Source organism: Pleurodeles waltl, chromosome 7 (genome assembly GCF_031143425.1).
Source record: "Pleurodeles waltl isolate 20211129_DDA chromosome 7, aPleWal1.hap1.20221129, whole genome shotgun sequence".
NCBI lineage: Eukaryota > Metazoa > Chordata > Amphibia > Caudata > Salamandridae > Pleurodeles > Pleurodeles waltl.
Window position 1 is genome coordinate 223,083,093 of NC_090446.1, and position 144,179 is coordinate 223,227,271.

The 144,179-nt window shown below is 44.0% G+C and overlaps 1 long non-coding RNA gene across 1 annotated transcript; it reads left to right on the forward strand.

Moving 5' to 3' along the window:
• The first annotated feature begins 6,672 nt into the window (after positions 1-6,672).
• On the forward strand, positions 6,673-67,381 carry LOC138247238 (uncharacterized). The gene is made up of 5 exons (XR_011194379.1): positions 6,673-7,216; positions 31,903-31,985; positions 32,152-32,196; positions 42,347-42,571; positions 66,411-67,381. It is a non-coding gene; the product is annotated as an uncharacterized lncRNA (long non-coding RNA).
• The last annotated feature ends 76,798 nt before the right edge of the window (positions 67,382-144,179 follow it).

The window sequence follows — 144,179 nt, forward strand, 5'->3', positions numbered from 1 at the left end:
AATACTCTGATGAAGGAACCGCCTATGCAACTTGATAAACTATCTCTCCAACAAGAACATTAACCATTAAAGTTAACTTAGCAGAACCTGCAAAATACAAATAGATCTGTGAAGCAGGTAGTGAGCAGGAACTGAGTCCCTACTAAGCCATTTTTTCTGTCCTCCAAGTCATCCAGCATAATAATCCCAGAACGGCAAAAAATAGAACAAACAGGTGTGAAAGGTTTGATGAAGGCAGTAGCATGCTGAATGTTCGGGTGGGACGAGGGATGGTGGGAACATTTTAAGGAATCACAGGGTAGACAGGTGTTACTAGGTTCAGAATGTAAACATGCAAGTCCATTACCACTGATGTCCTGGGACTTTACCAGACAATTTAGCCCAGAACTGAGCACCTTTGATATAGTGTAGGCTAGAAACCCAGAACACAATTAGACAAATATCAGTCAACCAATTGTTGTCTGCCCATTCACGTTTTTACATAAAAAGTATACTTTACTTACAGCATGCAATGTAATATGATACTGAAACATCAGACTGCAACAATATGGTACATTTTCATTAATACAATCAATACAATAACCTTTCGAGGAGGGAAGCAGCTGGTACTGACGTAGCTTGTTCCTATTGGTAAAATATTGTGTAGCCACAATCAATTTAAATTGGCCTCTTTGGAAAAAGAGTGGGAAATGCACATATAACACCTCTATAGGTTCCCCATTTACCTCTCCCAAATGCTTGTGGCTAGGGAGAGAGTGAACTGTCCAAAGTTAAAGTGTTATTGGCAATGTCTCACCCTTGGACAGTACCTTTTGTATTTTTAGTCCTCTGCTGATAGGGTCTGCGAGCACCCCCTGGGGCAGGGACTATGACATTCCTGGTAGTGTGGGTCATCCTATAACGTTGAGTGGAGAGGACACAGCTGGGACTTTCTCCCTGAGCTGCCCCTGCTGCAATGTTGTCTGACCTCTACGTATGGTGTGCATGTGTGCACCTCTGAGTTCTGGGAAAGAGGAGGCAGTGCTCCACTTGCTCTGATATGATCAGGTGGATCTTCACAAGGGGATCTTCCACGGCCCAACCACAAACACACCACTCAAACAAAGCGAAGAACCCACCATGGCTTGCAGAGATAATCAAAGATAAAATCAAAGAAACCACCTATTGCTGTGAGCAATCTGGTTCTAATGATAAACTTACCAAGGAGCTTTGACTTATTTTGCTACAAATCCAGTGTATGCGGTGGCATATTTTAAAGTGCTAAGCCGTTACAGGCGTTTCTCTTTCTGGACACGTCAAATCGGCACCAGGGCCTCAAGGTCTTACTACATGGCCCGGCAGTCCACATGCATTCCTAGATTGCAGAAGATACCCGAGTTCTCCTTGACTCAGCCAGATTTGACAGAAGATGTTGTGGGGCTGAGTCCATGACATCATGCTAGTCTTTTGCAGGGCCCTTTCTCCTATCTGAGGACTTTGTTCAAAGGGAAAACAATGTCATATTTTGAGACAATACCAGAATATGTTACCATCTAGAGGTGCAAGTAGTGGCCTTAGGGCAAACAGTCATGGGCACTTTCTCATCTGTGGAATCAGCTCTTCACAGTACTTCTTTTCTAGGAAGCCACTCCTTCATGCCAGGGGATCTCCAGTACACTGCCTCAGCAGTATGCCAGTTCCTTCCCTAGAGGCTGCCACAGGACAACTCCGCTCCTTGCAGATTACAGACCTTTCAGGTTGCTGGTCCCACCCTGGCAAGGGGGAGTTGTCAGTCAATGACTCCCCTCTCTGGGGCACAGAAAAGCTTCTTGGGCACCACTGCTGTTGTACCCCAAATTTTGGTAGATGAGAAATCGTGGCAAAATGACTGGGGGTATCAGCCCCATGCTTCTACTCAGTTGACAGACAAAGATAGCATATTCTATGGATACCGCTCTGTGACTGGTTTCAGAAAGAGCATGACTTCTAGGTATTCTTTGCAGAGTGGTAAACCCACAGACTTTGTCCTCTAGTGTCAGCAGGAGAGTGGGGTGAAGTTGGGAGCTAATTGACAGAGAGGCAAAACAGAGGGCCACATGACAGAGAGGCATCCATGCTTAGTTTCCTCTTAAATTGTTGGGGGTATCCTTTCTGAAAAATAATGGAGCAGGAAAGAGGCAAATATTTCCCTATACTACAAAGGCACTCATTGCCTTCTACACTCCCCTACCTACAACCTTTCCTCTACAGAGGACCTCAGAAATACTTTGGAGGAGCCCTGCTATTTACATTGCATTCTGGCACGGCCTATCTGGCCTCATTCTGGATAGCTTTCATGAGCAGGGAATCAAAATGTTTTGTTTCTATTTGCAGTTTTATATAACTCAAAGTCAACTTGAATGTACTGAAGCGCTTTACATGAGCACCAGTTACGTTACCAGCGGTGGCTCCTTTGCTATGGCATCAACCCACCCACCCCCGCCAGCATTAACAGCTGCAAATCCTTTAACAACAAAAGGATAATCAACTAGGTTTCTTATCCTTTTGTTGTTAAAGGGGTGGGACACTGGGGATGACAAGTACTGAGTGGAGTGCACTGTACAAGGAGATCAAGAGTATCAGGAGAATCGGGAGCAGGGCTGGGGAATCAGCAATAGGTTTACAAGGAAGGATCAAGTGTGGGGGCGGGTAAATGGGGAGTAGAACCAGACAGATCAGGAGCAGGTCCAGAAGGACCAGGAACAGGACAGAGACCTGAACAATAAGAAAGCCCACAATGACCAAAACTGAGAAGGTTAGAAGGACCAGGACAAAGAAAATTGGAAACCAAGGGCCTGAATGATCAAGACACGCGAAGCAGGAGCGCCTGAAGTGCAAACAAATTTTCATCTCTAGGAGTAGTAGGACCATGACAAGGGGGACGAGGACAAGGAGGAGTATCAAAAGGAATGAGGTCCAAGAGGCAGACCAGGATGATGATGAGGACGTCAAAGGAGGGAGGAGGAAGAGGAGAAGGACACAGAAGTAAATATGATTCTCAGTGACATGTATAAGTATATACCGTTAGTTACTGTGGCACTATGGTGCCTCCTCTTACACTGAACAGTTCTCAAGTTTACTATTCATCACCCATTGTCTTGCTTCTGGCTCTTTGGCCACAATAACACAACTTTTTACTACATTAGTTTGCTTTGTAGCACAATCAATAGTATTTTGCAAGGGTTCAAATGGATTAGTTACTAATTGTGAAAACAGGAAGCCTTGCTTCCTCACTCTACCAAATTGTCTAATCCAGGCAAACCATTTATCACCCTTTCCCTCAGTTCCTCTTGTGCTCAACAAATTGAAGAGCTTAGAAACAAGGCATTCCCGGTAATAAGCACCATAAATATATGGCCATGTATAACAGACCTTTTTTAACATGGAACAAATGTCAGAACAAGTTTCTAAACTATTGCCCTAGTTCGAACACTCAAATTGGTTTACATGATTTGCCCCATTTCCAAAGAGACTGGCCCTTGGCAGTACAAACCCAGTGGGATACACGCCTAATCATTTGTAAAGCTATGTCAAACGTGGTCTGCTATTTTTAGTTTGAATCTATTTAGCTAATATATTAAAATATAAGGCCAAGAAAAGTGTAGCACCTTGGCGCATTTAGGCCCGTATTTATACTTTTTTTGCACCGCATTTGCGTCGTTTTTTGATGCAAAAACGGCGCAAACTTGCAAAATACCATTGTATTTTGTAGGTTTGCGCCGTTTTGAGTCAAAAAGCGGCGCAAATGCGGCGCTAAAAAAAGTATAAATACGGGCATTAAGGTCTGTGGGACACACCCTTGGCCATCCTGTATAATAACTTCTTTGACGTGAGATGGCTCAGAGATATTTTTCCAATGTTCTTTTTAGACAATAAAGACCTAAAGACGGTCTCTATAGCTGTCAATTTCTTGTTCACATAAACTATTAATTTTCTACTAAATTGAGGCTCAATTTCAAGCACGTTCATGGGATGTGTCTGAATAAGAGTTTTATCCCATCCCACTACTTTTCTGTTTAGCAGAAAAAGGAAAATATCCTACAAATGACATTTATGCCTTGTGGAGTGTTGCACATTGATTTTAAAGTTGCTACTGTGTGCTTACTGTTTTGGTTAAGTACGCGCTGCTGTGATCATATATTTATTCATCTATAGTGGGTTCTGTAGAGTCCAACATGGTGACCTAAGGCCACTTTTGTAATGTAAAGTGCAAGGGATTTTTGAGTAAAGATCCATAACTTCCCATTTACATGGTTTTGCGGTTTATTTTCATGGTTTGATCATGATATATGTTATAATGTTATGTTCTTGCTTTGCGCATTGTTTTTTCCTGAAATCTCTCCTCGGAGATTCTGGGGGTTATTCTAACTTTGGAGGAGTGTTAATCCGTCCCAAAAGTGACGGTAAAGTGACGGATATACCACCAGCCGTATTACGAGTTCCATAGGATATAATGGACTCGTAATACGGCTGGTGGTAAATCCGTCACTTTTCCGTCACTTTTGGGACGGATTAACACCTCCTCCAAAGTTAGAATAACCCCCTCTGTGTTTTAATGGTGAGCTTTCTTTTTGCTGGCAGTTACCTGCTGACTAGCCAAGGGAGCACCACGCATGAGAATATGTGATAGTCAATAAAGATATTCTGTCCATATGGAATAGTATGACGCATCACTTCAATATACTTTATACTTGGGCTTCACAGACCACCTATTACCTGTTGAGACCACTGTGTTTGGCCTTACTCAGTGCCCCATTAACTGTGGATACAGGCTGTTGCCTTTGGTAATGCTTTAGGATCAGGCCCAATGCCCACAGAGGCAACAGGGAATGGCCCTTGGGCATACCATGCACTTGTAACATGACACCCCTGAGCCTGCAGTGCTGCTGTTCCTAATGCCTGCTATATAGCACATGGCCTTCCGTCTGCTTGAAATAAACAATTGGGAAGCCAAGAGTGTATGCATGGCTGATGCTACATGAAGGCAAGGTTAAGCAAACACCAGCAGGGCTCAAGGAAGGATAGTTTTAGGTAGTCCCTAAAACTATGTACTAAGGTTCTATTGTCAATGGAGGGAAGTAGGAAAAATTCCATTTGCTTAGGGTGCCGAAAATCCTTGCATATGCCCTGGATGGAAGCAGACTGCGGCCCATATTTACACTTTATTTTCGCCACATTTGCGTCTTTTTTTTACGCAAAAGCCGCGCAATCTGACAAAATATAATTGTATTTTGTAAGTTTGCGCCAGTTTTGTGTCAAAAAATGATGCAAATGCGGCTCAAAAAAAGTATAAATATGGGCCTTTATTTTACTGAAATGTTGCAATATTTGCTCCAGTTTTAACACATCAATCTAAAAAATATTGCTGTGCATTATGGCCAGCAGAGCACCTACCCTGGCTTTTTGTATTCCATTGGCATAGTTTCATCATTTGTGAGATACAGATGTTGGCGAATATTGCCAAATCTGCTTCCAAAAATGTTCAGATGATACAAGCTCATTGATGTCGGCAGCCCTGTCGTTGTAGAGACATGCATCCAATATGATTAGAAAAAGTCGACAAGCATTGGACTAAGACTGTTTCTCTGGAGCATATAAGCTCTCCATCACCTTAATTGATAAATTATGCAAATTACTTTTTTTTCCTGAGATTCAGACCTGTTATAGAGGTATCATTGGTGAAACTTGTGCAGTGACACTGGAGCCCAGGTGTGAGCGTGCTCAACTTTATTTAAGGCTTTTACATTCCAAAGTAGACTTCGAATTCTGTGTCAATGATTATGACATATTTGTACTTCCTGACTCCTTAAACATCTTTGGGTCGGGAGCCCCACAGCAGAAGGTCGAAAACACTGGAAAGTCTATATTTTGTGCGCCATTTTTGAAGCACTGTTTGCCATAGAATCCTGGATACTAAGGGGAATTGAGGGTTATAGTATGCGATCCGAGGCCTGGCTGTGTCTGATCTCCGAGTCTCAAATAAAAGGACAAGTCCTATTTGAGCCAGCTACTGCCATCTCTCCCCCTCCAATAGGTGATTTAGTGAAAGAAAAAAACGCAAGTAACTCTCTCCAATAAATGAGAGATACTGTAACACACAAGGACGTAGCTTGGTCAGTAAAATTGGGAAAGTGTGAGCTTCAGATTATCCAACAATCATAATGCTAATATATATACTTTTTTAATAACCAAAATTCTCTCTAAACAGAGAGAGGCAGAGTGTGTGTGCGTATTTGTCACTGGGTGTAAAAATCCCTAGCGAAATACGACAGACACTTCATTATACCTGAATGAAAGCTCCTGCGCCCAAGTATTTATCTCAAAATACATTTATTACGGGGGTGTAACACCTCAAACACCCCCTTCTTCCCCCTTCCCCACAACCGGTCCCCACGAAGCTTTCCCTGGTAACACATAACGAGCACCAATTAAGTGCGAGATAAGCATTTTTCTCCTTACAAAAACATGCCGTTTTAATTAAATGCAGAACCAGGAATGAGTAAATACATCAAGTAGACATGATGGGTGACTGATGGACTCAGTTTCTGCTTTGATTCTTAGGCCTCATGTATGAGTATCCGATCCATTTCTTATATATGTTGTGATTCCAGATACTAAATATTTTGCAGTCATGAGTGCTGCTGACATTAGGGCCGTCCTCTACACCCAAAGAAAACCATATGCCTTGAGTGACGTCATCACGCACACTTCGCCAGCTGTCCAACGTTGTCCTCTCAGCACGGCGCAGGGAGCACATGTGAGAGCCCACTCGCTACTTGAGGGGTTGGAGGGAACATATGGCAATTAGCGGGAGCAGTCGTCAAACCCTCTCTGCTCAGCCTCTCTGTAGGAAGTACAAAGTCTCATCTCGGGCTCATGGAAACAATTAGGGGGAACAAGCAATCGTGGAAAAGGAAACTTTAAAAAACAAGAGCTTTGGCAAATGACCTAGTAAAGGCGCGCCCTCCTGCCACGGCGGTCAGCTCTTCTGGGGTTCACATGGATAATCGAAGCTGCCTCCTTCTCCGATAATGACTTCCCTTTGCAATTTCCTGGAGGAAGTTGTCGGAATGATCCAGCAGTGATAAAGTGGGCGGCAGCTGTGCTTCGTATTCCGGCGGAGGCATCATGACGGGGTAACGGCGGAGGGGGGCGGAAAAGCACGAGACCGGTCCGAAATTGGAATGAGGTCCTGCAAGTACGTCTTGTAAACCAGGCGCTATTTTTAGGTTTTTGTGTAGGAAATTTCACCACTGCTAGCATGCCATGGAAGAACGAATCCTTGCAACATTGTGACTTACTTTATCATCAGTACTAATTTACGCAGGACTGTTTTGCGCCCTCTGTTAACTCTTTATTAGAAGTGACGTTACAACTGCCAGTACTGATTTGTCTTGGCATATTCTATGAACCCAAAATGACCATCTTCAGCTTTTAATGTTCTTCGTTTGTAAAGATTCACAGTTTGTAACACAGTACCTTATTTCTTTATTTGAATGCTGAAGTGTGACAGTTTATATTTTAAAAGGAAAAAACCCTAAACGTCAGAGTTCGAAATGCAACTTTTTTTATGGTTGTTCGTGATAATTAAAATACTTCAGTACAAATAATTGCTATTTGGCGAACACGTGACTATTTTTTTTCGAAATTAAACATAAAAAAGTCTTAGTGTGGAAAATAGAGTTTCTCCTAAAAAATGATGAAGTGCTCAGAAATGCTGGCACATATGGTCTGCTCTTAAATCAGTGAAAAACAACGCAAACATCAACTTTATAGATTAAAAATATCTCATAACCAGCCAGGGATGTTTAAATCACACACCCCATGTCCTTTTCTCAGAAATTGTGCAGGAAAAATGCACAACGCAGCAATTTCACTAATTATCTGGCAGAGCGCTTGAATGTATTTAGACAGAATTTCAAAAGGTTAGGTTCCTGCAGAGAAAAACAAAGTTCTGAATGCCACGTGAAAAGTATCCAATATTACTCTTATGCTAAGTACTGCCGGTTTTATTTCGGAAAAATTGATTCAGAAGACTTTCAACTGCATGCGTTATTCTTTATTGCAAACATGTACTGCGTTTAGGAAGCGTGTAGAGTTCCTGTAGGACACACTCGGGTGGCACACACAACCCATATCAAACATTCGTGGCCAACAGTATTCACCACCAATGAACCTGCCTCACATAAGCAGGCATCAAGGCGCGCGCGCACACAGACGCACGAGCACCCTCTCTCTCTCTCTCTCTCTCTCAATCTGTGTTTGTGTCTCAATATGGAAGATGCCAAAGCTATTGGCAGAGGCCCGAACTAAATCTTTAAGCACCAAAAGCAAGCACACACAGCCCAATGAATAAGAGATTGGCACTTAACTATGGGTATGACCAGAACACAGTACTTGCAGTGCCTCAAATGGGCTCCTACTGTCAATTTGAGAGGGAGAGTACCTGCACTTACCAGAAGAGGTGCAATATTTTCAGCAGGTAGGGCTTTAGGGTAGTGCGAATGCTACGGCTACACTGAGTCTGACCTGGGGAGGGAGCACTGACCTCTGGGGGAGAGGGTGTGGAACTGTGTTTAACACTAATTTAGGATTTAAAAGCACCTGCAGCAGAGTTTCTTATACTTAGGCAGCAATAAAAATGTCAAGATAACTCTTGGGATTAATGTTCTTGCTAGAGGGAGATACTGGAGTTTTGTCAAGTGGCGGTTTTGATTGGCCATAAAGTAGCACAAAGGGTTAATAAGCCAGCAGCAAAGAACAGCTCTTTGTTTTATGTGGATAGCTGAGTGAATTAGTAAAGCCAGCCTTTACCAGCACCTTAAAACAAAAACAATGTTTGTGAGAGAGGGGCTATGTAGAGATGAGGGGCACCTATGCCAGGTGGTAGTGAGGGAATCCGAGGAGGAGGTCATAGGGGCAGGGGGCACGAAAAAGATTGTCATACCAGGCACCACCAGAGCTAAAGCTGCCCTGAATTTCAGTTTGAGACACCTCTCAGAAGTAAACAGTTACTCTCGTATTGAGTAACTACACTTCTATTTTTCCACTTCAGGCACTGAATACTTTGCCTACATCATCACAATCTGAATCAGACTGGTCACCAACCCTACCCACATCCCAGGACACACACTCAACCCACATCTTTAAGTCCAGCAACAGAGTCAATTACAACCATGCCATGCGGCTCATCTGGACCAATCACTACCAGTGACCACTTCACTATCACACTACAGTATCCACTTCACCATCAAAGGATCTACCAACGCTGGGAACATGCCCCCCAACTCCACGCATAGCTGCTGGAAAAAAGGTTTCAGAAAATCAGTAGAACAAAACCCGACAGAACAAAAGAACTGCTGACCCATCTTCCTTCCCCCCATTTCAGCGAAAGTTGTTGAGAAGACAATCAATCAGCAACTCGCTGAACACCTTGAACACAAGAACCTCCTGGACCCTTCTCAATCCGGATTACAGGCCTATCACAGCACCAAGACAGCCCAGAATACAGCCTCTGATGACCTCAGGGCGTCTTAGAACATGGTCAACTCGGCAGCCCTCATCCTCGTGGACCTATCAGCCACTTTCAACACCATCTCCAATCACATATTGATCAACAGAATCCATCACTTCGGAATCCAGGGGGATGCGCTTAAATGGGTCACCTTATACCTCATCTTAAGAACCCAGAGATCCTGTCTCCCATTGTTCACCTCAGCACCCAAGAAGTTCATCTTCGGCACCCCCCAAGGATCATCCTTCAGTCCCACCCTCTTCAACGGGTACATGACCCCCCTGGCCAACACTGTCAGATCGCACATACTTAACATCCATTTCCATACTGACGATGCCTAACTAATCCTTTCACTGTCAGAAGACCCCTCTGCCACCTTGGTCAAATTCCACAGATGTATGATGAACACCACCAACTGGATGAAGGACAACTACCTCAAACTGAACACATACAAGCGAGAAGTCCTCATCTTTGGGAATAGTACCCCGCCATGGAATAACGCATGGTGTCCTGCGGAACTTAGCCAACTCCCCCACCCCCTGACAGACCACACACAACACCTCATCAATATCTTGGACAGCAAGCTATCCATGAAGAAACAGGTCAACACTGTCTCATCCATCTGTGTCCACACTCTACCCATGCTCAGCAAGATATTCAAATGGCTCCCAGTCAACTCCATAAGGACTTCCACGCAGCCCCTCATCACCAGCAGGCTGGACTACGGGAACACACTTTACATAGAAACAACTGCATGCCTGCTGAAGAGACTACAGACAATACAAAACTCAGCAGCAAGACTCATCCTCTACCTCCCCAGATGGACCCACATCACACCCCACCTTAAGAAGATACACTGGTTCCCCATCCAGAAGAGATGCCAGTTCAAGATGTTGACCCACACATACAAAGCCCGGCACAAGGAAGGGCCAACTTAAAACAAAATAAATGCCTGACCTTCCACCAGCCAAATGGACACACAAGATCCACTACCCTCTTCCTTGCAGACGCCCCCATGGATCCATCGAGCCAACAGCAGAGGATGCTCCTTCTCACACCTGGCGGCCAAAGTCTAGAACTACTTTCCCCTGCACCGAAGGACAGACTCAACACTCCAGCAATTCAGGACAGAACTCAAGACCTGGCTGTCCGAATGAACAGATCTCCTTGCAGCAGCTAGCAACCCCAGCACCTTGAGACTCTCACGGGTGATTTGCTGCGCCTTACAAATGATTGATTGATTAAATGATTGAGACTTCTATTTACAATGGTAACCCTAGAACTTTGTGGAAAGACACTGGACTGCCCAAACCTCTATGATACATACAAATGGCAGGATGTGCAATGATCAAATAGGTTGTTAAGTGTTAGGAACACATCCAAATTTAATAAAAGTGAATGTTAAGGAGTTTTAACGAAGGGAAAAATAATTTTCCTTTTGAAAATATTAAAAACGCTACTGTACAATTCCATATGATTTACTACGCAGAATTTTCCAGCTGATTAAAATAATGCATGTGTAAAATATGTACATTTTGGTATGCCTGGTAATCTAAAATTGTTCAGAGTTTCCAGGTTAGTCTATGTGATGTTCTGGGAATCATTTGTTAGTCAACTCCAAATGTAGGAGTAACCATGCTGGAGTTTATTTCTTACTTTTCATTTCTAACTTTGTGAATTAGGCCTGTAATTAAACCTTAGCCTTTGCTGTTACTATTAGACTAGGGGCCCTCACACCATCTTTAGAAGCACTGAATATATCAGACCACTTCCTGCTCGTAGGCAGGCCTGTGGCAAGTCACACACTGAGCAATAGAGATCCGTGCCAGTGACCACATGCTTCACTAACAGCACACACCTTGTAGATAACATCAAGGTGGTAGAAACGTGCACTCCCTGATTATTGATGAAGGCTGATTTTGTGGGGAAGAGGGGTTCTTCCACTAGGAAGTGCATGCAGACACTGAACCATCCATGGGCAAACGGGTTTAACCCGACCTCCTTCCAAAGATAAATAGGCCACTGTTGTACCTATATACATATAATGGGGCACATACTTTACTTAGGTCGGATGTTTTCACTAAGATCAAATCTGGTAGGGCCCAGCGGCAATGCAACTGAAATAGTGATGACTATGGTAGGTACTAGTTGGTAATATGCTAGTGACAGGGGTGGGGGGATTAACTGTAATTTGTGGATCAGATAAAGAGGTAGGTCGAGATAGCTAGAGTTACAATAATCCAGTTGTAACAACACAAATGCATTAAAAATCTGTACAGTATGGGGAAACGAAAAGCGATGGAGAGCATGCTTCAACAAATGTAGTTGGAAAAAGCAGTCCTTGACAAACGCTGTATTCTGATCCGTCAAGGCCTAAGATGAATCTATTTTTATGTCCAAGGTTTTTATGAACAGCATTTGAATAGGCTTAGGGCCAATGATGTAGGCCCGAAAGGGAGCTATCGAAAATATGATAGTCAAAGGGCCGAGAATTTCAGTCTGGTTTCCACTGAGTTTAGATGTTTGAGACTCATCCAGTACTCGTCCCTTAAAAGACTCTCAAATAAATGATCAGCATGTGGCGTGTTCCCCTTGTGATTCCGACAATAATACGGGCATCATCACCATATAGAAAGAGTCTGAACGTAATACACAAAATTAGATGTGTAACAACAAAATCATATTTATATTAAACAATATTGGCGTCAATATGGATCCTTTCAGAACTCAACAAGAACATGATCTGACAAATGAAAAAAAGAGTGGAAAGGATATTTGAAAAGATGTGCCCGACAAAAAAATGAAGAATCATGAAAAAGCTTTGTGTTTTACCCCATGTCAGAATGTCTGTTCCACAGAACTTGTTGGCTCACAGTGCCAAAAGCACAGAGAAGTCTAATAAAATCAGGACAACTGAAATATTGCAGTGTGCACATCAATGCAAGTTGCCCACAGGTCAGTACTATGGCCAGGGCAGAAGCCGATCTGAGCAGGGTGGAGAATCTGATTGGATTCTTCAGACGTAGCCAACTGGTGAAAAACAACTTTCTCTAATTATTTGGCCTGGTATGGCAACTGTACACTAGGGCAATAATTGACCAAATTGTGGGGATCAAGCATAAACTTCTTTATTAGAAGTGTAACGCATGCCAATCTCAAAAGCAATAATATCAATTATAACTGGCAGAAGGCAGGGGTATTTGTGGAAGTGTCAACCTGCCTTTAAAATACCAGTGTGCTTGGAAATAAGCATGAAAAATCGATTGTATTTTAAATAAATCATGTTTTCATGCACACAGGGGGGTGCATTTCGTTCCTGCCGCATCTGCAGGGGCTGATGGGAGAAGGGGGAAGATAGGTCTGAGTTGGCTAAACTACTGTCCATCCCCAGACTGCCCTGTAAATACGTTAGAGGTAAGTTCAAAGTTCTAGGGGTTACCCACTGTAGAAAAGATATAGCCCCATGAAAGGTACCATTGCTTTTCTGGGAAGGTAGAAAAGTACATCGCTTAAAAGAGGCACAGATGCCAGTCTTCGAACTTTAAGTCCCGCAACTGGGCTTTGCATTTTACGGATGAAAATCCCAAACCCAGGACACACCTTCAGCCTGGTTCACAAAGGTAACTCACACGTTTGAGTAATTTACACTTTTGAGTAAGCAAAAAAAATAAAAGTAAGTATTGCACCACACAAGTTCAGCCATTGGTACTGCTACGCCATCCCTCAGAGAATAATGGAGGCAGGGATTTAAAATAGAGCCTCCAAGGAATCAATGCTAAATGAAATGACATTTTTTTTAAATAGCTAAAAACATAAATACATATATTCAATGTTAAAATAATAAATATAATCAGTACATATTTGTTATTTATCCTAATATATTTAATTACCCTATTTTGAATTTAAAATATATGTAACAATATATTTTTATTGCAATATAATTAATTATAACTTTAATTAAATCTGTACATCACTTTTCATACATATTAATGCATAATAAGAATATTTGCGCTATCTTCGGCTGCAGCGGCAGGAGCAGGAGCCAAGCCCCCTCGCCGATTGGTGCAATTGAAAGGGGCGGGAAGCGGGCCATTTAAAAAACAAATGCACGCCCGCTACCGCGGGACGCGCCCGGGCGAAGCCCGGGCCAAGGACGGGCCCGACCTGAGCCCGTCAGCGACCGGAGGAGGCCGGGCCGGGCCATATCCCTTTATTTTTCTCTTTTTGTGCCCAGGACTGCCATTGCTGGCCGACAGTAGCAGGGTCCGAGGAGCTCACAGTCTTATCCCTGGTGAGGGGTTTCTAGTAGAATAACAGTGGGTGGGGCCAGTAGGCCAATTGCACTATCAACCAAGTGTTTAAGCAAGGTGCCCGGAAACAAGAGGGAAAGATGGGCAGACGGAAAGGTGGGGGAGCTGAAGAAAAGTATGGGTCTAACAAAACCCTAGATGGTTTTTTACAAAAGTCCGTCGGGGCACTTGAAAAAGAGATGGAGCTGGTACAGCACCGCTTAGCTGTCCCCTCTTCTTCAGCCTATAGTCCAGCCCATGTTGGCCATGACTCACAGCCAACTCACAGCCAACAGACTTGCAGCCTGTGTCGACCATCCCTCCCACCACACCCTCTAGTAACCCCCAGGAGTACCAGGCCGAAACTTTGAACAAACCTAATGCCCTCACTGTACCAACCCCGCTGATTCGGAGCCCTTCCAAAGGAGGATCCCCAACTACTGCAGATCCCAATTTTAAAGGAAAAAGGAAACGAAGGGAGCCCGTTATCAAAAATAAACGAACCAGGATTTTGAGCCCCCCCAACCCGGGCCAGTCTTCTAATAACGACGCAACTCTAACCTCCTTAGAAAATGCCAACGGACGACAGGCAATCGATCATACAAGGGATCTTATAAGAGAAGAGCTTACCAAGCTGCTCCTCCCCATAGCAGCCCGTCTCCAAATGATTGAAGATAAACTGGAAGGTCTCATCAAGATCCAGCTGCCAGTACCTCTTCCAACCGCAGAAATCCAATCTTACCCTCACCATTCCCATCTTAACCATATCCATGCTAATGGCAGCAGATCTCCTGCTCAAATGGGCAAGAGTCTTCTCCTTCCCAAAAACCAAGAAGGGAACATACCCGTTAGAGCAGTTAACAACCCAAAGAACAAGCCCGCTAAGGTTCCAGCCCTCCTCTCAGATGGAATTGCTCTCTCTAACAACACAGCAACTAATGTCGGTGCAGCCAATTCAAATTATGACTATTCTCCAAGAGGCCCCCTCAAGAGGGCCCAGATCAATGGCAGGACTGGATTGAGTGCGCTGCATCTTCCACCGGAGTCATGCCCATATGTCCTTATCATGACCAATGTCCCCGAACTTAAAACGAAAACCCCGGAATCTTTTACTGAACTAAAAAATAAGGTCATACATTGGTTACATGCAATCAATCAATCAATCACTGTATTTGTAAAGCGCGCTACATACCCGCAAGGGTCTCAAGGCGCTGGGGATGGGGGGTGCTACTGGTCGAGGAGCCAGGTCTTGAGGAGTCTTCTGAAGGCCAGCAGGTCCTGGGTCTGTCGTAGGATGGTGGGGAGAGTGTTCCAGGTCTTGGCGGCGAGGTAGGAGAAGGATCTGCCGCCGCCGGTGGTTTTTCGAATGCGGGGGACTGTGGCGAGGGCGAGGTTGGCTGAGCGGAGGCTTTGGGGGGGGGTGTGGAAGCTGAGTCGGTTGTTGAGGTAGGTGGGTCCGGTGTTGTGCAGTGCTTTGTGTGCGTGGATCAGGAGCTTGAAGGTGATCCTTTTGTTGATGGGGAGCCAGTGCAGGCCTCTCAGGTGGAGTGTGATGTGGCTGCGGCGGGGGACATCGAGGATGAGTCGGGCCGAGGCGTTCTGGATGCGTTGGAGTCGTCTCAGGAGCTTGTTTGTAGTTCCTGAGTAGAGGGCGTTCCCGTAGTCGAGTCTGTTGGTGATGAGGGCCTGGGTAACATTTTTTCTCGTGTCAAGGGGGATCCATTTGAAGATCCTGCGGAGCATACGGAGGGTGTTGAAGCAGGACGCACAGACGGCATTGACTTGCCTGGTCATGGAGAGAGTGGAGTCGAGGATGACCCCCAGGTTGCGTGCGTGGTCCGTGGGTTCCGGGGCTGTGCCTAGTGACGTGGGCCACCAAGAGTCGTCCCAGGCTGATGGGGTGGGTCCGAGAATGAGGACCTCCGTCTTGTCTGAGTTCAGCTTCAGTCTGCTGTCCTTCATCTAGTCGGCTATGGCCTTCATTCCTCGGTGGAGGTTAGCTTTGGCGGTGTCAGGATCTTCGGTGAGGGATATGATCAGCTGGGTGTCGTCGGCATAGGAGATGATGTTGAGGTTGTGTTGTCGTGCGACGTGGGCGAGGGGGGCCATGTAGATATTGAACAGTGTCGGGCTGAGGGAGGATCCCTGTGGGACGCCGCAGATGATCTCAGTGGTCTTGGAACGGAAGGGTGGGAGGCGGACGCTCTGGGTTCTGCCGGAGAGGAAGGATGTGGTCCAGGCCAGGGCCTTCTCTTGGATACCGGCGTCATGGAGGCGTGCTGATAGGGTGCGGTGGCAGACCGTGTCAAATGCTGCTGATAGGTCCAGGAGGATGAGGGCAGCTGTTTCTCCTTTGTCCATCAGGGTCCGGATGTCGTCAGTGGCGGCGATGAGGGCGGTCTCGGTGCTGTGGTTACTGCGAAAACCAGATTGGGACGGGTCCAGGATGTTGTTGACTTCGAGGTAGCGGGTCAGCTGTTTGTTGACAATCTTCTCGGTCACTTTTGCCGGGAAAGGGAGCAGGGAGATGGGACGGAAGTTCTTGAGGTCCTTGGGGTCTGCCTTGGGCTTCTTCAGAAGGGCGTTGATCTCGGCGTGCTTCCAGCTTTCTGGGAAGTTTGCTGTCTCGAAGGAACAGTTGATTGTTTTCCGGAGGTGGGGCGCGATGGCTGCGCTGGCTTTGTTGAAGACGTGGTGAGGGCAGGGGTCCGATGGGGATCTTGAGTGGATGGAGTTCATGGTTTTGATGGTGTCTTCATTGCTGACGCTGGACCAGACTGTCAGGCGACTGGTGCGAGTGGTAGTCGCAGGGGTGGTGGACTCGGTGGTGGGTGAGGGGGGGTCGGGGTTGAAGCTGTCGTGGATGTCGGTGATCTTGCGGTGGAAGAAAGTGGCCAGGGAGTCGCACAGGTCTTGAGATGGCGGGATGTCGTTGGTGATGGAGCTGGGGTTGGAGAGTTCTTTCACAATGCTGAAGAGCTCTTTGGTGTTGTGTGCGTTGTTGTCTAGGCGGTCCTTGAAGGCGGTCTTCTTGGCGGTCCTGATGAGTTGGTGATGTCTGCGAGTGGCACTCTTGAGGGCTGTGTGGTTGTCTGGTGTTCGGTCGTGGAGCCATTTCTTCTCCAGCTTCCGACAGGTGTGCTTGGAGATACGGAGGTCCTCGGTGAACCAGGCGGCTTTCTTGTTGGTGTGGTTGGTTGTAAAGGTCTTGAGAGGGGCGAGGGTGTTGGCGCAGTCGTTGATCCACTGTGTGAGGTTGGTCGCGGCAGTGTCTGGGTCGGTGGGGTCGGTGGGTGGTCTCAGGGCGAGGGCGGTAGTCAGTTGGTCCCTGGTGACCTTGCCCCAGCAGCGGCGTGGTAGCTGTTGGGTGCGGTGGTGTGTGGTGGGTTTTCTGAAGGTGAAGTGGACGCATCTGTGGTCGGTCCAGTGTGGTTCGGTGGTGTGGTTGAAGGAGACGTGGGGGCTTGCGGAGAAGATGGGGTCAAGCGTGTGTCCAGCGGCGTGAGTGGGTGTCGTTACTAGCTGTTTGAGTCCGAGGTTGGCGAGGTTGTCGATCAGGGCGGTGGAGTTGGCGTCGTTGTTGTTCTCGAGGTGGAAGTTCAGGTCCCCGAGGAGGATGTAGTCCATGGAAGCGAGGGCGTGGGTGCTGATGAGGTCAGCGATGGTGTCACTGAACTGTGGGCGGGGTCCGGGAGGTCTGTAGATGAGAGTTCCTCTGAGGGTGGTGTTGGGGTCGGTGTGGATCTGGAAGTGCATGTGCTCGGCAGTGGTGAGGGTGTCATCGGTGTTCATTGAGATTTTGATGGAGTCTTTGTGGATGATGGCGATTCCTCCTCCCACTCCGTTGGTGCGGTCTCTGCGGGAGATCTTGTAGCCTGTGGTATGGCTATGGCAATGTCTGGTGCTGAGGTGGCGTTCAGCCAGGTCTCCGTCAGGAAGGCAACGTCAGGGGCAGTGGAGTCTAGGAGGTCCCAAAGTTCGATGGCGTGCTTGCGAGCGGAGCGGGTGTTGAGGAGGATGCAGCGGAGGTGGTTGGGTTCTCTGGCTGGTGGTGTGGAGGGTTGGATGCTGGTGAGTCTGCAGTTCCGGCAGGTGAAAGGCCCCTGGGTGCGTTTCGGGGTGGCCCGGTAGCAGGGGTGGTCTCGTCTGGTGTTGAGTGCATGGAGGGTGCTTGCGTCGTAGTGCAGTCTGGCGTTGCGGGGGGTGCGGGTTCTGGTGCTGGGTGCGGTCCAGGCGCGGACGGGCGCCAGCGGCGCTCCCGCTTTGCGGCCTCCATATGAGGTCAGAGGGAGGGAGGAGCAGCTGGGAGGTGGGAGCGGGGCGGCCAATGGGAGTGAAGGGGGAGAGGCAGCAGGGACTCAGCAGCAAGGGAAAAACCCGGGGAAAAACCCAGGGGAAAACCCGGGGAAAAAACGGCGGGAAAAGAGGGCGGGAGAGGGACAACAGAGCACAGGGGTACAGAAAGCAAAACACAGGGGCACAGAATGGAAAAAACAAGTGGCCCAGAAGCACAAGCTCAGGGGAATAGAAAAAAGGGAGCGAGTAGTCAGGCGGCAAAAGTGGCACCGGAGGTTCAACCCACAGGGGGCTGCGTGGCAGATGGGGGGAGCGACCTGCCTGGTGACAGGGTCAAAGGTCGCTGCAAATGCGGGGTTTGCATTTTCTATGATACCCTCGATATAAATGGTGAGAAGGGTGGGGTGGGTGGGCTCATTTGAAAAGACTGGTACAGGGGATTGCCTTTGTATCAATTTCAACTCACCTGATCTTGTTCAGTTGCTCTTTTCAAATGCTAATAGACCTTATCCTTTAGCAGGGGAAGTTTCTCTGTGTAGACTACAAGTGTTTTATCCTCCATCTCCGAAATTTGCGAATAGCAAGCCGCCATTGGTGCACAGAGTCTCCCCTGTCATCCAGTCACAGTCTAACCCCGAACTAGGCCCTAGATGCTCCTCGGCCTCTCTCTCTGAGATAGATTGGCTAAGTGACTGAGTGGACATGAGTAGCTATGAAACTGAGCACAGCGTTTACCCTGGCCCTAGTGGTTTCACTCCTTCCACACCATTGACCTCGATAGATCCTGGTAATCTGGGAATTTCCAAGAGTATTATATGCCCAGCCAATGAGGAGGGGGATTCACCCACCATAAGTGCTCCCTGCAAGTCTGGGCCCGCCCCCGGTGCCAATTTACCAGATATGAATATGACTGGTGTAGTACTCAGTGGGGCGATCAAATCACAGGGTAGGAAAGAAAAGGGTCACTGTATGCTTGTGGGAAACAGTAAGGCTACTGGCTGCATCTCCTCTTTCAGGGAGCAATCCCCGAGAGAAGTCGGGTATGCTAAAACAAATGTTCTTGACACGGTTCTTAGCTGGAATATAGCTGTGCTGGAGAGTAAATTGCAAAGTCCTGGATGGGACCAATTTATTGACGAACACCAGATTTGTCTATTCCAAGAAACATGGGCACTGGGACCCAAACACAGAGTAGGCTTCAAAAGCTATTGGGTTGCAGCACGTAACACGTCCTCTGGGAGATCATCGGGAGGGCTACTAATATGGCTAAGCAGTTCTCTTAGGTGCAAGGTTGAAGTCATAGATATGGGCTGCCCTGATTTACAGGCCTTACTAGTATCGATTCTTGAGGAGAGATCTTTAATAATAATTAATATCTATAATAGGAGTGTGGCAGTCACTACAACTCTGACGCCCTGTCCTTATTGGATATCTTTTTTCATAACAATATCTCATCTCATTTCATCCTGATTGCAGGAGACCTTAATGTTACATTTGAGCCCAATTCTCTGGTCCAAGAGCTATCCAAATAAGAGGATGCCTATTGGGGTATCCCTCAGTAAGCCTCAAACAAAAGACCGAGATTGAATAAAACAGCGCGCCTAGTGGCTGATATTACATTAACACACGGTCTCCGAGCTTGCAATAGTCGCTCCCGTTCAGACGCTAACCTGCACTGCACCTTTAGGCGTGGAGTGCACAGGAGCCAGATTAATTATATACTACTTGACATTCGACTGTGGGGCCACATGTTTGACATGAGGGTACAAGAGCACGATGAGAGTGACCACGACCCGTTGATATTATCGACCAGAGGCCTCTTCCCTTCGCTTGAAGCACCTCATTCTAAGGCATATGCACAACAATAACAGACGCAATGTAAAATGGGAGTCTGTTATTACATCCCCTGAACACCTTATATTAATATACAACTTATTAGCTGATCAAATGGAATGTATGCTTCTACACAATGAAGATGGTGATGGTGAAGGGCTTCTAGCAGCCCACACTGAACTGTTTAACTCTTTAAAGTATCTCTTTAAAGTATCTCTTTACAAAAGAGATTATTAGTAAACCCAAGAAAAAGTGCTGTGCAGGGAAGCACAGTATAACCTATTGAGATCAATAAAAGAAGGCCACGCAGAGCTCATAAGAAAAGCAAGGAAGGATTATAAGCAGGAATGCTCTAAGGCGCGTAGAAGCTGGGAAGAGGCCAGATCGGCAGCTATCTTGGAGACTGCTAAATCAAATGATACTTCCAGGTTCTGGAAACTGATAGCAGATGACAGTAGAGATCTTGCTTCTTTACCTGGCACATCAATTCTCTCTGCAGTATGGGCTGAGCATTTTGGTCAATTATACGAAGGACCATCTGAAGTATCTTTTAGGACCCCGACGATCCCATAATCCATGGGGCCACCCCGATTAAATTTACTTTAGCCGAAACAAGAGCTGCAATGATTCATTGATTTGGGGAAAGGCCCCTGGCCCTGATAAGATCCCGGGCGATCTATATAAAACAAGACCTGATATATGGGCACCTTATCTTAACCTAATCTGCAATGCAGTTGCAGCAGGAGCTCCTTCCCCATCTTCCTAAAAAGGGGCCGAGATAGTTCCCATCTTCAAAAAAGGTAGTCTCAATAATCCTGCCAATTATCGACCGATATGTCTACTTGATAACTCCCAAAAAATCGATGCAAAGCAACTTTTGTTCCATCTTGATGAATGGATTTCGGAGTCTGAAGCCATATCTGATTTACAAGCGGGTTTAGACCCGCAGTTAGCACCATAGACCAAGCCCTGAGATTCCTGGCAATCAAATGGAAGAATGTGGACCTGTGGGGGGGAAATCTGTATGTGGTCTTCATTGACCTTAGAGCTGCATTCGACTTGATCCCCAGGAATATGCAATGGTTAACACTTTCCATTATGGGGGTCCCATCCGGCCTCTTGAAACTCATTACCCAACTGCATGATAACACCTATGCACAAATCAGATGCGGCAACGAGGGTGAACTGACAGACCCTGTAGCTATCAAAAGAGGATTCAGACAGGGTTGTGTCCTGGCCCCCACTCTTTTTTTGCTTTACATAAACAACTGTATTCACTATTTAGAGAATTGTATAAACGACTTGCCCAAACTGGCTGGAAGGAAAATCCTGTGTCTACTATATGCGGACGACACAATCTTGCTAGCTAAATCACCAATGGGAATTCAAAATCTGGTCAACCAATTTTGTGTCTTTTGCAGAGACTATGGGCTGGATGTCAACGTCAAGAAAACAAAACTTATGATATACAGCACCTCAAGGAAACAATCTCGTGCAAGAATAGTAATGAATTCAATTCCGTTGGAAAAAGTGGAAGAGTTTGATTACCTAGGTATCAGGCTAACGAACACAGGTAACTGGGAGGCAGCTATTGATAAAGGGGCACTCATTATAAGCCAAAGAGGTGGGGCTCTAGTACCTAGGTATAGAAAGGCACCGAGTCCCCCCTGAATACAATCGCGGAGATTTACAATGTCCAAATCCGTGCGGGGGCCCTGTACGGAGTTGAAATTTGGGGTTCACGCAGAAAATGGGACATTCTACAAACTAAAGAAAACCATTTCCTCAGACAGGTTTCCAGGTTAGGGAAGGGCACACCAATGACCCCTCTCAGGCTCGACCTAGGATTAAATAGTATTAAAACCACAGCGGGTCTGAGACCACTCTCTTACTGGATCTGTCTATGGAAAACTGACAAACTTGAACCATTCAGGGTGGCGATAAGAGAACTTATAGCATCTCCCCAGGGATTGAAAAAATCCTTTTGCTGAAGGAGATAAAATCGGCCTGGGACAAATTAGGATTTCCCCACTATTGGAAACACCCTGAACTGATCCCTACTAATGCAAGGCAACTTGTCAAAAGGAGATATTGGGAGAAAACCAATGAAGATTTTTTGCATCGCAACAGGGCGGGCAGGCTAACAATAGAATTCCTCCAGCTCAAACACGAACCCCGGCCCGAGAACTTCATGGATCTCCCTATGCCTGCATATGCTTGTGCCTTCTCCAGCTAAGATATGGCACCTTGCCTATTAACAGCTACACGGCTCATTGGCCATCAAGCAACTCTTTGACTGACAGATGTATACTTTGCCTCCATTGTAAGGAAACAATTGAGCACATGTTGTTTTTCTGCCCCCTATACAAGAGCCCTAGAGGGAGGTGGATCATTCCTCTCTGCAAAAACTTATTACTGCAGGACCGAGCAAACGCCATCAGAATATGCAAATATGATACATCTATACTGGTAGTTAGCTCAGTCTAAATATCTATCCGAAGCCTGGTCTATCAGTCGTAGTTATATCTCAGCCATGGGTCCTCGAGTCGGCTAGGCACTTCTCTTGTTTACAGAAGGAGGTTTTAATAAGATATATTTGTTCCTGCTTTTTAACTTTTAGATGTGTTATGTAGTCTGATATTGATGTGAATTTTATTTAACTCTCATGTGGTCTCTTTAGGAACCTTTTTAGGAGCTCGCGGTCTCTTATATGAGAAGCTGAGACCCTATAAGTTTATAGAGATGAATTTCTAGCCTAATTGCTACGACACTTTATAAAACATTTTAGATATGACAAGAAATTCATTAGCTGATAAACCGGCCATGATATTGAGTACAGTTCCATGTAAGGCACTAACTGTATATATCTGCATGATGGACAAAAGTCTTTTATCCAAGTTTTTTATTATATTGTACGACTCTTTTTGTATTTTAAGTATGATCAAAGCCTTAGTTCTAAGGAACGCACTATCGATATTTATCTGATTGCCGGCTACTGGGTTTTATTAGTACTATGTATGATTGTTATTATGAATTTTAACGGCTCAAATTTTATTATGTAAGATTGACGTTTTGAATTTTAATGGTCCAAACTTTCAGACTGAATGAATATAAATAAAATAAAGAATTCTTTAGGAGGGAATTTATTTTTTAATTTAAACTTCAAAAAAATAACTTTCACTCAATTTAATATGTTTGTATTAAATAAATAACAACAGTTAAAAAATAGGTTAATAATGCTTTAGCATTTTCTTTAATTTTGTTGTATATTTAAAATAAATATATAAATGAATTTACATTAAGTTTAATATACAGATATTTTTAATATTTATTTTCGAGTTTAATAAACTACTTTTATTTTTCACTGGCCAGTCCCTGTGCCCAAACCTTGCTGCTCGTGGATGAAGGCCATACTTAGTGAGTTGATGGATACCCATTGGGAATAGGCATAGGGCCAGGCCTGAGGACAGACCTTGTGGTCAACCCCAGAAATGTGGTACCAGCACCAGATAGCATGGCACCCAGCTTGACACCCAGTAGGGTACCCCCACAACGCAGTACCAAAATAAAACAGATGAGAAGGGCCTGACATTAGATCATAACCTGTGGACAATTGCCATTGTCCAAGCCATAGATCGTGCACAGTGGGGACAGGGTCCCTGAAGTTGGTTGGGCCAAGCCAAACAAACACTGTGCTTGAGTGAAGGCCATGTGCAGCAGGTGGATTGGGTGTATGACCTTGCCAGGCCATTCAGCCAAGTCCTCTGTCCACTGCCGATCTCTATACACATTTGGGAGTTGGACACCCACTGGGTGTTGGCCATATGGTCAATTTTTAATATGCTCAAAAACGTCAGAAATTCACTGAAGAAATCAAAGGGTAAAGTGACATTATAGTGAGGTATTCTAGAGTGATCTTAGTTTATATTAACAAAGTCTCATAAAATCACCGCTTAAAAACAAATATTAAAGTGATGTTACATTTAGGTGTTGAATTAAGTTACAAACTTATTGTTAAAAACAAAAAACTCCATAAACTCTTACATTCTTTTAAAAACTAAGCTTGCTAATAAAGAGCCTTTAGTCATATACAGCAAAGAAGAACATTGTGTATATGTGTTTGTACATAGAATGGGGTGCAATAGGTAGTTCATGCTAAACAAGGCATAGGCTAAGTGCACCTGATGTGGGTTGCGAAGCATGGTTCAAAGTAGGCTGAGGCTTAAAAGCAAAGTCTGTTTAAAAAATCTGTGAAAAGAGCCAAAGTTTTTGTTAACAATAAATTATTCACCAGTGGATGTCTGGGCAAATGGCCATGTTAAAAAGTTGTAATTCAGTCCATGGACAAACTCTATGAAAAAATGGCATTCATAAGATGTGAAGGTTTGTTTCCAGAACTTCGCTATTTTTTATATATATCCTTTTATTTTGCCTATTCATAACATGCCCATCTAACATTCCCAAATATTTACAATATATTTTAAATCCTTTACAAATGTTCCTCAATGAAAGTAATACATATTACTTGAGAATCTGTATAACAAAAAAAATTACAATAAATATTTGTATACAAAAAGTGTTTTTTTGCCACAGATTGCAATGATTAATTACACCAGTGGTTCTTAACCTTTTCACTTTTGTCGATCCCTGCTTAATTATTACTGGAACCCAGGATCACTCTGAATCATTAAGGGAATCAGAGGACCCCCAAAATGAGTCATTTCTGAAAGCCACGGGCCCAGGCCTAAGCATTTTTGATGATTTGAACCACAATATATACACACAAAATACAGAAGCAAGCATTTATCAAATAAACATACAATTTATTAACTATTTATTTAATTAACAAACAAATATAAAAAGGCAAAATTTCAATTTTAAAAGGAGGTTGGAGCTTTTCTAAATTGACTTGAGGCCACTCATCATCCATACTATATTCTCTTTGATGCACTTGCACTGCTCTCAAGAAAAAAACTGAGGATACTAGCTTAATCTTTAGCTTTCAGTTTCAAATTGCTTCACATTTACAGAATGTTATAAAATTTTCAATTGTAGATTTTGTTTCTTTATTTATAAATACTTTGCTCATCTGTTAATGTTATTTCATTGTCTAATCAGTCACTGACCTACCGGACTTTGCGGACCTCCAGGGGACTGTGGACCACAAGTTATGAACCACTGATCTAAGATATTTCTGGAAATCAATGTTATTGTAAAAATGATTTTGAAGGGCAAATTTTGCAAAATAGATTTTACAAAAAGATTTCACATGCTACCTTTCCCACAATGCAAATAGTTGGACAGGACTCCCTTCCCAGGATTTCAGAGGGAACAAATCTCCCCAAAATGTGTTGGCGGGCAGGGGAAAGGCATTAACCCTGGGGAAATATATTATCCCTGTTGAGAAATAAAATAAAATAAAACATATTGGTGCCTTTGCACATTTGGCTGCTTTTTCCACTGGGCACAATTGTGCACTGCATGTAATTCAATACAGGGGGACTATGCAGGCTTCAAAAAAACTCAAACGAGTAGTGGAGCCTGGCCAATACAGCATGATGTAGGCATGCCTGTGGATCACTCCCAGTTCATGCAATGAGCTTGCAGGAAATAACCCACTCTCCTGGTACAAAACGTGGGAACATTGGTTGGGAGGATCCCCTGAGACCTTGGGTAACCATCTGTACATCGCTGCAATGAGAGAAATATAGCAAGCCCACTGACTGTATTAGTGGAGGAAGAGGAAATGGGAGGCAGCCATCTTTGCCTCACCTGTACTAGTGGAAGGAGTGGAAATGTGAGGCAGCCAGCTTTGCCTCACCTGTAGAACCGTAAGGCCTAGTTATCCATATTTCTGCATGAAAGGCATGCCTCAACAACTCACTGGATCATGCGAGGAGAGACAGTGGTAGGACATGCATCAGCATGACCTCATCCTCGGAGAAAGTATAAATGAGCTGTTCCACTGGCAGTAATTACAAAACCTGTGGCTAAGAAGTGAAACATGCGATTGCGGTGAGGCGGTGGGGTGGCCCCCATTAAAATTACTAATGCTACCTCTGGACCCTAACCTAAGCACTACCTTCTGCTCCCATAAGCAGAGATAAATCACTAGTAACTATTTTTGTGGATGAGCATCTATGTCTAGACACATTACTGGGCTCCAGCCAAGAATACAACCCTGATTCAGTGGCAGTCCTAGTACATAGTACTTTAATGGCCCAGATGCTAGGAAAAATATGTGAGTGCATACCCTGACCGCTTCAAGGAACAAATTTCTTGCTCCGGCTATAACACGTTTAAGCCTACATGCCCACATGCCTCATGAAGGAAAGCTCCTCCCAAAGAAAGGTATCGCTAGGGGAGACCCTGAACACTAGACGTCAGACAATTGAAGTGAGGATCATCAGTCGATTGCCACAGGGAGTCCATACACTTTCATCTGATTGTAATCATTGGTGTGTAGAGCCTGGCATGGATTGTTCGCTGTGGCGACCAGAATGCTAGGCCACAGTATTGCAGACTTGGAGAGATACCTCATGAAACATACAGAGTTCCTGAAAGCACAATGTGACCTAAGATCAGGCTGGTCTCCTCACCAACAGACTACAGACTACTCATCACCCTTCCAACAAACCTAGCCTCTAGCAGCATCCACAATGGCTGTCTCCAAAGGAGAGGGCTAACAGACCCTAACAAAGCAAGATTGCTTGGCACACATGCATGTCCAGCAGGCCATAACTTTCAAATAAAAGCTCCATACACTGAAAAATGGAAAAAGTAGCAATAGCTGATATTAATAAAGAAATGAGCATGCTTGAGAAAATAATCATTAGAAACAAGGGTGACATTTCTCAAATGTGGAATGAAATGGAGAAAGCCACCACCATGATCAGGTCGAGGGCAGAGAAAGTGGAGGACTTGAGAAAGAAACGCAAGGACATTGAAGACTGGTCCTGCTGGGGCATCATCAGGTTTGGCAATGTGAGAGAGAACACTGAAGGTTCTTGCATAGTTACATTTTTTGATTCTTCATTCACCCACATATTTGGAGAAGCTGCCCCATCAGCAATACCAATTGTAGGGACAAGGAAAATGGGCCCTCTAATTGTGCCATTCTGGGTGGGCCTTCTGGGTGTGCCCTCTCAAAGAGGAAACGAGACTGAGGTCAAGTGATATGATAGTGAAATTAGGGTCCTTTGAAACCTAGTACAGGATCTTGAGAGTGGCCAAACGCAAAAAGTAAATCAAATGGAATGATTGCAAGGTGCAACTATTTCAAGATTTGCCCTAGATGACTGTCATACTGAAGAACAATGATGGAGGTGGCACTGGAACTGAGGAACAAACAAATATGCTACAGATAGGCCTAACCTTTCACACTGGTGTGCACCCTAAAGGGTAAATCATGTTCATTCATAATGGTGGAAGAAGAACAATGCATGCAGGGATTAGCTGAAAAGAGAGAAGCCCCTGAGAGATCCAGAGGTAAGTCGGAGCATTTGAACAGAGGAGAGATACAGCAAAATAAATCAGGACAATCAAGGAGAGGCGGAAAGGGAGGGAATCTTGCTGGGGAAGTTCCATGAAAAACATTTTAAAGTAGCAGTTAGACCTGTCACGCATGGTTTCCCCTGTCCTTCTGCTTCTGACCTCTTGTTTTTGATCCCGTGCTAAATTTAGTTCTTCTTGGTTTTAAGACTCTGGCCACTTTACCACTGCTGACCAGTGCTAAAGTGCAACTGCTCTCTGTCTAAATTGTATTGGTGATTGGTTTATCCATAATTGACATATCTGATTTACTAATAAGTCCCTAGTATGGTGCACCAGATGTGCCCAGGGCCTGTAAATCAAATGCTACTAGTGTACCTGCAGCACTGATTGTGCTACCCAATTGAGTAACCCGGCAAACTTGTCTCAGGCCTGCCATTTCACTGCCTGTGTGTGTATATTTAAACTTGTATGTCGACTTGGCAGGTGAACCCACTTTCCAGACCCAAACCTTCAATTTTTTTTACGTGTAAGTTACCCCTAAGCTAGGCCCAAGGCAGCCCCATGGGCAGGGTGCAGTGTATTTAAAAGGTAGGACATGTACTTGTTTGTTTTTCATGTTGTGATAGTGAAATACGGATACATTTGGTTTTTACTATTGCAAGTCCTATCTCTTACATAGGCTAATGTGGAGATTGCCTTGAAATATGTTTTAAGTGTAATTTCCCATTTGGAGCAGACAGAGATGTGGAGTTTCTGGTCTCTGAACTCACAATTTAGAAATACATATTTTCGTGAAGTTGGTTTTTGAGTTGTAAGTTTGACAGTGCCACTTTTAGAAAGTGGGCATTTTCCTGCTTAAACAATCTGTGCCTCTGCCTGTCTGCTGGATATATGTCTGGGTCAGGATGACAGTTGGGCTGTTTGGCTTTCACTCTAGACAGTCACAGTAAGGGAGCTGAGGTGTGCCCTACCTACCATGATGGCCCATCACCAGGCTAATGGGTATTTGTGAGCTAGAGTGGGAGGAGCTGACACATGTCTGTCCTCACACAAAGCAGTCTCCATCCTTCTGGCATGTGTCTGGGGGCAGGGCAGGGAAAGGCAGGGTCTTGCGCACTACAATGATTTCTTTTTGATGTTTGCCTACTTCAAAGACAGAAATAAGTATAAGTACTGGACCTTCGACATCCCATAGTTAAAACACTTCTGGACTGAGGACATTCTGCCAGGAAGAAGAGATGGATGCTGTAGGAGTGACTGCCACTCTGCTCATTGCTTTGTTGTGCTGGCCACTGCTTGCTGCTTCTGTACTGGGAGTTGAAGGATTGGACTTTTTTATTTCTACATCATGCTTTGCAAGGTTCTCCAAGGGCTTGAACTGAGACTGCCTCCTATTAAGAAGGCTCAGGGATGTCAAAGTGCTAGTGCCTGAGCTTTTCTGCTGAAAGTCCTGACTTGCCAAGTGGTGCCAACTCCATGCCCTGGGCCCTTGAAAGTGTAATCTGGTGACCTGAAGGAGAAAATCTACGCACCAATGTGCCACAGCTGAGAAATCAATGCAGCTCCTGTCTCACGGCTGGAGAATCAACACTGCACTAGTCTCGCGGCTGCAAAATCGATGCAGCACCTGTTTCACCGTGGCTCCATCAACACAGCGCATCTAACATTTCCATGCATCATCCTTGGGTGTCAATTTTTCATCGACTCTGTACCACAGTAACAAACTATGTTGCGTGTCCAGAAATCAATGCACTGCCTTTCCTGTCAGAAAAGAATTGATGCATCACCTCTCCTGCCAGTAAGGAACCGATGCATCACCTTTCCTGTGAGAAAAGCATCAATGCATCACCTCCCCTGCTCAGTAAGGAACCAAGGTATCTCTGCCTTTTCAGCACCTCACCTCCCCTGTGGCCCGCACCGTCTTTGTTTCTCAAGCATCCCTGGTACTTTGTGCTAAAAAGATAGAATCATTGATTCCTATGGATTAAGACTCATTTAAACTTTTTAAAAGTGATATCTTTACTTAGGAATGTTGGATTTTTGTCGATTTAGTCTTGTTTTACTTAGATAAATATTGGCAATGGCAATTTTTCTAAACTGGTGTGGAGTACTTTTATTGTGTTTTCAGTGTTACTATGTATGTGTACAAATACTTTACACATTGCCTCTGTGATAAGCCTGACTACTCATGCCAAGCTTCCCAGGGGGTGAGCAAGGGTCATCTTAGCTGTGTGGCTCCCTTATGCTGATTAGAGTGAGCATCCCTTCTTGGACAGGGTGCAAACCGCTGTCAACTAGAGACACCATTTCTAATAGTAGCTGAACCTGGGGAGGCACTGCCAAGTAGGAATAGGTCGGGTGATGTTAGCACGTCTGACCTTAATAAGTAAACGTGCAAGGGGACGCAAATAGGTTGATAAAGCTTTTGACTCACAATTAAGATGTTCCCACCATAATTCTAGTATATGCAGGTCAATAATCAATAACCAATACACACTATTAACAATCAACAATAATCAATAACAGTAATATTCAATAGAGTCAGTAATTGTCATGCACCATGACCTTTCAGTCATGAATAACCACACCTCTTAGAAAATGTTAGAATATTTATTTCCCTATATTAACAATGCTAAGGTCATAAAGATTAATCTCAAAATCAAATCAAACACATACAGAAACAATACCCGCTGTCCAAAGCGGCAGAAGAAACGCAATCTAAACAAAGTTTGAACTACGACACACTCTAAGGTTATGGTGCAAATTAATAACAAGGTCAACTGAGTCAATATGATCACATACATTTATGTTCAGCAGAGAAATTCATCAAGCATTATTCCCTATTAGCAGAATTTCATTAGTGAGAATCCTAAACTAACATCAGATTAGCATCAGCATGTTGGGCTTCATGCAAAACAATTTAGTAACATGTATTTGGAGAAACATCTACCTATGGCCCTATCAAAACAGTGCGGTTGGTACCTTTAAAGAAAAAGCAAATATGCAGAACAGACACATAGCTACGAGTTATACCTCTCCTCAATTGGATCAGCAACACAAGATAGTCTTCGTCATCAGGACATCAGTCAATCAGTCAATCAGCAAGGCATCGGAATTCAGCATCAAAGTTCAGAAAACGCAAAGTCTTTAACCCGTTGCCCACCATAGACGTAATGGTTACGTCTGTGGCTACACCTCTCAGGCACCACGGACGTAACCATTACGTCAAGGTATCAGCCCTCGGGGAAATCGCTAGCGCTCCCCCCGAGGGCCGCCCCCCACCCCTCCTGGTCAGGGTTGGAAGGGGAATCGCTTCCCCTTTCAACCCCAACCCCCTCATGACATCGCGTGCTGACATCATCAGAGGGTGCAAGACGTGCTGAAAGCCATTTGCTCCAGCACGTCTACGGAGGAACAGGTAAGTTTTTCCTCCGGGCGGTGGGGGGGGGGGAGGTTCACAGAAAAAGAGGCATCGGGGGAAAGGAAAGGGTTTTCCTTTCCCTCAATGTCTGTTTCAGTATTCAGCAGGAATGCCCACTAGACACCAGGGAATTAGTGTGTGTGTGTATGTGTGCTTTTACAGTGTGGGGGAGCGACCCCTTGGACAAGGGTCACTCCCCTTGGAGGTCATTACATTTATTATTGTTTTGGGAATATCAGCCTTTTATTTTTAGGTCAATCTGCCCCCAAGGGGAGCAGAAAGCCACTAGAAACCAGGGATTGTTTTTGTGGCTGTTTTTTTGTGTTGGAGTGTCGCTCCTTGGGCCAAAAGCACTGTTGGGCAGTTCTGCCCCCATGGGGCAGATCTGCATATTTGTTTTTTTTTGGCCCATGTGCTCCCAAGGGGGACAGAATCAACTTAGCGCCAGGGATCATGTGTGTGTGTGTATATGTGTGTGTGCATTGAGTAGGGGGGTAGCCCCTTGGGCAAGGGTCACCCCCCAAAGGGGGCAATATAATCTATGCCACTGGCCTATTTTTTTTGGCCCTTCTGCCCCGGGGGGCAGAAACCATAAAGACGCCAGGGATATTTTATTTTTTCTTTCTTTTGGTTCTTTTTTGTGTTGGGGGCCCCCCCTTGGGCAAGGGTTGCCCCCAAGGGGCAAAAAGCACTATTGGGAAGTTCTGCCCCCTTCTGGGCAGATCGGCCTATTTTGTTTAGGCCCATCTGCCCCCAAAGGGGGCCGAATCCACTTAGTGCCAGGGGTGATTGTGTGTGTGCTTTGTGTGGGGGGTGGCCACTTGGGCAAAGGTCTCCCCCAAAGGGGGAAATATATTCTATGCAATTTCTGCCCCCCTTGAGGGCAGATTGGCCTATTTCTTTTAGGCCCATCTGCCCCCAAGCAAAGAACACTAGACACCAGGGAAAATGTATAAATGGTTTGTGACGGGTGTTTGTCAACTGGCAAAATATTTGCATTTATGATAATAACTATTTATTTCTCCTTTTTGTTCTAGCTCAAAGCTTTTGCTTCATTTGCTGTGGCTTGTTGCAGTTTTGGCAGTGGTTGTCCTGCGGTTTGTGTAGTTGCATGTTTTAAGTAAGTAAATAAATTTACTCCAAAGGAGTATTGTTGCCATTGATGAATGACATGTTTGTAGGTGGTGTACTGAATGCAGGATTGTGTGTGAAATTGTCCCTAGGTTTATGCACAATGATATTTGTGTTGACTTATGTCTAATTTGCTTTTCTTTTTTTCTTTTTAGTGGGATATCATTGGTGATTGCTGTGGCTGTGGAGAGTATTTGCTGGTGAGTCAAGCTTTTTCAGGCAAGTGAGCGGTATAGATTTTGAGTTTATAACTCTTAGTGATAAAGCTACACTTTGTTTATTACTTATCTTACACAGTGCTGGTTGTTGGTGGTGCATTTGTCCAGTTACTTTTTGTAGGAAGGATCATGGCTAGCCGTAGGATGACTGCTCAGCAGGTTGTTGGTGTGCTTTTTTAGTCATCTTCTGACCATGATTATGAGACTGACTCTGCATCTGAGGCAGAGGAGGAAATGCAAGATTCGGGAAGTTAATTTTCTGTCAGAGAGGAATCATCTGATGATGAAGCCACTTTCAGTGCTGATGAAGGGCCTGTATTAGAGGAGGACACCAATGTGCCAATGATGCAGCAGCCAGTGGCTAAAAGGCTTCCCATTGGAAGACCTGGCAGATGGGTTGCACCAAACATGGAACAGCAACAGTTGCCTGCGTTTACTGGTTTCCCAGGGTGTTGAGTTAATACGGAAAAAAAATTCCTGTCAACTTCTTTGAGTTGTTCCTCTCCGAAAGAACCCAAAGAACCCAAAGAGTTTGCCTCCCTCCATTCTGGTCTAAAGCCACCAAGACCATTTGTGGGGTCCCTCAAGGATCCTCACTGAGCCCCACCCTGTTCAATATCTACATGGCTCCGCTCGCCAGCATCGTTCGCCCGCACGGCCTCAACATCATTTCATACGCCAACGACACCCAGCTCATCCTCTCCCTCACGAGGAACCCATTGATCGCCGAGAACAACCTACACGCCGGAATCCTTGCCATCGCTAGCTGGCCACCTCAGGAAAAAACAAAATCATCATCTTCGGATCCAACAAGACAGCATGGAACGACTCTTGGTGGCCTTCCACCCTAGGACCACCCCCAACTCCCACCACCCATGCACGCAATCTCGGCATCATACTTGACTCGTCTCTCTCCATGACTCAGCAAATCAACGCCATATCATCCTCCTGCTTCAACACCCTCCGCATGCTACGCAAGACCTTCAAGTGGATTCCAATAGAAACCAGAACGGTCACCCACGCCTTCATCAGCAGCAGACTGGACTACGGCAACGCCCTCTATGTAGGGACCACAGCCAAGCTTCAGAAAAAACTCCAGCACATCCAGAACGCCGCCGCATGTCTCATCCTCAACCTCCCTCACCACGAGCAGACCTCCACCCACCTCAGATCCCTACACTGGCTGCCCATCAACCAAAGGATCATCTTCCAAATCCTAATCCACGCTTACAAAGCCCTCCACGACACCGGACCGGCCTGCCTCAACGATGAATCAACTTCCACGTCCCGACCCACCAGCTCCACTGATCTTGCCCTCGCAACAGTGCCCCGCATCCAAGGCACCACCTCCGGCAGCAGATGCTTCTCCCATCTTGCCACCAAAACCTGGAAATCCCTCCCCACCAACCTACGCAAGACTCAGGACCTCCTAACTTTTGGGAAGCGCCTCAAAACATGGCTCTTTGAGCAGTAACACACACCCCCAGCGCCTTGAGACCCTACTGGGGTGAGTAGCGCACCTAAGAAATTTGATTGATTGATGATATATTTTTGGAAGAGATTGTTGAGCAGACTAATTTGTATGCAGAGCAGTATTTGAGGGACAACGCTGCCAGACTTAGGCACACTCTAGATCTAGCCGGTGGATTCCCACAAATCTGGAAGAGTTGAAAGAGTTCTTGGGTTTAACTTTTTTGATGGGGCTGATAAGGAAGCCATCACTGTCTTCATATTGGTCTACTAGTCCCTTGTTGGCAACTGCTATGTTTCCTGTGATCATGAGTCGTAACCGGTATGAGCTTATCCTTCGGATGTTGCATTTTGGAAATAATGCTTTAGGCTTGTCACAAGATCACCCTGATTCTGACCATCTTTTTAAGATTAGACCTGTCCTTGATCATTTGGTAGATCGGTTTTCAGAGATCTATGTTCCAGGCAAAGAAATATCTGTTGATGAGTCTTTGGTCCTGTTCAAGGGTAATTTGGTTTTTAGGCAGTACATTCCTAGCAAGAGGACACGGTATGGAATTAAATTGTATATGCTATCTGAAAGTAGTACAGGATATGTTTATAATTTCCAGGTCTACACTGGTAGGGATTCCAGTATTGACCCCCCTGGTTGTCCACCCCCTTTTGGAGTTAGTGAGAAAATTGTGTGGGAACTTGGTAGACGACTGTTTAACAAAGGTCACCATTTCTATGTAGATAACTTCTACACTGGAGTTCAGCTGTTCAAGGAGTTGTTCAGAGTGGACACTGTTGCTTGTGACATAATCCACTCTAATCGGAAAGGCTATCCAAGAGAGCTTGTCTGTAAAAAACTTGAGAAGGGACAGTGCCGTGCCTTGTGGAATGATGAGCTGCTAGGTCTGAAATTTGTAGACAGGGGGGATGTGTACAAGCTAACTACCATTTATGTTGAGAGTACTTCACATGTGGCTGTTTGAAGTCAAGTTGATGAAGTGTGAAAACCTGTGAGCATTTTAGACTACAATAGGCACATGGGTGGTATTGATAGAGTAGATCAGAGGTTGGAACCTTACACTGCTGCTCGTAAGTTTGGTATAAGAAATTAGCGGTTCACCTGTTCCACTTGGCAACTTTTAATGCTTTTGTTGTCTTCAAGGGTAGTTCTCCAGAATCAAGGATGACATTTGTGAAATTTCAGTAGTCTATCATAGCGAGCCTTGCTGTGCTGGAACAGGCAAGAGTTCCTAGAGAAGCAGTGGTGGCGGATGTGGCTAGATTGAAAGATCTTCACTTTGCTGAGCACATTCCTCCATGGTCAAAAAAAACTTTCCTGCTAAGAGATGTAGAGTCTGTGCTCGAAGAGGTATCAGGAAGGAGACTAGGATGTACTGCCCTGATTGTCCTTCAAAGCCTGGGCTGTGTGTGGGTGGCTGTTCCAGGAGCTACCACACACAGAAGAATTATTGGGAAATACCGGGAGCATAAACTGCTGTTTTATATTTTCATATGTTCAGTTTCACGGTTGCCATTACTGTCATGTATTCAGTTAGGGCTTTTGTGTTTGTAGTTCTGTACTTATTTATAATTAGTGGTTTCTTTGTTGTTTAAAAACAAAAAAAAAGTGATGGTGGTGTGCATGGACTGGTGCTTGATGGCGGTGTGTGTGGGCTGGCGCTTGGCTGGCGGTTTGTGTGGGGTGTTGCTTGGCTGGCGGTGTGTGTGGCGTGGCGCTTTGCTGGCGGTGTGCGTGGGGTGGCAGTTAGCCGGAGGTGTGTGTGGGGTGGCGCTTGGCTGGCAGTATGTGTGGGGTGGCGCTTGGCTGGTGTTCATGGGGTGGCGCTTGGCTGGCGGTGTGCGTGGGGTGACGCTTGGCTGGCGGTGTGAGTGTGGTGGCGCTTGGCTGGCGGTGTGCTGGAGTGGCACTTGGCCAAACGCCAGTCCACACACATCAGCTGGTGTGATTGCTCTGCTGTAATCAGGTGTTGCAGCACAACCGTGACACGCTAGGTGTCTCGGGTGGGACCCCGACGAGGAAGCATGCCACCAACTTGGTTGGTGGGTGAGGGGTCTTTTTAACATAACCTAAGTGCGTTTCTTTTCACAATTTTAGTGTTTGGAACATCACATAAGTACGTGGACGCATAAAAATGATCTATTGCAAAACTACATGTGTTTGGGGGGGAGGCACCTAAGTATTTGGTCCCGGGTGCGGCCTTCATCTGTGGAAACCTACCAAACCCAGACATGTTTTAAAACTAGACACCCCAATAGGTCCAAGGAGGTGTGCCTTGCCTGGATCCCCCAAAATTTTCTTTCCCAGACTCCTCTGCAAACCTCAAAATTTGCTTAAAAAAGCATATTTTCCTAACTTTTCTTTGTAGGATCACCGCTCCGGCACAAATTTCCTACCACCCAGTGTTCCCCCTCAGTCTCCCAAGTAAAATGATACCTCACTTGTGTGGGTTCCCAAAGCAGAGTCAGCCTAAAATATGTATAAAAGAAAAATATGTGCTTATCAACTTGCTGTGCTAACCTCTCAATCTCTACAGATTATTGGCATTTTTTTGTTGCAGTCACCTGGGCCACCCACACAAGTGAGGTATCATTTTTATCAGGAGGCTTGGAGGAACGCTGGGTGGAAGGAACTTTGTGGCTCCTCTCATAGTGCAGAACGTTATGTCACCGAAATATGAGGAAAAAGTGTTTTTTGGCCCAAATTTTGAGATTTGAAAAGGATTCCTGGTTACAGAACTTGGAGAGGTCCCCACAAGTCACCCCATCTTGGATTCCTCTAGGTGTCTAGTTTTAAAAAATGAACAGATTTGGGTGGTTTCCCTAGGTGCCGGCTGAGCTAGAGGCCAAAATACACAGCTAGGCACTTTGCAAAAAACAGCTCAGTTTTTTGGGGGGAAATGTGATGTGTCGACATTGTGTTTTGGGGCATTTCCTGTCACGGGCACTAGGCCTACCCACACAATGTGAGGTGCCATTTTTATCGGGGGAACGCTGGGTGGAAGGAAAGTTGTGGCTCCTCTCAGATTCCAGAACTTTCTGTCACCGAAATGTGAGGAAAACTTTTTTTTTAGCCACATTTTGAGGTTTGCAAAGGATTCTGGGTAACAGAACCTGATGAGAGCCCCACAAGTCACTCCATCTTGGATTCCCCTAGGTGTCTAGTTTTAAAAAATGTTCAGGTTTGGTAGGTTTCCCAAGGTGCCGGATGAGCTAGAGGCCAAAATCTACAGCTAAGCACTTTGCAAAAAACACGTCAGATTTCAATGTAAAAATGTGATGTGTCAATGTTGCGTTTCCTGTCGCAAGCATTAGGCCTACCCACACAAGTGATGTGCCATTTTGTGATCGGGAGACTTGGGGGAACACAGAATTAGCAAAACAAGTGTTATTGCCCCTTGTCTTTCTCTACATGTTTTCCTTCCAAATGTAAGACAGTGTGTAAAAAAGACGTCTATTTGAGAAATGCCCTGTAATTCACATGCTAGTATGGGCACCCCAGAATTGAATTCAGAGCTGTGCAAATAACCACTGCTTCTCAATACCTTATCATGTGCCCATTTCGGAATTACAAAGGTTTTCTTGAGACCTATTTTTCATTCTTTACATTTCAGCAAATTAATTGCTGCATACCCCTTATAGAATGAAAACCCATTGAAGGTGCAACTCATTTATTGGCTCTGGGTACCTAGGATTCTTGATGAACCTAAAGCCCTATATTTCGCTGCAACCAGAAGAGCCAGCAGATGTAACAGCATATTGCTTTCAAAAATCTGACATCACAGGAAAAAGTTACAGAGTAAAATGTTTAGAAAAATGGCTGTTTTTTTCACCTCAATTTCAATATTGTTTTCATTTCAGCTGTTATTTTATGTATGAAACCCTTGTAGGATCTACACAAATTACCCCTTGCTGAATTCAGAATTTTGTTTACTTTTTAGAAATGTTAAGCTTTCCGGGATCCAGCATTGGTTTCCCACCCATTTCTGTCACTAACTGAAAGGAGGCTGAACCCACAGAAAATAGTATAAATGAGGTATGTCCCAGTAAAATGCCAACATTGTGTTGAAAATTTGGGTTTTCTGATTCAAGTCTGCCTGTTCCTGAAAGCTGGGAAGACGGTGATTTCAGAACTGCAAACCCTTTATTGATGCCATTTTCAGGGAAAAACCCACAAGCCTTCTTCTGCAGCCCTTTTTTCCCTTTTTTTTAAAAAAAAACTAACAAACTTTTTGCTATATTTTGGCTAATTTCTTGGTCTCCTTCCTGGGAACCCACAAACTCTGGGTACATTCTAGAATCCCTAAAATGTTGGTAAAAAAGGACTCAAATTTGGCGTAGGTATCTTATGTGGACAAAAAGTTATGAGGGCCTAAGCGCGAACTGCCCCAAACAGCCGAAAAAAGGCTTGGCACCTGAGGTGGAAAAGGCATGGCAACGAAGGGGTTAAGCAATAAAGTTAAGCACGTCTCTTGTCAAGACACAAAATGGGCAAGAAAGAGCTCTTGGCAAATGGCAAATGCTGGTTTATTCCCAATGCAGTCTCGTTAAGTTGAATTCACTAAAACTATTTCCCAAATCCCTATTGGTCAAGGGATCGCATGTTCACACTTAGGGCCAGATGTAGCAAAGGATTTGCGCGTCGCAAACGGCGAAAATCGCCGTTTGCGAGGCGCAAATGCCTCTTTGCTATGCAGAAATGCATATTGCGAGTCGGGACTGACTCGCAATATGCATTTCAGAATCGCAAATAGGAAGGGGTGTTCCCTTCCTATTTGCGATTCAGAGTGGCATGCAATACCATTCGCGACCGCATATGCGGTCGCAAATGGTATCGCAGTTACCATCCACTTCTAGTGGATGGTAACCCACTCGCAAATTGGAAGGGGTCCCCATGGGACCCCTTCTTCTTTGCGAATGGACCCAAAACAATTTTTCAGGGCAGGTAGTGGTCCAAGGGACCACTACCTGCCCTGAAAAAAATACCGAAACTAAAGGAAAACGGGCTACATTTAAAAAAAAAAAAACTGCTTTATTGATAAAGCAGTCACGAACATGGAGGTCTGCTGACGACAGCAGGCCTCCATGTTTGCAAGTGCCTAGACTCGCTATGGGGCCGCAATTTGCGACCCACCTCATGAATATTAATGAGGTGGGTCATTGCGACCCACGTCTGAGACACCGTTCTGCATTGGAAATTGCGACTTGCAATTTGCGAGTCGCTCCGACTCGCAAATTGCAAGTCGCAATTTCCAACTTTGCTACATCTGGCCCTTAGTCCAATAAAACTAAAACTCCAAATCTATGAATTCTATCATTACACCGTTCACATTTCGCTGATTGTTTTTTCCTGCAATGTCCTCATCATCCGGCTCGTCAGGTAACAATATTGTTGCAGCTTCTACTCCAGTCAGTGTCTCCATTGTTCTCCTCCTGAGAAAGTCAGTCTTACACACATTACACACATAATGTTACATATAGCAAGAACAGCATCTTCTAGCAGCTGCTTCTCATGAGAAAAGATTCTCAGCTGCTAGCACATTTATACAATACAATGGAAAATCATAGTTTAGCTCTCTGGGACAGCCAAGAAATACAGCTTGACATGAGTCCTGGCAAGTAGGCCAAGACCTTTCGCTAAATTAAGGCCTACAACTAATAAAGCTAAGACATAATGCATAACCTTTAATAAACATATCAGCACATTAGTCAAACATATGTGCAATATTTCATAGTATTAGACTATTAATAAGTACACTTTGTGAAGATTTGCGGCCACTCACCTTAATCACATTTTCAAATGCGTGCATTTTTTTTCTACGTTATCATATTTTCCACACAAATCCATTACTCAGAATACATGAACACTCATTAATATTTTTTGTTAAAACACCTGCGCTATCAGTGACTTCTGGGACTTGAAGTGGGACCATAAGTGAAGAATGGTGGCATGTTGTACCAGGAGCATTAGTTTTGTTTCGCCACCTGGAAAGGATGGATGATATTACCATGATGTTTTTGTTGATGTTACAGTTATTTTAATTAGGTTGGAGAAAGAAAGGGTGTATCAATAGGGGAAAACATCATAACATTGAGATTAACAGTAAAAGACATATTCATGAAGAGGCCATTAGCATACCCTTAATGGCGGAATCCCCACTGGATAGAATATTCCTGATGGATAGAATACTGACTTGGAGTATCACAAGACTGACTGCCCACAAACATTATCCCACGCAATGTTTTGCAATATCAAAAAATAGACAAGGGGAGTGATGATCTCAGCAGCACATAAACTGCTGCCACTCATAGTGGCCGAAGCGATAGTAGCTAAAAAGGCAGGACAGTATGTCTTACTGGTGCGCATCTTGGCTGGGCAATAGATTACATTGACATTTTCATATGCCTCTAGCCTCTAACACAGGTCATGGCGGACACTTGGGGGGTGATTCTAATCCTGGCGGGCGGCGGAGGCCGCCCGCCAGAATTCCGCCCCCATAATACCGCTCCGCGGTCAGAAGACCGCGGAGGGTATTATGAGTTTTTCCCTGGGCTGGCGGGCGGTCTCCAAAAGACCGCCCGCCAGCCCAGGGAAAAACTCCCTTCCCACGAGGATGCCGGCTCGTAATCAAGCCGGCGGAGTGGGAAGGTGCGACGGGTGCAGTAGCACCCGTCGCGTATTTCAGTGTCTGCAAGGCAGACACTGAAATACCTTGCGGGGCCCTCTTACGGGGGCCCGCGACACCCCCTACCGCCATCCTGTTCATGGCGGCTTTCCCGCCATGAACAGGATGGCGGTAGGGGGGGTCAGAATCCCCCATGGCGGCGCAGCAAGCTGCGCCGCCATGGGGGATTCTGAGGGCAGCGGTAAACCGGCGGGAGACCGCCGGTTTACCCTTTCTGACCGCGGCCAAAGCGCCGCGGTCAGAATGCCCTGCGGGGCACCGCCGGCCTGTCGGCGGTGCTCCCGCCGACCCTCGCCCCGGCGGTCGAAGACCGCCGGGGTTAGAATCAGGGCCTTGGACACTTTAACACAATGCAAGAGAGAGAGAGCAATAGGATATCATCTGGCCTGGTGACTTCAATATTGTCCCCAACCAGAGCAATATAAACACCCTCAGGATAGATTTACATTTATGCCAGATTTACATTTATGCCAGAACCACTATGGACTAAACTGGCGAACCCGGGCCTTGTAGATGTTTGGAGAGAGAACCACTTTGGAGAAAGAGAATACTTTTTTCTCAAGGTCAAAGATTGTTCTCTTGTATCAAACAAAATTGGGCCGTTCAATTGCTTTACAATCAAACCACAAAGATATAAATCGGCCTCATTTTTATTTCGGGCCATGCAGTAATTGTATGGGATTTTACACGGGTTAGCAAATATCAGGGGACAGGAACTGGATGTTTAATCATAATATACGTAAAGATAAATTACATGAAAGTGAACAAAACTATCAAATATGAAAATATTTTTACATTAGCCAGCAACGTTAGACTACTATACTTACAATCTGGGATGCTTTGAGGCAATAATACAGGGCAAAGTGATTGTCATTAGGGCTCACCAGAAACAAACGTAGTCCTTCACAAAAGGCAAACTGGAAAAACGCAACTTGAGGTAGTCCCCCTGCAAAGTACATGGAGGGGCCACCTCCCCCCCAGGCCCTAGTTAGGAGCTATTAGGCTCGCTGCGATGAGGGGGCCCCTAGACCTCAGGGCTCCCACCACACCACGGTGGCAGTGGGGACTAATGTTACATCACTGCCCCTAGGAGCCCAGCATCAAACTCCAGTCCATGGTGGCTCTAATTCACAACAGAAACTCTGTATCAAGTTCTGGACACATGAAATCTGGGTGAGGCTTGGGTGGGGTCTGGGTGTTGCCTAGATGTGGCCTGGTGCAAGTACTTGGCACGGTGGACAAAGGCTTGGGCATGGCCTATGTACACACTTGGCATAGCAGCCATCTTGTGTTCTTAGGCTATAAAATCCATGCCCTGCACATGTGCAGGTGCTTGGCTTTCCAGGTCTTGCCTAGTGGATGTGTTCTTCTTACCTGCTCTAAGATTTCAGGAACAAATCCATCCGTCCTAAGACTGGCTTCCAAGTACAACAATACGACACCTTTCCCTCTCATCTGCTCAAGAACTGCCTCTTGTTGCAGTGCTTCTACACCAAAATGAATACTGCAAAAATATAAGGAAAGAAAAAAACAAGGTTAGTGACAGTCCAGTTTGAGTGAAGACAACTAGGCGCTCTTTGCACCAGAGAAAGGAAGTCATCTCTTATCTAAGTCACATGTTAAAGATGATGTTTGTGAATTTAGATTGTAGAGCTCCAAAATCACTACCATCTTTATGGAGAAAGTGTATTTTCAGTGTGGAGAGGAAACAAACAAAGAAAGAATATGGTGACAACTTCTTGGGGCACAGAATTGCTTAAGACTTTAATTGTGAAGCAAGAGAGACTCTATTCTGAGACTGCTTGCGTGTGCGTAATGAGTCTGCATTCCAAAGATGGTTGTTAGGCCAAGACTCAACACAAATATTCTTTGCAAGTACATAGGTTCTTTATTGTAGTAACAAAAGTTGTGATACAGAAAATACATTCTGTTGTCTATGTTAAGTATCGTATTTTATGTTTTAGGTGCTTGGCAAGTAAGCCAGAAAGATAGATGAGGGTCAACCTGTGGTGCACTTTGGCCTCAGAAAAGAAACACAGCAGAAGCCAAAGGTACATCCTCCCCCCCTTTCTCCTGGGCTGATTCCTCTCATCAATGTGTCTTCAGTTTGAGGGCATGTCCGTCCGGTCGTGGGAGGTGTCAGATTCATGCCGCTCCAGGAACTCTTGGAAATCTGGCTCTTGGACAAGGTTAGTGCTCGTGACAGGAGCATACACAGTATAAAGAAATAGTATAAAAAATAATGTACAACTAGTACTTTACTTTGCAAAGAGAGAAGCAGGTCTTCCCCAATATGACCATGCAATGCTGGAAGGGTTGCAGGGTGGAAGGAACACAATTACACATGTGGTGGGCTTGACCAAAGACCATGGTCTTCTGCAATGAAATTTTAAGTCAAATCAAGAAGTGTATTGGTCTCCTGATACCACGGGAATCCATAACTGTGATCTTGGGTATAAGCCCACAGGGATGGGAACACTTGCAAAGGGAGGGTTGGTGGCTGGTGATCACTTATACGCTCCTGGCAGTCAAACAGGAGCTAGACGTACATTGGAAAAAAACAAGAAGGTATATTGTGCCAACTTCTTTGTGCACAGAATTGCTTGAGACTTTAATTGTGAAGCAAGAGAGACTATGGCCCTCATTATAACTTTGGCGGGTGGCAACCGCCGCCTGCCAAGTTGTAACCGCCGTACGGCCGCCAATGCGGGCGCACTTCCGCGGTGGCCAATATGACATCCCCGCTGGGCCGGGGATGTCGGCCGCAACATGGGAGCCGGCTACAAATGGAGCTGGCGGTGTTGCAGCAGTGAGACGGGTGAGGTTGCACCCATAGCGCTTTTCACTGTCTGCTGTGCAGACAGTGAAAAGCTTTATGGGGCAGTGCAGGGGCCCCCAGGGGCCCCGCGACTCCCTTTCCACCAGCCTTCCCATGGAGGTTCCTACCACCATGAAAAGGCTGGCGGGAAGGGGACTCGTAATCCCCTTGGCAGCGCTGCCCTGGAGGATTAAATCCGCGGGGACCAACGTGGCGGAAAACCGCTGGGACCAATGTGGCGGAAAACCGCCGGTCCCGGCGGTGTGACTGCGGTGCTTCCTCCGCGGTCGTAATATCCAAGTTTGCACCGCCAGCCTGTTGGTGGTGCAACCTCCAAAACAGCCCTGGCGGTCTTTGACCGTCAGGGTTGTGATGAGGGCCTATATGCTGAGACTGTTTGTGTGTGCGTAATACGTTTGCACTTCAAAGATGATTGTTAGGCCAAGACTCAGCATGAACATTCATTGCAAGTGAGAGGCGCAATAGTACATTTGGAATCCTACACCATCTAGGTATAATATTATAGTTGATTTGTGCATAAGGTGTAAATGTGCACCAAAAAGGAGTTGTGGAAAGTTTTGCACTTCGAACTGCTCCATCCCTCTATTCTTACATAATTTTTCAGTATAATTAATATATTGCCAACATAGGCCAAACCTGAAATGGGCTTGGTTCTGTTGCAGTTCAGATGGGGCCTGGCATGCAAATTTCAGCAGGAATGTTGGAAATGGACCAAGGGTGATTTGCAAAGTTTACTAGCCTCTCATTCCACATAATGGTATGTTGGTGAATAATCAATGTATGTTTATATTTAATATTTATGAGTTTATTTTAATATTCTATTATTCATAAAAAAAAGAGATAAATTCTAATGAAAACCACAAATTAGTGTGCCTCACGTGGAGAATTTCGGGAGTAAGTCACAAATCAGTCAAGGAGTGGACACAAGTGCTAGCAGAAAAGATTTTGTGAATCAGGCCCAATTTCATAGAGAGTGGTGTAAAAAAGTAGAAATCTGAAGGTTGACTTGGCAATTGAATGTGTGTAAAATAAACTAAAGACTTATTCACAAAATCCGTTCTGGAGTTTATAAAGTAGTACTACTTCCTGTCCTCCAAAAATGCAGTTCAATAACCTCTGGACTGAGATCTCTGCCTCTTCTATCTTTTATGTAAGGAGATCTGTGGTCAGATGGTAGAGATCTCAGGACAAGTAATCATAGATTTTAACAATACATTTGGGAGGAACTATGGAGAAAAGAATGAACATAGGGAATAATTATTTTGAAGTGAATAGGGTAAGAGAAATTTAAAGAAGATTTGGGTGGCATGCTAATGCAAAACACACACCTACATAAGAGTAAGGCATTTTGAAAATTGCATACTACTACAGTAGTACTATTGACTAAATACTCCTAAATGTACTTCAGCCCAGCACTGGAGGAAGTCTAGCACTACACCTAGCCAACCACTGGGTCTGTAACATACTCCCATTGAAAACAATAGTTTCAGGGATTAAAACACTAGCATATAGGGGTGCCATATAAAATAAATTACACATTATTTTAAATGTAACTAAATATCAAATTTTAATTTTACCTTTAAATGACCGTTTCAAAAATCAACATGTAAAATATACTTATTAAAATTGTAGTACAATATATGTAATTTCTAATTAATGTTTTCTAATGTATTAATTCACACATAAAATTATACATACATTTTATCCAAGACTGTTAGAGATTCAATAGAAATTGCACTGTAAGGGATGGCAGAGGATGGAGGATTAACATTTTCACTAATTTAATTCCTACAAAATAATTTTAATTAAAACTAAAATCTTAAATGAAGTAACTTCAGTTAATACGATAGGCTTTAGTGCAGGTATATTTTCCCTTGCAACTGTGATACACCTAGGTGATTAGGAGTTAAGGAAATGTGCGTAGGTTATTTTATTTAAACAGTTAATTTTCTAAAAGTTCCAAATTTGGTTCTGTAGGTAGATGTCTGCCCCAGTGTCAAAGGTCTCCATAAACAGGTAGATTGTTACTAATCATAGTTGTAAATGCATTCATGGGAGTCTCCACCCCCTCCTTTGAGGACATGGAGAGTGGTGAGTGACATATATCTGTAGATTTGCACTTTAATTCCATCAATGAGGAAAGTTACACCTAGGGGTAGTTGTAGATTTTCATGTGAGGAGATCTACACATGCAAACTTACCTCTTTGACAAGACTCTATAGATTTTAATGGATTATGTTATATCACAAGAAGAACCCTGCTATTGCTTAGACACACTTCCCTTAATTAACAAGCCCAAATCCTAAAATACCAAGCAAGAAAGTTGGAAATCATAATCTTGCTTATACCTTTTGAGAAAGTTTTTAATTTGGAGGATTCACAAAGGGTCCATTAAGTACTTCAGAAAATCAGTGACTTTTATACATTGCATGCAATGTTCCAGAGTGTAAGATTTACGTCTGAAAGTTTCAACCAGGTGGAAAGTTCTACTTGCGCCGTAAAAAAGAAAACATGGGGCCATATTTATGGGGAATTGGCATAGGGCAGTGCTGTATGTCTTCTTGCTGTGCTGCCCTACGCAAATGTTAAAGGGCAGGAATGCACCATATTTCCCCTTGAAATGGCGCACAATTGACTACCTAGCGCCAATGCATGCACCCTTGCACCATGGTGCGAGGGTGCCTGCGTTGTATGCAGGATTGTTTCTGTTCAGAAAGGGACCTGCACAATCCTAAGAGGCATTTTCCTCTTTCTATGTGTGCTGCAGACTGCAGCACACGTGGAAAGAGGAAAAAACAAGAAGAAATGAAATTATTTCTCCTCATTACGCCTTCTCTGGGAAAGTGTGAGGTTTTGGTGCTGCCCCAGGTTTAGGGGATTAAATCTGGAGCAGCTTCATAATTAATGGATGTTGCATGGGAAAACCCACCTCAACACCCATGGTGCAGCGTAAGGCAATGAAACAAAAATGGCTTTGCGTGGTCTCATAGATATGTTTGAGAGGCTTTCACCACCGGAGCACAAAAAAAACGATGCTCCAGCAGCGCAAGCCCCTCCTAAATATGCCCCACAATATTTATTGTGCCTTTTTTATTTGACATTATTAACAAATAACATCATTAATCCTAAGGAAAAAAACTAATTAAATACAATCTGCAATAGTGCACATCCCTTTTGTTCATGGTGAAAATATTTTATTAATCTAGAGCAATAGTCTTCAAACTTTTTAATGCTGCATCCCTTCATGTAAAACAATCATTGATGCCCTCCCACGACACACATATTTTCTCATAATCATTCCATAAGAGTGGCAGCTCTGAGCATATTTAAAATCAAAACACTGCAGTTATGTTCAGTTATAGTTTTTAAAAATGCAGTCAAGTACATAATTGCCAGCATGCTGGTAGACATCTAGGGCCATATGCACGAACACTTTTTCCCATAGACACAGAATGGGTAAAAACGTTTGCTACATCTGGCCCCTAGATCCCTATCCACAGTGTGATCCTTTATCAGAAAAGGTGGGAAAGACGTTGGTTATTTGGGAAAAAGCTACCCAGTTTTGTTTAGGATTTACTAGGACATTTAGGACAATCTATTAATTTAGGTATTCCTTGGAGGTTGTGAATATTGCTAGAGAATTTAACAAATGGTGAGATTGAGTTGTAATTCTGTGATTTTTTTTTGTTGCCAAACTAACCGTTTGAGTTACTGCAGTTATAAGTCCCTAGGTTCTATGCTTCTTGTTTCTTTGAACCCTAATACATTTTCAGTGGAAATCTATAACATTATTTTGAAGGGGTTCTGTTTCTCAGATTGAGACTGACAGAACTAACAATTAAGAGGTGGAATAAGTGCAGTGCATAAACAGGAGACTTTTTTACATCACAACACTAGCTTAAATGTATGTTTTTAGGTCCAAGTGTTGACTGCACAGCTGTCAAACAGATTTATTCTAACAATATACACAGAGTGGGCTTTGGGTCTGCCTCTTTTGACCATTAGCTTTCTTCGACGATCCTCTTCCAGCCATTGCCTCTGCTCCTTCTCAATCATGTCCTCGCTCAGCGCTCTCTCCCTTAAGGCTATTGGCTGCATGAATGTTCCCTTCAGCCTCCAATAGAGTGCTTACATTGAACTGGATGAAGGACTACAACTTTAGCCCTCTCTGTCCACTCCTGATGGTTTTAATGTGGTTACCTGAATGTGTTAACACATTAAATCCAGATCGGTTGACTTTGCAAATGCGTATTTAAGTTTTGCTATCTGCTTCAATTTAAAAATACCCCTATACTTTTTAATTCCATAGTACAAAATAGTAATGTGAGGGGTTTCTATAAACCCATATCTTTTGATCAACATACCTACTGGCTAAATTTATCCAGGTAGTTTCATTCATTGAGATTGAAATGTACAGTTCATTAAATTAATGCTTTCAGTCTATCTTCGTGGTATTTAGTCAAATCCATTGGCAACGTTGTATAAAACATTGCTAGGCAAACTGTACAAAGTGATTAACTCGACTTGTGTCATTAAGACAGCATTTTATGACTATTCAATTAGCAAAAGATGCCAGTGGACGTGCATTGCGCTTTGCACTTTGGCATTTATTGTTGAATCAGTTTTTAAAAATGAAAGCCTTAGATATTTCAAGTATCAGACCTCTGGTTTACAGGAAAATAGGATACATTACAAGCAAAAAAATGAAAAGTTTCCTTTACAATTTTTCAGAGTGTTGTCTGCTTTGAAAAAATGATGTAGGCACCACCATTCACAAAGGGGAAGGGATCCCTTAAGGACCCCTTCTCCTTTAACTGTGATTTTTTTACGATCGCATTTATGGTCGCAAAACAATCCTACATACCACTGCAACTCACTATTTGAAAGGGAAGCCCTTGGCATGCCCCTTGCAAATAGTAACTCACAAACCTATTTTGGGATTTGGTAAATAGATCACAGAATCGCAAAATACCATTGGTACATTCCAAAATGCTATTGTAATGCGGCAAGAGGCCGAATTCTGTGAATCTGTCTGTTTGTGACATGAAAATAGCTATGTATATCTGGTCATAGTTACAAATGTAAAAATGTGACTACACATGTCACCATGGAGTAGAAGGACCTTTGCAAATGCTGACTGTTCCCCTTATTTTTCTTAGTGCTGTAATTGGGTCTTAGAATGACAAAATAATGAGGTAATGCCATTACAAGATGTGCTGCATTGTGCCACATAAATTGCTTTTCTTGCTGCATAATTTAGTCATGCCTGCAGGATATTTTGTTTCTCCCCTGCCTATAACTCCAGTGGCCCTGGTTGTAACCAGGGCCACTGGAACTATGCAATTGTGCAGCAGCAGCAGCAATTTTTTGCATAATTACAGATTTGCCACATTTGTCACATAATCCATCATCTGCCATATAATCTGCAGATTAAAAAAAAAATTCTAGCTCAAACAGTTTAAAAGTTACTAAGAGTGCAGCGACGTGTTGCAATGCAGTGAAAGGCCCTTTGCAAAACTGGATTTGTCACCCTTTCATTGTTTATTGGTACGTTTCGGTATTAAAATGGTACTAATGAGGTGCAACCAATGCCCAGACAGCCTTATGAAGTATACAAATGTTGAAATAATGAATTAATAATATTACAAAATGTGCCACACTATGCCACATAATTTGCCTTTACCTGTTGCATAATTTACTAATCCCGACGCATAATTTGACCCTCTCATGCCGCATAATTCCAGTGGCCCTGGTTATAACCCATATCCAGATATGTATTGTTCAGTAGGCAAAAAGTATGCTTGAAAAACCGAGCTGTTGTTTTTCTTGCAAGCCATGCAATTCCTTATTTGGCCCCAAGCACTTGCTTCTGGTATTTGGCGCGAATTTGCAATTCATGAATTCACATCCTGGCATGACCAGCTCAGCATTTCATCCTACGGTACATAACTTGAGCACCATTAAAATGGGCAATAATTAGCCGCACCGTTTATTTACCGTGTGTGGGGATGTCAAAGCCTGCGACATCAGCACTACATAAAGAAAAGATTATTGTTATTCCATTTTCGTACACTATCCCGCCACTTCTGGTGTACGGAAGGCCTCCCACACGGGGTGGCGAAGACACAGCTCTGGTCTCTGTCACTCCTTACTTGGCAGGCGAACCACAAGATGCTTTCAGAGCACGCATGACTGGAGGCAAAGCCTGCAGTCGATTTGACGTAATGCGCTTTGACATGCGTCGTAGCCGCTCTAGGCAAACAGTCCATGATTGCTCTGACCGGGTGGAAGGAAATATTTCTGGAGCTGGCCCTTGTTGCTCGTATTTTTTTAGACAGTGTGGTTCTTAAATGAGGGAGGCTGATGGTGTCTGAAGAGCAAGGAGTGGCTGCACCAGCAGCAAAGCACATTTTTAAAAGCAGACCACTTCTTAATTTCTCAAGGAGGTTAACCTAAGCTTTGTGCATGGGAAATGAAACCATGGATGTGCGGCCCTCAATTTCGTTCTGTGTTCTCTAGAGGTCTTTCTACCCACAGAGACCACACAGAGTACTGTCCTGCATGAGAAGTAGGTTATACTCTTAGCTAACCTTTGAGTTTGCCTACGTGTGACATTTCCATATTTTTGGTGCACTGATGTTATATTGCCTTAGGTACAACTTTATGAGTGCTGGTTTATTGCGACTAGGACAAAACAATTATGGCTGTATAATAACGCATCTATCAGAAATGGCCCTGTTTTGCGAAACTCCTGGGTTACTAGTGGGTAATCTTCATTACCCTGATTCTTCCTTACTCGTCCCAACACTTACGTTTGAGTGAATGTGCCTGTTCACTTTACTTCACTCACTGTTTTCTGGGCTGTTTTCCCTTTCTATCCTCAGGATAGAATCTACCCATAAATCACCTACCTCCCCTTAGCACTTCCTGTTCTTTACCAAGCCACTGAGCAAGGACTGATAACGGAAACAGGGAGGAGGGGGTTTGTGTGTTGTGAGACACAGAGGGAATAATCACAGCAATGAAGATTACCTGTAAAATAATCTGGGCATTACCTCCTCATCTCCTTCCTTATCCCATTCATCAAAAGGCTAATTCGGAACACTGAACAACATGCTATCTCTAGTGTGCAATAAGATGTAGAAGAAGCACACGTGGTGGCCCCACAGATGTCCCCTATAGAGGAGCCTGCCCAACCGTCCAAAGAGGCTGCTATGCCTCTGGTAGGATGGGCCTTATTTGTACCAGTAATCTACCTATCATAGTCCTGGGAAGCAGAAAAAATACAGACTTTATCAATTACCCTTTTTACTGCCTGAAAATTGTAAAAAGGGACCTGAAACTATATTGAGACTGATGGAGCAGATATTGTATTGTATTGTAATCGTATTTATATAGCGCTTACTACCCCTGACGAGGTGTCGAAGCGCTTTTCGGTGAGTAGCATGCTACTCTGGAACCCAACAAGAATTAGTGATGGATTAGTATCGGGAAATATTGAGTAATTTTTTGTCTTATTATGAGTTCATTTGAGCCGCGGATATGAGAGTTTGTTAGTTACATTGACTGGAGTAATGGAGGGGTGGAGGAGGAAAGAAATCCAGAAGTATTAATTGGGAGTATATCCTTAATTTACTCAACCCAAAGGCTTGGGATGAGTAAAGGGGGATGGAGAAGGGAAGAGTATGTGGAAGGGTTAGGGAGAGCATAGAAGTAGGGTGAGATAAACGCAGGAGAATTTAGTAGGGTTGTGTGGGAGGTCACGGTAGTAGAGTGAGGTTTGGTGAGTTAGATGTGGGAGCGGAGGGAAGAGCTTAGGCAGAGTTATTTAGGAGATGAAAGTAATAGAAAGGATTTGGGATGAGTCAGAGTGAGAATGGAGGATAGTTTGATAGAGACATGACGTATGATGATGGGTAGATAAGTGTGATAAAAGCACAGAAACAACATATACACATACATACATATATATATATATATATATATATATATATATATATATATATATACATACATACACACACACATACAAACACACATGAATACACACACAGATGCACATACAATACATAATTAGAACCATGGGTAAAATATACTTAGTCAAACAGGTTTAACAAGTGTGTGTGTATTTTATTGCTATGACATAGAAGCAATACATATTTTCTAAAGAACTATACATAACTAGAAATATACACATAATCTGAAAAAATATTTATCAACATAGGCATATACAGTCCATAGTTGTTTGAATATGGTGGTTATGAAGGAAAGAGACAACTCTTGAGTAGTTTTCTGAAGACAAGAAAGTTATCTGTGGCTCTTATAGTTGAGGGTAATGAATTCCATAGTTTGGCTGCTTGAACGGAGAAGGATGTACCACCTATAGTCTTTTTCTTGTATGGTGGTGTTCTAAGGCGGGGTGCCCATCTTGAGCGGAGGTTCCTTTGTTGGATGTATTTGGTTATTTTGTTACTGATAAAAAGCGGTCCTGTTCCATGTATAGCTTTGTGGGTGATACAAAGCAGCTTGAAAGTGCATCTTCTGGCAACGGGTAACCAGTGTAGTGCTCTCAAGGCAGGGAAGATGTGGGCTTGCGGCTTTACATGTAATAGTAGCCTGGCTGCCGAATTCTGGATATGTTGTAGTTTTTTCATAATAGATCAAGATGATCCATGGTAGAGGCCATTGGCATAATCCAGTTTGGATAGTACAAGCGAGATAGTAGCTTGCACCTTGTGTGGAAATCCGAGGTGGGGGAAGATGCGTCGTAAAGTCTTCAAGGTGATGAAGCTTGTTCGTGCTAATTTGTCAACTTGGGCATTCATAGTTAACTTGGAATCCATGGTGATTCCTAGGTTTTTAACTTCCTTGGATAATTGAGGAGGTGGTCCGAGATCGTCAGGCCAGATGCACAGAGGGTCATATTTTTTCCAGTCACCACATATGAGTATTTCTGTTTTGGAGGTATTTAGTTTGAGATGGCTCCAGGTCATCCACTGATCAACGGTTCTGAGGCAACTGAAGATTTGTGACTTTTCAATGTTTTTGGGGCATTCTAATTTAAGTAGTATTTGTGTGTCATCTGCATAGTTGTAGCATGTGAGATGGAAATCATTGATCAGTTCTGGTAAAGACATCATGTAGATGTTGAAAAGCAAAGGTGAGATGATTGATCCTTGGGGGACCCCTGCTTTTGTGAGGTAGGGTTCGGACGAGAAGGGGGCAGGTGGATGATATTAGATCTTTTTTGAAGATAGAAAGTAATCCAGTCGAGAGCAATCCCTTGTATGCCGGCTTCGTGGAGTCTTTGAATTAGGGTGTCATGGTCAACCGTACCAAAGGCAGCCGAGAGGTCCAAGAGAAGTAGTGCAGCAACTCCATTTCAGTCAACTGTGTTTTTAAGATCATCCCAGATTGCTATGAGTGCCGATTCAGTGCTTCTTCCTGGCCGGAGTCCAGTTTGGAAGTCTGAAAGTATAGAATTGTCTTCAATGAATTGTGACATCTGGGCGAATGCTGCTCTTTCTATTTATTTGCCCAGGAAAGGTTCATTTGTGATTGGTCTGTAGTTGTTGGGGTCTTGCGGGTCTAGGTTTGTTTTCTTTAATAAAGGTCGTATGTATGCCTTTTTCAGGTCTACAGGAAAAGTTCCTGAAGTTAAGGAGTTGTTGATCATTCTTCTTACAGGTGTGGCAGCAGAAGTAGATAGAAAAATGTTCTTGAAGATTTGTGGTGGGCAAGGGTCCGAAGGGCAACCGGAAGGTCTGCTTGCTTTGACCAAATCCATAAATTCACCCTGGGATATTTGTTTGAAGGACTGTAGAGGTTGGATTGGTTTATTTTTGGAGGGTATTTTAGGAAAGGGGTTGGTGCTGATGTTTTTCTTCTGTTTTAAATAGGAGTCCAATGTGTCTGCTTTGGTTGTGTAGTGAGTTGCCAATTCGTTTGTGAAATCTTGAGTAGTGGGATGACTTCCTTCCATGCATGTGGGTTTTCGAAATTCATTGAGAATTTTATAAAATTCCTTGGTTGTAGATTGAGCATTTTGAATTCTGTCTGAGTAGTACCTTTTTTTTAGCTTTTTTGATTGATGATTTGTATACCCTGTTAAGTTTGTGTAGCTGCAGTTTGTCTTGACTGTTGTTTGTTTTGAGCCAGGTCTGCTGCAACTTTCTGATTTGTTGCTTTATCTTTTTAAGTTCTGTGTTTCTCCAAGGTGTTGTTTTTCTTTTGTTGTGTTTAGTTTTTCTGAGTGGTATTAGGATATCAAAAGCTTCCTGTAGGCACTCATAAAGTTTTGGCACAGAATTAATTGTATCTAGATCTGTGTTGGCTGTTAGTTGTGTTTCTAAGTCATCCAAATTGAGTTTGCTCCATGGTCGAAAGGTGTATGTATATAAGTAGTTGTGGGGTGTGTTGATTTGTGGAGTTGTATGTCGGAAAGTTATCAAATGGTGGTCTGACCAAGTGATTGGCCTGATGCTATGAATAGTAACTAGTTCAGGCTTAGCAAAAATGACATCTAGGATATGACCAGCGATGTGTGTGGGATTGTGTACAATCTGATGTAGGTTCAATGCGACTAGGCCAGTGGTGATAGCTTTTGGATGGGGCATATTGGGTTTGTCAAACCAAATGTTTAGATCCCCAAGAATGCATAGGTTGGAGTATAGTGTAATAAGGTTTGAGACTGTATCTATAAAAGCATCTGGGAATGTGGTGTTGTTAGGTGGAGGTCTGTAAAGGAGGAGAAAGTTACAGGAGGAAGTTGGAGTAGGGTGGCATCTGGTAAGGAGGGCTTCACAACCTTGTAAGGAGATGTTGTCTGTTTTACTGAGGTTCAATGCCTGTTTGAATATATTAGCTAGTCCACCTCCTCTCTTGCCTATATGGTTTTGTGTGATGGTTTGATAGCCTGGAGGAAGGGCTTCGTGCAACACTGGGGCCATGTCATCTCCCAACCAGGATTCCGTTATGAATAGTAAGTCAGGTTGTGTGTCTGTGAGCAGGTTGTAGATGTGGTGCTTGTTTTTAAGAGTGATCAAGCATTTATGAGCTGGCAGTTTAGAAAAGGTGTGTTAGTGGTAGTGTTGTTTTGTTTAGGAGAATGGTAAGTAGTATAATGTGAGCTCGAAGCAGGAGTGTTGCTAGTTGTGATAACTGTTTGAGGCTCACAAAAGTCTTGCTTTTCAATATAGTGTTCCTCTTCCAGCAGGTTAAGGAGGCATTTTGTTGGGTCTGTGTGTGTGGGTGGTGGACTTGGTGGCTGAGCGAGCCATGAGGAGTGTACTGTTTTTTGTAGGGTAGTCTTATTATGTAATAGACAAGGGGATGCGAGGTTGCTATGAGTTGCATGTTTTTTATTTTGTTTGCGTTTGTTTAGTGTGGATGGAGTATGGGTTAGGGGTGGTGGAGGAGCATGTGGATCATGATGTAAGGCTCTAAATTGTGCAATGGAGGAGAGGCGAGTGAATGAAAGTTGCTGGGTTGGGGTGCTTGTGGTTTGTGTTTGTGAAGAGTGAGAAAGTAGGGGTGTAGATAGGATGGAATTTGTATTCTTTGTGTAGTCTTGAGGGTGGGAGTGTGTATGAAGATAAGTGCAATGTAAGTTTGTGTTGATTTGATGTGCTGATGTTTGTGGTCTGTATTGTTTTTGTGGAATAGTGAGAGGGGATATTGGTGTAGTTGTTTTTGGTGAGGGATTTGTATGTGAGTTAGTGCTGGTGAGTGGAATTAGAGTGTTAGATGGGGTGTTGATGTGTTTTGGAGATGAATGTACAAGGTGCGCAAGAGGCGATGGATGTGTGCAGGGGAGTTAGTGTTAGTTGCGATGACTGGAAGAGGTAATATGTGTGGTGGAGTGAAGTGTGGGGATTGTATGGTTGTGTGTAATTGGTGAAGAGAGGGAAAGAGTGTTTGTAGATGTGTGTTTGAAGGCTTGGTTTGGGCATTGTTATGATGACAGGTGGTCTGTGTGGAGCGGTGAGAATGCAGGTGTTTGACTGTTGTAGTTGTGGGGGATATGTGTATATGTGTTGTATAAAGGGTATTGTGTTGGGTGATGGGACAATACAATCTGTCTGTGGGCAGTTTGTGATGCATGAGTTGAATGCCTTTGTAGAATATGTGTTCTCATGTTGAGGGATGTGTAGGGGCTGGAACCATTCCTGGTCCACTGAGAATTGGACAGCATTTCTGGCCCTAGGCCCTAGTCCCTACCTGTCCCGAACAGGCCCAAACAGGCAGCTGCCCTTGTCCTCTCTGCCCTTTGCCTCAACGCCCGGGCTGAGACACCCTAAGTCCTAGGCTTATATAGCCCTACTAGCCAATAAGAAGCTGGTCCTAACCCTAGCCAATCCAATTTCTAGCCCTGATTCAAACAACTAATGGGAGACCCAGCCCTAATCACCAATCATAGCCCTATTCCTGACCACCAATCACAGCCCCAGCCCTAAAACCAGCAACCAGTCAGAATCCCAGCCCTATCAACCAATCATAGCCCTAGAACCAACAGCCAATCAGAATCTCAGCCCTATCCACCAATCACAGCCCTAGAACCAACAGCCAACCATAATCTCAGCCCTATCCACCAATCACAGCCCTAGAACCAACAGCAAATCAGAATCTCAGCCCTATCCACCAATCACAGCCCTAGAACCAACAGCCAATCAGATTCTCAGCCCTATCCACCAATCACAGCCCTAGAACCAACAGCCAATCAGATTATCAGCCCTAGAACCAACAGCCAATCAGATTCTCAGCCCTATCCACCAATCATCACCCCAGCCCTGGAGCCAGCAACCAATGGAAAGACCATCTCCCAACTACCTATCACAACAACATATGCAACAACCAATAGGAACTTATATAAGGAGCAAGTTAACTGAAGTCCAGTCCCTGTGGTCAGGGGGAAAGGCAACTACTGCTCTATTCAGATTAGTAAACGTTTTAAAAAAAAAAGAAAGTGGTTAATGCTCTTGTCGCACATCTAAATCCAATCAAGTTCGAAGTCGTACAGCGTATGTTTAGGGCATGGTGCCAACCTGGTCAAGAAAACCCAACCACCACGGGTTTCACAGATACACAGAATAACACACGGAACCCAATAGGGACCACCTATTTCCTGTGCTGTTAGGTACAAAATGAAAAAAGAAGAGGACCAGGGCACTCAAAGTCTGTATAATAAATATGTAATCCAAGTAGAGTTTCAAAAGGTACTTTTAATCCAAGATCAGAAAACAGCCAACACGTGTTTCGTCCTTGCGGACTTTTTCAAGGCTGAAACATAAACAAATAGCAATGCTTGTCTATATAGTTATTCACATAAAAATAAAAGAAAAGGATAAAAACAAGAAAATAAGTGATACACGTGTGAAGATTCCACAAATGGATGCAAATTTTAGCATGAGGGATAAAGCTCTTCAGTGTATATAGATATTTAGATATATGAGATACCCCATAGTTGGACCAAGCAGGAAAATGACACATGCTATTTAATATAGAATAAGGTGATCGTAAGTAGAAAGAGAAAAAAAAGAATTTATTTATTTAATATATGTTCTTTCAAGTGTAGGTGAGAGTGGTTTTCTCTATCCAGTAAAGAAGTATGTAAAGGAAACCTTTTTCCTCTAGTTGTTAATAAACCCTAAAAGAGTACATGCATGGAAAATATCGTGTGTGACAGACCATATTAGTGAGGCAAGCATGAAGAAAGTTAATAGTTAGAGAGATCACTATTACCTCATAGGTTCAAGTATGGAAAAAGACTAGTTTCAGTAGGGCTTCTTGTGCCCCAACAGTACATTTTCGAATCTGGGGGAGAGAGGCAATGTAAAGCGTTTGTGATATTGTAAGGTTAAGGACTGAAATAGGTCAGATAAAATAGCGAGGTAGGAGGGAAAGGAAAAAAGGTCTACCTACCCACTATATAGGATCAGTTCTTGCCATATAGTATGGCTTGCATTACTTTTATTATACTTTATGGCTTGTCATATATATGAAGACAGGTCATATGGTGTGTCCGTACACCAGATGGTGATATCATGGGGTCCCTAAGGGCCCAGTCTGCAAAAAATAGAAAATATATATGTATAAGCGAACCAGTAAAAGAACAAACAGCTGTAAGGTAAAAAGACCGAGCACAGGTGAGGATATCTATTAAATGCGGTACAGCACACACTATTATAGATACTGGAATACCTGAATAGTTATAAGCCTTTGTAGAAATAGGTGTGTGTCTCTAGCTAGCATTAAGCAGCTATGCTTGTATTGTCAGAGAAAGCTGAATCCAAGTCCCCGTTTAAGGAGGATAAAGAGAGACAAAAACATAGCGAGTTTACCCCCTTGGGGGTTAACGTAAGTTTAACTCAAAAAGTTCAAAAAGTGCAAGTGCCCTAGGGCAGCTAGTAAAGTAACATACCTTATTTCTGTAAAGCACCGTACGTTTGGTAGCGTCGGTGTGAAGAGTAGAGAGGGGAAGCGCGTGATAACGCTTCCGTGCCGTCCATAAGGTGTTCGTCTCTCCGAGTGTCGGCGTCTATATGCGCGCACTCTGAAGATAGAGAGAGGACTATGGCCAAACATGAATAGGGCACCTGAACGTGCCCTGGCTGTAAACGGGCATCGGCGGACGCCATATTGGTAGTGCGCTAGGCAGATAAGAAACTGTCTGAATATACTGAAAAAACCCATTTGAAGAGGTTTAAATGGGACATGTCTCAAATTAGGGACTAAGGCAGTATTAAAAGATTGAAAACACACGGAGAGATAGGAGAGAAATATCGTGACTTAATAGTGTTGTGAAGGGTGAACAGAGGCAAAAAAAAAAAAAAAAAAAAAGGAACAGTGTTCCCAAAAACAAACATGCTTACGTGGTACTACCATTATCAAACTGGTGTTAAGGAAGATAAGTCCCATATGTTTGGAAAGCAGTCACGAATCTACAGATGGTGGGGGAGCAGTGACATATTACACAAAACCATGTGATTATGTGTCCTCCAAAATAGTCTAAATCCCAAAACAGCTATAATAATTTAGATGGACCATAAAAAACAGACTTTTCTCTTTCCTTTTGCATTATAGAGATAAGCATAGAAATAAGATAATAGCTCTCAGCATGTTTACAATGCTCATATATAAACGAATACAGTACACTCGATGGATTCATTATCTTAGTACAGAACGGAGAAGGTTACAGTCAATACATTTCACATGTACAAATGAAGGCAAAGCATCAAAGCCGTTGATATAAAGTACAAATCTTAGTAGTAATAGGCTTAATACCATGTTCGAAGATGATGGGGGGTTCCATATTGTGAACCGAATAGAAACATGCTATGGTACCCAAGATGAATCACAAGGTACATCAATGATACAAGAAAACATTTAAAATGATCTAGTATGAAGAGACAATATGAAGAGAACAGATATTTACTGGAAACTCAACCTCAAAGAAAACATTCATCCAAAAGTTTTTTTGTCCCACCAATGGAGTCAAATAACACAGAGCTGTGAGTTCAGGTTGCGGTAGTTTACAGAAATACATGGAGATCTTTGTGAATATTCAAGCCCTGTTCGACAGCCCGTAATTTAATTATCCATCTGCTTTCTAAGCGTCTCAGAGCCAGGGTACGGTTGCCCCCACGGGGCATTTTGCTTAAGGAATCTATTCCATGTATGGTAATGTCCAGGACTTCCCTTTGTCCATGTTGCTCATTGTAATGAGACGCAAATGGATAGTTGGCATTGTGTGTTCGGATGGCTCTCAAATGTTCTTGGATCCTCTCCTTCAAGGGGCGGATGGTGCTACCTACATAGATGAGTCCACATAGGCACACAATGCAATACACAACGTAGCTCGTGTTGCAATTAATAAAATGTTTGATTTTATGTTCGACCTGGGTGTTATATTGGAATCCCAGTGTCTTGTCTTTAATGTAGCCACAGATACTACAGTGACCACACTTATAGGTGCCTGGTGGCGGTTTGGGTAACCAAGTACCGTTGTTGACTGGGGGCAGAAAACTGTGGCATAGCTGGTCCCGTAGGGTAGTACCCCTCTTATAGATTATGCTAGGTTTCATGGTGAGGCCTTTTTTGAGCACATCGTCCGTTAAGAGCAGTGACCAGTGTTTACGTACAGTTTTAAATATTCGGGAGCTAAGTGCACTGTGTCTTATGACAAGAGAAATACGTTCATGTGGATCCTTCTTTTTTGAATTCATAAGTAGGTCAGAACGTTTAGTTTTCAAGATCTTATTGCATGCCTTTTTTATGATCTGAGGGTGGTAGCCTCTGTGTCTGAACCGAAGTTCCATGTTGAATAGTTCTTCTTTAAAGACTAGGTCTTCACTACAGTTACGGCGTATTCTGGTACTTTCTCCATATGGAATGGCATCAATTTGGGGTTTGGGATGTGAGCTCGTAGCATGAAGTACTGCATTACAGGCTGTCGGTTTTCTGAAAAGTTTAGTACAGATTTTGCCCTGCTTGATATAAATGGTGAGATCCAGGAAATTTATTGAGGAAGAACTAACTTCATGAGTAAATTTGATGTTATACCTGTTGTTATTTAAATGTTCTGTGAAGTGAATAAAAGTAGCTACATCACCTGACCAGAAGACTAGGATATCGTCTATGTATCTGCCCCAATATAAAATGTGTTGCGTCAAAAATGATGGACAGGCACGCCACACATGTGTTTTCTCTAGATACCCCATATATAGGTTAGCGTATGATGGGGCAAATTTGGCCCCCATCGCCACTCCTTGTATCTGGCGATACCATAGACCATTATGCATAAAGATGTTATTGTCTAGGACCATTTGTATAAGGTCAATAAGCATATTGGAGTGGTCAAGTAGGGAGGCATCCCTGGTGTCTAGAAAATGTTGTATGGCCATGAGACCTTCCGATCTAGGGATGCTAGTGTACAAAGAAGTAACATCTAATGTGGCCAAAAAGTGGCCTTCCGTCCACTCATAGTCCGCAATTTTGCATAATAGATCTTTAGTATCCCTGATATAAGAGGGTAGGTTTTGGACAAAGGGCTGTAAAAAGATATCAATGTACTCCGACAGTTTTTCCGTTGGGGAGCCAATACCAGAGATGATAGGTCTGCCAGGGGGAAAATTACCCTTTTTGTGTATCTTGGGTAGAACATACATGCAAGGTATGGTGGGTGTGTAGTTATAAAGATATCTGAACTCCATATCCGAGATTAAGTCAAGGTTCAGGAATGTTTGTAACTTCTGTAGGATGCATCTATTCACATTTGACATAGGATTAGAGGTGAGCTTGTGGTACGCTGTGCAGTCCGATAGTTGACGATCTACTTCGGATATATAGTCTTTCCTGTCCATAATAACGATGTTCCCACCCTTATCTGCTTCTTTGATGACTATGTCATTGCAACTAGATAGGGAATAGATGGCTCTTTTTTCAGCTAGAGTAATGTTGTGTGAAGGGATGGATTTATGTCCCAAAGCATATTGTTCTTCCATGTGATAAAGATCACTAGTGATCTTTCTGTAGAAAGAGTCAATTGCATAATCCCTGGGAATCACAGGTGTAAATTTGGACGTGGTCTTTAGACCGCTGAAGCTTCTGATGTTAGGGTCTATGTTGAGATCCGTAAGGATCTCAGCAAGTGATGGTAAGGGGCCATCCGTATGTTCTATTGATAGCAACGTTTGTATATCTTTGACGTCTTTAATAGTCATAGTACTAGGGGTGTGGTGACCCGTGATGAGTGGGCGGACAGGGGTATTCGAGTCATTAAAAAATTTGTATAGTTTACATTTACGAATGAAGTTAAAAAGGCTGATATGAAGTTGCGTGAAGTCTGGAAGAATGGTCGGTACAAATCCCAAGCCTTTTTTCAAGATGTTAGTTTGTTCTTGGTTAAGAATTTTGGAGGATAGGTTAACAATGCCAATGGAGTCGGGAGTATCAACACCTGATGTACCATCGTCCATCAATGTTGGACATTGCGAGTGCTGGAGCGCGTGGCTACCCCCTCTACTCGACTGTTTGTGTTTGTGTTTCCCTCGTCTGGTGGTCTTGCGGTGCCCGCGTCTCTCTTCTGAGGTTGTTTTTGACCCCTCCGGAACCTTTCTAACTCCAATAAAAAAGGTGACCTATGTGTGGAGGTGGGTAATGGTGTTTTGTCCCTCATATCCTCACTCATCCCACTGGATATGCTAGAAGCATCTGTGTCGCTTGTCGTAGGGTTGGACAGAGGAAGATTTTTAAGAATGCCAGCTGATTCCTTATGTGTGTCAGATTTTGTATTATCATATTTACGTGCAAACGTAAAAACCCTTCCATTTTTGTAGTCACTGTCATCTCTCCTGAGTTTACGCAGTTTCTTGTCCTTAATATATAGTTGGTGTTTTTGTAAGACATCTCTAAGGATGTTAAAGTTTTTTTTCTTAGTGTCAGGTGAGTCTATGCTGTCAATCTCCTTTTCTAACAGTTCGATATCCTGTAGGAGTTTGTCCCTTTTTGCTTTGGCATCGCGAATAAGTATGTCCATCATTCCGTATGATGAAGCAATTAGTAGTTGTTCCCATTCTTTGAGTAATTCTGGGCTAAGATCGTCAAATGACGGGAATAGAATGACCCTCAGACCCCTAGGGGTCTGTTGATTTTCCATATATTTCTGTAAGATTGTATAATCCCACCAACGTGAGAGTTCCTGTTTTCTAAGTCGTTCCAATTTAATAAATTTGGTTCTAAGACCTTCGTGTGTTGTGGTGGATGTGCAGGATACATTGGCTTGGGAATTATTCTGGAATAGTTCTTTTAGCAGGGTATCTCTATTATCATCAAATTTATCCATTTTAAATATGCTAGACGATGTTAGAAAATGTCAGTTTAAACAATTATGTAAAACGTGCTGTCATATAAGGTACAGATAACTAGTGTCAATATTGTTACAAAAAGATTTAGAGAAAGGCAGAGTGCGTACAGCATCAATTTGCGATTAGTAAACGTTTTTAAAAAAAAAGAAAGTGGTTAATGCTCTTGTCGCACATCTAAATCCAATCAAGTTCGAAGTCGTACAGCGTATGTTTAGGGCATGGTGCCAACCTGGTCAAGAAAACCCAACCACCACGGGTTTCACAGATACACAGAATAACACACGGAACCCAATAGGGACCACCTATTTCCTGTGCTGTTAGGTACAAAATGAAAAAAGAAGAGGACCAGGGCACTCAAAGTCTGTATAATAAATATGTAATCCAAGTAGAGTTTCAAAAGGTACTTTTAATCCAAGATCAGAAAACAGCCAACACGTGTTTCGTCCTTGCGGACTTTTTCAAGGCTGAAACATAAACAAATAGCAATGCTTGTCTATATAGTTATTCACATAAAAATAAAAGAAAAGGATAAAAACAAGAAAATAAGTGATACACGTGTGAAGATTCCACAAATGGATGCAAATTTTAGCATGAGGGATAAAGCTCTTCAGTGTATATAGATATTTAGATATATGAGATACCCCATAGTTGGACCAAGCAGGAAAATGACACATGCTATTTAATATAGAATAAGGTGATCGTAAGTAGAAAGAGAAAAAAAAGAATTTATTTATTTAATATATGTTCTTTCAAGTGTAGGTGAGAGTGGTTTTCTCTATCCAGTAAAGAAGTATGTAAAGGAAACCTTTTTCCTCTAGTTGTTAATAAACCCTAAAAGAGTACATGCATGGAAAACATCGTGTGTGACAGACCATATTAGTGAGGCAAGCATGAAGAAAGTTAATAGTTAGAGAGATCACTATTACCTCATAGGTTCAAGTATGGAAAAAGACTAGTTTCAGTAGGGCTTCTTGTGCCCCAACAGTACATTTTCGAATCTGGGGGAGAGAGGCAATGTAAAGCGTTTGTGATATTGTAAGGTTAAGGACTGAAATAGGTCAGATAAAATAGCGAGGTAGGAGGGAAAGGAAAAAAGGTCTACCTACCCACTATATAGGATCAGTTCTTGCCATATAGTATGGCTTGCATTACTTTTATTATACTTTATGGCTTGTCATATATATGAAGACAGGTCATATGGTGTGTCCGTACACCAGATGGTGATATCATGGGGTCCCTAAGGGCCCAGTCTGCAAAAAATAGAAAATATATATGTATAAGCGAACCAGTAAAAGAACAAACAGCTGTAAGGTAAAAAGACCGAGCACAGGTGAGGATATCTATTAAATGCGGTACAGCACACACTATTATAGATACTGGAATACCTGAATAGTTATAAGCCTTTGTAGAAATAGGTGTGTGTCTCTAGCTAGCATTAAGCAGCTATGCTTGTATTGTCAGAGAAAGCTGAATCCAAGTCCCCGTTTAAGGAGGATAAAGAGAGACAAAAACATAGCGAGTTTACCCCCTTGGGGGTTAACGTAAGTTTAACTCAAAAAGTTCAAAAAGTGCAAGTGCCCTAGGGCAGCTAGTAAAGTAACATACCTTATTTCTGTAACACCTTATGGACGGCACGGAAGCGTTATCACGCGCTTCCCCTCTCTACTCTTCACACCGACGCTACCAAACGTACGGTGCTTTACAGAAATAAGGTATGTTACTTTACTAGCTGCCCTAGGGCACTTGCACTTTTTGAACTTTTTGAGTTAAACTTACGTTAACCCCCAAGGGGGTAAACTCGCTATGTTTTTGTCTCTCTTTATCCTCCTTAAACGGGGACTTGGATTCAGCTTTCTCTGACAATACAAGCATAGCTGCTTAATGCTAGCTAGAGACACACACCTATTTCTACAAAGGCTTATAACTATTCAGGTATTCCAGTATCTATAATAGTGTGTGCTGTACCGCATTTAATAGATATCCTCACCTGTGCTCGGTCTTTTTACCTTACAGCTGTTTGTTCTTTTACTGGTTCGCTTATACATATATATTTTCTATTTTTTGCAGACTGGGCCCTTAGGGACCCCATGATATCACCATCTGGTGTACGGACACACCATATGACCTGTCTTCATATATATGACAAGCCATAAAGTATAATAAAAGTAATGCAAGCCATACTATATGGCAAGAACTGATCCTATATAGTGGGTAGTTAGACCTTTTTTCCTTTCCCTCCTACCTCGCTATTTTATCTGACCTATTTCAGTCCTTAACCTTACAATATCACAAACGCTTTACATTGCCTCTCTCCCCCAGATTCGAAAATGTACTGTTGGGGCACAAGAAGCCCTACTGAAACTAGTCTTTTTCCATACTTGAACCTATGAGGTAATAGTGATCTCTCTAACTATTAACTTTCTTCATGCTTGCCTCACTAATATGGTCTGTCACACACAATGTTTTCCATGCATGTACTCTTTTAGGGTTTATTAACAACTAGAGGAAAAAGGTTTCCTTTACATACTTCTTTACTGGATAGAGAAAACCACTCTCACCTACACTTGAAAGAACATATATTAAATAAATAAATTCTTTTTTTTCTCTTTCTACTTACGATCACCTTATTCTATATTAAATAGCATGTGTAATTTTCCTGCTTGGTCCAACTATGGGGTATCTCATATATCTAAATATCTATATACACTGAAGAGCTTTATCCCTCATGCTAAAATTTGCATCCATTTGTGGAATCTTCACACGTGTATCACTTATTTTCTTGTTTTTATCCTTTTCTTTTATTTTTATGTGAATAACTATATAGACAAGCATTGCTATTTGTTTATGTTTCAGCCTTGAAAAAGTCCGCAAGGACGAAACACGTGTTGGCTGTTTTCTGATCTTGGATTAAAAGTACCTTTTGAAACTCTACTTGGATTACATATTTATTATACAGACTTTGAGTGCCCTGGTCCTCTTCTTTTTTCATACTGCTCTATTCAGAATCTCCTTGGATACAGACAGGCTGCATCCACACTTCCAAGCTAGTAGAGTCTACTTTCCAGGTAAGGGATAGATTGTTTAAGAAACAAACCCTGGAATACTGCTGGGCGCGCACTCTGAAATCAGGCTTTTTTAAAGGTAAAAAATCAGGGGGCCAGACAGTTTTTAAGCACAATTTAAATCACAGAAACAGATTAAAACAGTCTCCTAAAGACACACTCTGCAAGATGTATGTAGCCTTTTTACTTTGAAGAAAAAGGGGGGTTTATGTGCCACAAACTAGCAAGGCAATTCACACAGTCACGGCAAAAACGAATTAAAAAAAACACCACTTTAAAAGAGACCAGGCTGCCTGAAAAACAGAGAGCCCACAGTAAAACAGACACAGGTAGCTGAAATAAACACTTTTCAACAAATAATACTATTTACCCAGAAAAATCTCAGGGCTCCTTACCTAGGTCTTTTTGCAGTCCTTGAAACACTGGGCTGTATCAGGACACAGAGGAGATACAGAGGCTCACAAAATGGAGGTGGCTGCCTTGGGCTTCCCTCCACAAACTTAAGGGGCCAGAGCAGGTGTGGGGGGGCGGGTCTCAGGTGCAGCAGGGACTCGGGGAACCAATCAGCTAAGTCCAGTCCCTGTGGTCAGGGGGAAAGGCAACTGTTGCTCTATTCAGAATCTCCTTGGATACAGACAGGCTGAATCCACACTTCTAAGCTAGCAGAGTCTACTTTCCAGGTAAGGGAGAGATTGTTTAGGAGACAAACCCTGGAATACTGCTGGGCGCGCACTCTGAAATCGGGCTTTTTTAAAGGCAAAAAAACAGGGGGCAGACAGTTTTTAAGCACAATTTAAATCATAGAAACAGATTAAAACAGTCTCCTAAAAACACACTCTGCAAGATGTATGTAGCCTTTTTACTTTGAAGAAAAAAAAGGGGGGTGGCGATGTGCCACAAACTAGCAAGGCAATTCACACAGTCACGGCAAAAATGAATTAAAAAAAAACACCACTTTAAAAGAGGCCAGGCTGCCTGAAACACAGAGAATCCACAGTAAAACAGACACAGGTAGCTGAAATAAACACTTTTGAACAAATAATACTATTTACCCAGATGATTAATGTGTGTTTATTAATGAGAAAAATGCATAGATATATTAATATTAGAAAATAATGTGTATAATCGAAAATGTGCTCTCGGAGAATGGTCACCATGTGTATTAACAGATGCAAAATAATGAAAAAAGAATAACAAAACGTATTAATATATCATAACTGAATGTATAACCTATGTTTTATGTTAATTCACATTCTTAAATTAGCCGGACTAAAGGCCTGGTTTCGCTGGGCCTTGCTTGCTCATAACGTGGAGACTTCGAAAAGCGTTGCGAGGACTGGTAACTGGAAGGAGAAACCTTGAACTGTTCAGAGTTCAGATGGTTTAGCTGGAACATTCTGCAATGTACCAACGGACAGGAGGTGATGAAGACAATTTGATACAATTATGTGTAGTGTAGGCTAAATGTCCTTTCCCAGGACTTGAACAATAGAGGCACTGACTAAAGACTTGTATGAAACAATTTAGTTACCTGAAGGGCTGGATGATGTTCTCATCGCAAGAAGAACCAATCAGTTTTATGGGACGTAAAGTATATGCAAAATTAGAGATTTGGTAAACAAAAACTATAGGTTAGAGTCATAACTTCCGATGGACTGACCAATTAGCAATTAGTGGGATGGACTGGGAGAACCTAATAAAAAGTCATGACTAGGGGTGTGACATCAGAACTGAGAAGAGAAAGTTGATGACGTTAGGAGACGCTGTCTGAGGTGCTGATAATTGGGCTTATACTCTGTGAGCCTGATATGTACCTGACCACTGATGACCTGGGGACGAAGACTGACTTGTTGCTGATCCATCCTGGATAAGTAGCTATGAAAATGTGACTGACTAATTTTGTGCCTTTTCTTCTAGGTACCAACTGCGCTGTTTTTATAGAAATTCTCTCTTAGGTAGATTTTTCCAAATTGATGTTTTTCTCTAAATTGTTTTAGCATGAAGACCCCCATGCTGATGCTAATCTTGGTTAGGTAGGCTGACAGGGGAGACGTTGACAGTGACAAATGACTGACAAATTGAATTGCTGAATTATATTTTTAATGCTGATATCCATAGCTTATGTTGTTGTTTGATCGCATATGTTTTTTTTTGGCTTCCAAAAGATAGTGTCTTCTAACTGATGAATTATTATAGAATCAGAATGACTAAACTTGAACTAACTGATGACTTAGAATTGTAATCAATAGGGAATAAAACTTCTTAACCTTTTCAATGAGTGATGGTTATTTCTGATTAATATGGTTTTCTTTTTGGTTTCTTAAGTGTTTAATATTGAATTATTGTTGTTGATTATTGGTTCAGTGATCACTGCATGACTAGGATGCTCCATGCGATTCAAAAGGTTCATCGACCTATACACATCCCCTTGGAAGTTTACTCAATAAGGACCGGGCGTGCTAGCAAGACGATCTATTGAAATAGATCCTTAGAGCTCCTACTGCATCTAAAAGATGAATGAAGGGATCCAAATGGTTAATGTCTGTCTATATAACAAGCAGAAAAATCTCATGACCTGTATGGAAATTGGAAATTATCTTTGGGAGTAACCATTGATTTAAAGAAAGGACTATATGATTCTCAAAGACCTTTAAATAAGGTTGCCAAAAAACAAGAGCCTCACAACTCACCCAAAAGCCTCTCTGTGGTGGTGGCCACCAGAAAAAAAGGCCTTATAGTTCAGGAACTCATCAGATCAGATGTTGCCTCCATAGTTTCATATAAAGCCCTCCATAAAAAAGACAAGGCTAAAGGCAAATCCCAGGCAGGAAAAATATTACGAACCTTAGGTCTCAAGAATTCAAATCCATTGTCATGTGACTGAAGCCTAAGTAGGAGAATGGTCACCACACGGGGAAATTAATACCCAAATCGCAGTCCACTGTAATTGAAAGGTGGCAAAGGACAATCCCTTATCAAAGCTTTCCTGCAAAATTGTAAAATATTAGGTGTTGCATTTGTGAATGGGTCCAAAGACTTCAGTGTGCGTCACAAATCAAAAGAAGCCCAGTGATTATCATAATTTGTATCAGTAGACTACTTTCTAGAGGCCTGTAAGGAACCTGAGACAACAAGAGACAATCGCTTACTCAAAAACACTTTCCTCTCAGTCTCCATATTGTTTATAGTTTCAAGTGGACAATGGAGTCTAGGGGAAGAGGAGGAAAAGCAAGAGGGTGATAGGGATTCTGTTGTATTCCATTCCTGCTCCAGATGTAGACATCTCAATAGGGGAAGCCATAGCCAACTTGTCCAAAATGGAAGAATCAAGCCTACTTCTGCTGGCTTCCCTTGCAGCCTTGCCAAAATCATCTTTGGGATCAGTGGAATGGGGAATTTATAGAGAAGGCAGCCGACCAGCAGCTGGTTAGATCATCAATGCCCGTCACCAGTTGGTTGTGAAATCTGGCCAGAAATAGAGGAAGCAGAGTTCTAACTCATTGCAAACACATCTATCAAAGGTACCCCTGCCTCCTGCATATCTCCTGAATTATTAGAGGGCTAATGACAAAATCCTGAGAGCTCGGAAGAGTCCGGCTGAGGTAGTCTACCTGTGTATTCAAAGATACCTTGATGCAAATAGCTCTGAGATCTAAGATATTGTACTCCACCATGCGCATATTTGTTGTGCCCTTTGGTTTAGAGGGTTGGAACCTGTATCAAGCTGGTAATTCAAATGAGCATGGTTACATGTTGTTGGTATGGACTAATAAAGCCTTTCCCCTCACCAGATGAGCATGATACTGTATTTTATTCCAGACTGCCATTAGTTCCTTCCAGTTTGAAGATCTCCCCTGCTTAAAATGCCCTCAAATGCCATGAGCAGTCTGATTCTCTAAGAATTCCCTCCAACCCAAGTTGCTGGCATCCTTAGTCAAAACTATTTATTTGAGATAAGTGACAGAAAAATCTCTATTGAACAAAAGAGGCGCCATCTTTCACGCAGATGCTCTCAGATTGAAAGGTGACTGGGATTAGATCCTCGTAACCCTGAAAGTGCAGTGGCCAGTGACTCAAACTGTGAGATACCGCCTGGCCCAGGTGGAGTTGCGCCTACAGAAAGTCATTTGGATTTTCTGTACGAAAAGAAGAAAATGCACAATTTGAACCTTCCCCTTATAGAGGAACCACAAAGAACTTGTACAGAAAAATTATTAGGATGTTACAATGCTCCCCTGAATTTGAAGCCACGTTTTGGCTGGAGCCTCCTACTTTATCATCAATAGCTGTTCTAGGTTCTTAGCTTGTTCTTCCTAAATTTTGGGAGCAACATAAAGCTGAAAGTGGCTCCTATGTAATTTATTACTTTCCACTGGATTTCTTCAAATTGGTAAAAAAATCCAAACCTCTGGAGTGTCTGGATGGTTAAAGTCAAACCCATAACTGATTTGCTGAGGTAGGGAGACTGGATAGTAAGAACCCCAAATCAGGTTGACTACTACCCTTGAGCATGCAAAATCCTCATAACTGTAGCCAGGGAAATTGTGAGAACTCTGGGAGAAGCCTTCAGTCTAAAGGTCAACACCTAAATTGCCAGTGGAGCCCACCAACAGCAAACCTTAGAAGTCTCTGAAAAGGAAGGGCAATCCAGATGTGAAGATCAGCATCCTGGAGAATGATCTTTGCTAAGAAATTCCCCTTGAAAATCATAGGGTGACCCTTCATCATGAAGTGGTTTGTGAGAATGAAGTGGTTCAGGAACATCAAAACTATGATCATCCTGAAGTCACCTGGAGACTTCTGGACAGGCAATACCCTTGAGTAACATCCCTTATCAAAGTCCTATAATGGAACAAGAAATATTGCCTCTTTCTCGCTCATAAGGGAGATACTGTGTTTGAAAACCCTTCTTCCGGTCCCGCCCTCCTGCCAGGAAGTCTGTACCAAAAGAGGCTCTGGGAACTGTGGGAATTTCTCTATAAGGTAGCCTTGAGAAATGACCTGCTGCAACCATTTATCTGAAAGTAAGTCTCTCCAGATTTGCTGAAGAAGCTGAAGGTGACCTCCAAACGGACTAGTGAGTTTGTCGGCATAGTCAAGCAATGTGCTTTGTGTTGCGTTTTCCTACTGATTATCAAGAAGCAGAGCTGAATAGAGCTCCTTCAGGTTAGACGTGGAATCTATTATGGTAGAAATTAGCTTTTCTTCTCTTTTAGTCAGATGTTTTTACCTCCTTCTCAAGGCGTTTGCTTATGGTGAAGAGTTTGAGAATGCTTCTGGCTCTTAAGCAACTTTTGCAACAGCTCCTCTAGGTCTTCACCAAACAGTTTAGTGCCTGAGAAATCCATCCTGAGGAGGAATTTCTTCTCTGTCGCATCCGCCTTACACTTTTCAAGGTAAAAGTGATCACAGATCCTGCGGAAGGCATAGCTGTAACCCTTAAATTATCAAACATCATGTCTGTAGGAAGCTATCAAAATTAGATATATTGGGCACAGAGTGCAGGGGTTCCCCAGAGGCTTGACAGAGGCTGAAATAGATCAAACTAATGCTCTATTTGAGGTAGTATGGTCAAGCAGTTAGGCTTATCAGAGGATAGTGTTAAGTATGTGTTGTTCACACACAAGTAATAGAAGAAACACACACTCCATGACTTAACTCCAGACCAATAGGATTTTATGTAGAAAAATATATTTTTGTTACTTTATTACTAGAACCACAAGATTCAGTCCCGAAGCAAATACTGTTGCAGGTAAGTACTTAGCATAGACATCAATGTAACTTTGTTCCACTTTAGTCAAGTAAACAGTTTTGAAGAAAACAGAGAATATCTATTTTAAAAGTGGACACTGCATTTTCTGAACAGTTCCTGGTGGAAGAAAATAAAATACAGTTTTAGAGGTAAGTACATGTTGCAGAGGCCAAAGTTGAGCAATTTTAACGTTGGCTCCTATTGAGACTGGGGGTACTCAGAATTTGGTCTACCAGCAGGTAAGTACCCGGAGCTTGGTGGGAAGACCATTGGGGGATTAGAAGAGCACAGGAGGGGCCACAAGTAGGCACCAAACATGCACCCTCAGCGGCATAGTGGCAGCCGGGTGCAGGGTGCAAACAGGACGTCGGGCTCCCAATGCTGGTCTATGAGGTGACCCCGGGGTCCAGTGGGGTGTCTCGGCCACACAACCAGTCGGACAGGGAAGGGGGCCACCTGCTGGTCTATGCTGCACTGAGGGTCGATTTCTCCAAGGCCTTGTGGCTGCGGGTGCAGTGGTTCTTCAGGCGTTGGTTATTTTTGTCCGGAGCGCGCGGTCGGGAGGGGTTCCTCAGAATTCCCTCCGCAGGCATTGCCGTGGATGGGTCAACCCAGAGTGGGCAATTGCTCACAATCACCTGGGGACCCTCTCTGGCTGTGTGGACCACCTGGACATGGGCCATGGGCGTCGGGTCCACAGGGGTCAGGACTCACGCATCGGGAGTGAGGTAGGAGTCCTTTAGAAGAGGTTTCTTCTTTTCTTCTTCAGACAGGGCCTCTGTCCATGGGAGTTTTTGATCCTCTGTGATGCAGGCAGTCCTCTGGAGGTTGTTCAGAGGTTGCTGGACCTGCAGGACATGTCACCTTTCTTCTGCAGGCTCTTTGAAGCAGGAGACAGGCTGGTAGGGCTGGGGCAAAGTCATTTTTGTCTCCTTTCCTTCTCTGATGGGGTTTCAGCTAAGCAGTCCTTTTTCTTCTTGTGAGGTTATCAGGAATCTGACTATCTTGGTTCAGGGGGCCCTTAAATTCAAGATTTTAGGGATGTTTTAGGGGTCAGAGGGCAGTAGCCAATGGCTGCTGTCCCTGAGGGTGGCTACACCTTCCTTGTGCCCACTGCCTTTGGGGAGTGGGCACATTCCTATCTCTATTGGTCCCTGTCCTCCAAACCAAGATAGAGGATTCTACAGGGAAGGGTTCACTTCAGCTCTGGACACCCTAGGGGTGGTCCCAGCTGAAGTAGTCACTCCTCATTGTTTTTCTTAAGTTTCCAGCTGAACTGGCGGCCCAAAGTGGGGGCTTTTGTATGGGGGGGCAGGCATCTCCACTAGCTGGAGTGCCCTGGGGCACTGTAACACGAGGCCTGAGCCTTTGAGGCTCACAGCCAGTTGTTACAGTTCCTGCAGGGGGAAGGTGTGAAGCACCTCATCCCAGAGCAGGCTTTTGTTTTTGGCCTCAGAGGGCATAAAGGCCCTCACCTCAGAGGGTCAGAAACTCGTCTGCTAGTGGCAGGCTGGCACAGACTAGTCAGCCCTCCACGAGAGGATTGGATTGAATAAAATACAGGGGGCATCTATAAGATGCCCTCTGTGTGCATTTTTTAATAAATCCCATATTGGCATCGGTGGGGGTTCATTGTGCTGAAAGGTTTGATACCCAAACTTCCCAGTATTCAGTGTAGGCATTATGGAACTGTGAAGTTTGTTTTGACAAACTCCCCGACCATATACTTAGTAAGGAAACACTGCACTTACAATGTCAAAGAATGGACTTAGACACCATAGGGCAATAGTGCTCATGCAACTATACCCTCACCTGTGGTATAGTGCACCCTGCCTTAGGGCTGTAAGGCCTGCTAGAGGGGTGACTTACCTATGCCACAGGCAGTGTTTTGTGGGCATGACACCCTCAGGGGGATGCCATGTCGACTTTGCCTTTTTCTCCCCACCAACACACACAGGCCCTCATTCTGACCCTGGCGGTTCTCTACCGCCAGGGCCAACGGGGGCGGGAGCACCGCCGACAGGCCGGCGGTGCTCCCTTGGTCATTCTGACCGCGGCGCTTTGGCCGCGGTCAGAACGGGAAAACCGGCGGTCTCCCGCCGGTTTTCCACTGACCTTAGAATCCTCCAAGGCGGCGCAGCTCGCTGCGCCGCCGAGGGGATTCTGACCCCCCCTACCGCCATCCTGTTCATGGAGGGAAAGCCGCCATGAACAGGATGGCGGTAGGGGGGGTCGCGGGGCCCCCGTAAGAGGGCCCCGCAAAGTATTTCAGTGTCTGCCTTGCAGACACTGAAATACGCGACAGGTGCCACTGCACCCGTCGCACCTTCCCACTCCGCCGGCTCGATTACGAGCCGGCATCCTCGTGGGAAGGGAGTTTTTCCCTGGGCTGGCGGGCGGTCTTTTGGAGACCGCCCGCCAGCCCAGGGAAAAACTCATAATACCCTCCGCGGTCTTCAGACCGCGGAGCGGTATAATGGAGGGCGGGATCCTGGCGGGCGGCCTCCGCCGCCCGCCAGGGTCATAATGAGGCCCACAATCTGCAATGGCAGTGTGCATGTGTTAGGTGAGGGGTCACTTAGGGTGGCACAACACATGCTGCAGCCTCTAGGGATCCTCCCTCGTCACAGGGCTCTTGGTACAACTGGTACCTTTTACAAGGGATCTATCTGTGTGCCAGAGGTGTGCCAATTGTGGAAACAATGGTACATTTTTAGAGAAAGAACACTGGTGCTGGGGCCAGGTTAGCAGGATCCCAGCACACTCCCAGTCAAGTCAGCATCAATATCAGACTACAATGGGGGGGGGGGTGGTAACTGCAACAAGCGCCAGTTTCCTACAATGTCTTACAAAAATGAGTTTATATTTCTATCCGTCCTAGCAATTGAGAAGCATCCTCACCCTCCTGAATGGAAGTGGAGAGGGATTAGATATGCATTACCAAGGACTCTGAGGCATACACTCTTTACATTTCTAACCTCAGTGACAGGCTATGACTGATATGATCCCTCTTAAAAGCACCCTCTACCTTCTTGTCTACTGGATCCGATAAAATAATATTCTCAATAAGAAGGAAAGGCTTGCCTTCTAAATTTGCTAATAGCAGGTCCACAACTAGCGAAAGTGAAAGCTCAGTATCTCCCTTTGTAAAGGGTAAAGATTTCCCATTATCCTGGAAATGAAACTGTATCTGCGCTCCTCCATTCTCATTACAGAAGAATTTGAATTGCTAGAATTATAGGCACCATAGGCAAAGAAGGTCTTTGAAATTGTTAAAACCATTCTCCACTTGTGCTAGGCTGGTACTCCTCTGCAGGTGGTTGGAGATTAGAGGAGAGATATGATTTTGCTGGCTTTCAATCCTCCTTTAAGATGTATTTTTCCTCTGTGAGTCAATGAATCACCATCAAACCCTGATTCCTCTTCATCATACTCTATTGAAGCCCAAGAGGAACTGGATGAAGGAGAAGATAAAGAAAAATGTAATCTGTCTGAGTAAGGGTGTGAATCCTTAGACAATACCATGATCATATGCTTCAGACAATTATTCAACCATGTTATGGAATGTAAATCCCTCTCCATGACATGAAGAGAGCTTGAACATCTATTCTTGTTTCCATGAAGATATCTTTCCAGAATTGGAGAAGTATGGTGAGATTTCCTCTGACTTTTTTCCATAAATATAGCTTGCCACTTTATGCTAGTATAGCAACACACTGAATGAAAAGAAAATTCCCCTTTTACCCACTAAGGGTCCTTAACAAAGCTGACCCTAGTTTGCCCATTGTCAACAATGAGATTTAGAAGAGAGGTGAACCACTGTTAAAAATAATTTCGAAATACTGCTTCTAGAAAAAGTTTGAAATAATTATTCACCACCACAAACATGCGCTCTAATGAAAATCAAAATGAGCTTTAAGGGGCAGCAGAGCCTTGTTGCGAACGAAGATGGCGGCTCCTGTGTAAAGCTCCTGAGCCTTCCGCTCCAAACTGCACCTTACACTGGGCAATGTGAGATTCCTCCTCCTGGATCCTCTGTCCTGCGGTGTCCAGCTGTCCTCCTGACGTGCAGCAGCTCTACAAGACCGCTTGAGGCTCCTCCGTCCAAAGAAAGACACCTTCCAGCCTGTGTAGCACTACGATTCTGCACTTTGGTCGGCCACACTCTATCACCTCAATGTTCCGGATGTTGCTGGTGCTGTCAGCAGTCTATTACTGGCAAGCCACAGCTGGGCATGTTCTCCTGCCTCTTTGCCTTCGGCGTGGTGCTGCCAACCTCTTCCGTGGCAAGCCACTACTCCTCCTTCTTAACTGTCAGCCTCCAACTTCCCTCTTTCATGCAGGAGTGAATTCCTTAGCTGCCCTTGCACTTTGGCCTGCCTCTGTGTGCTGTGATCCTGCAGTGACCTCCACAGCACTTCCCTCTGGGCCAGCGGCCCTCAATATCCCTCCTAGATCCTGCTCCCCTTCCTCCTCATCGTGGCGCTGGTCCTGCCAGTGTGATGGCCTGGCAAGACACCACTGGAGTTGCTTTTGGGGATGCCTTGACTTCTTCCTGTGGAGCAGTGATGGTGCTGCTGTGGCGGGGGACCCAGCAAGCAGCTGCCTGGTCATCTTGGTGCCCAACCTGACTGCGGCTCATACCATATTTGGAGCCCCCCTCCCCGCCAGCTGCTGTTGTCTGGGAACTTTTTCTCCTGTTACACCTAATCGCCTGGGGTGTTCCTCACAGTTCCACAGCTTGGGTACCCCAGAGGGTGCTGGTGCTGCTGATGCACCTCATAATGCCAAGCCATCTCTCGAAGGTCTATCTCCCTCCTTTGAGTTTTATGTACTCTGGATTTATTTTGCCCCTACCCTTGCTATACAGGGGGATCCTTTTCAAGTTCACTAGTGAGCACGCCGCCCCAGTGGACACTCTCAGACTCTCTTGGCAAAGCTCTGTCCAACCCTCTTAGTGATTCTTTTCCTCCCAGCCTGCCTGGGGCAACCATGCCTCAGGCAAGGCAACTCACAAACTGACCTTTTTGGAGTCTAATCAGGCAGCCAAGTCTCCTCTTGCCTCGTCTACCAATCCATGTCGGACATTATCCTGGAATCCATAGTGAGTACCCTGCAAGATAGACAGGCCTCCATTGCTATAGTTAAGGCACCACTACTGAAACAAATATGGAACTTGAACTATTGAAAGGCAATATGGTTGAATTGCAGCTCCACATCGATACTATTGAAAACAAGGTGGACTTGGAGCTCTGATCTCTGGAACACCCAGAAAAAACGAACTGACCTGGAAAACAGCAGTTGCAGGAACAATGTCTGCATTCTGGCATCCCTGAGTTGCCTGAGTGGCAGAATATCCCACAGTTCCTTCAGTCTTTCCTCCCACAGTTGCTGGGTCCCCCTGGATGAAGGACAGCTGTCTCAAACTCACCGTCCATCATCTGTTGTTTTTGCATTTGTCGTCCCAAGTGGGAAGAGTATGCCCAGACGTGGGTCCTGTGCTTGCTATGCCACCAGATTTAAACTAGCCTGGCTAATAAAAGGTGACACCCTGAAACCGGTCCTGGGATGCTTGTTTCTGGTACAGTGAAGACCTGGCCTGGCAGTTCGGGTTGGACTGTTCCCATGGGGAACAAGTCAAGACTGATTTGCATATGGCTGGGCCCAAAATGGAATGGCATGGCAAGCAAAAAAACAGACAGATTAAACCCAGATCTGTGACTGGGGGTGAATGTTTGATTTGCTCTGTATTCCGCCCATCATCTTTTGTTTTGCATTTGTCACCCCAAGTGGGAAGTGTATGCCCAGACATGGGTCCTGTGCTTGATATGCCACCAGATTCAAGCTAGCTTAGCTGATGAAAAGTGATATCCTGAAAACGGTCCCAGGATTCTTGTTTCTGGTCCAGGGAAGACCTGGCCTGGCAGTTCAGGCTGGACTGTTCCCATGGGGAATAGGGTCAAGACTGATTTGCATACTGCTGGGTCCAAACTGGAATGACATTGCAAGCAAATAAATGGATGGATTTAACCCAGAATTGTGACTAGGGGTGAATGTTTGATTTGCTCTGCATTCGTTCCATCATCTGTTGTTTTTGCATCAAACTCAACTCTGACAAGACTGACTTCCTCATCCTGGGACCATCCACATCACCTTGGGATGACTCCTGGTGGTCATCAATCCTTGGCACACCTTCCCCCACCACCAACAAACCATGCACGCAACCTTGGCTTCATCCTGGACTCGTTGCTCACGGTGACCCACCAAGTCAACTCAGTTGTATCCTCCTGCTTTCACACACTCAGACTTCTCTGGAAGATCTACAAATGGATTGCAAAGGACTGCAGCAAAACTATAACCCATTCTCTGGTTACCTGCAGACTCCACTATGGCAACGCCCTCTAAGCCGGTACCACATAGAAGAACCTGAAGAAATTACAGCACATCCAAAATGCCTCCGCCAGACTCATCCTAGACATTCCCTGCCATGAACATATCTCCAATCACCTAGGAGACTGGCTTTCTATTGAGAAAAGAATTAACTTCAAGCTCCTCGTCCACACTTACAAGGCCCTCCATGACCTAGGACCGGCCTACCTCAACCACTGCATCATCTTCTACTCCCCCACCAGACCTCTCCGCTCTGCTCAACAAGCACTAGCCATCGTACCCCACATACGGAAGACCTTAGCTGGTGGAAGATCTATCGCTTACCTCCGGCAAAGAGCTGGAACACCTTGCCCATGCACCTCAGACAGTCACCATTGCTACCTCAATTCAGGAAGGGACTTAAAACCTGGCTCTTCAACTGAAGCTCAGAGAAATAACCCCCTTAGCACCTTGAGGGTGAATAGTTGCTCTTTATATACCCTCATTTGATTTGATTTGATTTAATTTGTTCTGCTTTTTGCCTTCCCACTGGAGTTCAAATGGGTCCATCATGCTGTCTTCTGTTCTGCCTCCCCTTGGCAGGGGGAGCGCCTGATCATTGCTTGTTTCCTTTGCCATCAGCAGGCCTGTATGATCCTCCTAGAAGCTTACAAGCATGGCCTGTTCTCCTGCGACAGCAACTGGATCACTTTCTTAGTGGATTACCCTTATGAGGCCCACATATTATGAAAAAAGGTCCTAGCCCTCTGGCCGGTGGTCCAGTGGTTTGACTTGTGCCTTGGCCTCCTTGAACTGGCTGTCATGCTAGTGGGGTCTATAGCATGATGAAAGAACTCTGGGACCCAGCTGAGCTGGAACTTCTACTGGAGGACAAGGAAATCGAGAAGCTGTCCTCAATGGATACCTTCACTACTCCCTCTTTCTCATTGCCAGCACCACAGAAGAAGGAGGTGGTTTCCAGGCCTCAGGACTTGGAAAGAGATCCCTGGCCCTATGGACAACCACTTTTTAAGTGATATGTGGCTCCTCCTTCACCCTAAGGTTAGGGACCATACTTACCTCTCTCTGGAAAGGTTGGGAGCCATGACAGGACTGGTTCCTGGTGTCCGATGCAGCCATGCCATTGACTCCCACCTGTCACATCGATTTCAGAGTGGTCTTGGAACATGTTCCAATTGTCCTCACTCTGGACCTTGAACTAACACAGCCTCTGTCCTGCATCTGTGCCTGAATAACCTGCGGCTCAGATTTCCAAAGGAGAAATTGAGACTTCAGGGATTATTTCAGGCTCAATGCACCAGTGGTGTCCTCTTCTCAACTCCTTTGAGCGTCAGGGAAGGTTACCTACTAGGCATATTGATGAAGGAAGCAGGCACCGCATGCTCCAAATCTGTTGCTAAGAGGACTGCATTGGAAAAGGATGTACAAACTCTCCTAGAGACATACCAAGCCTGTGCTACCCATCCGCTGAGCGCCATGCTAGCAAAAAAGCTTGCCCTCAACAGCTCACATACACTGGCAACAGAAAAAGTGCTGTCCCGCATATGGCAGCCCACATACAAACATGGCAAGAAGGTGGGATGCCTCCTGATGATGCAACTGAAAAAGAAGGAAGCACAATCCATGATCCCGGTGCTTCAGTCAGACACTGGATCTATTGTGCCCGGGCCACTGGACATTGTGCAGGAACTCTCCACTTTCTACACGGCGCTTTACACAACAGATTGCCCAGCTGTTGCCATGTGGGAGCAGGGTTTTATGTCAGTTGTCCACCTCCCCACCTTCCTGGGAGTGATAAAGAGGTGCTGGACTCCTTCATATCATAGGCAGAGGGTGCAGAGGCTGTCAAATCAGTGAGACCGCTAACCCCCCCTGGGGAGGTCAGTTTCTCCATGGAGTTCTACAAGGCTACAAGTGGCCTATCACTCCCCTTTTACTGTCATGTTCAGGGTGGCTATGTCTATGTGTTCACTCCATCTGGAATTTAATGGAGCCCACATCTCCCTAATTCTGAAGCCCGGGAAAGACCATCTCCACTGTGATACCTACCACCCACATTTCGCTACTGAACTGCGATGTAGAAATACTAGCCAAGTTCTTGGGCATTAGGTTGCATACATAATAACCATGTGAGTATTGTGCCCTACCGGTCTTCCCACAAGCATCTGCATACCCTTGCAAATGTCATCTGGTCATCCAAGTTGGACGAGATGACCATTTGTCGCTCTCCCTTGATGCAGAGAAGCCCTTTGACTGAGTCTAATGGTCCTAATCGTTCCACAACATGGCTTGATTCGATTTTATCTAGGTGGTCCGCTGCCTCTTCCAATCCTTTGTAGCCTTGACCAACTGTAACAGCATTCTCTCCAATCCGGTCCCCGCCACCCAAGGCACTAGGCAGGGTTGCCCCTAATCACCTCTCCTCTTCCCCCTGGCACTGGAGCCCCTGGCTGGGGCTATTAGATCCTTGGCCCACATTTCAGGGATCCAGACGGGAGATGGGGAACTCAAACTTTTGTTATATGGGGACAATAGCCTCCTGGCCTTGACCGAATTGGAGGTGTCGATTCCAGCCCTTATTTGCCTTCTTTTCCAGCTATATATCATGTAGACCAAGGGGGAAGCAATGCCGTTGACCCCCTACGTCACAGATCACTCTTTGGCCCGACTACCACCGGCATGGCTACCAAACAGACTCTAGTACCAGGGATTTTCTCGCTCTATACATTTTTGCAGTGTGGTGCGGGATAATCTTTGCTTGCTCCTGGATGAAATGAACAGGACTTTGCTAAATAGTCTGCCTTCGACCTATCCTTGTGGGTCAGGTCTGCAGTTTAATTATTTGTTTGGCATACTCCCGTTTCACATACCAGTGGACCTTCTCCTGCAACTTGACTCCCTGGTCCACAAATATGTCTGGGGCTCTCTGCCCCTGAGTTTGCTTCTGCTAAACCCTGTTAGTGCACCTGGTCCTTAGTAAGTAAACTTACAAGGGGACGCTTATAGGCCAATGAACCTTTTGATTCGCATTGAGTATCCTAGCTACGGCGTAACCAATGTGTACCAATAATCAATACACAAAACCAATAACAATAAGCAAAACATTAGTCACTAGTTAATAACGTCAACATTCATGAATAACCACAATTCAATATATGTTTGATCAATTTTATTTCCCTATTAGTTACAATACTAAGTCATGAGGTTAATTCAAACTTTATTCAAATTCACTCAAAATTAATTCATTAGTGACCACCAATAACATAATCTAATCAGAACTTGAGAAAACATACGTTCTAATGCCTCAACATAAGCCAATAACGATGGATATGTTAACATAAGTAGTAGAGTTCAGAAAATCAGTCCATCAATTATTTTTCCCTGTTTATGTCGACTTCTCAGAATAGGAACCATACCTAACTCAGATTAGCATTAGCCTGTGGGACTTCATGTGAAAATCAGTTTAGAACATGAATTTGGAAAAAACTTCTAGCTTAGGAGAAAAACTATAAAACAGCGCAGTTGGTACCTAGAAAGGAAAGGCACAAAAAGTCAATCAGTCACATTGTCATAGCTACCTATCCACGGTATGGATCAGCAACAAAGTCAGTCTTCGTCTTCAGGTCATCAATCGATCAGCATTGCATCAGGCTCTCAAGAACATGAGCCCAATGACAGAATCTCAAATCTATTCTCCCCCAATATCGCATCAATTTCGGGAAAAGGTCTCTCCTCCAACATCTGCCCCTAACATCTGAACTTTCTCCTTCTGTCACGTCATTATATCAAAGTCACCCAGACTATCCCCCAATTCCCAATTGGTCAATTAGTCACCAGTTATGACTCAACCCAATAATTTCAGTTCTTCAAATCTATGAATTTTAGTATTACACGGTTCTCAAGGTGTCGATCGGTTTACTATACGATGTCCTCATCATCCGGCTCGTCAGGTGTCAAAAATGTTGCATCTTCTTCTCCGGTCAGTGTCTCCATTGTGTGAGTCCTGGGATATACATCTCATCTGCTTTACACAGTCCTTGTTACATTTATGATTCCATCATCTCCTGTCCGTCGGTTCACGCATAGGATTTTTGCTGAGCAGATTTTATTAAACAATAAGCAGTTCAGGGTCAGTTCAGCACATTAGCTTCTCTACATTGCGCTAGTAATTCAGCTTCTCCATGAGGACTGGCAAAACTAGGCCACAACTTTGGCTAAGTTAATTCTACAATATAAGCAAATCATACATTATATATCTCAATACGACATACTTCTACATTATTTTAATTCATTTTCTATATTTCATACATGTTATTCAGTACAATTGTGAATCTTGTTGACCGCTCTCCGAGGCACATTTTTAAACGTGCACATTAATTCTCTATATTATTTATTTCTACATTTTATTATTATTATTCAAAATGCATAAACACTTATTAATGTCTCTAATTAACATATTGGCTTCAACAACCGTATACTGTTACGTCCTCTGTAGGGGTTCAGCTTCCTCACTCTCAGGCATATTATAGGGCCCATGAGTTTTCTCAAATGGTATTATCACCTTCTCCTGCACAGCAAAATTTATTTGTGGGTCTGTATTGAGTGGAACCTTCATAGTGCCATCCCTGGCCTCTCAGTCCTTTACTCAGGCCAGGGGCATCACCTTATCCATGTAACTCCATGCTGTTGGAAATTAATGCATTCTGGAAGTTGACTCATGCTCTTTTGAAGGAAGACAGCTTCTTGCATCCGCAACAGCTCCATTGTGATTGATAGCCTACCGTTGTGATGGTCTGAGTTGTCCGGAGCGGGAATCTTGGAGAACCGTCATCTTCTGAATGATGATGCCCTTCAGTCATTCGAGAGGCTTGTTGAAGACTACTGTATACCACGCTCTCATTTTTGGCACTACCTTCATCTCCAACATTGCTTTCACTCTCAGCTATGCGCTGGGTCCTGGCCCACCCCCATCTCTCCACACGTACATGGGGCTCCAACAAAAAAACGGGTCTCTGGACTTTACAGATTACAGGTGTCTAAGTAGTTCTCTACATCTCTGGAAAGCGTGCTTTGGATTCGGTGGCAGGAACGTTTTCCCCTCGACTGTTCTTTGGATCATTGGTCCCTCCTCCTGGCACCCCAAGCTAGGGGCTACAGGAGGGCAGAATGAAGTTTTGCTACTTCAAAATCCTGCAAGACTGGCACTGGTCACCGGCTAGGTTCCACAGGTCGCGACTGGTGCCTATGTCAGATTATTGGTAAAGTCAGGCCCCAAACTGTGACATTCTTCATATCCTTTGTTCTTATCTGGCATTTACACCCTTCTGGGCTGGGGTTGATCACCTTTTGCACTGACATGCTTGGCCACCCCACCCCTCCGGGCTTCCATAGTGATCCTCAATGACAAATGGGACATCTGTTTTTGGACATCTGAAGCCCCTTTCTCCATGGGGAAGGTGACGGGTTGCTGGCCCCTCCGACCCCGATCCATTGCAAGAATATTCGTCATTGCTTCTTCCTCCCTTCTCTCTGTTGGGGTTCGACTGTTTGTATGTCTGACGGTTTGCATGAGCCCTTATTACTGGTGCTCTGCTGCTTCCATCTTGCTACCAAGCCCCTCAATGGCCCTGCCGCCCTGTTGCCCATTTTCGGTCCTTCCCCCCCCCCCCACCCCCCTACCTCCACTCACTGCTATATTTTCACTGGGGGTGTCCCTGTCTGTCATATGTCTCTATTTATCCCCGAATTTCCTTTTTATTCCTGTTCACACCCTCCCCCCGCTCCGACCCTCCCCTGGACTCCTTCCATCCGGAAGAGGAGGCTCCACTCCTCCTGGGGCCTTATACAACCTGCTCACAGTTGCCATGGCTGCACGCGCCCCTTCTCGTTGTTGTATTTTGTACTTCCTATATGCTCCTTGACAGTCCCGGCCACCATAACTGTATTGCATCCACTGATAGTGTTTGACCTACTCGTAGCTGGTTTGGATTGATGTTTCTCTTTTGTATACTGCTTTGTACCTTTATGCTGCTTTGTATGAATTTCCTGTCTTGAAACTGAATAAAAAGATTTAAACACGAAATGATCTCTTAAACAGGGTGAACTACAGAGTTTCTGTAAGTTAGCAGGGAGACACTTATGATAAGAAAATTGATCCACAGCACCCCGGCAGCCAGATTCATTTTGCTGTGCATACTCATTCACTCTAAATAATAGGAGCATGGCACCAACAGCATGCATTTTACAAGACGACTGAAATCTGATTCAAGGTGCTGCCTTTGCAACCGCGGTTCAGTACCAAAATATGCAGTTATAAATAAGCCCAGCAAAAAACGCGGACACGGTGCTTCAGCTATCACGCCACTTGCAGACAACTAAATTATCGTACCAAAAGCAGCGATGCGGAAAAGAAAGACACAGTGCTCCAGCAAACAGGCGAACACAGTGCATAGTACTGCAACGCTTACAAATGCAATGGCAAATGTGCAAAATGCGGCGCGACCACAGCTGCACACAGAATGCTAAAAACACTCACCACATTAATCTCCCCAAAAAACGGCCACATCCGTCTTAAAAAGTACACAAGGAGCTACAGCACATGGGATCAATGGAAGTTGCCCAGCAAACTGCAAAAATCCCTGGAAGCAAAAGTCACACAATCAAAATAAACATTGGCAAAACCAATAGATCTCATCTATGCAAGACCTGTTGGCTTTGTCAATGTGCTTTAGATAAGGTGTTCACCACCATGGCTACTGTTCAGCATGGCTAAAAGTTGGTGACGTAAAGGAGAGTAGTGTGGAGTGTGTTAGAATAGAATGGCGAAGAGTGCAGTAGAGTGCTGTAGAGTGGAGTGGCAGAGTGTCGTGTATTGGAGTGGCATAGTGTGGAGTCACATAGAGTGGCATACACTAGGCTAGCATAGAGTAGAGTGGACGGGTGTAGAGCACATTGGGGTAGATTGTTACAGAGTACAGTGGCGTAGAGTGAAGTGGCATTGAGTGCAGTCAGTGCTATGCATGGGCCAGTACTCACTGGTACTGAGTACCGGCACTTCTTATTTTTAACACTTCTCCACTTCCAAAGAGAGTACCGGTACTCAGGATCAGATTGATAAGGTGGGCACCGAGCGATGGGCTGTACTCTGAGGGCTTCCTATGTGTATCATTTACCTGTGGCAAGCGCCCGATGGTGCCTGAATGGTCTGCTGGAGGCCTGCTGCAGGAGCATGTGGGCCCCTGCTTCATCCCAACCCAGATGGAAGCTCTCATTGTCCTCACCAGCCCCCTGCCAGGCCTCCATGCTGTGTCGTCTTGTTATGTTACATTGGCTGCCCGGGGCACACTGATGTGTGCAGATTGAATGAGTTGGAGGAGAGAGGGACTAAGCATGAATGGCCACGTTTGAAACAAGGTAAAATGGTCAATTTTCACTGGGATCTGACTGTCTTTCCATGGACTCAATTGCCCTGCAAATCCCGCTCTACCCGCCTGCTGGGACATTGATGAGGTGGTGGAGGTGGATAAGCGGCCTCCTTCGAGCCGAGGTGAGCTGAGTGGAGGTCTACTGACCTTTCCACCTGAGGACAGCATTGCTCTTCTCAAGACCTCTACCCTGCTGGACTCTGCACATTTGCTGGACCAAGAGGTGCCCAGTATCTGCCACTGCAAGCTCTCCGACCATGGGGCCTTCTGCCCACGGGAGAGGAGGGAGAAGAAGGTGAGAGAATTTGAACAGTGAGGGGGTAGAAATAGAAGAAGCAGAGGAGAGTTTAGCGGGAAAAGAGATAGAGAGACAGAGCTAGCTAGCAAGTGGGGCAGCAAGAGGAAAAAGACAATGGGAAAGAAGCGGAAGTGAGTGGGGGAGGGATTGAGAGACTAGAGATGTGGATTCTCATAGAGATGGTAAAAAAGGAGAGCGACAAAACTGAGAAAGTGAGATGTGTTTATATGATAAAAAGTAAGAGAGAAAGGGACGAAGCAATATGCCTCACTGGCTGCACTTTCAAGGGGCTCTGGAGTTCGTCTACATTCATATTCTGTGAAGCATGCCTTGCAGCTGACACTGCCTGATGTGCGTACCTGTTTGTCTGTAGTGTGTTTTTGTAGAGAATAGATGAGTAGACATATAAGTTACTGTCGGATATCAATTCATGCTTCATGTTTGCCAAATCTAAGCACTGTCTATATCAGTAATACCCAATTTAATATTACTCAATTTTCTGACCTTTTGTTTACCAGTATTCACATTTGTGGCGTCCAAGTCTCGGCAGATCTCAGCAGTAGTCACAACTCGTTGAGTACTCATTCTAGAGTATGTTACTGTTAAGAGAGACAAAGTGCACTTGGGGGAATCTTGGGGTGTTTGGTGTGGCAGAAAGAGCCAGATGGTGATGAGAACCATGAACAAAACAGAGCTGATTACGATGGTAAATCTGCACATTAAAAAAACATAACTGTACAAAAACACTGCACCACTACTGTACTAACACAAGTTATAACCAATGGAATGGGGACCTTTGACATGACTTTCAGGGGCAATGCATGGGTAAAATACATACTCGATAGAAGCACCCTTGTATCGAGTATGTCACCCGCCTCTAACCCCGCTAACTAGCTACACCCCTAACTCAGTGTAATGAGTACCTGCACTTATATTTTGCCATTTAAAGCACTGAGTGCAGTGGCATTGAATTCAGCAGCATACAATGCAGGGCCGTAGCATGATGTTGTGTAGATGAGGGTGGTACATAGTAGAGTGGAGTTGGGCAGAGTGGAGTGGTGCAGGGTGGAATGGTGCAGTGTGAGTGGCACATATTAGAGTGGCGCAGATTAGAGTGGTGTAGAGTAGAGTAGAGTGGCGTAGAGTGCAGTGGCACACAGCGCAGTGGCAAGGATTAGAGTGCCGTGGAGTGGGGCAGAGTAGAGTGGATTCAAGTTGAGTGATTCAGAGGGCAGTGTCACAGAGCAGAGTCAAGTGGCATAGAGTGCAGGCCCATACAGTGCAGAGTAGAGTTGAGTGGCATAGAGTGCAGTGGCGTGGAGTGGTTCAGAGAAGTGTAGCATAGAGTGGTGCAGAGTAGAGTATATAACAATAGAGTTCAGTAGCATAGAGTGCAGTGGTGTAAAGTGGAGTAGTGGAGTTTAGAGTGATGTAGAGTACAGTAGCATTGAGTGCAGTGTTGCAGAGTACAGTGTCAGAGTGCAGTGGTGTAGAGTGGAGTAGAGTGGCATAGAGAGCACTGGCATAGAGTACAATAATGCAGAGTAGAGTACAGTAGCATAGAGTGCAGTTGTGTGGAGTGCATTGGCATAGAGTGCAGGGGTTAAGAGTAGAGTGGCGTAGAGTGCAGTGGCATAGAGTGGAGTGGCATAGAGTGCAGTGGTGCAGAGTAGATTAGAGGGGGTACAGTGGGTTGGTGTAGAATGTAAGAGCATAGAGTTGAGTGTTACAGAGTAAAGCGCATGGGTGTAGACTGTATTGACATAGCGTGCAGTGGTGTAGAGTCGAGTTGTGCAGAGTAGATTGGTGTGGCTTAGACTGGCGTACCATAGAGTGCAGAGGCAAAAAGTGCAGCAGTGTAGAGTAGAGTGATGAAGAGTGCAGTGGCATAGAGTAGAGTGGTACAGGGTAGAGTAGAGAGGTGAAGCGTGAAGTGGCATAGAGCACTGTTGCACAGAGTGGAGTGGTGCAGAGTGCAGTGGCATGGAGTGGTGTAATGTGGAGCGGTGTAGAGTAGAGTGCAGTGATGCAAAGTGGTGCAGAGTAGAGTGGAGTGTCACAGACTGGAGTATTCATGACAGACAACACATTTTCAATTAAAATTACCTTTACATTTGCACAGACATACAGTTTTGTTAATAATACTACATAGTGCACAGACGAAAATGTATGGAAATTATATCACCTAGTTTAATGATTTATTTTCATCATATTGAAGTATTTTTTTCCAGCACACTTCAGAAATAATAGAAAATGTGCTTTATTTGTGCATTCATAATTCTGACAGATTATGAAATACTTACACAGTTCATTTAAGCCTTGTCGTGTGGTAGAAAAACTCTCTTTCCTACCCCCAGGACCCAGCAACATTGCCACATAAGTCTTCTCTCTTTGAAGTCAGAGAAAGAAAATTAAGCACACGCCCTTGGAAGACAGCGCTTGACATATCACCTCGGTCTATAAATTGACAGCAAATGTGATGAGATAAGAACAAGATTTAAAAGCCTGTTAACAGTAAGTGAGTTTGTGGAAGTAAAAAGAGAAACAGCTTAGACAAGGGAAGGGACGAACTGAACTTTGAGAAGCTAAAGCAAATAAAGCCATCAAATGAAAAGCCAGAAAGTGTTAGTTACAAACCACAATGCCAATGGTAATCAACGAGTGTAATGCATTCCTAAGCCAACTTTCTTAATGCCCCAAGATGGCTTTAGCAAACAAAACAGCTGTGCTGCCTGGTAGGCTGCGACCTAAAAAGATGAAGTGCTATCAAGAGTGAGAGGTTTTATGGGTAGATTCTATCTTGAGGATAGATTGGAAAGACAACTTGGGAAACCGTGAATGAGGTACAATGAATTTGCACATTCACTCAAATGTAAAGAATGGTATAAAGAAATGAGGAGGTAATGTAATGATTTAGAAGTGACTATAAAACATTCCAGCATTTTAAGTGATCTTAGTTAAAGAGCCAGAACTGGCCGAAGGAGTCAGTCATACAAGACTCTGGGCAACATCACAGCTATTTCTTGATCTTGCCACTTCCTCATGCCACCACTTTCTGGAGAAAGAGAGGCACAGCAACTCAAATATTACAAATTGTTCAGGTTAGTGTTTTATTTTTCAAAATGTGGCACTGCCAATATTCACTTATCATAAATTTAATCTGCTGACGTTAATAAGCCTATTGGAGTAAATTAAATCTACAGTTCCCTTTTATAAATCTCAGAAAGCATAATAATGTAAAATGAATGTTCATTACTTTGCGTGCCATTTCACAATTCTGTCAACGAGTAACTCTTTATTAATAGCTAGAAGTACTGTATAAATGCTATCATGCGGTAACAATAATTTTCTTTACAGAGGTGGGTGAAATGTGGAGTAGGCCTTGCTAGGATTTTATCCTGTGACCTCCAGGTTATTGACTGGTGGCTCAAGCTATTGATCTAGCTTACTATAAATTCAAATCTAGACATTAAACATCAAAAATAATGCTAATAGCCAAAATCACATTCAAGCAACTAACATTTAAACCAATCTCCATGAAACAGAGACTTAAACAAAAATAAGAATAAATGCAACAATTCAGAAAAAAAGATGTGAAGCAAGTGACGAGTTCTTCCTAAAATTTCCAGGAATTAATTGTTTAATTGACATCCATTTCAGAATGGGTCTTCTGTGCGGTGCTCCCTCTCTCAGTGCCACAGCACTGTCTCATATTATATCTTCTTTATCTATTTTCCGTTTGGCTTCGGCTATTGCTTACTTCTGAAATATCATAATCCCATGTTCTCTATGCTTTCTCATTTCTCTACTCTATTATTCTTTTGTTTTATTACATCTCGCTTTGATGTCTCTATTTCATCCTTCATCTCCCCTCTCGATCTTATTCTCATCCTTCCTTCTTGCTCGAGCATCTCGCTAAAAGGTACAATTACAGAGATTAAACTGTGCACAGTGCCTGTCTCCTAGTTTCTTTTTTCCCCCACATCACTTCAACGTGTGTACCACTGTTTCTCATTCGCAAAGATTTTCTGTCTGCAAAAGCATTCTGCCCGACTTTCTTCCACTCCCCATTCTCTATTGCAACCTCTGGTCCCTGATATTATGTTTAGCTTTCTCCTCCTCTCCAAGTGTTTCTCTTACTTCTCCATTGTGCCTCTACTTACGTATTCTTCCGCCCAGCATATCTCATCCTTCTTCTCCTCTAATAAATGTTAGATTTTTGCTGTCCACTGCCTACTTTTCTTTGAATTTCAAGTCCGAGGCTCAGAAGTCACAGGGTTGCTGCCAGGGTGTGCAGGGTCATTGCAATTATCCGATTGTGCGGGGGCGTGATTTTCCCATAATTATAGATTTGCAGAGTTTGCCATATATCCCAACATCTGCTGCATAATCTGCAGATTTTAACAAAAAATAGTTTCTAGCTCAAACGGTTCAAAAGTTACTAAAAATGGGAAAATGTGTTACAGCGCAGTGGAAGGCCATTTGTAAAGCTGAATTGGTCACTTTTCTATTGATTACTGCTGTATTTGGGCGTTAAACTGGTGCCATGATGTGTAACCAATGATCAGAGTGTTACCAAGTTTAAAAATGAAAAAATAATGCAGTGATACTGTTACAAAATGTGCCGTATTATGTTGCATAATTTGCCTTTTCTTGCTGTATCATTTGTCTTTTCTTGCCACATAATTGACTCAATCCTGCTGCATATATTGTCTCTCTCCTGCCGCACGATTCCAGTGGCCCTAGCTAAGGGTGGGAGAAACAGTGTGAGGGTGTTTAGCACACAACTACCTCAAGCTGTTAACACAGCTTAACCTTGGTAAACTGTGTAAAAAACACTGCCTGTCACCCTGGTGCCCAGATTTAGACAAAGCACTAGACCTTACTGTGCAGCTTTCAGAGAAGGAGTCTTAGTTGTGCTACTGTGCACCACGTTGCTGCTTGCCATGCCTTGTTTAGAGCAAGGCCTTCTGTTTACTAGTCTCTCTTGCTCTTCTGCACCTGCAGGAGGTTTCTGGGGATCCTCCCAGGTAGTGGATGGCACGTAGTATGATATTACACATGTATTCAGAATGTCAAACTTGGGCTTCCTCTTCGTGTAATGGCAGACACAATAATTCCCCAGTGGAAGACAGACTCGACCTTATATGGAGTCCAATCCAAAATTATGGTCTCCCCATTGGAAACCACATGACGTTTCTGAAGCAAGATGTGGCAGAGTCTCGCTGATTTCAGTTACTACTTATGGCTTGCTTGGAAAGGGTAGATACATTGAAATGGATTTTGTTCCCTGATTTTCTTTGTCATGTGCTTTGCCCTCATGCTCTGCAGCTGTGTCAGTATTTCCTCAGAGCTTTTCGATCATTCATTGTGAAGTTTTATTTTTCTATTGTCTAGTATAGCTTTTCTATTTTTGTCTTATTTTTCTCTAAGTAGTTCTGCATCAACTCCTTTGTGGATACCTGTATCTGGACCTCTTATCCTGCGTGGCTCTTTTCTCTCTTCTGATATCTGGGGGAGTTTGGAACTTTGCTGATTATCACCAACACAATCTACACCATCAATCAAGATCACAGATATTGCCAAAAGAGGTTCTTTCTTGTGGGTGTTAAGGATGATTATTTTAATGTTCATCTTTTCAAGCCTACTGCGACATTTATTCTGTCATTTCTAAAAGTCAAAAATTCTAGCCACCATATTGTTAAAAGCATCCCCAGAAAAATGCACCTATGCGGAAGGAGCTACACTGACTTCCTGTTAAAAGCTACAATTGATTCAAAATTCTGTTCGTGACACTTAGGGGGTCATTATGACCCTGGTGGTTGGCAGGAATATGGCAGTAAGTACTGCCAACAGGCTGGCGGAACTTACCGCCATATTATTACATTGGTGTGTTGGCTGAATCCAACCCCCCAATGTACCACACCGACCGCCACAGCGGTACAGCCGCCAGGCTGGAGATAAACATCTCCAGCCCTGCGGCTGTCACTGTTCCGCCTGCAGGATTATGACCCCACCTACCACCATAGTTTTTGTGGCTTCGATTCCCACCCCGCCAAGTGGTGACTAATCCAGTCCCTGGGCCCTTGAAAGGAGAAGCTGGTGTAAATCCAAGAAAATCCAAGAAAACTGACATCAGATGACTCCAGATGACTTTGGACTGACGCTGCTGCCTAATCCTGTGATGCCTCATGCAACCGAAGCCGTGGTCCTCGTTAGAGAGCGATGATCTTGTAGACCCGATGGCGCTGCAGCAAAGCTAAAGTCCGCAACTTCGTGGAAGTGGCCCCCCCACTCCGCGTCCGCCGGACATCGACTCTCCCCGAAGTGCGCGGATCCAACATTTCGCACTGCCCAGCCTCACCTCCACCACTCTACAGCATGACCCGATGCCTCTTCACAACGCCTTCGCTCCGCAGAACCGGAACTGTTGCAGCCTTGGATCCAGTGACACCGGGATTCCTGACTCCGTGCACCTGCCTGTTTCCTCATTTTCACAAGGTACTATACCTGGAGGTCTGTGTGAATCCGTGACTGGCAGCATTGGCATCGGATTGTTGGGAACGACTCCGCCACCACGCCATGATATCACCTAATCGAAGCATTTGGGCTTCTAAGGGCTATGTTTGTGTTTAGTCTTTAAAAATTCATAACTTGACTTGTGTATGTTGGATTTTTGTCGTTTTGGTCTCGTTCTATTCAGCTGATTATTCGCTATTGTTCGACCCCGGTGTTAAGTCATTTTGTAGTGTTTTTACTGTATTACTATCTGTGAGGTACAAATACTTTATACATTGTCTCTGAGTTAAGCCAATTCTGCTTGTGTCAAGCTACCAAGGGGGTGAGCAAGGGTTAACAGAGTGTGATGCTCCTGTACCCTAACTAGAGTGAGGGTCCTTGCTTGGACAGGGGGTAACCTGACTGCCAACCAGAGACCCCCATCTCTAACACACACCATGTTATGTTATGTGTATTTGTAAAGCACTCTGTCAATCATGAGGGTATCCTGGCGCTGAGCGGGCATGTGTGTCAAGTCCTGCCTATGGTAGGTTCATTAATTGAAAAGCCCAGTGTAGGAAATCGGGGTATTGTGCAGTGAGGCTGGTAAGGCTCTACTATGTAATACTCTCACATTACTCCCAGCTGGATCCTTTGGATTCATACTAATAAACGCCTTGCTTAGTCCTGGTAGTGTAGCAATCTTTACTAGAGTAGCATGTGTTAAGCATTTCAGAGTACCAATATGGATGATAAGTATTTGATAAGGCTCGAACGGAATACAGCACCAATTTATATAAATAAAGCTGATTTTTATATAATTGTAGACATCAAATTGAAGAGATTTGAATGAGCATAACCCGAGTTCTGATTTTCAAAGAAAAAAATAAATCAGTGCAATTCATTCTTGCTAAACTTTAACGTTGAGGTCAATAGGGAAATGTAACAGTGACAACCGGTCACTTGCAGGTCGAGTTCAGTGAAATACACTGAGGGTAAAGGTGATGCAGGCCTCTGGACCAAGGTTCAGCAGTCAGTAAAATTTTACCTGCCCTCTAGTGCCTGGATGCAGAGTTATCCTGGCTGTACTTGGTGCTGAACGTGGGAGCTGCGGGTGCTGGTTTTCTGCTTGGATGGTGCTGGCGAGGAAAGGAATGCAAAACCTCAATAACCAGGCCACTAGGGTGACAAGTCGCGGATGTTGTTGGATTCCCTCAAGGTGCAGGGTCAAACAAAATTAGTGGTAGCCTGGCTGCCCACCGACAATCCTTAGCAGGAGCAAATTCAGCTTTTAGTTGTTTTGATGTCCTAGAGTCCGGGGGGAAACAGTAGGCACCTAAAACTTCTGAAAGTCAGGACTATGTTTCCACAAGGCCTGGACCATTTACTTTTGCGTGATTCCTCAGCAGGCCCAATGGCTAGTTGTCATTGGTTCCGGAAGTGCGGGTTGCCTGCAGGCTGCAGAGAACTAGTACCTCTAGTCCAAGGGAGTTCTGGAGCTGCCTTTGCTTGCAGAGTGGTTCCTCTTTCCTTTGGGGCCAGTCTCTGGACCAAGACAAGTCGTGGTCATGCAGTTGCAGGATAGTTGCCACAAGTTCAGGTTATCATGCCTTTGCTTTGTACAGGTCCTAAAGTCACAGTCATGTGTCTCTTCTTCCCATCCTTGGCTGTACATACCAGGCTGCCCACTATAGGGGTGTGGCTATTCTTCTGTGAGTGTACACCTTCTCACTGTCTACTTTTTTCACAGTCCTGGGTTGCATATGTCTCCAGGGCCAGGGGGCAGCTTTGTCCACCTCTTGTTGGTAACCCAATTGAATATCAGAGGCAGTGTGGCCTTTGAAGATCACTGCCTTGATGTGCCACTTCACTAGCCATCCTGCAAAGCAGGGAGGTGACAGCTTCTTCCCAGGCAGGCCTTTGTTCCTGACTCCTCGAAGTGTTCACACCTCTTTGCAGGGGGTCAGATCCCTGTCTTGGTGGCAGCAGCTTACATGCTGTCAGCCTGGGCACAGGAATGCTGGGTCCACCAGATGGGTAACCACTAAGGTAGCCATCTGGCTGTGTGTCACATTAAATCTGACTTGAGGAACAAGTCAGCTTTAACAGGACAAGTTGTTTGATAGTAAGCATGACTCTTTTCAGTAGCACAATAATGGAGCTGGCAACCTCAGGATACTCAGGTGTCAGCCCATGTTATCCTGTGGCCCCATGAACACTTATAGTAGCCCTTAATGGAAAGAAGCTACTAAAGGGACATATAACCCTGCACTTACATGTCAAGGTATTTAATATAATGCACCCTACCTCCTGGGCTCAGGATGCCTTCCTTAATGGTGACTGATATATATTGAAGATGGTGCTGTGACCTTGCCACTCCTGATGAGGGCAAAGTCGAGTTTGGGGAGTTTGCACTGCTCCTGCAGCCTGAAATGGCAGGACTGCTGACATATTTTTACTTGGGTCACTCAGGGTGGCACAACCAGTGCTGCAAGCTCTGGTGACCCCTTTAACTCCCATGCCCTGGGTACCACTAGTACCTTTTACCAGTGTCTTATAAGGGGTTCACGTCCTTGCCAATTGGTGATACCAATTCACATGCATCATATTTTCAGAAGAGAGCACTGGCACTGGGGCCTGGTTAGCAGCCCCCAGTGCATTTTCAGAGTTGAAAACCAGCAGCTACTAGTCTAAATGGGAGCGTAAAAGTGAAAGGAAACCTACAAAAAGACTGTTTTCTTATACCCGGTCTTTAGCTTCTTGCAGGATTCAAAAAGAGAGGAGGAGGCGCTGATTTGGAGTGGGAGGCCATTCCATACTTTCGGAGTGATGTAAGAGAACACCCATCCTCCTGATCTGCTTCTGTGTATGCATGGAAATATGCAAGTAGATGTCCTGTGGAGCAGAGATGCCTGGGTTGCTGGTGGTATGAGATGCAGCTGTTCAGGTAGGTGGGGCCTGAGTTGCATAGTGCCTTGAATGTGTGTGTGAGTAGTTTGAATGAAGCTCAATTGTGTATAGGGAGCCAGTGGAGCTCCTTGAGGTGTGGTGTGATGTGAGTTCTGAGAGGGAGGTCAAGGATAAGCCTGGCTGCCGAGTTCTGGATGATTGATAGTCTTCTAGTAAATTACTAGGTGATCCCAGCATAGAGGGTGAGTTGCATAGCTGTTTACATTTAGAATTTTCTTTATTAGATGTCATGTGTTTATGTTTGACCTTTGAATCAGCTCCTACCATTCACTGATTGTAATGTGGAATACTGGTGGGATGTTTCTCCTGTCTGCCTAGCTACAGGTGATGATGCACACTATGCTGCCGAAATGAGGGTTTTAACTTCACATGCTGTGGATTCTTGCTTTGCAACAGGGTGTCCCATAGTCCAACTTGCTGGTGACTAGAGCGTGAGTGACAGGTTCTCTAGTGTTGCTTAGGAGCCATTTGAAGACCTTCCTCTGCATCTTTCAGACTGTGGAAGCAGGATGCAGTGACAGCATTGACTTTTGCAGTCATGTCCAGTTTAAGCAGAAGAGTTGCAATACATGCACACTGTTAATTCAGAGGAATTTGTTTCCTACATGTTGAAGGTCTGTGGTTGCAGGTCTGTGACTTTCAGTTTGCAACCCTTAGCAATAGACCCTGGAAAGCCCCCAGTTCAGATCCCACCCCCCAAAATGCAACCAAATCAATGATAATTCTTCACCTTAGTCGGTTTTGCTGTGGTAAACAGGTCATGAGTCTACCATAAATCACAAACATAAGATGAATAAGACATGCTGAAACTGTAACTAATTTGACAATTGGTAACAAAATTCACAATGACACAATACAACCCCTTTCATCAATAATTAACATAGCACACCTATCTAAAAAAATTGTCAGCCTGATTAATGGCGATTGAAATATACATTGAGAATTCCATGGAAATGGCACAGCACTCAGGTCTCAAAAAATATTTATGCTTCCATTCACAAAGGGGAAGGTATCCAACTTGAAGTTGGTGGTAACTGTGACTGTTTTGCGACTGCATTCTCGGTCACAAAACAATTTTACATCACCTGCGACTCGCTATGAGGAAGGGATGCCCTTGACAGCCCCTTCCTAACAGCAACTTCCAAACCTATACTGTTACTGTGCAAAATAGGTTTGGAAACTGCTGTTAGGAAGGGGCTGTTAAGGGCATCCCTTCCTGACAGCGAGTCGCAGGGGATGTAAAATTGTTTTGTGACCGAGAATGCAGTCGAAAAACAGTCACAGTTACCACCAACTTCAAGTTGGACACCTTCCCCTTTGTGAATGGAAGCATAAATATTTTTTCAGGGCCGGCAGTGGTCCCAGGAACCACTGCCTGCTCTCAAAAACTTTTCATTTTTTTGTTTGAAATGCATCCCATTTTCCTTTAAGGAAAACGGGCTGCATAAAAAAAAAAGCAGCTTTATTTAAAAAGCAGTCACAGATATGGTGGCCTACTGTCGCCAGAAGGTCACATTCCCTGTGATTGTGGCCATTCCCAATGGGGTCGCAAATTGTAACTTACCTCATCAATATTGATGAGGTAGTTCATTTGCGACCCCATTGGGACTCACAAACAGTGTTAAGCACACTATTAGACATCCCAGTTTGGGATTTCCTAATAGCGAATCTCTAAGATATGCCACTAGGAAATTGCAAATCCAAACCTACATACATCTGGCCCTAGGTGGGTACACTTATCAAGTAGTCACGTTCTGAAGCAACAGCCCTATGCCTCAAAACAGTCATGATGTTGTGATGGCTTCTGAAAAGAGGAGTGCAAATCGGCGCCTGCCCTAAATTGCCTCTGGCTATCGTGACATTGGGAGCAGAAGTGACACACCAATCGTACCTCTGGCTTCCTAGTCCCATACCCTGCGAATGACGACAAGAGAGACTAGGAAGTCACTCTAGTGCTGCCTACATTCTCCTCTGCTTTGGGCCAAAGAATGGCAAGAGCAGTGGAGGGGCGTGGATTCGTGCGGATCCCTGGGCCTAACACTGTACACCCAGGATTCTCATAAGGAATCCTGCCTCATGAATACTGATGAGGCAAGAGGTCTGTGAGTCTTTGTTAACTGCTTCCTTGTGTTATGTTTGATTGATTCATCCAGTTTTAGACCAGATTGCAGTGCAGATGCTTGTGTAAACATTCTCTGCCACACCATCAATAACATATCTTCCCTCATGCTTTCAGAAAATGTGTTCCAAAACTTTTCTGAGTAATATATTGGGCAAAGGTAAATTTGGTAGAAAGCATTTTTGAACAAATGTACTCTTTTTTGCCTGGCAGGAATTTACTTGCATATTTATGTGTGCTGAGATGTGAGCAGAGTTCTCTGCTCCCGTAATTTCCTCTCAAATAGTAGAAAAGTGGGCTTCCCAGTGAAATGCTGTCCTGGGAACTTTGTGAACAACCACAAACATGGTATTTGGAGCCATTCACAAGGTCCACTCCTTCCCCATCAGTCTTCGATAGGGTTCAATTTTTATCTCAGCCAACAGCTGCTGTAAATTCCTTTACAAAGTATCAAGGAGAATAGCTTACTCTTGGATTGGAACTGTAGGGAAGGGATTTTTCCAAAGAGAAAAATATTGTCTCAGCAGAGAGTAAAATATGCATCTGCACAGACGCACCTATTCCTCCATGTGGAGTTCTCTGTAGTGGAGAATGTCAATGGAATGTCCATGAGTATACCAGGAATATTGATGAAATCTTGTGCCTGGTGCCCTGTGCATTTATGTTCCTGGTAATGTTGATGAATTCCATAAAATAGTACATCTGCACTTACACGTGGATGCAAATCTACCAGTGCCGTTTTACCAGTTTCTCCCTTAATCAGGCCTACTATAACTTAGCAGATAAATACACCAGTTTCATGTAATGGGTCTCCAAAATGGACACTCGGGGTTATTCTAACTGTGGAGGAGTGTTAATCCGTCCCAAAAGTGACGGTAAAGTGACGGATATACCACCAGCCGTATTACGAGTTCCATAGGATATAATGGACTCGTAATACGGCTGGTGGTAAATCCGTCACTTTTCCGTCACTTTTGGGATGGATTAACACCTCCTCCAAAGTTAGAATAACCCCCTCAGTCCTAAGTATTTAAAACTGAAAATTGAGGTTGCAACAAATGCTTTCACAATTCCAATCCAATAAGTGGAATTAAGGAAGATGATGCACCCTCATCGTGCCCCAGCACAATTTTGTGCGCTGTGCCACAAATGTCATTTTTGTGGTCCATGATACAAACAGACAAAGGCCTTCAGTGGCTAGGCAATCCCTGAGAAGTAGGAGATTGAGATTATGAATCACTATTGTGGAGTGAGGAACAGTCTTGAATATGTCTCCTGTATGATGCCTTCTTATATCTAAAGTGCATACTGTAACACTTCACCACCCAAGGTTCAATTTCAAGAACCCACGTTTTCACATTTTGGCTAAATGTACAGTTTCTAACTGCCCCTCAAATATGCTACTTCCTAATTCCTAATAATCAATTTAACACACTTACTTTCGATATACTCAGATTCTCATCACAAGCTTGGAGTAAATCCTGGTTTGGTCAGTTGGAGGCTTAATTGGCTGAACTGGGAAAACTTGCAACTCAGGGTTTCCCCCGGGCAGTTTTTGCATTGTATATGCAAGTGAAATTTAGCAATGGAAAGAATTTCCACAGTTATCTTTCATTATAAGGATTAGAAAATAATGGTGTAGTAATTATTTTGCCACACAGTGACTCTGATTTTTGATGCAATAGTGTTACATGGTTTTTCTGGCGGAACACCTAATGAGAATATAAAAGTACCAGCCACTGGATGTACATGGTGAGAATTTGTGGGCAATGCCACATTCAGTTACTTACTTACTTATGCCTACTACCCCCGTGGTATAGGCCATCAGCCAGGACTCTCCAGCCATTTCTGTCCTGGACTATTCTTTCAATCGTACTCCAGGTGTAACCCATCTCCTTGCAGTCAACCTTGAGGTCTTGACGCCTGATGTTTCTTGGCCTTCTCTTTTTCTTTTCCCTTGAGGGTTATATGTGAGAGCTTGCCTGGTAGTGTTTGATGCAGAATTGTGAAGGGTGTGATCTATCCAGCCACAGCGTCTTTTCATGATTTCTTCATGAGCAGGGAGTTTGAAAGTCTGCGGAAATAGGTTTCTATTGCTGATGGTGTTTGGGCAGTAGATTGGGAGGACCTTTCCTCAAACGTGTTGATGAAGGTCTGGACTTTGTTGGTGGTGATCACTTTTGTCCCCCAAGTTTCCCAAATTTCTGCTTCATGCAAAAAGACTGATTTTAGGTTTGGTGTTCACAAGTATGATGTTGGTTTGCAGTGTTAGGACCTTGGAGCTCCAGATCTTCTTCTGAATGAAGACAGCCTTTGTTTTGCTGATTCTTGCCTTGACGTCCACATCTGTGCTGCCCTGCTTGTCTTTTACACTACCCAGGTAGGTGAAGGCCTCAACATCTTCCAGTGCATTGCCTGCCTTCGGGATCTTTTGTTTTTTTTCCCCTGTGGATGTTGAGGCCAGGTTGTGCCACTAGTGGTGGGCAGAATTTTTCAATTTCCCAGCAGAGTAATTTAGGAATTCTGTGTTACTTGTGTAATGCAGAATTACTTATTAATTCCACTGACAGAATTAAATTATCACTGTTTGTTTTAAACAGAGCTGGATGAGTGAGCAGTCCCTCTACTTTTAAAAACCAATGAAGATTAAACTTTAATCTGCAGTGATTTTTAAACATAGAGGGACTGCTCCCTATTCTAGCCTTGTTTAAACCACCGCAGTGCAGTGTATACCCCTGGATGCCCTTACATAAGAATGTAATTATGCAGAGTGGTATGTACTGGAGTGGCTAACACTTACAATTTTATGTAAGAGCCTTGCGGGCTGTGCACTGCACTGGAGTGCACTGCATACCCCTCCATGTTCTCACATAATTATGTAAGGGCACCGAGGGATATGTGCTGCACATTGCAGTGTCCACTCTGCCCCTTGGCAGAATCCAGCAAAATGTTAATGTAAGTCCATCGAATTCTGTGGAATGAAACTCTGCCAATTCTGCCCACCCCTAGCTACCACTTTGTCGGTCTTGTCTCGCATCTGCAGATGGATATGGGAGAGTAGGGTTAGGCCGTCTGCAAAGTCTCGGTTGTTGAACTGCATCCAAGGTGTCCACTGGATCTGCTTTTTTATCCTTGCTGTGGAGGTCTTCATGAGGTAGTCTATGGCCAGCAGGAAGAGAAAAGGTGAGAGCAAACAACCCAAGCAGATTTCAGTCGTCACTTCAAAGGCTTTTGTGAGTTGACCTCCATGGACTGTCTTGCAAGTCATTCCCTCCTAAGAGTATCTGATGATTCTTGTGAGGTAATCTGGCACACCGTAGGGACAGAAGTGTTTCTAAAGGGTTTCTATATCCACTCTGTCGAATGTCTTCTCATAGTCGATGAAGTTGATATAAAAAGGGGAGTTATATTCCATCTACTGCTTAGTGATAATGTTAGTGTTGCAATCTGGCCTATGCAGGATCTATCTTTGGGGGAACCAGTGATGACGCTTGGGCCCATATTTTTATGTCTTTTCTTTAGCTGGCCACTTCTTGGGGTACTTGAGGGGTAACAGAAAAACAGAATCCACCTCCCAAAACAATTAACTTTCTAACCAGTTTGGCCACACATTAAATCCAGGCCACAGAAGGTAAAGTTCAAATATTTATTACAAGTTTAATGCCAGCCTGATATAAATGAATCTCATGAAAATGCTATGTAAGTACAGACCCACCAAAGGTGAAGTGAAAAGTCAAATAAGATTAAATTGTACAAGCATAAGGCATAATCAAATTTCAGTTGAAGTAATACAAAAGTTGAGAAACAAAATCTGATGATCAGTATGTAAGTTGCCGTCATCTTGTCTAATCACTGGGGAAACTAAGTTAATCTAAATACCCCAAACTAAACTCAAATTAAATCCTAATTTAATTATCAGGAAATTTAGGAAAGTGTCAGCATCACAGAAACCACAGTAGAAGTTCTGATAGAGAGGCGGTGTATGGCATAAAGCCATACAAAGGAATAAAAAGTTGAGAGGTCTGTACCTGTCCTAGACTCCATGGAATCTGCTCTTGTCAAAGGATAAAGAAAATCTGGCCTTCTCTAACTAGGTGAATACCAAGTTAACCCTTTAGAATCTTCAAGAAGTCTACGTCATCAATACCAGTAGTTCCTTTCACAGTTGAAGCTGGCAACTCCCATCGAACCTCATTTCCCGCAAATTGAACATCAGGACAACCTTGATTATCTCTTGGTGTCTGGTACATAAACAGGACTCTTTTCTTTTTAGTTTGTGGTGCTCATTTGTCCTTGCCAGAGTATTCTCCTGTACCTCACTATCTCAAATACACACACAATGCCTTTCATTAACTGTAAAAGAAGAATACTGCAACATGAGCAAAACTCCACGTTGAAGGTTGGGCACAAGAAATCAAATCTTTTAGGCCTTTTGTTATGCTAACTTAATAAGGCATTAATACACATTCATAATACATGACTATAAGTGCATCTTACAATTATAAATGGAAACAAGAATTGTAAATGAGACATTATTATATGTGGTTACACCATAATACCATAATTAGAATACACAAGTATAAATGTGGACTACAATTCACATTTCAGTTTCTACTGTGAATGCACCTTCAGTAATATGATCTAGATGCTCCACACTTCGTTAGTAATGTTAAGGCACACAATAGTTATCTATTGTCAATTACATGTTTATGTCACTTCCAGAACACATGATGGTACAACCAAAATTATGTGTTACCAATCTCCCCTTTGATGGCAAATTAAGTCACAACAATCATGATAACATCCTTTGAAAAGACCAATTAGAACATTGTAGTTTTCATCAATTTCCATCAAGGACTACTTCAGGTGCTTCATTTCATCAAAATATTTACATTGATTTTTCTTCCAGATCAACATCTGCTCTCTTTCTCTTCTTTGGCTATCTAAATTTCATCCTCTAACAAATTCTAAAACCCACACCTATAACTATTGGACAAATGGCAACAGCTTCAGAATAGAACCCACAATTCGACTTTCCATGTTTCCAAACTATCTGCTTACAGCAGCAAATTACTCTCCAGTAGCCTCCCATGCACCTGTTGCTTCCAATTCCTTCAAATCCTTCTTCAACCCGGTAATGTTCTGAATGTATTTCTCTAGATCCTTACTTTCGTCTGGGATGTAAGTACAGTAATACTGAACGTTTAGCATCTAACAGACTCCACTTTGTTTTGCAAGAAGAAGCTCTAACGCAAGTCTGTTCTGCAAAGCCCTAAATCTTATCACTAACATCTCACTATTTTCAAGTAACAAGGAATTACCTGTACTCGTTGCCAGTTTATGCATTACCACCAGGGTGCTGGTCTCGCAGCTGAGAGTTGACTTGTTACTTCATTATGTTCAGGATGACTCTGTTGAACACTTTGACTGGGGTTGATAGAAGAGTTATCTCTGTGTAGTTTGTGCACAAGATCATCCTTTCTTGGGGATCTTGATCAGATATCCCTCCTTCCAGTATAATGGCACTTTTTCCTCTTCCCAGATCCTTCAGAGGCTTCCAAACTTGGGGTAGAGCATGTCTACTGGTGTTTCAATGTCTGTCTTCACTGCATCAGCTGGAATGTTGTCAGGGCCTGCTGCCTTCTCATTTCTCAGATGTTTGATGGCTTGCTGTGTTTCTTCCTTGGTTGGTCTGCTGCGGACAATTGGCAAGTCGTTGTCAGCTGGCTGTATGTCTGGTGGAGACTGTGGCCCTGGCTGGTTCAGTAGTGCTTCAAAGTGCTCTACCCATCTTCGTTGTTGGCCTTCGCTACACATGATTGTCTTCCTAGCTTACTCTTTAACAGGTCTTTCTGGCTTGCTGTATCTGACAGAGAATTTTGTTGTTGTGTTGTAGAGTTATTTTAAGTTTCAATGGCTCTCATCCAGTTAGGGCCTCCCTATCTTCATATATATCTTCATATTCATGTTGACACCCTTTGTTAGTACATGGGGATTGTAGCAATATTTGTGCAGTACACAGTGCTGTCAATACAGTGACAGAAATTATTCGCTCATTGTGGCACTCTGAAGACTCCTTCACTATTTTGGTGCGACAAATCATCCAGTGTCATCCAAACTGGTTTGTCCACCCATAGTAGCCTCATTATGCTGACCCTGCACCTCTGAAAAAAATTAAGTCTCTGGTAGAAATGAAATACTGCCATAGTCAGGCTAAATTAAATTCAATCTTCGGTCTTGAGCAACTTGGATGAATAGGAATCATCTTAAGCTTAATACTAACGTGCCAAAGGGCAAGTAACTGGCTGTCCTTGCAGCATTTGGAATCTGACTGATGGTGGTATGCACTAGGCCCACTGCCCTTTCGCACTTAGGCCCGTATTTATACCTTTTTAGCGCCACATCTGCGTCATGTTTTAATGCAAAAGCGGCGCAAACTCACAAAATACAATGGTATTTTGTAAGTTGCGGAAATGTGACGCTAAAAAAGTATAAATACGGCCCTTAATCTGCAAAGAATCTGGGGGAGCTTATTTACAAGCCCTGTGGACTGCTGGTGTGTCACTTTTTGTGACTCTCCAGTAGCGCATAGGGCAGGCCCATACCTGCAAGGCCACAAAAAAATACATTTTGCTTGGCTTTTCATGGATTGTAGATATGGTGTAAGGCAACCCAGCACAAGTCACTGCGTTACCTTGCATTGCACCAGAGAGGGTTTCCCATGCAACACTCATGGGTTTTGAAGCATTCCCAGATTTATAAGAATCGGTAATCCTGGGAATGCATCAAAATCTTACTTCTCCGCAGGGAAGCCGCAACAAGGAGAAATATCTTTATTCTGCAGCACACATAGAAAGAGGAAAAAGCCTCAGTGGATTGTTTTTGTGCAGGAAGGTGTCCCTTTCTGCACAGAAACAATCCTGTCTGAGACGCAGGCACCCTTGCACCGTGGTACAAGGGTGCCTGCATCGGTGCTAGGCAACCTATTGTAAGCCAGTGCAAGAGAAGACAGAAATGCGTCGTATCTTGTAGCTATGGCGCATTTCTGCCCTTTTCCTGTGGCACAGGGCACAGCAGCAAAGGTTACTTGCTGCACTGCCCTGTGCCACGAGGCTTGCAAATAAGCCCCTAGCAGTCTATTTTGATCCTGCTCTTACCTTACTATCTAGATTAATAAAGTATGTGGCATCAGTGTTTTTAACTCCCAATGCTTTAGAAAATCATCCACTGTCTGTCTTTTGATTTCTGTAAAGAGGTTATTCAATGCGCAACCATGTCTCTGCTTGGCTACGCCAACTATTTTACTTTGAGCTTCCGCAGAATTCTGCCGCTCAGCTTTTGAGCTAATGAGCTTGTTTGCTCATTAGGAGTTGCCCATTAATTTCGATGCGTTGGAATCATGGGCCAGATGTAGCAAAAAAACAAATAGTGAGTTGCAATTTGCGAGTCCTTCCAACTCACAAATTGCAACTCGCTATTTGGTATGCAGAACGGTGTCTCAGACACCGTCTGCGAGTCGGTATGGGGTCGCAAAGACCCACCTCATTAATATTAAAGAGGTGGGTCGCAAATTGCGGCCCCATAGCGACTATGGGCACTCGCAAACATGGAGGCCTGCTGTAGTCAGCAGACCTCCATGTTCGTGACTGCTTATAAATAAAGCAGATTTTTTTTTTTTAAGTGTAGCCCATTTTCCTTTAAGGAAAACGAGCTGCACTTAAAAAAAAATCCGAAACCTTTAGTTTCGGTATTTTTTCAGGGCAGGTAGTGGTCCCTTGGACCACTACCTGCCCTGAAAAAATAATTTGTGGTCCATTCACAAAGGGGAAGGGGTCCCATGGGGACCCCTTCCAATTTGCGAGTGGGTTACCATCCACTTCAAGTGGATGGTAACTGCGACAGCATTTGCGACCGCATATGCGGTCGCAAATGGTATTGCATACCACTGCGAATTGCAAATAGGAAGGGAACACCCCTTCCTAGTTGCGATTCGGAAATGCATTTTGCGAGTCGGTCCCGACTCGCAAAATGCATTTCTGCATTGGAAACTCACATTTGCGACTCGCAAACGGCATTTTTTGCCGTTTGCGACTCGCAAATTGTTTCCTACATCTGGCCCCATATGTTTAGAGGGAACATCGAGGGGGAATGACATTCCAATAGGTACTTATCTTCTGCAGTGGACAAAGTCTCGGGGTTGAATATGGGGCAAAAATAAGTAGCAGTCGGCACAGAAAAAGCGTTTCCCACTTGGAATTCCCAAGAGCATGTTTAATTCACGCTATTCCCTCAATCCCCCACCCCTGAAGTTACAGGGACCAGGTTATCAGTGACCGGTAATAATTATTCCGAAGGCGGAAGGGGCAAAGTTCAGTGATTATTGTGAGCTCTTGTATAGTGGGCCTAACGGTTCCTCTCTGAGCTACCAGTTTCTCCTTGTCCTCAGTCATTGCGATGGCAGGGAATTGTGTGTCTGCAAGACTCATATCTTGTCTCCACGATTACTAGTGCGCGCTACAAAAAATAAGAAACTGTAAATATTTTACCGCTGCAATCAGAAATTACACAAATCTAATAGGCATGATCAGTCTTTTTCATGTGGCTTCACTTATCCAGAAACAGGAGCTCTTGCCCTAGCTTTAGGTTGCATGCTAAACATATTTTAATTTCCTAAAGAAAAATGCACGTTATGCGCACTAAAAATCCCATTTGTTTTTTAGGTAGATGTTAATAGTTGAAGTTATATTTGTCATTTTAAATGCTGTGGTTCATTCATTTAAGTCATCTTCTCAAACAGATGCAGTACATATATTCTTCGATTTTTCAGTGTTCAAACATCAGTCTGTAGCACCCTATGTACTAATTGACAGGACACCTACAGTTGGATGCTGATGGAAGGATAACATTTCTTGATCACGGAAAAAAAACATTCACCATAATTGTATTGGCAGTATATTGAGTGCATCAAAGCTAGTTATTGTTTGAGATCACGACAGGCTGGAAATTAGGGGAATCCATCCAGATCCTGGATCTGGCAGCCATTATGGAGTCGGTTCTGGGATGCCTGATTGAAATGTGCTGATTTTGCCCCAGTGTCAACACCAGGACGCATACAGTAGCACCAGCAGTTTGTGTGATTTGCATTCAGCACATCACCCTCTAGAGAATGAGAGGGGACTTTTCATCTCCAGCAGGGATCTCCTTAAATGCCTCACTTGAAGGGTCATCAGCAGTCCTTTTGTTCTGGTCTCCTTCTGTCTGGGACTGAGCTGGAGCTAAACACCTTGATGCCACTGCCATGAGGTAAAAAAAAATAAACTCAGCTTGTCACTTCACAAGACACACTATAAATAGGGGCAGGTTGTTTAGTTTTCTAACCATCTTTTGTAAGAGATATGTAAGCAGTGTAATAATTTCTTATTCATATGTGTGTATGAGTAATTTCGCTAATGACCATTTGTGTAACACTTACTAATGAGTCTTTATTACTAATCAAAACAACGCTTTTTAGCAACCTTAGAATAACAAAACATTGAAGAAATAGTAAGTTTATAAACGTTTGCTGTCTAGTTTATATGCAGTTCCTTGATGCCAGTTCATACCTCACTAAGCTAAAGTACACAGACTGTAATGTGTAACCTACAGAACACGATAATTTCAGCAGTAACTCTGAGGGGTATATTTGTACTTTGTTTGTGCCGAATGTGCGTCAAAAATGTTGATGCAAATTTGGCGCAAACCTTACACCACATTTATACTATGACGCCTGCCCTGCGAACGTCAACATTTCTCTGTGTGCGTCATTTTCTGGATGCGGGAAACCGCCTTGCGTTAACGACATGCAAGGTAGGCGTTCCCGTCCAAAAAATGACTTTAAGGTCTGTGCACCTTATTTATACTCCTGCGTAATTTTCACGCACAGGAGGAGGCGGACCTTAAAAAACGGCACCCAGCCTGATGTGTGCCGTTTTTTAACGCCTGGGTGAGGGCAGGTGTTAAGGGAGCTGTGGGCTCATTTCCATGGTCTCTGACCAAGGAAGCAGTCCACAGGTGCCCTTCCCTGTCCCCAGGGACACCCCCTGCCACACCCACCCACCCCTGGAGGACACCTATGGATGGGGGGACCCCTCCTAGGTAAGTACAGGTAAGTTGAGGTGAGTATTTCTTTACTTTTTTTGTGGCATAGGGGGGGCCCAACTTGGGCCCCCCTACATGCCACTGTGCCCAATGGCCATGCCCAGGGGACAGAAGTCCCCTGGGCATGGCCATTGGGCAGGGGGGCATGACTCCTGACTTTGCTAAGACAGGAGTCATTTCAATGTGGGTTGTGTGTCAAAAAATGGCGCAAGTCCGGTTAGAGCCATGATTTTTTGCTCTAACCTGAATTGCACCATTTTTTTACACCAACCCCCATTTTTCCCTACGCCGAGGCTGTCTGGCTAGAGTCATTTTTTTAAAACTTTGACCAGCCCGCAGCGCCGGCTAACGTCAATCCATAAATAAGGCGCCCGCCCGGTGCGTTGGAATGGCCTTAGCCGGTGGTATTATTTTTTACGTAACCAGCGCCGGCGCTGGTTTGTGTCAAAAAGTATAAATATGGGCCTGAGTTTTCTACATAAACTACAAATCTGTGACCTGCCTGAAATTGTGCTTTGCAGTAGGCAAATTAACCATCCCATGGTAATTTATGGTTTGTCAAAGCTGTGATTAGACTGCATTCAGATTTTTCCAGCAAGTGTATTACCATCTGAGTTATGGTACAACATGTATACAACAGAAATTGCTGGGGGGACAAATATCTTTGCAGCAGGTGCCTCATATGTTATTTCAGTAATCCAGACCAGATTTGCTGTCACAATTGTCCTTGTTGCAAATTTCTTTGGGGCAGAGTTTTTAAACAGAAAATGTTTAGTTAACTGTCAAATTCGACTCCTTCTGACTCAACCTGTCGTGACTTCACCTCCTTTCTTATGCCACCCCACACCCTCAATTTGTGTATCCCGGAATATTCTTTCTATTTCTAGCAGTGGATAAAGAGTAGGGCTCCCAGTTTTCCATTTTTACTGCCTTTTCTACAGATAAATACAAACAGAAAACAATGTGTCTATATTTATTTTTAAAAGTCGAAAAATACAGAAAATATGATCTTTGAAAGAGTGACTTTCCATGCTACCTGTTGTGAATTCCAAGACAACGTATGAACAGATAGACAGCATGGGGAGTTAAAAAAAAGATTAAGATATCTTTAAATACAGGCATATGTTCAAATGTATTTGTAGTAAATTGCTAATATTTAGCTATGTGTGAATTGTTTTATTTTGCTGCTCAATTCGGTAAACTGCACACCTCAAAGTATGAGTGCATGTTTATCCGTTAAGTAAATGAGGAAATGTACCATTTTTTGACTCCACTTATTCACAAACCACAACAAAAATATAGATACATATTAATAAGGTGGCCAAAAAATAAATATGGCTAAATACAGACGGAAATATTAAAAAAATAAATACCATAAAACTGGGTGCCTTAGTAAAGAGTAAATCCATTCTTAATTTGTGTTAACAATATTGATGCGGCTTAATATTATAAATTATTTTATTTGATAGTAATTTCGAAGAAAAGTTGTGCAGTACTAGTTTCTAGTCGAGACCTGATAGAGAAGCAAGTTTGAGACAGTAATGCTTTATGCTAAATCAAAGAGCAATGAAAAATTAATTGTGACCACATTGTCCTTCTACTTCCTCCTGAGGTGAAAGGTTAAACTAATTAGAGATAAATGAACCACAGCTGCAAAGAATTTTGCCTTTGAAACAAAATGCTTACAAATAATTGTGTAACAGATTATAGCTTAGCCATGCTTCCAAGCTGACACAGCCGGAACCCACATGGAATGTGCATGGTACACATGGTTCTCAAATCTTAAATATATGCAATATAAGTAATTGTGTGTGATGTTTACAGTACAAAATCCTTGATGTGGCACTTGGAGAGGAGGCGACCTCCAGACAAAAACTGGTGACTGGCTTGAAGTTGCGCCTTTTGCAAAGAATGTCAAATAAAAAAGGCTCCCCTCACAGTATATGACATTATGAGTTCTGCACCAAAGCACCGCAGTTGCATTTAAAATTTAAAACCACGTGGAGTGAAAAGTGTGTGATCAATGGTATTTATGATTATGCCCAGATGAAATTTAAATGACCCGAGCGTAATTCGCATAATTTTGGGGATTTTGCATTACATTTTTTCTGCTACATTGCCCCAAAATATGCATTGTCGCGTAATTAAGTGCATTCACAGCAAAATTATGTCACAGGAATAACAAAAATGACCAAAACATGAGACTGTTGTTTTCAGGACTTGTATTTCTGGCTCAGGGCTCTTTTTACAAATGGCTTGCGCTGCTGGTGTGTCACTTTTTTTGATGCATCGACAGCTGCAGGCCCATATCTACAAGGCCATGCAAAGCCACATTGCGTGGCTTTACATGGCCTTGTAGATATGGAGTAAGGCAAGGCAGCACAAGTTGCTGCCTTGCCTTACTCTGCATCAAAGAGGCCTTCCATGGGTGTTGCTGTGGATGTTCCCACCAACACCCATGGATTTTGATGCATTCCCAGATTTAAAAGGATTTGTAACACTGGGAATGCGTCAAAAGCGTACACCTCACCAGGGGAGGCATAAGGGAAGCACAATGAGGAGAAATACCTTTATTTCTCCTTGTTTTTTTCCTTTTTCTATGTGTGCTGCATTTTTCAGCACATATAGAAAGAGGAAAATACCTCTTGTGATTGGTTTTGTGTAGGAAGGTGTCCCTTCTTGCACAAAAACAATCATCCCCACAACGCAGACACTTTTGCACCATGGTGAATGGGTGCCTTTGTAGGTGCATCACAGCCAGTTGTGCACCAGTGTAGGTGACAAGGACAGGAATGCAATGTATCTTATAGATACAGCACATTCCTGCCCTTTTCTTTTGACACAGGGCAGCACAGCAAGACGTCTTGCGGCGCTGCCCTGCGTCAAACACTTGTAAATATGGCCCTCAAAGTTTAGTCCGAAAGGCATCCTCATGTCTAAAATGAACACAACATACACTAGGGGCCTCATTCACAAGGTTTTGGCACATGGCAGCGTCACAAGGAATCCTGCTGAGCTGCCCTACATCACAAGTGTGTGCATTATTATCAAAATGAATGGGGTGGCTAAAGCCGTGGTTGTGTGTCTATTGAGATTATAACTGCAAAAACACAAATCCAAGATGTAAGCCTGTAGTGTGAATCTCTGAGGTGAATCTGTCCACAATGACTGAAATTCAAACTCCTGTATGTACTCCGCCCCAAAGCTGCTATTAAATAGTTTAGTTGGGAGTTCAGAAATAGCGTACATTTTTTGTTAAAAGCTATTTCATAAGTTTTCTAAATTTTGGAATTGCTGTTTGTTATCTGTTAAAAAGCTGTGAATGGGTTTCTGACTTTTTATCACACACACACATTGGCAACCCTTTATAAAACACGATTGGCTTGGCTGAAACTGCATTTGCAACATTTTTACTCTAGGCGCTGTGGTCTGCAGTTTCTGATATTCTAAAGGCATAGGAAATGTAACCCTCTATGGGCTATTATTTAAAACATGGGTGCCCAACTTGTAACTAAGAGGTCCACACCCATTCCAGACTTCCGTGATAACTACTGACCGGTTGATTGATCATGAAGATTTATGCTTTTTCTTTTATTTCCTCTGCACCTCCTAATAATCTGTTACCAATATGGCTTTCCCAAATCTGCATTGGACAATACTGATTTAAAACATGCACTATTCTGCACAAACATAACGAAATAAATCGTCAGAGGTTTTTTCTTTTCACAACTATCACAACTAATAATCAGTACGGTTTGAGAACTTGGCAGATTGGCTATTGAACCATAGTACCTCAGTTCATGGTATTAGCAATATGTTAAGTATAAATTAGAACCTGCCCTAGAGCCCATTACCAGAATACATTCATTTCTTTTCTAAAGACCAAAGTACTTACTAGTATTTTTTACATTTCTACTAGTCCCATTCAAAGTCCTTTGTTTCTGAGGGTAATTCCTCGTTCTGAAGAAAGGCTACCCCCTTGACCTCCAAAACGGAACAACGCTAAGAGAAATTATTGCTCTACTGTTTTTAGGCCCATTCTTTTCATCTATAAAAAACACTTGCTTCTTCATGTCCTATACAATATCAAGCTTGTGTATGAATGACAGGAGTATCTCCGAGGATTTGCAAAGCTCAGTAGTGTTTTTCTTCCATCCAACAAACAGTCGAAGGAAAGACCTCATATGTCATGCCATCACCCTATTCACCTACCCAGTTATTAAAGCACAGATGTCAGCATGCAGAACTACCACGCACGACCAATCCATGCTGAAAACGTATGCCACCAACAGCAGGAAAAATGAATGAAGGCCAAATTCCAAACTGACATACCAATTTACACCACTGTCGGATCTACAAATGGATGACAGCTTCGCCCTACGGTTCTGGAACTGGCCACTTTCAACCTGACTCCTAGGTATTCTTGGCTTGAGGTCGGAAACATATTAGCTGAATTTAAGATATGTTAGGCCAAGGTAGTAATTGCCTACAGCAGGATGGTGAATGGGGCTAGGAAATACTCAGGAAAACAAACCTATAGTATTTATCTCAACCGGGTTTGAATATCATGCAAACTCTTGTTCTGAACTAGGCTATCATAAAGTGGAAGGATTTATTTATCAAGAAATTACTAGTGATGTAAGCAGCGTTTTTCACTAATGGGCAACTGGTAGAACTAAGAACGTACCTCTTCTGGGACGTGCCTGACAAAGGAAGCAGTAGGGATCCTCCGAGGACCCTCGATTCTTGTGCTAGTTTATACCTTTCACCCCGACATACTCGTGGTATGATCCAGAGTCTAGAGCACACAACACAGCAGAGTATGGCGATGATTCATAACTATGAACAGGCTAAGGCAGCTAACTGCATATGCTGAACTATGTGATCCAAACATGAGGTGCACCTCTGTGTTCCCAACAACCAATCGCCTAGCCAGCCACGGAGACAGGATTATCAATACCCCGCATAGGTAGGCCTGAAATTTATGAACAATCTACAGATATGCAATAGTTTTAGGACAGAGGAGCCACAGGTAACAACTAACCTTGGCAATTAAAGGAGAATGCTGTAAAAGGACCTGATAGGGACGTCAACTCATAGATGTCCAGAGGAGCGGGGGCAATGGGAATACTTGCTCCAGCATAAACTGGACTGACAAATAACACCCTGTGATTGTCTTTTAATCTCCCAGAAGATAGCCCCTCTTCACATACACGTTAGCCTGGAGGGTGATACACGAGAGCTCCCCAGAAGGAAGGGTAGGAAATTGACTGAGGAATAAGAGTAGAGGGTAGAGAGGGTACATCAGAAGGTGAAGTGTTGGTATAGTATCAAGAACCACTGTAGCTACGGCAACTAAAGGGGTCAAAGAAAGTTTCAAGAGAGGCTGTGCAGCAGTAACGAAGTTTACATGTCGTATTTGCACAGTAGTAATTTGCCAAGTGTGTGATTCCAGAAGGACTGCAAAGAAAGCAAGGTCCAAGGAGCTTGGCACTAAGCTGTAGATGGGTTTGCCTTTGACACTCTGCCAGCGTGCCTGTTATGTGCGCGCTGCATGGACACTCAGCAGTGTAATTTTTATACTCCACCATAGGGAGGGTGTGGCCGGCACAGAGACAGTTGCGCTGAGTGGAGCTCGTTAAAGTGCAAGTACAGCATCACCTGTACCACCTGACAAGAGTCACCACTGCCTAAAACAGCAAGAGAGTCCAAAGCAGTTAATCTCACCTGTTGGCGACACACGGAATGGCCCCCGTTAAAGAGAAAGATGGCGTGTCATCCTGTTGTATAATAATGGTTATCACAGAAGGGAAAAGAGGCATATAGGCAGGGTGACCACATTATTCAGACTGAATTAATGGTTATACCTGCTCAAGAAGAGCAGCACACAAAGACCATTGTACCCAACTGCAGGACGACGCATGCAGACCCAGGTGCACACAGGATGTCCCATCTTGAAATGGATTTTGTAGTAAATAAAAACATTTCTAGATAGCCTATAATGTGAAACACCAAGGGCCATTTTTATAATTTTCGAAACTTTTAATTACTGATCTATGGTGACATACTGTCATTTTAAATCTCTCTATAAAAATGACAAAGTATGTTGATACTGTGCAAGGCCAAAAAACAGCAGGTTTGATCAATGAAAATTAAAAAATATAATAATAATAATAATAATAATAATAATAATAACAATGGAAATGGTAAGGGTGGGAAGTAACAACGAGCTATACAGCGAATGGCTTGATAGAAGTGTGAACATGCTTAGCCCTTGCACGCAGTATTAAAAAAAAACAATGAAGCATGGAGCGTCACAGGAGTGAGAAAGGAACAATATATAAGTGGAGGAATTGGTGATGAACATTTGGAGACTTTGTAGAGGAAGCTAAAGAGAGACAGGAACATCGTGAACTAACATGAAGAGCTATAAGGCAAACTAAAAAGGTTTGTTTGGATCAGCAGTGGAAGTTATAACCATCTAACTCAAAAGGATAGCACTGAAGAAAGGCTCTCATTTTAAGACAAACACATGAATAAGAAGGAAAGCTAATCATTCAAGAGTGGTTAAATGAGATAGGCATTAAATCTATCCAATTGTGGGCAAGTGGCTAACACAATACTCAATCTATGTAGAACTGTGATGGAGACAATAGGTTTTGATGACAGACAGCTAATGCTGTATAGGCGAGACCTAAAAATCACGTCTTATCTCTCTATTGGCTTGTTTTAAAGTAGGGCTATTTTTAGGATCATTCATGCAGGTTTTATGTAAAACAATTGAGTCTAATGAATTGAAGTAATTTGTGTTGGAGAGGTGTAGTCCAACAAACCAATTGGATCACTCTCTGCAGGAAAGGATTGCTGCGCTCAAGTCTATCCATCAACATTAAACATAGGCAAGTGGATCCATAAGTGTAGTGTTTGAAGTGTACTCTTGTGTGGGGTCCCTGCTTCATTCAAGAATCACACAACGCGATAATCACAACACAGAAGACAGAACACAGTCACACTATGACCCGGATGCCCCCAGTAGGCCGCCGCCCCAACACCCGACAACACCTGCCAAACGTAAACCGAAAAGTCTGATTGTTTTTGGCATTGGGAGAATTTATTATCAGATGACACTCATTTAATACACATTGTGCAGGATTCATCAAATCATATCATAATTAATAAAAAACAGAACACAAAACCTGTAAATCACAATTATTAATCAGTCATAATTTACCCAACCAAGGATCCGGCCGCGTCCCAAACCACCGTTGGACCACACATGTGAACTGTACTTCACCTGTATCCCGGGGGGGCGGTTCCAACACCTCACGTACCTTGTCCTCGTGCTCCAGGTTCCGCCCCCCAAACATCATTCTGCCGTGGGGGTGTAGCGGGGTGGCCAGGAGCGGGAGCCCCATGCCTACACCAGAGATCTGGGCACCCTAGCCCCAAAGCTGGTGTGTACATCTGTCGGTTGGTTCAGGATTGCAGGATCCTTCTTTTGTTGTTATCCAGGGTACCCAGCCTTGGGTACCCCTCTGTTGCTTGGGGTGCATTTAGTTGTTCATGTCATGATGTCACACCATGTTACACCAATTATTCCCAAGCTTATATCTAAGAGATGGTTGGGTGGGAGAACACAACAGTACACGCCCCAGCCACTGTGTTGCATCCACAGAAAAGGCTGAAGCCTACTCGGGGGGAGTACTTAAATATCCCTCCATGGAAGCAGCGCTGACCGGAAGTGACGAGCCTCCCATGTGCCCCCCAGAATTCTTTCTTCTTCCCCTCTGCCCCCCATTTCACAAGGCGAGAGGGTGGAAATCCCCTGGCCAGAAGTTGGCGTACAGGGCTAGGGCCCCAGGTCCTAAACGCCGCACCTACCCAATTGGGGAGGCGCTCTGTCATAGGACCTGGATGCTCCCAGTAGGCCTCCACCCCAACCCTGTCCTCGTGCTTCAGATTCCACCCCCCAAACTCCAATCCGCCGTGGGGGAGTAACTGGGTGGGTAGGAGCTTAGGGCGCATTTAGTATCTCATGTCACACCACGAGGTCGACCAGGGGCCCAGAGGTCCTTCGCCTTCCCGGCCCCTGAAAAACCAGTGAGCAAAGACCCATATGTCCTTGATGAACCGATCTGTGCCCACATCCGATAAATGCACACATCCTTATAGAACATGTTTGTGTCTTTGAGCAGTTAATGCAGGATATTCCACAAGCGCCCCGGTCCCGGGCACAACCTCGCCAGTTCAGAGTTCAAACGCCTCATAGACACATTCATTGTCCTCAATCTTATCTTGTGACCCCAGTTACGCAGGGGTAACATGTGCGATCATGGATGGCGGTGTTTGGAAATTCTTTGGACAGCTGAGATATTTCTGCTAAGATTGCTTCCCTGAGTGCCTTACGCCCTCATGTAACACGATGAGGTCTGGCAACTGGAGTCTCTCACACCCACTTGCCATTCTTACGAGTTGTTGTAGCCGAGTAACTCTCAGACCTCCGATCCACACCACCAGAAGGACATGTTGCAAAGGGACTTCGGCTTAGGCCTACTGAGCAGTTGCAACCTGAAGGCCTCCTGCCGGATAAAGGAGTGCCCGAGCACCCACACCACATGTGGCACCATACCACTGAAACAGAAGAAAACAACGTGTGTCATAAAGGCATGAAGCATAAGCGCAACAAATATGATATGTATTATTGCAAATCTGGCCCAATGTACCGTCTAAAGCAACCTGAGGACCATCAGCCAATCCTTTTTACTTCCTCCGAGGACATTCCAGCATCTGCCGCCAGGGTGGCTGCCCCATGCAAAAGGAATGTGGCGAATAGCCCACCGGGTCCACCCCAGCTGCCTCTAAAGCGGTAGTCTTTAATGCTGAAAATTGATACTGAGACATGCATTCTCCGCCCTTGTGAATGAATAATGATGGGGCACCAGTGGCTGGGCAGACTGCCAGATATGACCCAAAGCGATCACGTGGTCATAACGGGGAACCCGGAGTGACCCTTAGCTAAATGGCCAACCCTTTCCCCTCCTGATCGGTTTTAAGCCTATGCAACCAAATCGTTAGCCACCCTGAACCAATGCGTACATCAGCCAACTGCAGACCCCCGGTGAAATCACTTTTGGATGAACCCACTAACTCGCTCATCCGGAATGCACCATAAAAGGCTATCGTGAATGGTGCTGCAAATAATGTCACTTCAAATGAAGAAGTGCAGACTTTATAAAGGCAGGACAAGAGGGTACCTAAAATGGGAAGAGAAAAGGGGCGTCTGCTGTCCTTCCAAGGGCCCTCCAGGCGGGCCCAACCAGCCACTGCTCTTTTAATGACAAAAGAGTTTAATTGTGCCTCTCTGCCCTTTAATTTTGCGAAAAAACTGATAACAGCAAGGTGAGCCCTTGCACAGGAAACTGGTTTGCCTAACGCCCTAAGGTTCCCTAAGAAGAGACAAATGGCCTCAGTTGAAAACCAGTGAGGTGCATGAATAGTGCGCAAGAATGCTCTATACTCCTGAAATGACTTTTCATATGCACTCCTAGTCTGACTCACTAAAGATGGTGCCACTAATTCTGAGAGGGCAGGACTCCAATCTGCCACAGATATGCTGGAAACTCTGTCATCTTCTCTACTGCTTGCTGATGGTACCTCGTAAAATCCTGCATCAATGAGCAAGACAAAGCTGCATTGTTATGAACACCGGAGACATGTCTTGCCTGGAATGTAATGTTGAACTTAATAAAACCAAATGTTTCAACAACCTAAGGACCAACCTATAAGTAGTGCCTTGCGTATTGATAGCCTCAACTACTGCCATGTTGTCAGACCAGAAGATTACTGATCTGTCTTTCAAAACGAGAGCCCATACTGTGACTGCTACCACAATGGGGAACAACTCCAAAAAGGCCACATTCTTTGTAATGCCCTGGGTATGCCACTTGGTTGGCCAATCCCCCCTGCAGCAGTCAAGGCCCAATATGAGCCCAAACTCTATGCTTCTAGCAGCATCGGGGAACAGACTCAAAGTCGCACTGGATACAGGGCAGGTAGGCCATAAGACTGCACCATTAAAATGTGCTAGAAAGGATGCCCAGATGTGTAGATTGTCCTTTACCTCAGAGGAAAGCCTTGCGTAGTGATGTTTTTCCTTCAGACCAGACATTGCCCTAGCACTGGACTGCAAGAAAGGGTGAGGCATGGGGATAATTCTCAAGGTAAAGTGAGCTTGCCCACCAAAACCTGAAGCTGGTGCAATGTGACTTTTTTCTGTGTTAAAACTGCGTCAATAGATTGTCTAATTGCCTTTATCTTATCTAGCGTGAGGTGACATCCGCCAGCTACTGTGTCTATCTCAATGCCGAGAAAGGTCAGGCAGGTTGCGGGCCCGTGATTTTTTCGGGGGCGATGGGATCACCAAACTCCACAAACATACTTGTCAATGCTCGTAAGGCCCACTAGCATCTCCCAGAACCGGAAGGACCCAAGACCAGGAAATCGTCAAGGTAATGAATAATTTCTTTATGGCCAGTGCGCATATTGAAAATCCACTGCACCATGGAGCTGAACTGCTCAAAATAGGTAGAGGACATACTACATCCCATGGGCATGCACTTATCATAATAATATGACCCTCAAATTGGAAGCCCAGTAAATAATAATCATCAGGGTGCACAGGCAAAAGCCGGAAAGCAGATTCTATGTCTGGTTTTTCTAAAAGAACCCTCGGCCAAGTCTATGCAACCTTTCCAGAGCATGGTCAACTGTTGCATAACTAACCGAACATAGCTGAGAGGATCAACCTGAACTGTTCCGAATCCTTCTTGTGGACTACTCCCAAGAGGGAGCACACAAATTCACCCAGTGGGGGGGAATGGAAGGGACCCGCTATTCTTCCCAACAACCTCTCTTTCTCTGCCTTCCTAGCCACCACCTCCGGATGCCTCCGGGCTGACATTAGATTACTGCAATTCAGGATGGGGGCTACCACGAGGGCTGGGATCCTGAAACCAAAAGAAAAACCTTTGAACAATAACTCTGCTACGCCTTTTTGGGGGGTATGACTGTAACCATGGAAGGATTCCTGAAATCAGTACTAGTGTGGGCAACGAATCTTCAATTTAAATGCTTACTCCCTTGTTTATCCTTCTCTTTGGGCTTCTTATTACATTTGAACTCTGGGTGGGATGCATGCCCGCAGAAGGAGCAATCATGCTTAAACTTGAAAGATCCCACTCGGCGAAAGCACACCTTCCTGTTGAATGCCCAGCAGGACCTTTTTTTGTCACCCGACTGTTAGTGCTGAAAAGGCTGTTTCCCTGTTATCTTGTTGTTCACGCATTCCAACCAAACAGTCACTTCAGTCTGGTCCCAGCCTGTGTCGGGGTCCTCAACTTTCGCCCATCTGAAGTCCCTATCATACTCCAAGCAAGCATTACACCCATAAAGGTGATGCACTTTAAGGGCCATATTTATACTTTTTGACGCACAACTGCGCCAACGCAGTTGTGCGTCAAAAATTTTAACGCCGGCTAACGCCATTCCAAAGCACCATGCGGGCGCCTTATTTATGGAATGACGTTAGCCGGCGCAGCTGACTGTTGTGCGTAAAAAAAAATGACCCACACCAGGCTGCGCCGGCGTAGGGGAAAATGGAGCTTGGGCGTCAAAAAATGGGGCAAGTCAGGTCTGAGGCAAAATATTGGCCTCAACCCGATTTGCAACATTTTTTTTTACTCCCAACCCCCATTGAAATGACTCCTGTCTTAGCACAGACAGGAGTCATGCCCCCTTGCCCAATGGCCATGCCCAGGGGACTTATGTCCCCTGGGCATGGTCATTGGGCATAGTGGCATGTAGGGGGGCACAAATCAGGCCCCCCTATGCCACAATTTTTTTTTTAAAAAAATACTTACCTGAACTTACCTTAAGTTCCCTGGGATGGGTCCCTCCATCCTTGGGCGTCCTCCTGGGGTGGGCAAGGGTGGCAGGGGGTGTCCCTGGGGGCATGGGAGGGCACCTCTGGGCTCCTTCCGAGCCCACAGGTCCCTTAACGCCTGCCCTGACGGCGTTACCAAATGACGCAAAAACGGCTGGACGTAATTTTTTTTGACCCGCCCACTCCCGTGCGTCATTTTTGCACGGGAGTTTAAATAAGGCGCACATGCCTTGGAGTCATTTTTTAGACGGGAACGCCTACCTTGCATATCATTAACGCAAGGTAGGTGTCCACGCTAAAAAATGATGCAAACTCCAAGATCTTTGGCGCTAGACGGGTCTAACGCCAAAGTATAAATATGGAGTTAGCTTTGCATCGGATTTGCGTAAAAAAAAACGACCCAATTCCGGCGCAAACAGAGTATAAATATGCCCATAAGTATCTTATTGGAGTAAAATATCACTGATGGTGCCCACTCTGGTTTCTTTTCCAGCATAACGGTCAGGTACAAGTTAAAACCAAACAGCCAACTCATAATACTTTCTTCCACCTTAGGTTTTTTGTCATTCAATTATGAACCCTTACTCTCCTTATCCTTCTAGTCCACTTCCCTCTTCTTTGCCCTGATGAGGACAAAAATCACAAATTCCTCCTTCCAGATCCTGTCTTTTACATCTGAGGGAACATGAGACACCAACTTCCCCCGCCGTGATAATAATGTATCTTGCCCCCCAGGATCCCAACAAACATGCAGTCCTTGTCACGCTTGGAGTGGTTTCAGTGGCCTTACCTGTTGCCGCTTCCGATTCAGGGGAAACTTCGGAACTATAGGTGGAGTGCTACACTGGCTCTTATCCTTGTCACCCTAGCCCGCCACCCCGGGAAGATGCAATGCCGCCATGGCGTTGATCTGCCCCTTGAGCTCTACCAGTGCATTCTGTACCATATCTGCGGGGCCCAGGGGGCGATAGGTAGTACCGGGGCGCAAAGGCCCTCTGTCGAAGACAGTAGCTGGGTAGCTGACATTAACACTTGCACTGTTGCATCTTTTGCCTGAGAAGTAACCATTACAGGAAGGGGTGCTAAACCCTGACTTTGAGTGAAGGCTGAAACAACTGGCTGAGCCGGGGGCACTTGCAATTGACCCTGAGCTAGATTGGGCAATTGAACTAGGGGCATGGTGAGCCCAGGCTGAGGAGAAGGAAGGGCCCCAGAACCAATCCTAGGAGTGTTTGCTGCCAATGCTGCTATCACCTGCCGGATATCCCACAATATCATTGTGAGACCCAGGACATCAGCTGTCGGTTTAACCCTGACCTCTGATTGAGATGCCGCTAAGGTAGGGGGTTACTGGAGAGGGATTAATGGGGAACTGAGATGAAGCCCCCTTCCTGAGTCCTGATGATGGAGACAGCGCGAGAGCCACTAAGGGTACTACCACAGGTGGCAGCACTTCAGAGGTTGCTGCCCTGAGGCCTGGGCCCTTCACACTGAGGTAGCTGGGGCCTGTTTCTTAGTCCTGTGTTTGACTGGGGGAAGGAGGAGCGGGCGACATGGGAGCACCTGGGATGGTCCCCAGCTACCTCAGCCTCCTCCTTGTCTGATTCTGAATCCGCACTCTCTGCCCTGCCACCCCCTAACTTTACCAGGACTAGCCTCAATAAGTGCGATAGTTCGGGATCCTTACCCTTCCGCTTCCCCACCCTACCTTTGCCTGAAGCCATGACCAGTCTAAGATGAGAAACACACTCCAATAAACAATTTGACAGTAAACAACTTCAAAAAACGATTTTTTATTTTTAAAAAGCTTTATCCCCAGGCAAGGTTTGAACCCTATCCACAAGCAATGTCAAAGCAATGTTAACCCACGCAGTTAACCACTAGACCAAGCACTCTATTCAGATGTACACTGTAATCAAATGTAATATAAGAGAGGGCATTGTACCAAAAGCCAACTGTTAGACCTGACAGCCTTAGGGTGGTCACCCCCAACTTTTTGCCTGCCTCCCTCCACTTTTTAGACTCTGTCCTTGCTGGCTTTTAGACTCTGTGCACTTTACCACTGCTAACCAGTGCTAAAGGGCACATGTTCTCTCCCTTTAAACATGGTAACCTTGGATCATACCCAATTGGACTATTTAATTTACTTATACGTCCCTAGTAATGTGCACTATGTGTGCCTAGGGCCTGTAGATGAAATGCTACTAGTGGGCCTGCAGCACTGGTTGTGCCACCCACTTAAGTAGCCACTTCTACCTTGTCTCAGGCCTGCCATTGCAAGGCCTGTGCGTGCAGTTTCACTGTCACTTCGACTTGGCATTTAAAAGTACTTGCCAAGCCTAAACCTCCCCTTTCTCTACATATAAGTCACCCCTAATGTGTGCCCTAGGTAAGCCCTAGGGCAGGGTGCTGTGTGGGTAAAAGGCAGGACATGTACCTGTGTAGTTTACATGTCCTGGTAGTGTAAAACTCCTAAATTTGTTTTTACACTACTGTGAGGCCTGCTCCCTTCATAGGCTAACATTGGGGCTGCCCTCATACATTGTTGAAGTGGTAGCTGCTGATCTGAATGGAGTAGGAAGGTCATATTTAGTATGGCCAGAATGGTAGTACAAATTCCTGCTGACTGGTGAAGTTGGATTTAATATTACTTTTTTAGAAATGCCACTTTGAGAAAGTGAGCATTTCTCTGCACTTAAATCTTTCTGTGCCTTACAATCCATGTCTGGCTAGGTTTCGTTGACAGCTCCTTGTGCATTCACTCAGACACACCCCAAACACAGGGTACTCAGCCTCACTTGCATACATCTGCATTTTGAATGGGTCTTCCTGGGCTGGGAGGGTGGAGGGCCTGCTCTGACACAAAGGACTGCCACACCCCCTACTGGGAACCCTGGCAGACAGGATTGATCTGAAAGGGGACCTGGTGCACTTCTAAGCCACCCTTTGAAGTCTCCCCCACTTCAAAGGCACATTTGAGTATAAAACAGGGCCTCTGCCCTACCACCTCAGACACTTGCTGGAGAAGAAACCTGAACCAGAACCTGCATCCTGCCAAGAAGAACTGCCTGGCTGCCTAAAGGACTCACCTGACTGCTTTCTACAGAGGACTGCTGCCTTGCTGTTGCCCTGCTGCCTTGCTGAACTCTTGCCTTGCTGCAGAAGTGCTCTCCAAGGGCTTGGATAGAGTTTGCCTCCTGTTCCCTGAAGTCTCAGGACCAAAAAGACTTCTATCTTTCAACTGGACTCCTGGTGCGCCAAACAATTCGACGCACAGCTTGCTCCGCGGTGAAAAATTCACTGCACGCCGATCTGGTGCTATATTGTGTTATTGTATGATTTATTGCACAAATACTTTACACATTGCCTTCTAAGTTAAGCCTGACTGCTCAGTGCCAAGCTACCAGAGGGTGGGCACAGGATAATTTGGATTGTGTATGACTTACCCTGACTAGAGTGAGGGTCCTTGCTTTGACAGGGGGTAACCTGACTGCCAACCAAAGACCCCATTTCTAACACCAACCCAAAATGAAACAATCATAACCACAATATTGCAGTAAGGCTAAGCCCTTTAAAATCGCCCCCTCCCCACAAATTCCGACACTTACCAATGCCCAGCATGTGTTCCTGGGCTCGGGCCACGGCCAATGATGGTCACGATTCAAGTGCATGACCAGCGCCGCACCGTCAAGTCAAGGAAGGCAGGCTAGCGGCAACTGTAGGGAAAATTAAATTAACCCATGTGCCCTTAGGCCTATGAGGGACGGGACTAAATAGAAGAGGGGTTGTTTTGTTTTTTGGCTCGCGTCGTTAAATGCAGGCGGCTGGGTGAGCGTGGTGACACAGGTGCCGAGATAAGGACTCCAGAATCCAAGTGCGGCCTCCGAGGAACAATGGGGGCCAGGGTTGGCACAGCACGAACTGCAGGCCCTAAGACCAGAACTGGCGCCACCAGAAAGCCCACACGCTTGAAGGATAGGGTCTGTACAAACAAAGTTCTTGAGGGAACACAATAGTCCATGCCTCAGCAGCCCGCGCCGCATTCACAAGAAAGGCTGAAGCCTATTCGGGGGGTACTTAAATACCCCCCAGGGATGCAGCGCTAGCCGGAAGTGACATGCCTCCCATGCACCCTCCATAATTGTTTCTTCTTACGCATATGCCCACCATCTCACGAGGCAAGAGGGTGGAAGTCCCCTGGCCAGCAACGCTGGGTCACCATTCAGGGCCGGGACCGCGGTGGCCCTGGGTCCTAAACACCACGCCTCCCCAATTGGGGAGGTATTCTGTCATAGGACTTACTGACACGGGAACAGGATGACATTTCCACCTATTTTGAGCAAATACCCAATTTCACTGGCACAAAGCCAAATTTAACTGAGTGGAAAAGAAGTGTAATCTTGGGCAGATAAATATATTCTATAGGATAGACACACACTGAAACATGAAAGGGAATCTAAATTCAGTGATGCCTGGGCAGAGACATTCTAAACATATCACTGGTACAGAGAACATCTTGACACTAACACAGGAAATTATGGACATTATACAGAGCAACAAGAACACATTTATTTTGTGGAAGAGCTACAGTAATGTAGAAACAGAAACATAATGACTGGCACATGGAGACAAAAAGAACGCTACTGGGGCAAAAAGATGTGTTAACATTGTAATGGGAAACGTCGGCACTGATGTTAAAAAAATCCAACACTGGACTAGGACAAACTGATATTGGGACACTGGTACACGGACACATGTACATAGAAGTATAACAAAAACAGAATTGGGTGACACACGTGAGACTGATAATTAAGGATATTGACATTCAGGAGTACTGGGACAAAGAAACATGGGGACAGGGACTTCCCAACACTGGAAAAGCAACACAATGAAATTGGGACAGGCTGATACAACTGGGTGGGAGGTTGGGGATGCTGTGAAAGAGACACTGACCCAAGGACATCAACATGGCACATAGTGGCCTTGGATGTGAGGTAGAGAGAAAGTGGGATGCACTAGCAATGGTGGGTCAGGGCCACAGTAACACTGCACAAGTAGTCCAAGGCACTGACATTCAGGTGGGGGCACATTGAGAGTAGGACACAGGCATACGAACATAGACAGTTGAACAGTTAGTGCTGACCCGCAATGCTTTGGACATATATAACTCATACAATGACATGGTAATAAAGAGTAGTCAACATAAGAATATGGTGTCTAGGAGAAACCACCTCTTTCACAGCAGAAAGACATGGGGAACAGCAGGTGGGATTAAGAGACACGTATAATTGTATGGGACAGTAAAGCATGGTCACAGCTCATAAAGTCTTTAAGGTAGGACGTTGACATAGACTCTGGCACTGAAACCTTTGGATGGGACACTCAGAAAGGGAATGATAGACAAAGACACTATAATAGGGCATGCCAGCAGTAAGACATGAAGATGAGTACATTAATACTATGCCAACAGTACAAGAACTGGGACTGGAGACACTGATGCGAGGACACAGGCTCAAACAGAAGCACCATGAAAGACTGACAAACACTCTTGGACAGAGATACAGATCCCAATGCTGAGAAAGATGAAGTATGAAAGTACATACTCCTAAACCTTCAACATTGACTCTGACATTGGAAGATCAGATCACACATAAATAAAGATATATTTGGTGAATGTGATGGCACCTGACTACTTCCACACTTTACACAACTGCACTGTAAAGTAACTTATAGCTGACAAACTCCTGTCTGAGACTGTTGACAGGATCTAGAGAACATATGACTTATTAGAGGCTATAAAATTGTGTATTTGCTAGTAACATAGTGGAATTACCACCATGGCGATGGGTTATAGATAGAGACTCCTAAAATTGAGATTCATGTCCTGTTACTTCATATATAAAGTATCTCTAACTCTCTGAGATCTTTTTCATATCATCATGGTTTTAGATGAAACACCATTTTTTTCAGCATCAAGACTCTAGGGTGCTGAAAAGAGGAGAAAGACAGACAGGAAATCTACCATTTTAGGTCTCGCAACATACTACATGATTGCAGTGGGCCTATAGCCTACCTATATTTGACCATTGTTTGGATTTATTGTCACTCTTGTTTGCTTGCTTCTTAGTTGATGGCTTGCCTTCCTCATCTTGTGTTTGCCACTTCGCTGAACCATAACCTATGCACCATACTTTTGAGTTGATGACTTGTATCCCGCAACTGCTCACATTTAAGGAACTACTTTTTTTCTTTTCCAATCAGTACTCTATGAAAGCACATGCATTTTATTGCTCTCTCTTGTGTGATCCTTCCTGACCCCTCGTGGATCTTGGATTTTAATCTTCCTTCCTCTTTGTAACATTGTGAACTTCTCCGTGATCCAGGGATCTGGATAATGACATTTTGTCCTTATTCCACCACTTACCATCTTCCAGTTTCACAGCACTGTCACCCACTCGTACTATCTTTTGCCTTGCACTAAATCTCAATCGACCCTTTGTAACAATTCTTGGAGACTTCACTTTCACACCATCCCCTTCTTTCCAACTAAATCTCTGATTTTGTACCGCATGAGGATCTTGGGTATATTTCAGTTTCACACACTCCCCTTTTCTCATCACACCTTCAACTTTATTCCAAGGTACCACAAAATGATCCATCCACTCTTTTGCTAGCTTGGAAGATGGAATGCGACCACGCAATAACACAAAAGGTGAAACTGAGTGCAAGCATTATTAGTGGTGCATATTGCCCACAACAATTTTTCTAACTCAGATTTACAATGCAACACACTCACCTTGGACAATTGAATATTGTCTTTAATGACTCTGTTAAATCTTTCTACAAGCCCATTGCTTTTTGGGTGGTACAAGGAAGTCTTAGTGTGCCTGATGCCTAAAAATTCTAAAAAATTCTCAAATTGCTCAGATGTAAATTGACAACCATTATCCGTCAAAATTTCATCAGGAATAACTTCCCTTGCAAGAATATATTCCAACCACTTTATTCTATTGATAGTATTTGGTACTTTTACAAAATTCACTTCTGGCCATCGACTATAATAATCTATTAAAACAATGCCATATTCTAAAATACCACTCGATAAATACATTGGTCCAATTATGTCAATCGCCAGCTTACTCTGCGGCTTGTCAGGTACTTTCACAGCTTCCACAGGAGTCGGTGCTGTCACTTGGGACTTGTCACTGACAGCACAATTCATACACTCTCTAACAAAATGCTCCACACTTTTGTCAACTTGTGGCCACCAGTAGCCTTCTCTAATTCTTCTTTTCATGGCCAGCATACCAATGTGACCCTCATGAGCTAAACTTAAAACTCTTTTCCTCATATCTCGGGGTACCACTAATGACTTCGCCCGAAACAATAAGTTGTTAACTACAGACAACTCATCAAACACCTGCTTATACTTATTACTAAGATCCTCCCCAGGATTCCATTCGAACCACCCCATAATAACCCCTTGCATTACCAACTTCATTAAGTTGGTCCACCTCACACACATCTCTCCATTCTTGTTCCACTAACGCTCCATTCAGCTGATCACTTATGGAGCACACAACTAAATCTCCATCCTCACACTCTGTATTGGAGCCAGATGTGTCAGCCTCACAGGAAACAACTTTGGCTGATCTAGACAAGCAGTCTGCTAGCATATTCCCTTTCCCTAGAACATACTCGATCTTGAAATTATGTTCACACAACTTATACTGCCACTTAGCAATCCTTGAAGTGGCTTTGTCTGCACCCTTAATTGAAAATAATGGTACAAGCGGTTTATGATCAGTTCTCCCAGTGAATCGAGTGCCCCAAACATATTGTTTAAAGTGATTTATACCCCACCAACACGCCAGGGCTTCACGCTCGATTACAGAATACGTTGCTTCAGCACCTCTTAAACTTCTAGAAGCAAATACTACAACTTCTTCTTTACCTTCTCTCTTTTGCATCAAAACAGCACCTAACCCTTTCTGGCTAGCATCTGTCAAAATAATTGTATGATCTTTTGTATCAAAAGGTTTCAATGGTATGGCTTGAGCAATTTCATTTTTTATGCATTCAAACTCTCCTTTACAACACTCATCCCAAATGAGCTTGGATTTTGTTTTTTAATAAATTCCTTAAATTGAATGTCTTCTCCTAACAATTGGGTATGAACCTCGCATAAAACTCAATCTGACCCATGGAAGACCTCAACTGGTCCTTATTTTCAGGACACACAAAATCTTCAATTGCCTTCTCCAAACTGACTTTAGGTTTGATGCCCTCTGCGGACAGTTCAAATCCTAAATAATTTACTGATGTTATACCAAAGCGGCACTTGCTTGGGCTGAGAGTTACTCCCTTCATCTTCAACACATCTAGCACATGACTCAATCTCTCATCATGCTCATATATGTCCTTACCATAAATCAAAATAACATCTTGGAAAGCTTTCACGCCTTGCATATTCTTGAACATACTCTCAACAGTTCTTTGAAAGACTGCAGACGCTGAAGCTAACCCAAAAGGCATCTGTTGAAATTGAAATAAACCAAATGGTGTTATAACAGCTGTATAATGCCTAGAACTGGGAAGTAAGTTAATTTGATGATACGCAGACGTCATATCAAGTAAAGAAAATATTTTCTCATCCTTGACAGATGACAACATTTCCGATATGTTAGGTAGTGGATATTGATGGACATCTACCCAAATTTGATCATTCAAGTCACGTAAGTCCACACACATCCGTAGTGAACCATTAGCCTTATGAGCCAAAACTACAGGTTCGACCCAATCTGACAACTCAATAGGCTTGATGATGTTTTCTGTGCATAATTTGTCCAGGTCTTTTTTTAAATCATCTTTCAAAGTCAAAGGTACTTTACGTACTTTATGTACCTTTGGGTGCGCATGCTCATTGATTTCGATTTTGTGGGTAAAACCTTTGAATAAACCCACTCCACTTTTAAATATTTCCGGATACAGAAGTTCCCATTTGCTGCTCCCTCTGGTCAACACTTGCATATATTCTCTCTCTATTACAACTTGTTCAGGGTTATTCGGCTCCAACACCATTTCTAAATTGCCTTGATCAAACCATCCAAGAAGACATGCATCATGCTTGGCCACATATACTGTTCCTCGAGACACATTGCTTTTGAATTTTAGTTCAGCCTTAAACTTCCCTACTACTTCAATAGACTTCCCACCATACCCAACAGGTTGGATTTTAGAATGTGATAAGATGAATCCTTGATTCTTGAATTAATTCCATTTATCTTCACTCAACAGCGTAAATGGAGACCCTGAGTCTGCCATGACTCTTTCTTCAATACCATTAATCTTTACTAGATAAAAGGGTCTTCTTGAATTTGAAGCATTAAATTCATAAACTGGCGAGTTATCTGCACTAACAGCAAATATTTCCTCTTGTTCTTCGCTGAAAGAAGGGGAATAATTTAAATCTATATTATTCACTTTGCTTGTTTCATGTTTGCTCGACTTACTCGCCTTGCACACCCTAGCAAAGTGCCCCTTCTTCTAACACCTGGCACACACTTTGTCGATAGCTGAACAATTCCTGGCATTCTGCATATGGGATGTACTACCGCACCTTTAACACTCTGCTGGTTTACCCCCAAATTTCTTATCAGATGTATTGTTCGTAATCTGTTTATGGCTGTCCTTCTCACTTATTTTTTTATTTTTGCTGTTTACTTCGAATACATCTTGCCGCTGAAACTGATTTTTATTATCAGAAATGGCCATTTGTTACATAAATGACATAGTAGTCTCAATTCTGGTCGCTACTTCTAAGGCCTTTTATAACTTCAAATTGGGTTTGGACAATAAGGCTTCTTGCACTTTTTTATTATTTGTCTTCTCCACTAATTGATCTCTTATAATTTTCTCCTCAAATTCCTTGTATTTGCAGGAAACAGCTAAAAGTCTTAAAGCCCCCACATAACTAAATGCAGGTTCACCTTCAGCTTGAATTCTTCTCTAAAATGTGTGTCTCTCTAAGGTAACATTTTTGCACATTTGAATCTGGAATTGAAGGACTTTATTGCTGTCTCATACTCATCTTCCACACCATCTCCTTCTCCTTCTCCTCCACCTACTAATACTAATTCTTTCAGAATATATTTAAGGATTTCCCAACCTTCAGTACCGAAACAATGTCTCAAAATTGCTAATTTTCTTTTGTGAGTGAAATTTTATCCGTCCAGCGCATCCAAATATGCTTCAAAGGCTTCCTTCCATTGTTCCCAGTCAGCATCAGGTGAAGCAGAATTGGGAATGAATGGTGTGGTTGGTGAAATAGACTGATGTATGGTGTTTTGTGGCTCAACTATTATCAAATGTTATTTGACAAAGTTATGCTATGTAATAACAAGTTGAATATATGATGAATAATGACACGTCAACATTATGGTAGAAACCAAAGTTGCACCTTCCAATTGCACTTTCCAAGGTATATTTGTAATTGGTATATAAATAACGGTGTTATAATTAATAAGGTGTGTGTATCACCGATATTATTAATGATCTAATAGAACAAGAATACGCTATGAGTTGAGCGTATAAACCAACCAAAGCCCACTTCAAAATGGCATCCAATGAGGGTGTGCGTGTCACCATGACACACAGAGCCGTACTACCAACTTAAAATGGCCGCTGATGCGTGCCATAATGTAGAGGTGAGGCCGCTGCCAGCTTAATGCGCAACCGCAATGCCGCTGCGTGCCAAAGTGTAGAGACAAGTGTGCTGAGAGTTCAATGCGCACCCGCAACTACATAATAGGCACTCCCCTGCAGGAATGAATGAAGCGCGCATGAAACTGGCCTCATCATCACCTGTCACTGTCACCAGATTTCCCCGTCGTTCCAAAACCCTGCTCCCCCCTGCATTCTCATTCCAAGAACAACTCTCGGCACGAGAGAACAACACAAGAATGCAGCTTATACAAAATGACATTACTGACACACAAGAATACGACCCAACACTATGCCAGTGTCTCAGGCAGTCCAAGCAGTCCAAGCAGTCCTTAGCTAATCCAGCAATGGATAAAGCATTTATGATGTATTAGCTGCTGCCAATCTGTGCGTTTTTCTGAGGGGTGAGTACTAATACCACACAGGCATAAAACCCATTCTCAGAACTGGGATGAGTCTAAAAAACTCATTCTACAATAGATAGTACATGCATTGCTGGGGAACATGCTGTCATTCTGAGCAACCATACATTCACTTTTTGTGCAACAACTGTTAAGCTATTGATAGCATTTTAGAGTGGGCAGTGTCATGAAATGACACAATCATATTTCCTTGCTATATTTTGCTTGAAGGAGCAAGACTAAAAGATTCACATCACTCCTCTCCTCTCCAAGTGAAAGATTTTGTAAACCGTGTGTGTGCTGTAAGATTCTGTAAACTGAGTGTGCTGCAAGATTTTGTAAACTGTGTGTGCTGTAAGATTTTACAAATTTACTCAATTGGCAAGCGCTAGCAACTAGGCTCCCTTTCCAGTCAAACGCCAAAGACTCAATATTGGTTTAATATTCTAGGACACAAAAGGCCTTGGCCCTCTCCAAACCCCCGACACCTGATAAAATCCAACTTAGAGTCATAATTTATCAGGTGCAATACCTATCATCCAGTGATGAGGGTTTTTTCGGAATAACGTGTCGATTTTGGTATTTATCACACCAAATCCACAAGTCCCTGTAAGTACCAGGCATTTTCCCTCCAATAAAAATCAGGGTTTTTGACCAGATAATATTTATCACAAAACATGTCATGTGTGGTAGTAGCTGTTACCACACAGTTCATGACTAAACCGGACTGCTCTTGATGAGGGCCTTTGATGTACAATCTAAGGCTCTGTAATATCTGCATATACACTTAAAGCCATTAGTTGGGGGAAAGTTAAAGTTGTGACTTCCCAAACAAAAAAAAGCAGTGAGACAGCAGGTCACTGATGATGTCACGAATGACATAATTGATTATGCCTATACTTTAACTGTAGATTTATAGATGTCATTGATCATGACAACAATTATAATGTTATCACTAAGGTCATCAATTATGTGTTCTCTGATGGAATCTGTTTTTATAGATAATAAGTGTAGCTGTATTGAATCCATGAAAATACATTCCCACTTAGACGTTGATTGCAAAAGGTAGACTACAGTTCCATTTTCAACATACAAATGTCACCATATTAGATACTTTTAGAAACAATTCTGAATTACTAATGTCAGCCACAGGATCTGGTGAAGGGGAATTGGCTATTGTTTCTGCGATGACAAAGACCAGGCTCTGTGCCCACACCTGCAAAATGAGGGTAAATGCAGGGTCTGGCCAGTGCCCAGATCTCATGCTCAATCTGACTGCACACAGCAGAAGGATGCGCACATGGGGGTATGGCCCCACTTAGGCCAAACACTGGGCCTGATTCAAGGGGGAAGAGAATCACATTTCAGTAAGCAAAAGTAGTATAACACCACAATTCAACAATAAGACAGTAACCATTGGCAAGGCCAGTAGGCTTCTGCTCCAAAATGCTTTTTTAGCAATCGCATGCCTGCATATGTGTGATGACTCATATGCATGCATGTGCTGGCTATTTTTGAATGAGATTAAAGAAAAACAAACACAAGATGGCAGCCAGAATCATGGTGCATGTACATTCTTGCATTGTGATCCATGAGCCACGATGTGTGTATTGTGATGTGTGCATGTGCATGCATTGGGACACTGGTGGACATTTCTACTTAGCCAATCTTATATGGTAGACATCCATGTTAGATCTGTAAATGTCTGTCTGAAAAAAAATAAGAGGAAGATAAGTTGCATGCAGCATGGCAAACGTTGCCTGGCAGCGCTTTGCCAGTGCTGGATGCCCTTAAAACAATTTTTTTTTTTAATTCAAGCAGGTAGTTCGTAGTAGGTGTGATGAAAAGAGTTGGTGAACAGAGAGGGTGAGAGGATATTTTAAACAAGCATTGGCAAAGCCAATAGATCTCTCCTATACAAGAATTATTGGCTTGGCAATGTGTTTTTGTCATGCTTTACACCTGTGTGGCTGCTCTTCAGCATGGCTAAAAGTTAGTGATGTGAAGTGTCATAGAGTGGAGTGGGGGAATGGTATCGTAGAGTAGATTTGTTGGAGCACAGTGTCGTAGAGTGGAGTAAGGGGAGTAGAATGTCATAGAGTTGAATAGAGGGGAGTAGGGTTCAGTGGTTCGGTGGCAGAGAATGTCTTAGAGTGCAGTGCTGTAGAGTGAAATGGTGTAGAGTGAAGGGGACTGGGGTGGAATAGTGTGGAGTGGGTTGAGACAGTGAGCTGGATTGGATTGGATTAGAGTGGGGCAGATTGGATTGTGGTAGTGTATGGTGGATTGAGTGGAATGGGTGGATTTAAATGGGTTGGGGTGGTTGGATTGAGGTGAATTTGAGTGGGGTGGATTAGATTAGATTGAGGTTGGTGGATTGAAATGGAGTGATAGGACTGGAGAGGGTGGACTGAACTGGGTAAAGTGGAGTAAATTGGATTGGAATGAAGTGGGGCAGATTGGAGTGGAGTGTGGTGGATTGGAGTGGAGTGTGTTAGAGTGGGGTTAGATTGGAGTTGAGTGCCTTGGACAGGATGCTTTGGATGGGGTGGATTGGATTGGAGTGGGGTGGATTGAAGTGGGGTGGACTGGATGGGTGGACTAGATGGAGTGAATTGGATTGGAGTGGGGTGGATTGAATTAGGGTGGGGCGGATTTGGGTGGAGTGGACTTCAGTGAGGTAAAGTGGGGTGGCGTGGGGTTTATTTGATCGAATTGGGGTGGAATGGATTGGGGTGGATTGGGTTGAGTTAAATTGGACTGGGCTGTGGTGGATTGAAGTGGAGTGGATAGGTTTAGGGTGGATTGGAGTGGAGTGGGGTGAGTAGGATTAAATGAGGTGGATTTGGGTTGGAGTCAGTGGACCGAAGTGGGGTGGAAAAGAGAGGGGTGGAATGGAATGGTGGATTGGATTGGAGTGGGTGAGGTGAGGTGAATGGAAGTGGGGTGGTATGGATTGGTGTGGGATGGATTGGACTGGAGTGTGGTGGATTGGACGGGAGTGGGGTGGACTGGAGTGGAGTGGAGTGGATTGTGGTGGATTGAATTGAAGGGGTGGATTGAGGTGGATTAGGGTGAGTGTATTGGATTGATGTGAGGTGGATTGGACTGGAGTGGGGCAGATTGGATTGGGCTGGATGGAGGTGGATTGGATTGGTGTGTGGTGGATTTGATTGGAGTGAGGTGGATTGGAATGGAGTGGGGTAGATTGGAGTGGGACAGATTGGAGTGGGGCAGATTTGTTTAGATGGGAGTAGGGGCAGATTGGATTGGATTGCAGCGGGGAGATTGGGTGAGGTACATTGTTTTGAATTGGAATGGGGCAGATTGTTTTGGACTGGAGTGGGGCAGATTGAATTGGGGTAGATCGTATTGGAGTGAGGCAGATTTTGGGGATTTGAGTGAGGCATATTGCTTTGGATTGGAGTGGGGCAGTTAATTTTGAATTAGAGTCCGGCAGGGTATTTTGGATTGGAGTGGGCAGATTTGTTTGGATTAGAGTGTGGTAGATTGTGGTGGATTGGATTGGAGTGGAGTTAATTGTGGTGAAGTGGGGCAGATTGAATGGGGGTGAGGGACTGGATTAGAGTGGGGTGGATTGGAGTGGGGCAGATTGGAGTGGGGCTGATTGAAGTTGGGCAGATTGGAGTGAAGCGGACTGGAGTTGGGCAGATTGATTTGGACTGGAATGAGGCAGATTGGAGTGGATTGGAGTGGGGCAAATCATTTTGGATTGCAGTGGGGCATATTGGAGTGGGGCAAATTGGTTTGGATTGGAGTGTGACAGAGTGTTTTGGATTGGAGTGTGGCAGGTCGGAGTGGGACAAATTGGAGTGGGGCAGAGGTTTTGGATTGGAGTGGGACAGATTGTTTTGGATTGGAGTGGGGTGTATTGGAGTGGGCAGATTGTTTTGGTTTGGTGTGGGGCAGACTGAAGTGGGGCCGACCAGAATGGGAAATATTGTTTTGGACTTGAGTGGGGCAGATTGTTTTGGAATGAGTGGGACAGATTGGACTAGGGCAAATTTGAGTGGGCAGATTGTTTTTGATTGGAGTGGGTCAGATTGGAGTGGGTCAGATTAGAGTGGGGTAGATTGTTTTATATTGGAATCGGGCAGATTGTGTTAGATTAGAGTGGGACAGATTGTGTTAGATTAGCTTGGGGCAGATTTGTTTTATATTGGAGTGGGGCAGATTGTGTTAGATTAGAGTGGGACAGATTGTTTTAGATTAGCTTGGGGCAGATTGTTTTCGAGTGGATTGGGGCAGATTGATTTGGATTGGAGTGGTGCAGATAGTTTTTATAGGAGTACGACAGATTATTTTGGATTGGAGTGGCGTGGGTCAGATTGTTTTGGATTGGAGTGGGGCAGACTTCATTGGGGCAGATTTGAGTGGGGCAGATTGATTTGGTTTGGTTGAGGCAGATTGTAGTGGACAGATTGTTTTGGCTTGGAATGGGGCAGATTGCTTTGGATTGGTATAGGCAGATTGTTTTGGATTGGAGTTGGGCATATTGTTTTGGATTGGAGTGGGGAAGATTGTTTTGGATTAGTATGGGCCAGATAGGAGTGTGGCAGATTGTTTTTGGAATAAAGAGTGGCAGACTGTTTTAGATTGAAGTGGTGCAGATTGTTTTTATTGCACTGGGCAGATTCATTTGGATTGGAGTGGGGCAGCTTGTTTTATACTGGAGTGGGGTAGATTGGAGTGGGATAGATTGTTTTAGATTGGAGTGGGGCAGATTGTCCTAGAATTGTGTAGGGCAGATTGGTGTGGAGAAGATTGTTTTTGATTGGAGTGGGGGGATTGCCTTGGATTGGAGTGGTGCAGATTGTTTTTGATTGGAGTTGAGCAGATTGGAGTGGGGAAGATGGGGCAGATTTGAGTGTGGTAGGTTGGGAGGGTTGGAGTGTGGTGGATTGGAGTGGACTGCAGTAAGTGGTTTGGATTAGAGTTGGGTGGATTAAATTGAGTGGGGAGGATTGGATTGAGTCCGGTGGATTAGTGTGGGTGAGGTGTAGTGAAGTGACGTGGATCGAAGTGAGGCAGATTGGATTGGAGTCGGGTGGATTGGGGTGTACTGCATGATTAGTGTTAAAGCATCATTTCGGAAATTACACATATGAAAGAAACAATGTTGCTTTGCAATATTTATAACAAGATAATCGCATTCTTTTGAGAACAGTGCACACATGCAAAAACAGAAATGAAAGCAAAGAGGACGTGGCAAAATAAAAGAAAAAGTTAACTATAGAAAAGAAAACTTTTTGGGGGTTGTCGTATTGGGGTGTTTTTGCTAGTCACACACCTGTTTGTAGGGCTCTAGAAATTAAAAAGAAGTCTCTCAATCATATCTGGAGCAGTGGACAGGCACTGATTAAGTTGAATCAATCAGTGCTTAGTCCCTACTCCTCAGACAGGAATGGAAATTATGCTAGTTCTACAGTGACCAATTATGAAGCTGTAAAGACGAGTGGTACGTGAGCCAACAAATGGTAAGTAACGGATGGGCTCGAAGCCTACTGTTAGATTACAATAGTCTTGAAGAGACAGGGAATGCTCTGTCTAGCCGAGACCAAAAAATGAGAAAGTGAGGGCTGGGAGAGCAACACGAACAGTAAGGGTGTGGGGAAAGTTAAAGGAAGAAGTAGCACAAGAAAACACATACACCTACGTTGACTGCTAGCAGAAAAAAGAAAAAGTAGATTTTTGAATGAAGCGTGTCAGCAGGGAAGGATACAAGTCACCCAATCAGAACCCTGTGAAAACAAACTGTTACCGGTAAGAACATACACTTGAATAAAGAGAAAAAATTGTTAATCCGGAGCAAGGAAGGGAGATACAAAATAAAGCCATGCAATCATGAGCTGAACTAAGGCTGACTATATTAGCATTGGAAACAAATGTCTGACCAACGGGACAAAAGTCATATAGGGCCAAATGTAGCAAAGAGGTTTTTCCCATTCTGTGTCAATGAGAAAATGTGTTCGTACATATGGCCCATAGTGTCTACAATTGACATTTTTCAGATAATTCTAACACGTGACGCAAACAAACATAAGAATGAGTAATATGTTACATCACAAAGAATAGGATTAGTGATTAATTTTGCCAGGTTCCTGCTCACCCCTGTTTCTCGGGGTCTGGGTGCAGGGCGTTGCCATTAGCCAGGCCTTTTGTTGAGCACCCTTTTGAACACATATCGTCCATCAGCATTGCTTTCATTTTAGTCCAGAGCAGATTTAAAGACAGACTTTGCTATCTGTGTGCAATTGTTACAGCAATAACATTTTAGTTTCATAATCAGTTTAGTTTCAGTCTAGAAGGTGCTCAAATTAAGATTGGTAGGGATGCAATATTTTTTATCAGTTTTATTCTTTATGAACGTAGCTTCACCCTGTTGGCTGTTCATAGTGATGTCAATGATGATGTCAATGGTGAAGTGGTAGATGCTGTCATGAGTGATGTCATCAATGAGGTCGGTGAGATCATGAGCTGATTGTGGGAGACTCATGCTTTCCGTTCTCGGTATAAACAGTGAATTTCAGTGCTTTTCATTTTTTACTTCACTTCAAATGGCGTTGGTTAAGAGAACGTTTCCTTTTTAGGGTCGAGCCTGCGTTGCATGCGCTCGTGCATGCGTTTCGCAGCGAGACTCTTTTGTATTTAGAAAAAGGCTCGGAGCCCTGTCAACTTCACGTCAGTGTTTTTTATTGGTTCGTGGGCTTCCCTAATAAAATCTGCTTGCTTTCATTAGTCGAAGGCACGCATATGTCATGCCTTTTCCGGTGGCTAGCCCTCCTCCAGCGCAGCGACCAAGTACAGAAAACATGCGAGGCTCGCTGTTTTCCATCGGGCTCGTGGTCTTTTTTTTCTCTAATTTACGAGCGCGATCTCGCTTGGCAGAAGTCGAGCGCTTCACATACTTGATTTCACTTTTTCGGGTTATGTACATAAATGCACTTTTGCCCGATAGGTGAAAAGTCGGGGTAGGAGTTTATAACGCGATCAGCTCTAACATGAGCAAACGCGAGACCCGATGCATTGTAAATGTTTGTTTTAACAGTTGTTTGTCTTCTGAGTACTCAACTACAATACTCCTGCAACTACGTTTTTTCCAGTGACTAGATCTGCTAGTAGAGATATGCAGGTCACACACTACGAACATCAACATATCAGTCTTGATGTGTATTTCTTGGGGAGCCCCGCAAGAGACAATTATTAGCGAACAGCAGCAGGGGGAGTATGGGATCAGTCAGGGGTGGGACATCCCTTCACCCAGAGCCCTGGTGGTACATGCTATGGCAGTGAATATGTAGTTTAGCATTTCTTTTCCGCTTTGAAGTTGAATCTTGAAAGTCCCGTCACTGGTCTGTTTCTCCAAATCTTAAAATGCTGCCAATTGTCAACCAAGAAAACAAAGAGCTGCAAAGACATTCACGCAAATTGGATAATTTGTCGACGCTGATCTGAAATTACACTTTCAGGATTCTGAGAGGGTGACCTCATACAACAAGCGGCTCTTCATCGTCTGACGGCCAGCGAGGCTACCCCAGGTCTCGCGCTCACACAATGGCGGCCTTTGAGTCTTTACTGGGGTTATATATAGAGGTCCCCAAATCAGGGCTGGCGCAGACAAAACCTCCTCATTCCTCAAGCAAATAATTCAAATTCTAATTAGATTTCATTTATCAGTCTGGAGCCTCGCGCTGTCTAACAGACTGTGCTCCTCGAATAGTGCAAATAAAAGTGGCATGACTTAAGTTTAATACATTGAACAGGAAATTAAATACAATTTTGAGACTTTGCAAGGCAGACGATGATTTTAAATAGAAAGGATGCAGGAAGATAAGAGGACGAAATAGAGGAGTCCAGTTGGAAAATAAAATGCCTCCATTTCCGAATTACATCGTGAATTAAAATGTACATTAATGTATTTTATTTTTAAATTTATTTTTACAGCAAGAGAAGCTAAAACAAAAAATGTCAGAAAAACTTACATTCAATTAAACAGAGGATATTTATGTAGAATTCAATACCGACTTTTAAGTAGGGCTTTCCCTGAATTTCAAAATATAAGTAATACAGTCAAGAGTAACCTTTGTGCACCGGAACACTGAGAGAGACATCGTAAGGCACTTAGGGCCAGATGTACGAAAAAAGCAATTTGCGACTTGCAAATTGCGAGTCCCTGCGACTCGCAATTTGCAACTCGCAAATTGCTATGCAGTACGGTGTCTCAGACACCGACTGCAACTCGCAATGGGGTCGCAATGACCCACCTCATGAATATTCATGAGGTGGGTCGCAAATTGCGGCCCCATTGCGAGTATAGGCACTCGCTAACATGGAGGCCTGCTGACGTCAGCAGGCCTCCATGTTAGCGACCTGCTTGTCAATAAAGCAGGTTTTTTTTTTTTTAAAGTGTAGCCCGTTTTCCCTAAGGGAAAACGAGCTGCACTTTAAAAAAATCCGAAACCTTTAGTTTCGGTTTTTCAGGGCAGGGAGTGGACCCTTGGACCACTCCCTGCCCTGAAAAATTAATATCTGGTCCAGCCACAAAGGGGAAGGGGACCCATGGGGACCCCTTCCCGTTTGCGACTGGGTTACCATCCACTTCAAGTGGATGGTAACTGCGAGTCCATTTGCGGCCGCTTTCGCGGCCGCAAATGGAATTGCATACCAGTGCGAGTCGCTAATAGGAAGGGAACACCCCTTCCTATTAGCGAATCTGAAATGCATTTTGCGAGTCGGATCCGACTCGCAAAATGCATTTCTGCATAGCAAACCCACGTTTGCGAGTCGCAAACGGCGATTTTCGCCGTTTGCGACTCGCAAACGGGTTGCTACATCTGGCCCTTAGGGCCGAATTTAAGAAAAGTAGTTCTGCATCCAATGCAGCGCACTTTACTTGCGCCCCTTAGTTCCCCCCCCCACCGCCACCACGTGTGTGCCATGTTTAATATACAGCGCACCATGACACAAGGTTGGGGCAATAGCATTAAAATTGTTGACGCTATTAATGTACTATGCAGGATCAGTGCCAAAATGTTGGCGCTAATCCTGCACAATACATAAGGGCCCATTGAAAACAATGGTATGTCCCTTTTTAATGCCTGCTCTGTGCAGGCGTTAAAATCAGCCACTAAAAACGGAGCAGTGGAATCTCTGAGATTCACACTGCAACATTTTTGCGGTCCTCCTAATGGAGGAATGCCCCCTTACATACATTATGCCTGGTGCAGGCATAATCTGGCGGAAGGGGTTACAAACTGGCGTAATGCATGCATTGCGGCACTTTGTAAATATGGTGCAGCAAATTTAGTCCTGTTGGGCCACATTAACGTCATAAAAAAATGACACTAATGTTGCGCAAGGAGGCGCTATGCCCTCTTTAATCTGGGACTTAATTTCAAGGCTTTGCCCTAGTCTCCCATTCTTCGTTCTTAGTTCCAAATTGAGTAATCTCTCCCCTTCTGGGCTTAGCTATTCGACACTTGCACCCCAGCCACCATTTGCCCTACCTTTAAGAAACAAAAAAAATTGAGTTAAAGTGTTATAGATCTGATATTACTTCCTCCTAATTACGTTTATGATTGCGTTCAGTTCAACTTTGATTAACTACAGATGGCTTCGTTTCCAGCTACTTCCTAGGGAGACGGGAGATCACAGCACAAAGTGTCTCGGCTATGATTGGTGATTTTGTGTTGGACTGTGATCGGAGGGTAAAATCAAATCAGACAACGCTCGAGGGAATTCCTACTACAAAATCTTATTGCCCAGGGAGATGTGCGTCTCCATATTTGATGGCATGCAGCCTATGAATGCCGGCAGTGTTCCTAAGCATGCCTTCCTTGAATATATAGTGGGTAACTTGTTGAATGCGCAACAGAGAGCGAGAGTCATGTATCTACATATTTATTTAGACATTTTATGAAGTGCTTCATGCCAGATACATTTTAAGGAATGAGCAAAATGGGCAATTGTCCAGAACCCCACCATCCTATTGCCCCTCCTGGGAAATTGACCTTTCACCTACTCTCTTTATCTATTTCAAAGTCCCCTGCTACTCTCTGCCTACCTCTAAGTCTCACTTGGCTTTCCTTAACGTGTGCCACCCTTAGGTGGCACACCTCAGGGCCCTGACATGACATATTTAAACTGTCATACGTTTGGAAGTTTAATTCCATATTGTTTGCCATCATAGAGGATTTAATTAGCAGAAAAACGTGCAATACAATTAATTCCAAGTATAGCTCTTGATGACACTGCTTCATGTCACATCAGCCACGAAAGAGGGCTGGAACTGAACAGAAAAAGATACAGTGATACTTTTTGAAAACCTGTCCATTCCCCATCCCATACTGGAAGTGAAATTGCTGCATCCCTTGGTTGGCATAACTATCTAACCATTCCCACAGTGGAAAGGCTTTCTTTTTCATGCTTTTGCCAGCGAGACGCTTTAGGTATTAGAAAAGGGCTCGGAGCCCTGTCAACGTCACGTTAGTGTCTTTCATTGGCAAGTTGGCTTGCCTGTTAGAATCCGCTTCTTTTGATTAGTGGAAGGCACGCATACGTCATGCCTTTCCGGTGGTTAGCCCTCCTCAGGCGCAGCGACCAAGTAAAGAAAACATGCGAGGCTCGCTGGGTTTGTAGACTACTTTTTCTCTATTTTCGCAGTGCGATCTCGCTGGGCAGAAGTCGAGCGCTTCGCATACTATCGACCTTGTTACACAGTTAATTGTACTTTTGCCAGTTACGTTCATAATTGCACTTTTGCCGATAGGTATTATTACGTGTGAACTGTAGCAGCGCAATTGCGCTGTTTTTTTCTTTTAACCCCTTCACTGCGGGCGTCGGCCACTGGCCGACGCCCGCACTACCTCCCTGGTGCGGGTCACGACCAGTGGCCGACACCAGGGAGGGGGTTAATAAATCCTCGAGTGCGTTGCACCCGAGGATTTTTTATTTTTTTTCTATCCCCGGGAGACACGGAAGCTTCCGTGTCTCCCCCCACCCGCCCCTTTGTGATGTCAGCGCGCCGCGAGGCGTGCTGACGTAACAAAGTTGATTTCCCCATCGGAGCAGGAAGCAGCCTTGCGGCCGCTTCCTGCTCCATTGGGAAAATCGGCCTTCCCCACGTTCGGGAAGGCCTCGTGAGAAAGGGGAGAGTCTCCCCTTTCTTACGAGGCCTTCCTGAAAGTGTTTCCTGGCCCCCGCGATCGGAGACCAGGAAACACTTTCAGGAAGGCCTCGTAAGAAAGGGGAGACTCTCCCCTTTCTCACGAGGCCTTCCTGAAAGTGTTTCCTGGCCCCCGGTCGCAGCTGTGCTGCGACCGGGGGCCAGGAAACACTTTCAGGTTTCCTGGCCCCCGATCGCAGCACAGCTGCGATCGGGGGGCCAGGAAACAGTTTCAGAAGGCCTTGTAAGAAAGGGGAGTATCTCCCCTTTCTTACGAGGCCTTCTGAAACTGTTTCCTGGCCCCCGATCGCAGCACAGCTGCGATCGGGGGCCAGGAAACACCACTAGACGCCAGGGATTTCACTTGGGGGGGTCGGCCCCCTCGGAAAACGGGCCACCCCGCCCCCCCCTCAGGGCATATTTTTTTTTTAAAAAGGTTTGTCCCCCCCCCCCCCCAGGGGAGACATTATTTTTTTTGTTTAAAAAATAAAAAATAAAAAAAATAAATGGACAGAGGGTCGCCCGTGGCAGGGCGACGCCCTGTGGGGGCGATACTTTTTTTTAGTTGTTGTAGGGTTCCCCTGGGGGCCATTTTGGCCCCCAAGGAAACCATACAACAACTAAAAAAAATAGATCTATATATATATAGATCTATATATATAGATAGATATATCTATAGATATATCTATGTACATGGATATATCTATAGATACATCTATAGATATTTATAGATATATGTATATATATATATATATAGATCTATCTATAGATATATCTATGTAGATATATCTATATCTATATATATATATATATATATAAATCACTTTTGTCAATATGTGTGTGGTTTCCCTGGGGGCTGCAATCGGCCCCCAGGAAAACCAGACCCACATATAAAAGTGATATATATATGTATATATATATATAGATTTGCCGCCAGTTGTCTTGCAGTTGCAGCTTGCGTCTTCAAAGCAATGCATATACTTCAACTGACGCTTTTCAACTGTAGCTTTTAGGCAGCAATAAAAAAGTCAAGTAAGTATTGTGACTATGTTTCTGCTACAAAAGGGTCAGACTTGTCTAGTGGCAGTTTTAATGCCATAAAGAAGCGCAGAAGGTTTATATGCCTACTGCAAAGAGCAAATCTGTATTTTATGTAAATAGCTGAGTACATTAGTAAAGTCAGCCATTACCTGCGCTATATTACCAATGAAATGTATGTGCGGGTGGAGGGCGGCTATGGAGAGATGAAGGGCACTTTTGCTGGGTGGTAATGAGGGAATCCGAGGAGGAGGGAGTGGGAGCACCAATAATGATTGTTGGACTGGGCGCAGGAGGTGCTAAAGACTGTGACGAATGGTATGTGACAAGGTGTTTTTTGAGTGTCTTGAAAGAATGTGCTGATTGAGGGAAGAAGCGCAGGTAAGGTGGCCTCTACTGTTGCACGTATCTCACACACACCATCGATTTTGTGACTGTCTACGTAGGCTAGTGTTTTAGAGCAACAGTTTAGCCAATAGCAGAGATGGCATCTTGATGGATGACAGCTGCCGGCACTCGGGTTATAGAGGACAGCTCTGACATAGGATCAGAGACTGAGACATCAGATACTGAGACAGCATCTGAGGGATAGGACAATGGCGCAGACTCTGGGAGTGATTTTTCAGTCGGAGGAGTCCCATTCGATAACTCCTCTTCCAGTACATTATGAGGGAGGTGATGAGGACAGTCCTGCTGTCCCTTCGCAAGCAGTTTGTGCAACTGGGTAATAGTGGGTTAGCCCAACCCAGAGAGCAGGTGAATGCGGCGGCAAGCAGAGAGAGAGAGTGCTCTCTTGGGAGCTCCCCAATTTAGTTCAGCCCCAAATTCCACTGCCCAAATCGTATTGTGGAGACATCAAAATTATCTATGGCAAAACAAACTGGTTTTGTAAGGCAGGCTCCTGTGTTTTTGTTCCTCGGTTCGGCGGCCATATAGAGAAACACACTAAACCCACACATTTCTGGAAACTAGACATTCGGGGGAGTCCACAGAGGTGTGACTTGTGTGGATTCCCCAAAGTTTTCTCACCCAGAATACCCTGCAAAGCTGAAATGTTGAATAAAAACTCTATTTTTCTCGCATTTCTGTCACACAAACTACAGGAATATGCTGGGATCCACAAAATTCCTACCACCCAGTGACTCCTCACCTGTCCTGATAAAAATACTACCCCACTTGAGTGCCTACACCTAGTGCCTGCGTCAGGAATGGATCACCCCAGGGTCAACAGCTGCCTCATGTAAGGACCAACATTGACCGTTGTGTGATCTATTCCTGTCGCGGGCACCAGGCCTACTCACACAAGTGAAGTACCGTTTTTATCGGGAGACTTGGGGGAATGCTGGGTGGAAGGAAATTTGTGGCTCCTCTCAGATTCCAGAACGTTCTGTCACCGAAATGAGAGGAAAAAGTGTTTTTTTGGCCAAAGCTTGATGTTTGCAAAGGATTCTGGGTAACAGAACCTGGTCAGAGCCCCACAAGTCACCCCATCTTGGATTCCCCTGGGTTTCTAGTTTTCAAAAATGCGCTGGTTTGCTAGGTTTCCCCAGGTGTCGGCTGAGCTAGAGGCCAAAATCCACAAGTAGTCACTGTTTTCTATGAAAAAATGTGATGTGTCCACGTTGTGTTTTGGGGCACTTCCTGTCGCGGGCACTAGCCCTACCCACACAAGTGAGGTATCATTTTTATCTGGAGACTTGGGGGAGCGCTGGGTGGAAGGAAATTTGTGGCTCCTCTCAGATTCCAGAACTTTCTGTCACCGAAATGTGAGGAAAACGTGTTATTTTAGCCACATTTTGAGGTTTGCAAAGGATTCTGGGTAACAGAACCTGGTCAGAGCCCCACAAGTCACCCCATCTTGGATTCCCCTAGGTCTCTAGTTTTAAAAAATGCATAGGTTTAGTAGGTTTCCCTATGTGCCGGCTGAGCTAGAGGCCAAAATCTACAGGTAGGCACTTTGCAAAAAATAGCTCTGTTTTCTGTCAAAAAATGGGATGTGTCCATGTTATGTTTTGGGGCATTTCCTGTTGCGGGCGCTAGGCCTACCCACACAAGTGAGGTATCATTTGTATCGGGAGACTTGGGGGAACGCTGGGTGGGAGGAAATTTGTGGCTCTTCTCAGATTTCAGAACTTTCTGTCACTGACATTTGAGGAAA